The sequence below is a fragment of the Stigmatopora nigra genome, chromosome 19 (genome assembly GCF_051989575.1).
Source record: "Stigmatopora nigra isolate UIUO_SnigA chromosome 19, RoL_Snig_1.1, whole genome shotgun sequence".
NCBI classification, from domain to species: Eukaryota; Metazoa; Chordata; class Actinopteri; order Syngnathiformes; family Syngnathidae; genus Stigmatopora; species Stigmatopora nigra.
In genome coordinates this window covers 7,870,160-7,992,055 of record NC_135526.1, presented here as the reverse complement: position 1 = coordinate 7,992,055, position 121,896 = coordinate 7,870,160, and the positions used below count along the sequence as shown (strand labels likewise).

Sequence of the window (121,896 nt, the reverse complement as noted above, 5' to 3'; positions counted from 1 at the left end):
ACTAACTCACTCATCCTGACAACTATTTCCTGAAATTGCCTTAACTACTACCTCTATCGTCATGCATGAGAAATCCTTTCAAAAATGCCATGCTCTAAAATCAAACAAAGCACTCTCAATGTAGAACATTTCCGTCCCCAAAAATATGGTTGTGATGTACAATATCCCTTTAAAATAGATAAAAGCAGATAGTGTTACAATCTACAGAACATAATACATTATTATAATTTATTGGCATTTTAACAGTGTGTGGAAAATGCTACTTTTTTTGTGGGAAACTAACATTCTTATTTCAACTATGTAAAACAAGATAACATTAATATGATAAGGATATAAGGAATGCCATTTCTGTTGTTCACACAACATAGAGATAAAACAGGATTTTGTTCTTGCACTCTTAGCAAAAAAAAAAGGCTACATATTTACATTTGTTCAAATAGAAACAAAGTGTTTAAATATTACTATTCCAAAGTGCAATGTTTTTTTTTGTAATAATTTGGGAATAACAAACAATGGTTAAAAGTGACAGTTCCTGAGTATTTTCATCATTCATTCTGTTGAGAGAAGAAAAATATATTTTTAGTGAAGACCTTTCCTTCTATCCAATAGCAATGACCAACTAAAATGTCTTAAAAATATATCGCATTTATAGTTACGGTACCTGCATCTGCCAAAATATCCAGTGAAGAAAGTGGGTTACATTGCCATAGACCCCTGGTTTGTTCTTCAGAGCACATTCGATCCCCCAACTAGTGTCCCCTGCCAACCACCACACATCTTCCTTTCTAACCACCAAAGGCCCCCCACTGTCACCCTGCAACACGCAAAAGTCCCATCCTAAGTCCAAAAGGATTGTTTTTGGATATAAGTAGCAAAGTCAAACTTACCTGACATGAATCTACACCTCCGTTTAATTCACCAGCACAAATCATTGATTCTGTAATAGCCCCATTCAATATTGCACGTTTGTTGCATTTCTCTCTGCTGTAAATAGTAACTTCAGCTTGATGAAGTACATCGGGGGATTGGCCTGAATGAAGAAGAGTATTATAGCAGCACTTAGTTAAATATTTTCAATTTACAACTTAATCTGACCTATAATAGTCTCACCTTCCGATCGTAAAGCTCCCCAACCTGTGATCCAAGCTGGTTGTCCAGCAGAGAATTCCATTCCCATATTTGGCAAGCAAACTGGCTTTACCGTCTCTGATGGATGAACAATTTGCTCCGTCATTGAAACGAAGGAAGAATTGAGTTGTAGAATTGATAGTACTTTACCTGAAAATGTTAAGGGTGTTTTCAGTTTTAAAAGAGCAATGTCATTATCGTTTGTTTCTGGCTCATACTCCTCATGACTGATTATTTTTCGAACTTTGTTGCCCTGCTTTGACTTCATTTGAAATAAGCTTACATCGCCCGAGTGGACCGTCCACATCCATGGTCTGGAGTACCTGCGATTTGAGGGGAAAAATTGAAAATATTAGAACATCCAGAATGAGAGAATCAACTCTTTTACTTCCTTGTCTTTTTTTGCATTGTCATTTGGGGAAACAGTACATTCAAAAACTAACTTCCACATCATTTACAAATGCAAAAAAATATCTACTAAAGAGGAAACATGAGTTCAAACTCACTGTTGGAAACAATGTGCAGCAGATACAATCCAGTATGGGCTGATGATGGAACCTCCACATAAGTGTCTCCGGCCAGAAGTCTGAAGACTCACCTGCCACGGCCAGGCACCATTTAAAGTTTCAGTACCCCCAACGATGCGACTCCTGAAGGGTGCAAAACTCTCTCCACAATCTAAAACACAAATATTGGTTCTGTTTTTAATAACGCAAGCTGCCTTAAACACACAATAGTCAGGCATCTACTAATTAAAGTAGAAGGATTATACTATCTTTACCTAAGTATATTAGAATAGTTAGCTTACCCATACAACGCAGCTCAAGAGAACTTGTTTCACAACTTTGGCTGCAAATGGAGAGAATAAGAAAATTATTTCAATAAACATATTCCATAATGTATATTAAACCTAAGTATACTATATACACACACCACCAAAAAAACTTCCTCTGCAATCAATGTATCTACTTTAGAATGTATCTAATATATATTAACATGCAAACGGTAAAAAGTGTACTGCAGTTTTTCCTGATTGCCGGTTTTACGGAGTAGCTTTTTTTTCTTTTCTTTAACATGACAATGACAACTTTATATGAGAATTTCAGCCTTTTGCAGTAGCCAGTAAACAAACCTGTAGGATAGCTGGGAGTGTACAAGCGATTTGTGGTCACTGCCCGGCATGAGCTTCATGAATCCTTTCAAGGCTGAATAACCAGTGCTCATCTGCCTTGAGGATACATAATCTTCCCTAAGAGTCAAACCAGAGTAGATCATTACTACGGTTGAATGAAACATACTCCAAAAAGAAGGGGAAACATCCTTGATCATTCGTCAGTCTACTAACATAAGATCAGGTGTGAAAGATGGAGTATTTTTAATATCTCCCCTTTGTTTTTGGATTTGCCAGTTAAATCTGGTGAGTTCATGTTTGCATAAATAAGTATTTTGCATTACATCAGAAAGCTCCAGAGGGGCAAATGAATCATTTTCTTAACAACAAAACTCACCTTTTATAACCCATTTGCTCACACACAGTTTTCCCATAGTTGTCATCCCATTGGTCAGCACACACTGGCATCCACGATTGGCTGCGCGATGAGAAACTCTCCAAAGTAAAGTTGCTTCCGTAAAGACGAACTGTCAAATGGGGGGGGAAAGGCACAATTGAAATCCACGAATCCTGTAGCCAAAACCAAATGAACTAAAAAAATAAAATTACAGCAAAGGGACTCATCCTCTCCGTGGGAACAGTCTTTGACACCATCACACCACTGGGATTTGTGTAGACATTTCCCACTATATTTGCAAGATTTCCCTAGTGCACATTGGTAGTACACTGCAATCACATCAAATAAAATAGTTAACAGAAACCAGCAAATGTATTTTCTGAACAGCTCAGGTGAGTTATTAAATAAAAAAGTGACTTACAGAAATACCACAACAGGAGGGCGAGCACCGCCAGGACAAGAATAACACACATGGATGCACAAAGGATACGATTCCATTGACATCGCTTTATTTCTGTAAGGCCAGAAATAAAATAACAAAGTCCATTTACAAATGTGAGGAGCTTTGGGAGGGGAAAAAAAACCCCAAACAAACCCAATAATTAAGCCAGTGACATAAATAAGGTTAACTAACACGTTCTGACCTAAGACAACTTTAGTAAATAAAATAATAAATTGATATAAGATGAAGCCATATTTACCTTTGTTTTTTGCAGTATCTTGTGGTACAGTAGGTGCCGTAGATTGTTGAGTGTTAATTGGGTTAGGAGTGGCGAGAATGTAGCTTGGAGTTGCTCGAGGGATAGCGGGATATAGTCCATGTTGGGGGGAATAAGGTGGTGGTCTACCTTCCTCATTCTGAAAGCCGATGTTGTCATAGGTGGGGAAATTTTCCTGTTGAAATGAAGCGAGGTTTGCATATAAATGTATACATGTCATGCTCATAATATTGAGAGTAAGTAAAAGATGCTTATTATAAAATTACTTACCTGATTCATTATTATGGTGAAACAGCTTGTGCGTCCTGCAATCAGAAAGGTTTTTAGTCATTCCATTAGCCTAGTACCATTTAGTTAAAAAAAAACTAATTTTATCTATTTACAGTACTTCTTGTACCATATTCAAATTTCAACTTGAATTATTGACTTCACCAGTTCTTCAAAGCTCATATTGAAGTAAAATACCTTACATCATAACCACTATGCTAAATTCAATTTGAATAACTTCATTGTGTTTTCTCTAAGTAGTTTCACAATTCAGAATTAAATTCTTAAGGTTTGCATTGCTTACACACTGTAACAACAAATAAAGAAACTGAGATAGAACTATACTATGAAAAAAAACATGTATCCTACCTTCAAATCTTTATTTCTCCAGCTGTTTTTTCTGTGTTCTCTTGCACTTGTTCTTTCTGGGACGCACCTCAGAGCAAGTATTCAACAGTCATGACCACGCCCTCCCTTTTTTCTTTTTTTTTTTTAGTGTGTACACAAGCCCGCCTGTTCATCACTTGATTCATGTCATTCTTCAAAATTCAAAAACGGCATGAGTTTTTGAAGCTATTGATACGCCCAGTTCTATAATTACAAATGAGGTTACGGGTCATCTTACGTATTGGAAATGATTGTACGTTAATTATTATTTGCCTGTTTTTTTTGTTTTAATCAATAACATCCAAATAAATGGGAAAGTCAACCATAGAAAATACTTGTAGCCCAAGGACTGAGATTCTGTTAATATTTAGCTTTATGTTTGACAGTGCTGGCGAGCAGAAAACAAAAAAAAAGGCTTTTCGAATAGCTGATATTCTTAATGTTTAACTTTTTTTTCTCACCGTACATTGTGTTTCATATGACTAATATTCTAGTCATTAATACGGGTGTGGGTTATGATGACATAATAAAATGCCATGACAAGTCTAATATAATAAATCATTGATTAATAATAAATTAACCTATTTTATTAACAGCCATTTCTGATTTGTGAATATAAAACATCATTATCAATTCAACACTTGAAATTAGATTACAATTTTCAACAGTTGCTTGTGGTTAACCTATTGATATGCTGATTCAGAATCTAATTTCTTTTTAGTTTGGATTGATAGGTCAAATGCTTTAAATTAAAATAAAAAGCTGTGCGCACATATTTCAGTCGCTAGTCGCACCGCATTGAAATGTAATAAACGAAAAAAATAATGTCACAAATGGTCAGAATGGAGTGTTCTCTTCTTTCAAAGTTAGATACTACATTAAAGTGCATTGTGTTCTACTCTCTTTCATAGCGAGCAAAGTCAATAATGAACTAGGCTTCATCAATCATTGGCTCCTTGGTTAACAACAATCCACAAATGGGATAAAGAAACAATGACCTCACAGGCACTGCTGTCATTTGCCCTGAAAATGAGCAACTTGATACCATCAGTTATAGTGTGGTACTTTTGCTAATTGAAACAATGTCACAAAAACAAATAGTGCATTGCTTTTATGAAAACTATTTATTCAGCCCTTTGAATTCAAAGTGAAATCACTTTTTGTTCAATTGTTTAACAAAGGAGTGTGACATGTTGGAGGTAAGTCATTGGAGTTGAATTGTTGTTTGCCATGTAAATAGGCCACCTGTTTTGTAACTCGAAAAAAGCAAACAACCTACATGGTTCTTTCTTAAAATGCAATTGAGAGTCTAAAAGCTCTCATTAAGCAGTTCAAACCACATAGTAAAAGAGGCATCCCCTTTTCTAAAGTTTCTGGATAATAATTGAGGAGGCTCCTCCACCTCCATTGCAGATACCAGCCAGACCGTACTGGCCAGACTTGAGGTGATGGACCATGTGACCCACAATTCTTGCACCAGACATCCTGAAAAGGACATCACCCATGTCATATCAACGCACAAGTTTTTGTTGTTCTTGTGGACAATAACTTTGACGTTCTACTCATCTGTCATTCATGAATTGCTCGTCTTAAAACTTGGTAGATATGAAAGAATGGGCCAGTATCTATCTATACTATATAAATATATAAATATATAAATATACTTTTTTTGTTACATTTTGGATCAGGGTTGATTAATTAATTCCAAACTTATTGTTGCTGTAAGTTATGAGTTAGCTACTTTAGGTGGTGCACAATAGTTTGGAATTTACAGATTTTTCTTTTTGCTTACCCAATGGGGTGTCCCAATGACACGGCTCCCCCGTTGACATTAACTTTTTCAGGGTCGATATCCAGCATTTTGATGTTGGCCAGAACAACCACACTAAAGGCCTCGTTGATCTCCCACATGGCGATATCATCTTTTGTCAATCCAGCTGCATCCAGGGCCTTCACGATAGACACACATGAAGGAATTTTAATGTGACCAAAGGGTTGGAGCTATATACTGAAAAAGGTTTATAAATTACTAGGAAAAACTAATTACTAAATGTAGATAACTAGTGCACATACCTTTGGCACAGCAAATGCAGGAGCAATGGGGAAATCAATAGGTGCAACAGCTGCATCAGCAAAAGCTAGGAGGTTGTGAGAAAAACAATGTTTTCTTTTTCTTTTTAAAAAAAGTACACTACAACCCACCTTTGACACAGTCATTGGTAATCAACATGAGTCAGATATTTGACATCCACTCACCCCCTTTATGAATCTAGGAATATGGAACTAGTGATTCCATATGTGTACTTTTATGAAGAAGACCATACAACATACTTTTGCATGGTGTGCACTTACATACAATCCTGGCAAGTGGAGTGACATTATGTTTTTTTGCAGCGTCGGCTGTCATTAATACAAGAGCAGCCGCCCCATCATTCAGAGTGCTTGCATTGGCAGCCGTCACCGTCCCTAAAAAAAAAAAACACGATATAAACAATATTAAAATTATTAAAATACTCAACACATACAATGATTGAAAAAAAAACAACTGTTGATTACCATTTTCTTTCTGAAACACTGCTTTCAGTTTGGGAACTTTACTGAAATCCACTCGCCTCCACTCCTCATCCTCAGACACCACCACATCAGGTTTGCCTAAAAATGTCAAGATTATTAAATATACACAGTAAAAGATAAACTCCACCCCACCAAGGACACCTAACACCAACCTCTTTGTGGTATGCTAACTGGAACAATTTCCTTAGCCAACACTCCTGACTCGAAGGCAGCTTTACTGCGTGTGTAGGAGTTGATTGCAAAACTGTCTTGTTCCTCCCTGGTGATGTTGCTCTTCTTAGCAGTGTTCTCTGCGCAGTTGCCCTATTTGGTTAACACATAAAATATAAGCAATCACAAGATTAGGCATTGACAGAACTGGTTGACATCTGGGATTTCGGAATAAGCTAACAGTCACCATGTGGAATTTATTGTAGACATCGGTGAGTCCATCTTTCACAATAAGGTCTTCCAACTTAACGCCACCGTAGGTCAGAGTTTCTCTGGCCATCACATAAGGCACATTGGACATGCTTTCCATACCTCCAGCCACCATGACATCCTTAGCAACAATTAAAACAAAAACACATTAAGACATAGGCGGGCAGGGGGCTTAGTGGCATTTTTTTAATGTGATGTTACCCACATAAAAACAAAACAAAATTCTTTAGCTACCTGGTGCCCACACATTAAACTCTGGGCTGCCATCATGATAGACTTCATCCCAGAGGCACAAACTTTGTTGATAGTGGTTGCTGGAGTGCCAAGCGTCAAACCTAAAAATAGTACAAATAGAATGCAAAGCGGTTAGAAATAGAATAGAATGCTATTGTATTATTATGAGGAGCAATAAAATGGTTTACCTATGTAGATGCTACTGAGCCTTGTTTATATCAATTTACCAGCCGTAGTTCTCTTTTATGACTTATTTTAGTGCACTTCTTTTTAACATTAAGAGATATAGGTATAAATCAGGCATATAGATTATTTTTTCAAGTCATGTAATTTATAACCAAGGAAAAGGGAAGTGGTAAAGGAGAGGGAGGATGAAAAAAAAGACTAGTCCACTATATGATGTTCACCGAGGATCAGATAATAGGAGTGAAATAATTTCTATCTGAACCCTTAAGGGTATTATACCTGCTCCAAGTAAGGCTTGCCTGGTGGGTGCTTGCCCTTCTCCTGCTTGGAGCACATTCCCCATGTAGACCTCATTTACATCTTCAGGTTTTATTCCTACATTGATTTAAAAAAAATCCTATTAATTGATATCAAAATCACTTTCAACATGCAAATAACAAAGTACCTGCTTTATCGATTGCTCCTTTAATTGCAACAGAGCCCAATTTTGTAGCTGAAACAGCTGACAGACTGCCCTTGAAGGAGCCCATTGGAGTGCGGGCCGAACTAACAATGAACACTTCCTGAAACCATCACAATAAGCAAAAAATTTCAACCGCGAGAGTCAATGAGCCACACCAGGCAGTTGGCCGGGAGCCGCATGTGGCTCTCGAGCCACATGCTCGCTACCCCTGCAATACAAGTGTACAGTGCAAACATGGAAAAGCAACATCGATTTGCAATTTAACTTACATTGAGAGAAGGGCGAGACGTGTAAGTTCTTGAGATCTGTTTTGAGAAGAAAAAATAGGACAGTGATGCATACATATACACAAGTTAAACAGACAATCTTGGTAGGAAAAAATATGTATAGACGAAATAAAGGACAATATATGCTGGCCAACATTGTGAGAGGTTAGGTCATTTGATCTATTCTCAAATAAAATCCTGTGATTACAAACAACAATCAGCAGTAGACAAGAAGCATTTTTATTTAAAGCTTTTTGATCTACCATTTGACTCAAGTGAGAATAAATGATAAATGATCACTATCACATGCGATATCTGCAATAAGGTTAGCTCGCTAGCTTAGCACTTGCAGCTATGGTCTTTACAAGCCAAACGGCAACTGAGGATTGCCACATACAACAAGATCTACCATTGATGTATTTTATGAGCACACCCACACTTACCAGGGACTTGCATGTCAGGGTACGTAGGGTTAAAAGTCCACTGGATGACATTGTGAACCCGGTGATACACATTTAAGGCCACTTCACCTTCAACCGGGAAGTGTCAACAGTGGAAGGATACGACGAGGAAGATAAGCAGCCAATCGCAGTGGGGGTGTGTCCCTATGACGTATCCTAAAGTTAAACCCCCAAAAGAGACGCATAAATAAACTATGGCCTCATTTCTTTGAAAAAGATTCATGATTAACATTTTAAAAAACACCTAATTCATTTTTAATCATAGGAAAGTCATTTGATCTTGATTTATTTGATTAGCCCTGTTGAAATAATCAATGACAGTGGAACACAGTACTATTTTTACAGATTATTTATTTTTGGTAAAAAGATCACATTAATTGTTGCCATATAGTTGACATACTCTTTGAAAGACAAAATAACCCCTTGTCAATATGTCAGTTTAGTCAAGCGGTGTCAAAAATATTGCTGTGTCTGGCTGCCCAGTTTTTATATTCATTGAAATATATCTATACAGCCTCCATTATGTTGAATTTCTCAGCTTTAACACTAGATGGAGGTCACCACTTAAACAGTGGGTGGTATTCTTAGGTCAAATCCCCCCAAAAAAGACAAATTTTAGTGAAAGCGGCCCACAGAAAATAAAGTTTGCACACCCATGTTTTAGCCCATTCTAATAATCAGACAAACTAAATGGCCCTATGACCTAATGAACCAGATATGATATAAACCAAAGGTAGAAATATTGTGATTCTAGGAGATTTGGGGTGTCTGTTCAGTCACAGTCCATCCAGTCAGAATTGATCAGAGTGCGAACTGCTCTCCTTCTCACATAATTGTACTGTGTCTGCCTGGATCCATACGAAAAGAACAAGTAGCCTGCAAAATAGGGTGTTTTGTTTGCCTAGATCCAGACGAGATAAAGTAACAAATGGGCAAAAAAATCTTTGAAAACAACCTACCTCTGTACTCAAAAGCAGCATCAACTTTGTAGCCAATCCCAGGGAGCTCCGTGCGAATCATTTTTGGGTTTCTAAGATCCATCCGGCCCCTTCTTTCATTATAGCTAGATGGATTTAATAACCAACATAGACATTTAACTGATATCATCTCATTACATGTCATTTTGTGAATGTTTTACTCTTTAAAAAGGTTGCAATTGTATCTGTTTGTTGCCTGGTAGATGCAAACCAGAGTGCTCACCTCCAGTATTTATTGTTTGCAAAGAAGAGCGTTCTTCCCACAAATGGAACGTGGACTGCGGCATCGATTTTGGTTAAGTATGAAGGCAAGCCAAAGTCACTGATTGGTTTAGGAAATCCAGGTAACACAGTGCCTCTTCTGACTTGCCAGTAGCGGTCACCTTATTCATGAGAAAGTTGAGTTAGTATGATTTATACTTGTCAGATCCTTCATATTTCATAGTTGTACTACAGTGAATGCAGTTTCAACTGGGAGAGTTTTGTTTACCTTCAAATAGCACAGCCACATTGCGATTCTTATACTCATAAGCAGCATCAACCTTGTTTATCCCTGACCAGACAGTACTAATTGTCCTCATAGTAACGCCATCCCAGTTACGGGTCCTCTTCCAAAAATGTCTTGGAAACAAATAGAACATTTTACATCTCAGTAGATATTTGCTAGATTTTTCTGGTAAAACTTGATTTGTGTGTTGTGTTAAATCAATGTACTATATCTATATGTTTGTCTTACCTGCCCTTGAAGAAATAAAGAACACCATGTATTGAGGTTGCAGCGTCAAAAACGAGATTGCGACTACAACGGTCTGGTGGTGGCGCAGGTGGATCAGGTTGTGGGTTGGGATCCGGACTATCTGTTGGCTGAGTTGAAGATCTGACTCCTTTAAGAAAGAAATAAGCAGCTTAATTTATTTTGCACTTTGGAACTTATCCTATGACGCCATTGAGAGAGAAAATGACATGAATTCTGCCAAGACCCAGATTTGCCCCCCAAAAACCTCATCCAAGATTATTTCACATCATTCTGTCCAATTGCAGTATATACCGAGCCAAATGAAAGAATTCCCTCGCAATTTTCCCCCCCTAAATTGAAATTTCTATTCATGAACTCACCATATAGTGCCTGCACTCCCCTTCGATCATCATCTGGTAGCACATAGCCCTCTGTGCTAACATACTGGTAGGTGGGAAACATTAGGGCTGTTCGAACTTTAGAGTGGGACAATCCAAGTGCATGTCCAAACTCATGAGCTGCCACCAAGAATAGGTTGGTTCCTATAAATAAGAAAAGAAATGGTCGATTCTTGACTGAAGCAAAATAGAATTTGCATTATAAGGATTCATAGTGCCACCTAATGATGTACGACTCCAGGTTTCGTCTTCATCAAAATGGGTGTCGCCACCTCTTCCCTCACCAGGGGAAAAGGCATGGGCCAAGACTCCACCTTGCCCATCAAAGGGTACAAAATCTCCATGATCTGGATTCCAAAGGGACTATAAGTTAATGGTCAATATTCTAAAAACTTCATCGTGAGAAGAGTTAGGACTTACTACGAGCCGAGAATTTGATCATTATGTCTGCAATGCCGCTTTGAATCTGCTTAAAATCCAATGGAATGACATCACTGTAAATCTGCAGAGCCTTGGCCAGGGTGGTATCCACAAAACTTTGAGTCAAGTCTGGCGTATATTCAACGACCCTAGTAAGAGTTGACAAACATTTGCGGTTTCCTTGTGGAATTATTGCATCATATTTTAAAAAAAAAATCATGTCTAACCTGTACGTAATCACATTCTTGTCCCACTTGGGTTGGCCATCAAAGTGAGCATACTTGAATTTATTCAAGTCTGTAAAGCCACAGCGTGGTTTGGACATCATTTCCATGGTGTTGGAGTCCAACTGTCCTGTTACCTCCAGACCAAAAAACTCTTGCATTGTTTTGAGAGTTTCTTCAAAGGAGTCAAAACCACCACGCCATATCTCACTATTCGTGGTGACGCCCACTTCAGAGAAATATTGGGAAAGGTAATCCTTGACAAAAGAGAAAAACAATTATAGAAATAGTCTATGAATCATTTGATATTTATATATATATATATATATATATATATATATATATATATATATATATATATATATATATATATATATATATATATATATATATATATATATATATATATATATATATATATATATATATATATATATATATATATATATATATATATATATATATATATATATATATATATATATATATATATATATTGCAAATTCATTTCATCATCTCAGAGAGTTTTTTGAAAAATAATAGGGTGAAAAGTTTATTGCATCTTTGGTTACTACAACTGGTTACTTTGCTGGGGGATTGATCCCACAATCTGAAACCTGTGTAGCGCACGTACAAACCACTTCACCAATAACATTTTTCATTTTATCAGATGAGTTTGGACTACTCAAAATAACAAGGCACTTAAGATAACAAAAAAGGATGCTATGCTTTTCCAGCATTGAATAAATAAGTGACATAGAAATATATCAGACAAATATAATGACATTTGTTTACCTGAGCTATAGCGAGTTCTTCTTCACTCGTTAGGATGTTCGGCACAGCTGCAGTGATGACCACTGTTGCCGTCATTAGCAATACTTTGACTGCTAATGACGCTTCCATGATTATTATCCTGCTTCAGAGAGCAACTAAGCGCACACTTCAATTCTTCTTTGCATGCTCTGCACACTCTTAAAGCCCTTTGGTTAATTCCTGAGATAAGGTTTGGGATTGGCGCTATAATGAGCAGAGAAGGACACAAGACCGAGCAATGAAACATTCCTGGGATTGTCTGAACAGGCCACTTGGCAAGCATTTCTTGTTGTGAATTAGATGCAAACTGTTGTGTTGAGATTTGATTGAAATGTCAATCATGTGCTTCTAATAAGAACATAATACAGATGCACAATAAATAACAGAAAATAAAATGATGAGAATGGATGGGTTTACAAGCCTATAAAATGGCCTTCTAAATTTCCATAATAATAATAATCCATCCACGAATAACAGAAAACTAGACATTTTAGTCAGTGTACTCAACAGAAAGAAGAACAAAGTCCTCACTCTAATGATGCCAAAAATTGAAATGAATGTCTTCATCTTGATCCATTAAAGTTTCAATCTTCAACGGTATTTGCAGTAAATGATCAAGTAATAAAAGCGTCCATAAAGGTAACATAGATTTTATTTTATTTTTTTGTACAGTATACCAAATAAAATCTAATACAATTGTATATTTAGCATAGTATTCGAAAAAAAAAAAAACAGTATTGTAAAACACACTTTTAATCTGTTTTAAGAAGTTGTGGTTAGTGGTTTACTTAGAGATGGTGATATATACATATGTATTTATGCTTTTTTTGACAGTTCTAACTGCTAAACACTTATTTGAAACAAAACATTTTTCCCTCCAACCTGTCTAAAAGTTTGTGCAGCGTAAGAAGTAACCGTTCCTCAGTACTCGAAACAATCTCCCGGTGGCCAAGTTGAACTCATACATGTAAGGTCCACTGTATATGTAGGTGAAACCTGTCAAACATTCATTAAATGTTAGTTCATATTCTTTAATGATGGTGTAAAATAGTTAGATTCATCCTTGCCAAAGCATTCTCATGAAACTGGGTTTCAGTTAAGTCAACAATTGAAGTAGTTACATAGATTAGTAAGTTACTTTAAAGTTTTAAGACTGACATTGTGGCTAGAAGAATTTGAGTTTTACTCACCTCTGTATTGGAAAGCTGCCGTCACTTTATTCACACTTGAAAAGGTTTCATCAATACGTTTGGGGAATCCATAGTCCATTGTCTTTCTGGCCTCGTCGAAACTTGACAAAAAAAAATCAATGGCAAAATGGTAAATAAAGCTCATTTCAATATTTTGTAGGGAGGAAATAAAACCACTTACCTGTAGTAATAACTATCCACAAAAATCAGAGTTTTTCTTGAGTCCGCATCATAGAACGCTGCATCAATTTTCCTCACACTTCTGGGCAGCCCAAATGTAGAAAATGATTGGGGAAATCCACGGACCAAATTATAGCCAGAGAAAGCCCACACTCGCTCATCTAAAGTCAGAAAATATGTTGGGTTGGGCTCAATTACAGATCTGCTTTGGTACTATACAAACTGAGAATACAATTAAATCTACCTTTAAAGATATAGACTCTGTCGGAATGTTGGTTCTCGTAAGCGCCATCGACATGGTCTGGAGCACTGGGCCAAAAGTTTGTAATACGGCTCTGCTGAGGTGTCCTGGCATGAACGTAGCTTCGCCAAAAGAAGCTGAAAACACAAAATGGGGTCTTCATATTATGTCCATATCAATGTTAACCCTGAACCAGAAGAATAAACCACAAATCTAGGCTTAAATACTGGAAAAAAAGTCAACCAAATCAAACTTTTCTATACACTGTAATGGCCGCAAAGTGCCAGAAACACAACTTTATAGATGAAGAACTATTTTAATTCTTACTTATATGTTGATGGTAATTTACAAAGTCACTTCTAATCTAACTGAGAAACTCACGAGTAGTTTAATACAGTGACTTTTCAAACATGTAATACCTATACCTAATCATATCACTATTAAAGGTAACTGTGGTAAACAACAGTAGGTATTATAAATCATTATTATTCATTGATACCTGTCTTTAAAGAAGAGTATTTCTCCTCGCAAGGTAGCCACGGCATCAAGCACCATGGTGGAGTCACAGGCATCTGGTGTAGTGGGGGGTGGTGGTCCTGACTGAGAAGGATCCGTGTTTGGGCCTAGAAGTAAAAAAGTTTGAGTGCATTTAGGATATCGCGAATTGCTGTTTTTTCGCAGACGATCGCTACGCACCATACAATGATTGGATGCCTTTGACATCATCGTGGGGAAGAACAAAAGTGTCAGGGTTTCTGTAGGAGTACATGGGGTACATCAGGGCACCAGGGTCATCAGAATGAGTCAAGCCCAGGGAGTGACCAAACTCATGGGCTGCTACCATGAAAAGGACATATCCTGTAGCAGAAAACCCCAAATTAGCAGGTAACTCCATAAGCTTGGAATACTAGATGAAACTCCAAATAACCAGAGTTTGAGCGGAAGGTGAAGGTCTCATCTTCGTCAAAGTGAGCGTCTCCCCCAATGCCAGATGATGGTGCGAAAGCGTGGGCCAGAGTTCCGTCACGGCCATCAAAGGGGTAATAATCTCCATGGGCTGTTGTTAAGAAAGATTTCAGAATAACTTAAACTTTAACATTGTTTCCCTGTTTTCAAAACATTTTTTTTAACTTACATTTACGACCAAATGAAATCATGATGTCCGCTGTGCCACTGTAGATTTTAGTAAATTTAAGAGGAGTAACTTTGGCCCAAACATTCAGAGCTTTTTCAATGGAGTTATCGACTTCTGCCTGGGACATATCCGGTGTGTAGTTTTCTATTCTAAAAAATGCACAAAAATACACAATACACAATACACATCCTAACATTAAGAATATAAACCACATTCCAAAATAGACATAATAATTTTTGGTCATTATTTGAAAATGGGATACCTGTATGTGAGACTATTTTTCTTCCACTTGAGGTCATGTCCAAAAGTGGAGAAAGTGGCAATATCATTATCTGGCACACCACAACGGGGTTTCTTCATCAATTCCAAAGTGTCCGCATCCAGCGTTCCCGTAATTTGTAAACCGAAGAATCTTTGCATTTCATTCAACCTCTTGGTGAGTTCACTTATCCCACGTCTAGCTGAGGGCCTTCTCTCCTCTGTGAGGTTAAAGAATTTCTTCAAGTAACCCTGCAAAATAGAAGTAAATAGAATGGTGGGAACTAATCAACAAGATGAGTAAATTCTCTAACATATATTTGCTATTCACCTCTGCCAAACTTTCATCTCGACTAGTAATTTCAGGGACAGGAACAGTAAAGACTGCAACTGCTAGGCTCAGTAGGACACAAAGCATGTAGGAGCTCATGTTTCCTGTCGTGATTGCGTTATGTTGTCCCTGTGCTGAAGGTGCTGTTATATAGGATTTGAGTTGGGGGGGCGGGCGTGTTGAGCAACAGTGATCCTGACTTAGTGATGAGCAAATGTACTGACTGGTTAGTGACATTCAACAAAACTATACAATTTGGATAATAATTTGACCAATAAAAAAAATAATTTAAAAAATGCATGGTCTTGAAGGGTGTGGAAACCCAATGCAGAGTTTTCATTCGCTCGCAACATATGATGAAAATTTGGAATAAGAACCGCAAAAGAAGCATGAGTTAAGTCTACATTCATTACCCTTTAACACTAAATGGTTGCTTTAATGGTGACTGTCAATTGTTGCCAATTAATGTAGGAAATTACAATTTCAGTATTTTGTTTTACACTGGTTAGCTTTATAAAAAATACAACGGGATACATTTTTGGGTTGTTATTTATATAGAAATATAAATATATATATATATTTATAAAACAAGATCCTTGACATTGTTGACATCAAATCTATTTCAACTCTGTTTGTCACTCTATTTTTCTGCCTTTGAGCTAACACCATACCAGATAAGGAACATATGCCTGAGGCAAGCGTTGTCTTGTCATGTCCATTTAATGAGCATGCCACATTTTTCTGTAATGGCTGGCTCACAATGTGCATTAACTGTGCCAAATAAACCAAAACAACAGATAAAGTTCCAACATAAATGGGTGAGACCCAAAAACAAAATGCAGTATATGTTCAAATAATTAACTAACAACAAAGTTACTATATAAATTGTATTTATTCCACAATATATTTGTCACAGTTTCAGCATTTCTACATTGAAATGTGCAGTCACATTAGCTGCAATCTATTTTTTAAGAAAAACAATACAATCTGTGAGGCACATTTTAACTTCATATGACTTTGTAAGAATTGTAAGTCAAGAAAACAGTTGAAAAAATGTTAATAAAATAGTTTAAATTAAATAAAAACTTAAATACTTGATGAAACATTTTCAGTCGGGATCAAATCATATTGTTTTGACTAGACTGAGATACATAGGTAGGTCGTTCTAGTAGTTATTGCAGGGCAAGAAATAGTTGTTTCCCAAAACACGGTAAAATGTCCCACTGCTCAGGCTGTACTCAAACATTTGGGCTCCACTGTAAATATAGGCAAAACCTGCAAGCAGGGAAAAAAGGCTCAATTTCATTTTTGAGGAAAGAACTTGTATATATACTATATAAAACTTTGCACCCAGTCTGTTAGCACAAACTATGGTTTACTCACCTCTGTACTGAAAAGCTGCTGTCACCCTTCCCGTTAGGCCAGAGAATTTCTCATCAACACGTTTTGGGAATCCCTGGTCAATCTTCTTATTGGCTTCATTATAGCTTTTGACAGAAAAAAAAATAATGACACCATTTAGCACACATAATCCTACCAATGGATAAAATCTTTCAAACTGACCTGTAATACATTCTTCCAACAAATAATAGTATCCTCTCTGAATACACATCATATAGAGCTGCATCGACTTTTTTCACTTCTTGGGGCAGACCAAAACTTGTTACAGACTTTGGGTATCCTGGAACAAGATCGTATCCCCGGAAAGCCCAAACTTGACGACCTGCGGAAAGAGGATAGCTTGTGAATATCATCTTATACCCTTTTAGTGCACGCTAAAATAGATTTTTGGAGATATATACGGTACCTTTGAAGAGAAAAACATTCCCTGACGTTTGGCTTTCATAAGCTGCATCAACTCTACTGGGGCCATTGGGCCACAGGTTTGTGATGAAAACTTGCTGAGGCGTATTGCTTTGGGGGTACACTCGCCAAAAGAACCTAAAAGCACACAAAATGCAAAACCGTGCAGGGATCACTCACAATTCAGTAGGAATACCTACTGTATTTTGGAGACAATTATTATAACCTTATTTTCTGCACTATAAATATATGAATATTCAAAAGGGACCTATTCACCTGTTGTTTTACCCATCTATATTTAAAATGACCATCCCAAAAAAATGCAATATATACTCCAATGCAACTCATATATTATTCTTCTTCTTTGTGTTTTCTTTGGCTCGGAAAAATACAGTACTACATTTTACTACGGACTACTATTCCAGAATACAATAAAGACTCGACTTTTGGTTGTCTATTCCTGTGATACCTGTCCTTGAAGAAGAGCATCTCTCCTCTTAGGGTGGCCACAGCATCCAGCACCATGGTTTCGTCACAAGCATCAGGGGTGGAGGGTGGTGGGGGGATATCAGGATTTGTTTCAGGATCAGAATTGGGACCTGTAGATTAAACATGTAGGTGTTGTTGCTTGGCAACTATGGGAAAAAACGACTAAACAGTGCGTAGCTATCTTCAGCCAAGTACCATAGCCTACCATAAAGAGCCTGGATGCCATTCACGTCATCTTGGGGAAGGCGAAACGTGGAAGGGTTTGTATAGGAGTAAATAGGGTACATCAGAGCGCCTGGGTCCTGAGAATGAGATAATCCCAAAGAGTGACCAAACTCATGGGCAGCCACCAGGAAAAGAACTCTTCCTGCAAAAAAAAAAAAAAATCATCCATCATTAGCACATTGACATGCATTTTTTTCAGTTTATATATGAAATATGATTGAATTCCATACCAGCATTTGAGCGGAAAGTGAATGTTTCGTCCTCGTCAAAGTGAGCGTCTCCTCCAATACCAGAAGATGGAGCAAAAGCGTGAGCCAAAGTCCCATCAGGACCGTCAAATGGGTAAAAATCACCGTGGGCTGTAAACAATAAGACATTTACATCAGAGATGATACATTTACACATCTACAGACTGCTTCAGATGTTTGGTGTAATGTCACAATTCCATCATGTGATCCTCTTTGAAAATATACAAGAAATAGCTTGTAGGGAAGGCTTGCACTAACCTGTCACCAGGATGTTACATAACATTTTGTGTTATGACTGTTTTCATTTTATTTTTAAACACAACAGTTGCTCAATAGTACCTGAATTTGGATAAGCCCAAGAATGGTTTGGAGTGAGCACCAATAACCATATTTTCTCACGTAACATGTTGATGATGTTTCAAAATAGTGCCAAATTCATTGACAAATTCTATAGTTGTTATTGATTACAATGCGTATTCTTATACATACATAGAAACCCTAAAGAGTTTCACTTCCATAAACTTTCCAGACAACGATTTTCAACTTACAGAGACGACCGAATGAAATCATGATGTCTGCCGTTCCACTGTAGATTCGAGTGAATCTAAGAGGAGTAACTTTGGCCCAAACATCCAGTGCTCTTGCTATGGAGTCCTCAACTTCTGACTGTGGCATATCTGGTGTATAGTTCTCAATCCTGCAGATGAACAAAACATACATAAAAAAGAATGGCATTGACAGATCCTCATAACCTCTTAAAAATCACTTACCTGTAAGTCAGACTATTTGTTTGCCACTTGAAGGAATTTCCAAAAGTGGTGAATCCGGCAGCTGAGCTATCGGGAACGCCACAACGAGCCTTTTTCATCATCTCCATGGTTTCCTCATCCAGCCTTCCGGTTATTTGTAAACCAAAGAATCTCTGCATGTCACTCAGCTTTTGACTGATTTGGCTTATCGCACGTCTTGCAGTCGGGCCGCTTTCCTCTTTGAGGTCGTAGAATTTTTTCAGGTAGCTCTGCAAAACAAGGCAATTTTAACAAGAAATAATGTTGTAAATGCTCTGTATATTTGACAGATGGACGGAGGAAAAAAAAAATCTATATAACTCACCTCTGCAAAGTTCTCATCTTGGGTGGTGAGGGATGGGACGGGTCCAGCGAAGCCTACAGCTGCTATGCATAGTAAAATGTATAGATTAAGAGTCCCCATGTTTTCTCGATCTATTCAACATGTGTTTCTGTGCTCATGGTAGTGCTTTTATAGCCTAAATGCCACTATGTTGACAAACCACTGTTCGCCTAATATGGAGAAAGAGGAAGTTGGGTTTGATTACTCACACGACTTCAAAGTTTTCCATAACGCTCGTCGTAAGGTTTGATAAATGATGCCCTGTTAGATTTAGAATGAAGTGATAGTGGTAATAATAAAAATGTTCAATTGCAATTTAATTGTATGCAGTACATAGTCAATTTTGGATTATTTTTGTTATCTTTTAAATGGGAAAAATAATTATGTATGCTAGAATATGCTTATTAAAAATGAGTTTTGAAGTGCAATAAATGCCTCTATTCCCTTAGACCTGTTCTATTTTAATAGTAACATCATATGTGCTTGTTATTGAAAATAATGGATTAAGAATATATTAGAATTTGATAAAAAAAGATGACTTTTCTTAAGAAAATCCCATTCAACTAAAAAACCTATAATAGTGGGAAAGACTCACCTAATATTCATTGATGGGAATATATTAAATGATTAGTAAAGACACTCATGTATGACTAACACTCAATACAAAAACATTAAAATAGTCATACCAGAAAATACCAACATTACAACATCATATCGCTTTACTTTGTCGTAATCTTAAACCACTCCTTTGGATTAGACATCCATTTCCACATAATATTTACAGCAACTCCAGCTATTGCCAAATAGAGATGTTCTCCATTGAACACAATAAAAAAGCTGCAAGCCTGTGCAGACATTTTTATTGCAATCCAATTCGACTAAGCTAAAACAAAATAGATATTCTACCATTTCTTATAAAGATTCAAAATCAGAGGCACAAACTATTTTACAGTTGAAAAATGTAAAAGAATATAAGCTTCTTTAGTGAGCACACTAGATATATTTATGAATGAAACACTAGTTTTCAAAAAAGGAAGCTGCAACAACTCATTTTTCATGCTGCCCGTACGTCCAGTGGTTATGTGTAAGATCAGGGGCCCAATATTGCGCAGTTAAAGTACGCCTTTCCTCCTTGCAATTGTTTTTTTTTGCACAGGGTTTGCATTTCTCAACCCCAACATAAGCGCAACCTGTCAAAATAAAGTGGTGTACACATTACCTCAAAAGCTTTATGCACGACACATGTATAAGATGAAACAAGGAAGATGCAAGACATGATCACATCATTCGGACAGTTCCTCTTTTCAAAAAACCACTATTTGCATCATAGAAATGTGAATTAAAAAAAAAAGATGACGTTATTCTTGTATGTTTTTGGTCTTAGGACTATTCTGGACAAATAACATATGATGGCTTTAAGAGATTTAAGGGATAATTGGATGGCCTTATGTATTCTTTCAGCCTTCAAGTCAAATTTTCAAGGGTAACTATATCAATTTATACTACATCATTAATATTCTCTTGTCTGCAATTGGCTGACCACCAATTCAGGGTGTCACCTGTCTTAATAGTATGGCTGGGGCAGGCTCCAGCACCCTCCTGCGAGGATAAACGAAACAGAAATTTAGTAAAAAAATGATGCTCGAAATTCTACCACTTTCATTAGTTAAAAAAAAAATGTAGCTATCACCATCAATGTAAACAATCTCTCAATTCCAGCCTTCCCAGTATAAATGGGTTTGATTCCAATAGCTTTTTCCTGTTTACATTATGAATAACTAGTAAGAATTGCATATAGACATATGGCTTTAATGTTTTTTTTTAAATAAAGTAGACTTATAATTTTATTGTCATTGTGCAGAGTAGAGGTACATATCCAATGCCAATGTAGCTGGCATCTTATCAGGTGTGAAAAAATAAATACATATTGCAGCATATGTTATGTACAATGATAAACAATAGTTGCAATATACAAGTTTTGTATATTGCATACTGGTATATGTATACATGTGAATAGGATATAAAAATATTTACACATTAATATCTACACTGGCAATGAATGAATGAATTTGCAGCATATAATAGTGCATATAGTAAGTTCATAAGGGTTATAGTTGGGAGCTTTGTCAAGATTCCATCAGGGAAGGTCTTCAATTTAGTGAGGACATTTGGGCAATGATAGCAAAAATCAAACTAAAGCTCAGTTTTAGTTGACTTACTGGCATACTTACTGTTATCCAATGACGGAAAAAGTAATGGCGGCTAGCATCAATAGGGTATTTGTCTATCCAAACTACTCCAACCCTAATTATATTGTTTTAAGCGAGCAAACTCGTCATTTGCAATCCAAAAGGGAGTAGCGGTGAATATTAAATAAAAAGATTAACGTCCATATGGGCGGCTATGAACACAAGTCCAGATATTGATGGGATCTTGTTTCCTTGTGTGAATTCCAACGGGAAACCAAATAGCGTCCCGTCATAAAATAAAGTGCGGTGGCATTTTATTGCCTGTGATTTTAAAAAAACAAACAAAAAAAGCATGTTGTAAACTTTTGAGGATTCCTTAATTGTGTCTATGAAGGACAAATGCTAAAGTGTTCATTTGTTTTCATAGATTGGCTCCAGCATCTCGCCCTTTGCGAAACTCTCAACACCCTCCGGTATCAGCGGCAGTGATTCCTAAACCCTCAAAGACGGAATGGAGCCTGTCCGTACCCAACTGGGCGGTGGAGGGCTTGGTATGAAAACGCTCCAGTAGGCTTTGGAGCTCTTCCTCTAAATTGAGCTCTGCCGTAGACTGCTCTGTCTGTGTGGTGGAGGATTCGTCCTCAAATCGCCCCAGTAATACGTGGAGCTCTTCCTCGATGCTCTGAGGTTCAGAGGAATTCACCGTGCACAGTCGGGCATTTTTCTCCGGGAGCAAGGGCGTGTAATTGACATCGCTCAGAAGCTGAGAAAACTCCATGGCGGATGAAGTGGGTGCGGCCGGAGGCAGGAAGTTGTGCACAAAAGCTGGAAGGCTGGCTTTGGGCGCCTGCTGCTGCTGCTGTTGTTGCTGCTGCTGCTGATGCAGTGGTAAACATGCCATGCTGCTGACGGACTGGGAATCTCCTTGCGTTGGGTAGCGCTCGGGACCCATCATGCCACTCTGGACCGGAGCCACACACATCCTGGTGGGCTGCGGAGCCTCGGGATCTTGTGGAACGAAACATATCGGTCAGTATAGAACAGTGTCTCAGTGTTAAACACAAAGGGCCTAAACAAGGTTAGTCATATTTCCTTACATATTTTCCCAACATAAGCATCTACCCTATTTTCTGGAATATAAGTCGCACTTTTTCCTGTATAATTGTCAACCAGTGTGATTACTAAGTATGCAATTATTGTGCATCCCCAGGAAGAAAACATTTTTGCACCCCGCTACTCAGGAAAAACTATAAACAGTAATCATTTGCCAAATAAATGAGTCACAGAGGACCCCTATTTGAGAAGCAATAGATTGGAATAATTGAAACAAAGGATTACCTGTAAGACCAGCATTGCCCCGCATTCGCTTTCTCTTTTTGCCCTACACAATAAGAAGCAGAAATCAGCAAACAACAAGAAAAGTGAATTTGTATCCTGTTAGTAGCATGGTTGACATGGTACTCAGAATTTTGGACACACATAGTTGTCACACATTGACCAGTTTGGATACAACTGAGCATGACGTCGCCTCTCAACATCTGCTTCCTCGTAGTATTTGGCCTGGTCTTGTTGTGGTAGTGAATTCCACTGTTGACACACGTACACATTGTTAGTGTAAGGATTAAAAACAATGACAACAAAAAAATACAAGCCGTCATTTGTACTGTTCCCACACTGTCATTTCACACAATTGTATGATTAGAGCATTTACCATTCCTCCCAGGATGACATTAACCGAAGCACTGTCTTTCTTATCCAGTTTTCCCATGAGTGCTTTGCGGTGCTTTCTTGCAAACACCATAAATGCATTTGGTGGCTTCTTTATGTATTGCTGCTCCACTTCGTCATCCGCATCTCTCCTATTAATGACAGAAAACAGTCCATTTATCAAGTATCCAAGTACAAAATGAACTACGACCACCCAGCTCGCTGTCAAATCATATCACCATCCCAGAATCATTTAGAGGAACACCCAATGACTCTGAATGTTTGGCAGTTATTGTCCGAAAAATGCAGTTGATACTCTGAAGGGAGTTCAATTTTTGTCACTTACGAAAACACACTTGGAGCAAGATTGGGGTTTCCAGGCATCATCATTGTTGTGCCCCCCATCTGAAAAACAAGTACAAACCGTCTTAATAGTTATAATAGCCGCAATTTGGAATACCACAATCGTCTCTAAAAATGTGGAGTCAAGGAAGATTTTTACCATTTGTGGTGGAGCCGCAGCAAAGTTGACAGAAGCCGGCGGAACAAAGTTTTGCACGGGCCACCAATACGGCACCTGCTGTGGGAATATAAAAATGAATATGTTGTTGTATTAAAAGACAATGTCCTTTACAAATATTATTTCAGAATTCCTATTACATTTGCATTTTTTCATCTCCCTCCAAAACATGGGCTTCCTTTTCACAAAGTTTTGCAAGTTTCTGAGGGAAACCCTGACTTACAGTTAGGAGTGAGAGAAATATACTTAAAAACTGGGGAAGAAAAACTAATGTATTGCTCTTCCCTGTGTGAAACAAATGACTATTTCCTATTGACAAGTAAAAACTGACAACCAACCCCGTTCTCCCCTAATTGCTCTTAGTGTACAAGTGCATTGCTACATGCTGAGCAGGCACTTTTTTTTACATGGGAAATTCTTGACTAGGACCGACAAATCCTTTGCAAAAGCATGCATGCAATATTAGGCTGCAAACATGCATCTGGGTGGCAGCATTGAATGCATTCCCAAATCAAGGTGAAGCTCAAATAGGTGATGCAGACGAGATAAGACGGCGTTCGCTGGCTTACCTGTCCGTGATTGTAAAATCCAGCAGCGTTATTCATGTAAACCTGCGGCATAACGGCCTGCGCTCCGTTGAACATGTCCGGGCCTTGCTCTGGGAAGCGAGGTAAGGCCTGGTAATTGAAGCGCACGTCTCTCGGATCGCAACTTGGCCACATCTGATCCATTTTGTCACGTTGGCTGCTCTCGTGACCTCGCAGGAAATGCACATCTCAAACTCAGGTGACTGACCTGAAACGACAGATGGAATGACGCAGTCGACACAGTTTTGTAGGCGATCACATCAACTTTCACATAAGTAAAACGTATTCCGTGACAAGTACAGTTACACACACGTTTCAACTTTTACACAATCGCACGTCATGTATTTATGACGACCCGCGTATCAGGCGTCAGTATTTTGGATTTGTAGTAGTAGGAACAGCTCGATCACCCCCTGTCTTCCACCCTATAGCCTATAATATTAGTGCTACACACGCCCACAAACATGCACGCGCATCTACACATACATATGCACATTTCTTCCAAATGGATTTAAGTCTAATATCCACATTTAATATACAAAAAGAGACAAATGTTGCCCACTCAGATGATATATTGTAGCTGGATAAATGTAGTCAAAGCATTTTATATTTGAATCAGTCCAGAACCAGATGACACTCAAAATTTTCAATAATTCACATTCCATTTGGTTGCAAATATAAAAAAAATAAAGAAAGAAAATGTTTTAAAAGACCAAATAAGTCCATACTATCCTCCAAAATGCATGTTCTTTTGCCCCCCCTAATGACTTAAAAATATATTTTACACATATGGCTGTCACGTGTAAGAGGGAACATTTATTGTAATTAAAAACGTATTTCAAATACAATTCAAATGTAATAATTCTGTTGTTAATAGGCGGCTTGGTGAATGAGTGGTTAGAGTGTTGGCGTCACGATTCCATGGGTCTTGGGTACGATTCTAGGTCAGTACTACTGTGTGGACTTTGCATGTTCTCTCTGGGCCTATGTGGGTTTTCTCCAGGTATTCTGGTTTCCTCCCACATTCCTAAAACATATATGGTAGGCCAATTGAACACTCTAAATTGCCCCTCGGTATAAATGTGGGCGTGATTAGTTGTCTGTCTTGATTGCCTGGCCACCAATTGAAGGTGCCCGAAGACAATTGGGTTAGGCTCCAGCACTCCCCGCAACCCTTGTCAGGATAAGGGGTTAAGAAAATGAAGGTTGTTGAAATGAATGTGCATAGGCCAAGACCAACAGAGAACTAGCCTTAAATACACGTATCTGTTGGACTAATGTGTTTACTTTCCAAAGACCAGACCATAATCAGTGATATTTGTTTTTATTTAACAACACCAGACAACATTCAATACTGGCACAAAGAGTGAGAAAGCATTGCTTGCTTTTCTGGTCACAGGCTTCATGTTACTATTAAAATCAGTGTCAAATGATCAGTAGAACGCACACATTTAAAGTCATTTGCTTCCAATGACGGCAAGAGACATCAAATCCATTTACGCTGGATTTGATGCACGTCACCGTCTGTGCAAGCGAATGATTTAATGGTGATGAAATGAGGCTCAACAAATACTTGAATGTGGACAAACAAGGCAATGCGGGTTAACTTGCATCCACGTAATAAGGCACCAAATTGAACAACTTTATATACCTTGCTATCATTTCCCAGTACTAGAAGTCAACACTGAAGATCCCAGTGAGGAATGTAGGCACAAACTGGATATTTCTTGTCTTGCATTGTGCTTATGTATGCAACAATTATTCAGTGCCAAAAATGTGTTTTTTTTAGGGTTTCTATCTAGTGTACATCTATTGCCAATTCCAACTTTGTAAAACTTCTCAAAACATTTGCTGCCGTTGATGGTAATAGATGACCAATCTTTTTTAATTGAATCCTTACCACCCAAATATATTTGACTTCTATTATCATCAATGGCCATTAATGGGTATTGTGGGTAGAATTATTAGGAGTTGACTTCAAGGCCTGGGTTAGAGTTTCTTTCACAGTAGCAGAAGACATTTAGACAAAACAAATCTCAACTTATAGTTGAACTTTCAGGTACATGGACCAATAAAAAGCGTACTGTAGGTAGTTTTGCATTACCTCTGGCATGTGGCTTTAGATTCTTACCAGAATTCCATGTGCATAATGTGAAGTACAGCAAGCCGCATCAATATTTAATTCCAGTATGGGTTTTTTTGCACTATTTTAAAGGAAACACAAAGGGAATGTGTAAACCAGCTCCATTTTAGCGAAAAAAACAACCATGGCAAATAATAAAAAGCACTCTTAAAGTTGAAATCTGTCACCAAGGAAAAATGAGATTTTTTAAACACTGTTTCAATTGGCACTCGTTCATGAATATGTAAAAAAATGACAACATTGGTTAATCTTGTGTTATTTAAATAGTTTAGTATTAAAAATAATTTAAAATACAATCTAATTAAATAATGAACAAATAATGGCACTGTCCCCCTTGTGGTCACATTGACACTTGTACTGTTCATTGGACATTCTATAATGAAACATGATAAATTAAGGAGCACCAATCTAATGAAGTATTATAAGTTTGAAAAACAAGAATCCAATGTTGAATTTTGTATGAAACTGGTCTTCTTGCCAAACAACACTCAGTTATTTCTCCACAGGTAAGATTAAAGGAGGTTCCTTGGTATATTCCCTTAAGGATCCACAACGCCACCTAGCTGTGGATGGAGCTCCAATCCCAGTGGTACTAGAAGAGGACACTCGCTGATCTTAACGCTAATGGTCACCACCTTTCAGACATCCCTTCATTTCAGCTCGTCTTTTGCTGTTCAACGTGCAGCGACGGCCAAACTCCACATAAAAACTAAATAAAGGAGATATTTGGAAATTAATCAAGGCTTACTTTTCCACCTCAGACTCTCCAAATTAAAACTACAGTAAATTGACTATATAGAATTGTGTATTAAAGGTAGTAGGTATATCAATCACACTTTACCTTTATTTTTGGCCTGTACTTGAGGTAGGTTGTTCTGATTTGCAAACTAAAGGGGAAAAAAAGTACACTTGAATAAGATTGTACATGTTTCATGACAGGTGTTTGTTTACCTTAGAAGTATGTGCAGGTAAGAACCTAAACCCGTGAGGATGTGCCACCAAGCGTGGAACTGCGTCACTACCCCGACACTCGGAGGCAGTGTTCGTCTAGCGGCTCTGCAAAGCAAGATCATTTTCGTCAACACCCATCCACTGTAGCTTTCGTTCATCTAGTTTATTAATATCACTGACTGAGCAGTTTGGGTAAAAGTTAAACCACTGGAAAAATACATTTAATTTCCCATCTTTCCATGTGAACTTACCTTAATGTGTCACAGAAGATATTGTCAATGTTCCACAAAAGGAAACCTACCAAAAATATTCCCAAGGAAGCGTAACACAAAGGCCGTAACCATGGGTAAACCCTGATGATCACAAAAAAAGGAAGTCAAGTAATTACATATCGATCAGTGATTTGCAATGGGAATCCTTTTGGTCAACATACCATGTAACAATGAAGATCGAGCGTATCACCAGACAAGCAACTAAAGCACCATACATGACCTGGAAAAAAGGCAAGCCATTTTATTATTAAATCTATGGTCTATGGAAAGTTTCCAGCCAAACAAAGTCAACTAACCTGGTGGAACACTGGCTCCTTCCATTGTAAGTAGACCTGCAACACAATATTTGTTAAAAGTACATAGTGACCAACATCGGGATTATGAATACTCACCACAGTTACTGTGATGCTGAAGATCAATAATAACGCTACAGGAAACCAACTGATGGTATTCCCTTGTTTGAAGCACTCATACCTGAAAGACAAAAAAAGGCTTCAATATTTACTAAAAAATGCTCTTTTGATAAATGTAAACCCTCATCAAAGGAGACATTCTTACAAAAGATGACATGGTACAAAACCTGTTTCTGAAATGCATGCACTCTACCATGATTAGGTAACTTGAATCAAGGTTTAAATCTTTAAAAAAGATGTTCTTGGCAAATAATCAAGTACCAATCAAACATACAGATGTTACCATATTTTGTCACAGTTACACAAAAGAAAAGTTTGACAGGTCATTAAAAATAGAAAATTTATGCCGAATGATGAATTGGGCTGCTAGGAAACATTTTCATTGATAGTATTTTCTATCCTCTAAGATTAAATGTCTTAACCACTTACAGGCAATAGACAAAGACACATGTGCTGTAGATCATTGGCAACTCATCCAGTAGCTGCAAAAGACAATTTCAACAATGCATTATAATGTGTCATCAATGTGATTTTTTTCTTCAACATGAATGCATTTGACAACAATTCTAAAATATTGTCCATCTCTCCTAATAAACACACTATCTTGCCATTTAGTATCGATTAATTGTGCATCCTTATGTCCTATGAACAGTCTTGAACGAACTTTTTTTTTTTAAATTCATGATACAATGAAGCCTAATGAAGAATTTCTTGTGTACTGAACTTCATGTACTGGTTTCCCTACCAGCAAGACCAGTGCTAAAACCCAACAAACCCAGAAAGGTTTTGACACAGTTTTTGCTAGTACAGAAACTAGCATAAGCTGAAATTCTCAACACACGCACAAATATAACTTAACTCTTTTCACATACCTGCATTTCATAGAGCAGTGTCATGTGGAAGCACCAGGAACCAACACCAACAGCTGGGTGAGATATAAGCACACAATAAAAACAAAACATAACAATAAGTCTTTATGAATTATTACCATGACATACTCTTGTTTTTTTTTTTTTTTACTGCTGTGGCACTTGACCACTTAAAGCTGTTTAAATGTCATTGATGTGTATTAGTAGTTTGGTAAAAACTGGCATAGCAAACTACAGAATATTCATAGTATTTGACAGCTTTGTCAATGTAAGGGAGAGGAAATTAATTTGGTTAATGCGGCCCGCAGAAATACTGACCCGCAAGTCCGAGGAAAGAGCAGGTGTAGCTGAACTCAAGGCCATTGCGATATGTCTGGATGGCCCCACAAATAGGAGGAAGAATCATAATAAGGTTGCTGACAGTATTCCCTGTGAAGACAAGAAAACAGGAACACAATGGGATGAGATGAGGACTGTCTGTTTGTTATTGGGTGGGGTGAACATTTTAAGAGTTCAAGGACACGGCATTCTGTCTCTATCTAGTAGTTATTAGATTGTATAACAACTTTGGTATCTTATTGCAGAAATCCAATCTGTAGCTCAGGAAAACATAGACTGGCCTTGAATTGATTTTTTCTCCATACTCAGAGCTAAATGTGTAAAAGCTTTGTAAAAAATATTTTGGAAAGGAGGCAAAATATATATTTATTTTTACTAAATGTCCGATTTTAATTCTTTTCATTATTATTTTTCTTTTATGTAAAATGTAAATCTTCCCGAGCATAAAACATGGCAAAATAAAATGACACTTAAAGAGGACCCTTTAACTACAGCAATACTTTTTTCAATGTAATTGTAGATCTGAAAAGTGATCACCTTTATTCTACCTGGGTGCGGTAATGTGCAAACACGCACAAGATCTTATCAGTTTGAAAAGCATACAGGGTCACCACTTATTTTCAGCCATGTCTTGCTTAACTCCCTGATAATAAATAAACTTTGGTCAATGACTGAATAAATTCATTCCTTTGTCCCCTTAAGATGACTTCACCTTGGTTACTTGAAACAATGGCGAAAGTTGAAAGAAAAAAAGGCTAATAAGAGCAGTCATTGTTACCTGAATGGGACAATGCTACACTACCATTGTGTTCATCTTTGGGGTAAACAAAGCCTCCAACTGTCAGAATGAGGAGGAGGAGGCCATAGGTCATGGAAGCAATGCATACCTAAATGTAACGTTACTATTTTAATGAGTATTATACACACTGCCTGAAGTACACCTGATTGATTGATTTATACAAATATTAGCTGAGGTTTCCATCAAAATGTGATATAGACTGCAAAAAAATAACCGGTGTCGATAATAAACAAAGCCATTTAAAAATGTCTTGTCATCAGAGAACGACCTTTCCATAGCAGTTGTCTTTTCCATCTTAAATTTCTTGACAAACCAGTTTTGATTCGGATCATGCAAAATTGCCAACTGTAATGATGTGTCTACAAAGGTCCATTTGGAATAATGACATCAGAATAAACGCCGGTATATATACACATCGGGCATGACTGCTCGGAAAACAAACATCAGGAGTGTCTTATTTTCTTGCTGTCTAGTAGGTACAATTCCTCAATAAAAAAAATATCAAGCTTGTATCGCGATTGTGCGTGTAAATAAACGATCAGCAACATCTCGGCGTGAGCTTGACGTCAATCCGTCTGATTTTCGCGGAACGACATTTATGAATCTTTTCGAGTAAGTCGACCGTTGAACTGTTAATACTCACAGAATTCGGCGATGTAGTAGGAGACGACATAATTCTCTTCACACCAGTCGAGCGTCGAAGTGGGCCGCCCCCAGTACCCTGCTCTGTCCAACGAGGGAGCCATGATGGGAAGAAGCCGGGGGAGCTTGTGCGGCTGCTCACTAACGGATTTGTAGTCCCATCACTGGGGCGCGTTCACGGCGAGGGGTCCTCCCTAAGGACGAAAGATGCGAAAGATGTGGAGGCGGTCAACGATGTCACTCCAACTGCCGCCACCCCCCCTAATCCCCCCATCATGGCCCTACCTGTGACACTTTCCCGTCATTGTTCGACGTCCTGAATACATAATATACTCCAGTGTCATTTTACGTTAACACAATGGTGTCGGGTGTACTTATGTCCACAAGAGGGCACTAAAGGCTCACATATACTATATGCAGGACAGACGGCACATCTATTTATTCTTGGGTAGTATTAAAGAACTTCACGAGTTTGAAATGTGCCCCTCCCTCTAGAACCACCTGTCTAAAGAGAATAATCAGTCCCAGGTAAGTCATTAGTCTGCACACATTAGATCATCAGTCAGATTTTTTTTTTTAGTTTTTCATTGCTGTGAAAAACACTACAAAATTCAAGACCACATCAGAAACCATATTAGGCTAGCACTTTAGAGGTCTTCTCCCTGTTTGCATAGGATTCAAGTGATTTTTCATTCAACAACTAATGAGTGAAAGGATAAAATGTTTTGTTAAGCATCAATTAAGGAATTGACGCAAAAATAATAACAAAAAAATACAAAAACAAAAGACATTCCTTTTCAGATGCTGGTGGAACTGTTTCAGTGTGTGACAGGAATGTACATATAGCATAACTCGCAAAAAAATGCTTGTTTTCCTAACTTTCACTCACCACATGCATACATACACACACACACACATTCACACGCATGCACGCAACGTGTGGTTATAACTCATCTCTCATCTTTTCACCCTTTGGCCTGACCAGCCTGCCAATAAACAGGATGGAGTTCGTTTTCTGGTCCTTCACCAAGAAGATGAAAGGATGATCTGCATAGAACAGTTTGGGGGACTTCAATTCCTCCCTGGTAAAGATGGAAGTGTCCATATCATTTCCGTCAGTAGCTAATTCTATGGTCGCCGCATGAAAGACGCTGGACAGGTAGAGATCTTTTTTCCCAGAGATGTTGGACAGGTCTGCTTTGGATTTGTTGACCACTTCTGTCAATCCCAACTTTTCAAGATGTTTCTGGGGATGAAAAGAAAAAAAGTGTCATGTTTTGTTGGGGTTTTGCTTGGTTGGGTGTGTTTCCTTGTGTACTGACAAGCATTTTTTGCGTATATTGTTATGTGCACCTTTAGTCGGTGTGCGTCTCCCCCCGTTTACATGGAATATTGCAATGCAAGTTGAGGTTTACCTCTAAATTGTGGTTGACCTCAATGCTGACTTTTGGCAGAGACACAGCCACTGCAACCTTTTGCAGCTTAGCCATCCAAGAATCCAACTGCTTCTTGGTCAACAACTCCTCCACTTTCTCCAGTGTGTTAACTTGGTTTGGCAAGATGAAGATCAGACTAGACTTCTTAAGAGCCAGTGGCATGCTCAGAATGGTCAACTTGTTGGTCTTGTCCTCGTAGAAGCCATATATACCTAATAAACCAAACAAAAAATTTAGAACTTCCGTACAGAACAAAGTTCATTGGCTCTTGACATAATTTGTCTCAAAGTGGTCTACCAAATTCCAAAAATACATTCTGTGTGGTGTCAACAGAAATGACTTCTGTGAAAGAGTCACGTTACCTACCAGTCCGGTGCATCATTTCTATGGCGACAGTCAAGCTATGGGAGACCATGAATCCTCGGTTGTCCACCATTTTATGATGAAATTCCTCATCCCAGTGCGCTGCAAAAAAAAAAAAAAAAAAAAGTTGGACAATCAAAACTATCAATTTACCACCCTCCCATCCATATTACACTCATCTGATGTTTGATAGATTGTAAATATCCAATAAATAGGATAAAAGGATCACCATTGATCAGTCAAATCATCTGATCATGCCTTTGATAGTCTATGAACTATTTTTATGATTCTTATTAAATGATTATTCAATTCTGGCGTGACCCATTTTGTAGTATACTTCAATTATCTGATGCTTTCATTGCAGTTGTAAAGTCCGAATAGCTGTACGTTCCAGCACACGCAGTATTCATTAACGATCTACTAGTATACTATAATGAAAGATGAAAAGTAACCAGAATTACGTATTCCTACTCACGTTTGAAAAACATTGCGTTGATGATCATTGCTCCATCACTCTTTTCTATGTCCTTGGTGACCTCAGGCACTTTGCTATCAGTGGATTTAGCAGCCCATTCGTTAATGGAATTAAGAGCTTTTTTCTTGTCTTTTAAGTTGATTTTGGCAGTGTCGAAATGGTAGTGTTTTTTGCTGCTCTTCACAAAAGTGTCCGCAAATTTGATCGTGCTGGGCCCGTATAGACGGTTGCTCATCTTCCAGGTGGTGTTGCGGGTCTTAGGGTCACACACCTCAGCCAGGAGCTCGGACAAACCCGAATGAAGCTGCTCGTCAGGCACTTTGGCTGCATTCAAAAGGGTTTTGATCTGTGAGGCGGTGGAGGCCTTTCCCCCGAGAGTCATCAGACCCAGCGAGGAGGCCATTACTACTGGAGAAACCAGGATGTTTTCAACATTCTTCTCCTTTGCCAAGTGTTGGTAGAGACTGAAACCCAAGTCGGCACTGTTGTCAGCCAGCGCGGTGGCACGTTTGCTGAGGACTTTGTCGGCAGAAACGGAGGTGGTGGGTGACGCCGCGGTGGTGGGCGACTCCGTGGTGGCGGGCGATGCAGCGGTGGCGGGCGATGCCGCGGTGGCGGGCGACGCCACAGTAGCCAGAAGGGCCAGTGCTATCACACTTAGCCACATGATGCTTATCTAGAAGTGAAAACCTAAGAAAACAAGAAAAAGACAACATCATACATTGCATTTACTATATACAACAGAACAACCCTATTTTCTGGACTATAAATCGTTTCATGACATCATTGACCTATACTATGCTGTGTTCAGTTATTTTTCTTTGTGATAAATTTAGAAAATAATATATTGGACACTATTGAGTTTGGAAGGCAATTCAAACAGCTCTTCAGGCGAGTATTGCATAACAGCCACGTCGGCAGCAGCTGGGTGTAGCTTAGCCAAAACTAGTCTATCTAGAGAAACTTATGATGCTAATCATAATTTTTCAATTGGATGAGACATTACTAATGATTTCAAACAGGTTTACATTCACAGTATATTTGATATGAAAGAAATCCCCTTAAACTAGAACTACTTTTGGATCATCATAATCATCTATGCTGTTTATAGTAACAACTGAATTCTCAAATTAAAAACATGACTAAACATCAGAGATAGTAACAAAAAAAAAAAAACAGTTGTGAGCAATATACACCATAAAGTGGTTTTAATCTTTCCTGCAAATTCATTCTTCACTCAACAGTGGCAGCACTAAATCTGAACTTGTGATCTCCTTTTACATGCCTGGGCAATAACCACCACTTAGTTGTCTGCAGCCCTATAAATACTTATTTGTGTCTTACCTTATTTTGCTGGTTGAGTAATTCCCCCACTTGCTGCAAATGGGCTTCCAAATTCAATTTGCCATGCAACTTTTCTGATGCCTGCGGAATTTGGGGAAAAAGAGGCAAGATTAAAGTCAGCAGCTCTGTTTTCGGTGGAGAAAAATCTCTGCACAGGAATCTGGTTTCCAGGATGTCCCGCCCTTGTATCCAAGAGCAGTGGGAGAAGAATCCTCCCCCTACAACCCCCTGAAGCCAATTGAATCCCTGTAAGGCCCTTCAGACAGCCTGTGACCTCTCTTATTGTTTTCTACTCAGACCCAACTTACATTAAAGCTAAACCTTTGCATTCCAAGTTTGATGACCAGACCAAGCATTCATTTGGTGCAGCAAGTGATATCAGATGTGGATGTTTAGTGGAAATCTATTTACATGTTCTTCTGAACTGTTTATAAATTGTAACCAACAAGTAAGCTTACATGAAGAGCTTCTACTGTAATTTGTTTATAATGTATCCTTGCAGCTGGTTCGCCGTGGGAAACATTCTCATTGGATGTTTCCCATACAGATTCTTTTTGTCCCGATGGAGTGTCCCCATCCCCCAACAACTCTTTTTTTTAAATGCAGGACATTCAGGAAGTTATAGAAGCGGATGTGTGTCCGTCCGGTAGACTACTGGTGTTCTGCAATGCTTTGTTTTTAAATAACTTATTTGCATATTTGGTTTGAAATATTTGCCTTCAAATAGTTTTCAATACATTCAAATTTCACAGTACTCCTAGTCGCAAAACTAACAAAATTAAAAGAACAACCCTGGATTCAAGTAGAACAAGTACTGAAGGGTGGCTAAAGCCGTACTATAGCTATACAAAACGTCTAATATTTTTGGCATACTGAAACTTTATAGAGGGAAACCATTCTAGTCTATTTTGGGGGAATTAGCACTTAGCCGTGATATTTTGAGCTAAATTGGTCCTTCATTTTTTCCTGTCCCAGTCAAAAGTGTCAAGAAAAGTCAACAGGAGCCCAAAATATGTGCTGAAAAAGTCATAATTATCTCGGCATGGTTTTTTCTCAGTTTTTTTGAGTAGTCAAATCCTAAAAGTCATTCTTAAAATGGGAGTGCCAGACTGTATCTGGCACTTTATTTATTTTAAATAAAATTAATTCATTCATGCTTCTAAGGCACAGCGCTCTCTGCTGGCTATATTAAAATTAGTTGGCCATAACTGCATGCCTGAAAGACAGTACAGGTCCACAGTGATTTCTTAATTGAGTAAATTCAAGTGTTTTTTTATTTATTTTTCATGCCACCATAACTAGCTTGAGTCTGATCTCAGACTCTGTGAATGGAATAGCTGTCAATTCCTCCATGTACAATGTTTGGGATTAGAGGAATGTGACGTAATGATCCAGAGCTAATGGTTAATCTCTGACCTCTAGTCTTGGAATAGATGTCTTACAAGACCTGACTCAACTATGCTACCTGTTTGGCATGTGTTCTTTGCACATGGGTGACATGACCAAATTGGGAGGAGTGGTCCTTTAAACCCTACTAGTGTGTTTTACTGATGCCCCAATAAATCACCAAGCCCCCTCATTGTTTTTCCTCTTGTTAAAGTCCAGTCAGCAGTAACTTTTTTTCATAGACGGGTTCACCATCCCCGGTAACAGCCACCCCACAGTGAAATTTAATGAAATTCTTTCCTTGTTATCCCTCCTTTAAACATTCCATTTCCATACGTGCAGACTGCCAACTCAAAATGCCACCGATTTAAACAAAACAAAGTTTATTATCTGGTGTATATGTAATTTCCATTACTATAATCATAATAATTATTGTAGATTGAAGAAAAAAATCCAAAACAATTTTAGGAAGTTTTTAGAAATAAGATTTTGAAAGATAAAAATCACGTCAATTTGGTTAATTGAAAAGAAGACATTTAAAATACAAAGGGGTAAAGATACATTTTGTTTTATGAAAAATAATGGGTAGTAGTATATATTATACTGGTTGCCATATCAAGCCACGCCCCCAGTATGCACCAGAACTCCTCCCACTCCGAGGAGCGGCTCAAGGGCGAATGCGCGTCTCACTCGCGTCTGTCTCCAGAGCAACTGGTTTTTATTTTTGTTATTGTTATTATTATTTTTGCATAGATTGTAATACTTCACTCTTCCTTCCAACTATTTGGTGTTTGGAGTAAATAGACTGATGCTTGACAACTATCAGTTTCAGGCATCAACTTCAAATGTTATTTGTAATAACGACGTCATGTCAATTCTTAAGTGGGAGAAAAGTGTTTGACCAAGACATTTTGACGTATTCAACACGTGCAGAAGAAAACAATTGCTGTGTTGAGGTAAGGAAATTGTCGTTTTACTGTTGGATTCTCTCCTATACTATCAGTGACAGGCATTCTTTTTCCACTTGGGAACCCTAAAGATACTTGACAAGTGCCAAATAAATCAAATAAAAATGTAATGGGATTTTTTGGAATATGCTTTACAGTTACTTTGCATGTGTTTTTATGTTCCGGTAAAACTGGTGCACAATTTAGTGGTAATGTGGTTTGAATCCTAGCATGAGCTGGTGTCAACAGCTTCTCCCTCCCACATTTTAAACATATGCATACAAAGTATGGTTTTGCATTAGGCCACTCCTTCTTAAATATTTAGGACATGATATCACCTGAAAAGTACTTGGCTCTTCAAGTATCATTGCCATTACCAGCATTAACATACAGAAGTAGAGTAGGTGTAAGTGTTAATAAAGATGAGACATATATGTGTAATGTTACAGGAAATATGTCATTTGTAAAGAATAATGGCCAGACTTTGCATAAAATGGGAGGAACGTAGATGGATATGAATTGGTCATAAAAATCATCCATTCAATGTCAATATGGAATGGACGCTTGGCGCCATCAAAGACAACTAGTGAATTCATAATTGAAAATACATTTTAAAAACTTGATCTTTTTACCTGTTTCCCATCTTTTCTTGAACAAATGGTAGTGGAAATTGGCCCTCACATGACGTGATTTTGATGAAAGTGGCCCTTAAGGGGGAAAAGGGGGAAAGTCAATTTCAAACCTCATTATTGTGCCATAGTTATTTTCATGCATTCTTGCAAGACAAGCGGCATTCGTTTTAAATATTTAAGTTGACTTCCTTCTGTAGAAGTTTGTACTCCAAACAAAGTTTTGTTGCCATCATAGGCAGCTTGTTTTGTGTAAGCAAAATTATTTTGATGTGATGAAATTGTTAAGAAATCTGCGTAGCTGAAGAGAAGTTTACATTTTTGCAAAGCAACTCAAAACAACCAAACTTTCCCATCTCCAACAGAATTGCCCTTTTCAGTTTGTGCACATGGTCTGTCCATGGTCCTTAAATGTAGAAAAATATATATAAAAAATATAAAAATAAAAAGATATATATTTTTTAACCTTTAAGGACCATGGACAGTGACACAAAAAGCCCCCTTTGTGTTTGATCTGTAATTAAAAGGATACCCTGAATTTCCCCCGTGACGCTTATGTCTTCTTCAGCGTTTGGTGTTCAGTGTGGGATGCTAAGGAACTGGTGGTGCGTTGAGGCTAAAGGAGCATGGTGAAACACCAACCCTTACAGGTCTATGAGAAGCAAGTGCTCGTGTCCTTTGTCACTGGCATCTATGGTTGCCGTTGGAAACGCTACCAGCGCTCCCAAGACGACAGCTCCAGGGTAAAATCGTACATAACGCAACATTTCTCTAAACAATTTGATTTCACATTGCACTAGCTGTCATTTCTCATGCCATCCTGGCATACTAATGAATTTAAGAAATCAAGATGAACATTTGGTGCTTTACAGTGATAGCATTTGTGTGAATATTCTCCTTTGTGCTTTTTTTTTTTTTGCCACAGTGGGAATGTTTGTGGTTCACCATCTTGTGTAGCTCCTTTCTCTTGCTTCTTTTTTGGGCCTACTTCTGGTTGGTCGCTCAAAATGATTTTGACGACTTCAACTGGTAAGTATGCTTTTCAACATGGCTGTAGTTCAGGGGAGGTTGAGACAATTGCTGCAGCTTGAGCCTTTTAATAGAAAGGCATTGTGGGCGATTTACACGTTTCTGGCCTTCATTGACCTTTGACCTGTTTAAAACCCCAGGTCAGTGTATAACCGCTCGGGAGAATGGAAGGACGAGACCATCCCAATCCTTGCGAGCACCACTGTGGGATTCAGCTATGTTTTAGTATTAATGGTAAGAGTGGTTGGACATTTATAAGAACAAAAAAGTAGTATTGACTTTAGATAAAAAGGATAATCTTCCAAAAGAAGCTGGAGAAAATGATTTTACTAGATTTAATAAAATACATTTGACTAAAAGAATGTGCAGTATACACATGGAATTTTTGTTTCTTCATCAGATCTTGGCATTTTTCCATATATCCTTGGGGCAGCAGCTTAATCTTTACTGGCTTCACAAGGTGCAGTATTGTTTTATCTCTCGTTTGCATCTTGCCGTGTCATCATTTCGTATCTCATTGCGACAGATCGGTGTGTTGGCTACCCTTCTCACTACTATCTCTGGTGTCGTCTCTGTTGATGACATATGGGCAGAGGAGTGGGACATTGTGCTAGTGTCCCTCCAGGTTTGTTTATGGTCCTAACCAAAGCACTGTAGTACACACACAGTAAATACTTTGAACTGAGCACGTGGCATTTTTGGCTGCAAAGCAATTAACCCTCACTCTTTATCTAATTGTCTTATGCTAGTCCACAGCACCGTTCTTGCACATAGGCGCTCTGACCACAGTCACAGCGCTAAGCTGGCTTGTCGCTGTTTACGTCGTCCGCAGAGAAAGATCCAGTAAGTATGTTTGCCCAATTAAATTGCAAAGCCAGTCAGAGTCGCTGTTTAAAATGAATGCATGAGAACTACCATTGATAAAATGTCTGACCCCCATATATGTCAGGTCTTTCATGGAAATACTTAAATTTACAAGATTCTATCCTCTGGCATGCAAGTGGTTGTTGTCCCCCTTAAACAGATTATCAATTCCTCTAGCCAACACATACTAAGCCTTTCAAATCCATTTCTTCGGCTGATGAAGCATAAAATAAAGCATATGCCTTTTTTTTTTAAATAGATTTCCAGATGATGGTGTTAATCACCTACATAATCATCCTCCTGGCCCTTTATTTGGCCCCTCTATCATTTTCCTGCCCCTGCGTAATGGATAGTCGTAGCCTGAAACCTCGACCAGACGTCATCGGCCGACGAGGAGCTCCAATGGTGAGTTGGTTCATTGCCAGCCTTTGCACTCTAATCCAATTATGTGTCCATGTTACTCAACAGGTAAGTACACATCTGTGTCAACGCTGTACTGTCATGAACCGGCCGAGAGAATGTCCCTTCAAATCTCCTTGTACTAGGGAACATCAGATGAACGTCCATAAAAATATAATAAATTATTGTCTATTAATTCAAATGCTGCCATAAATAATACCCGTCTCTGTTCTTCTATGTTCCAGCTGGCCCCAGAAAACACCATGGTGTCTTTCAACAGAGCCTTACAGCATGGAGCCAGCTCCCTGGAAGCTGACGTCTCACTTAGGTTATTCACCACCTATTTTTGACATTCTCATCAAGAGTTATTCATAATGAATGAATCCAGGTTCCACATGACCCATATCGCAGACATGATAGATTATTTAGCGTTCAATTTAATATTAGATCCAAAACATTGAGAGTGGGTACATTTGTCTGACGGACACAAATACATTTATGAAAAAACTTGAAACACCATGATTTGCACATTCATTTCCCTGTGTAAACACAGCCTGTCAAAAACAAGCAAGCACCACAGCTGTCATCTAGTCCAGAGTGAGGCCACTTTCTTGAAACACTGTCATCAACCCTAACTATCCCGTAAGCATTATATACCTCATATATTCTGACAATTTAGTGTGGACGCGGTTCCATTCCTCATGCGAGATCGCACCTTGAGACGAACCACAGATGTGGGCTCCATCTTTCCTGAAAGACAGCATGAAGATGCCTCTCTTTTCAACTGGACAGAATTGCGTTCGCTAAACGCAGGCCGATGGTTTCTGCAGGTAAAAATCTCAGTTCACACTCATCTAATACCTTAATCTGTGATTTAGTCATTCTCTGATACTATTATATTTGTGAGAAGCTAATGTACATAATAGAATCTGATTTCTTTTATCTGTAGAGGGATCCCTACTGGACCGTTGCAAAGTTAACTGCAAGGGATCGTAGCAGAATAGGCAATCAGACGGTTTGCAGTCTGTTGGAAATGCTACGTCTGGCAGTCAGAGCCAATAGCTCTGTCCTGCTCAATGTCCGCAGGCCCTCTCCGGACCACCCTCGCTACCGGAGTTGGGTTACGGACACCATGTGGGCTGTGCGGAAAGCTGGCATCCCCCAAAGGAGGGTGAGGACTGTAGGTCACTCCAATAATTATATCTATATTTTTTTAATCATGGTGACAAATACTTTCATAGTATTTCCGTCGGGTTATGTTTTCCCAAATGATCACACATGTTTGTGCCAGGTGACATGGACCCCCGACACGGACAGCGGAAGGATACGGGCTTTTCAGCAGACAGCAAATGAAAAAATGTCAGTGACAGAGATACGACGGAGGGGCATTACAAGCCTGACCCTCCACTACAGCAAGGCCAGCCCAAAAGATCTACAGTAAGAGACTTTCCTTCACTAACTGTCAAAAATGCCTGTTCGAATCGCAAAGAAGCTCAAAGGAGTTTGAGACACGTTTTTTTTCCCATTCTTACAGGGAGTATCTGGCCAACAACGTGAGCGTGACGGTCTACCCAGTCAATGAGCCATGGCTTTATTCACTCCTATGGTGTATCGGGGTGCCTTCCGTGTCCTCTGATGCCCCCCAAGTCCTTCGAAAGGTGCCTTACCCCATCTGGCTCATGGTAAACAAACTAATCTCTGGCTTTCTTTCAACTAATGCCACGCGTGAAACAAACTCACAGACATCAAGGTCGCACTGACAAGTAGACAGCAGGAAAGGACAGATACTGACGAGGAACGAAGAATGCGTCAGGGCAAGGACGTACGAAACATGCGAAGGGTAGCTCAGCGTGGTGCTGATGAATAACAGACATCTGGGAAGGACAAGGGCACTTATTTCAAGAAACAGATTTGAAATGTTAAAGACTTGCACAAGAGACATGTTTTCTTGACAGCTCCCTTCAGTGGTCAATTTCATGTTAACTGTTTTCATGGCGTCTTTTTTTTCAGAGTCAGAACGCTTATAGCTTCATCTGGATTGCCTCAGATCTGGTTTCCATTGCCGTAGTCATAGGAATCTTCAGCTTTCAGAAGTAAGTTAAAGTCTTGGATGTCAATAGTTGTAGGTCTTATTACCTCACGTGAAAACTCTTTGTCGCACCAATTCTAATGACTTAAATGAACTGTAAAAAATGTCTCTAAAGTATATAGTAAATGACTTATCACTGACCAGCAAACTAGTATAAATCCAGGGTGTCTAATGAGTGTTGATATTTTTTGTCCTCATACTTGACTTCTAAGTATAGTATTTGTGTTGCTTCTCTTCAAAACATATCGTTAGTGCATTCTATATACAAATAACCACGACTGCTTAAAAACAGACACTTTGCTCACGGCTGTTTTTCTCCCCACTGCCCCACTTTTTTTCATCTTTTATCCTCTGGACTTTTCTGTCTTTCACCTCTACGCTCTACCTTTTTTCCCCTTGACCTTTTTCGGGCTGTCTTTCTCCTCTGATGTCCTTATTTTGTCTGGTACTCGATCTGATCTGCATGCAAACCTCCTCCACTGCCCCCTGGCATCTGTCAGCTATCATATGATCAGGTAACTGCTACAGCTGTCTTGCCCTTTCTTTCTTTCTCCTTGTGCTTTTTCAACCCGGGGCTTGAACTCCTGCGTTGTACTGTACCTTCCCATAAATACACCCGATTCTGTACGCGTCATCACACTCCACAATGTGATGTGACAGTCAAATGTCACAGTGAGGTAAACTGCTTTTTTACGTTAATGTTTTTTTCCCCTTTGTTTTGAACACATGCTAAAATAGGTGGAGGATGAGTGGGATGCAGAACTGTAACCCTGAACATATTATGCTGAGTGCTGTTGCGCATCGCTCTAATCGGGATGTCAACATTATGAAGGAGAAGCTCATTGTTTCAGGTGGAGCTTTTATCATATTCACACAGTTCTTGATCACGGCTGTTGTGTTGTTTATGCTGTACAGGAATTATCTGGATAACTGATGGTGGCACACGAATGTTTACCATGCAACTTAACAAAAAAATCTGGTCTTTTTCAGAACTGAACAATGGGTTAAGTAGTACAGAGGAGCTGTCACTGTATCCCCAGAATGGTAATGCAACATATTCTCATGGAGACCTGAGACCATCATTTCACTCGGAGCAAATGGACTGTTAAAATGATTATTGTGTGTACATTTTTGGTATTACTCTGCATGGAAAGTCTATAACGCACATACTGTACTGTATATTGCAGGCAATTTCCCTTTTCAAATCAGGATCGGTAACCAAGATTCAAGCAAAAATGTTTTAAGTTAAAGAATGTATAAATAAAAATCGCCATGTATGAGATCTCATTTATTTGTTTTTTATTAAATTTGGTGTTTTACGAATTCTGTCATACCAGTGTTTTGAAGAAATGGAGTAGTGATATTCTTCACATGGCTGCCTTTGGGTGAAACTATTATATGAGTCAAATGTTTTAGGAAGGATTCTGGTTATTAGGAAGAGAATAAAATATTGAGTTTTCACATTATGTCACTTCGATTTGGAAACTCATTACCCCATTGGAAGTTCAGGCTTTTCATGAAAACTGTAAGATATAATGTGAATGTAGCAAAAATATGAATACCTCAATGACGAATTGTTTTCCTCATTGTCTGGCCAGGGAAAATGATGAGTTTGACAGCCCTGACAATTTTCCACAATGATTTAATTCCTGAAAAGCAAAATCTTACATTAGGTGGAGTATATGTTGGGATTGATACTCAAAGCTCAACATGAGCATGTCCTGGTGCTTTGTTTTAAGCCAGGGATGACTGTATAAAGATTGGATTTATGGACCCTGAGACACCTGTAAAGCAACCAATCACTTTATGAAATCATTGTCTTGACTGGTTCAGGGGATACGCAAGAAAAAGGAAGCTCTGCATCCTCTTCAATGATGTTGTCAGTCGGAATGTGGCAACCCGAGTCTCTCGCACAGTTATTCAAATCACCTTTCGAGTTCTCAGCCTCTTGATTGGGCTCTTCCATGTGATCATCAGCTGTGTGAAGAGAAAGGCACGTATTGCATTGAGGAGCGGCTGAATTCTCTCACCTCGGATTAAAATGAGTTCATTTTCTGATTGTTTGAAAATTCTCTTTGGAATTATGGCCAATCAAATCGTCGAGTTTCCCCCAATACTCACAGCTTTGTCGTTGAAAGGACTCGACAGCCGCGAGCAGGCGATGCCGGTGCACTGGATCAGTCACTTTCAGTTTTGTCAGGTGATCCGCCTTTAGCCTCATCAAGTCATCTACTGTTTGGTAACCGTTCTGCTCCAAAGAGCAGGAATATTCCTGGCAGCACAAGTGAAAAAGTTCTAGTCAACAAAGAATACTGAGATGGAAAATGTTTTTTAATTTGGCTGGGAGGAAAAAGAATACCTCTAAACTTAGACGCCTCAACACTTCGTGGACAGTTGATTTATATTTTGGTTTTGCTCTGTGGTTTTGTGTTTCCTTGTGGGTCTCGGGATCTTCTCTTATCTCATCCACATAGATGAATTTAAAGTTGCCTATTTGCTCATTCAACATTCCAGTCCAAATTCCCATAGGTCGCTTTTGGATGATGTCAATCACATCACCAACCTGTATCAAAAGTAATTTACATGAAAGTCCAACTCCAATGTGTAACTATAATATATAATGTGTAAAATTGATAGTAGGGATAATGGATTTTATAGCCAAGGGGGGAATTTATTTAACTTTGTGCCATTTTTTTGGGGTGTTTTAATGATGAGGATTCCTGTTCTGGCTGTTAAATTTGCATAAAGAAATGTGTTTTTCAGGGTAGGCGGTCCAATCACAACAACAAAAAAATGGTTTTGAAAACATTCAACATGGCTGCTTCTGGGCATTTCCAAATTTGCTCACATTTTTTAAATTTCAGATTAGCCTTAGTAGTAGTTCTTTCCTACACTTGAATAGTACCTTGAGTTTGAGGGATTCTGTGTCATAAGGACTGGGCATAAACTCAGTATGTACTCTTGCTCGACCGCAGAATAGTCGTGTACAAAAAAAGTCATCCTCTAGTCTTAAACTGCCTCGGTAACTGGAACAGTCACTTGTGACTCCACCTGGCAAACACAAAACAGTAACATTATTTTCTAGTTTCCAAATACTATATTATGACATAAATTAAATGTAGTCCTAACAAATAATGAGTGGATAAAAAAAAGCATTCAATATTTTTGTTGTGACTACTTTTATTTGGCTTATTATGGTTCTTACTTGAGGAACTTTGTCTACTATTGAGACTGTGGAGGCTTTCCATTGAAGTACTGTAGAGCTTACATCCTTCAGTGATTCTCCTCACGTCACTGGACTCCCACTTGTCTCCTGATTTTTTATCATTGGCATACTGCAGAGCAAGGAACACAATTTGGATTATGTGCTCAAGAATTTTGCTTCTTTTGTTTTGCATTGGTAGAATCCAGAAAAAAATTAACCAGCTGTCTCAAGACTTGTCACTGGATGAAACAAATCTGTGTTTTTGAAGGGTATTACAGCACAGCACTTGTTTTCTTGATTTATTTTTTACTTTTATTCTTTCCACTAGTAGTTTGTAACAAACATTTTTTGTAGGTTGTGTGTTTTCTAGTTTTTAAATGTTTTTATGGACTATAAGTAATCCATTTGGGTTTTTAATTTTTTAACTTTGGCTTTTTTTTCCCCGTAGTTCCTTTTTGGACATACCGTGACAGCTGTATCTTTTTTTCCTTGTGTGTTTTCACTGGACCGAGTGTCAACCCGCGGAGCTTCCTCAGGGCTTCCCTGCCTTAGTTTGGTTTCGCTCTGTTCCAAATTTAAACAAAAAATACACTGTAAAAGTGAGCTCAATTGTCTCAACGTATCATGCCAAGATGTGTGAATTCTTACCAGAGACCTTGTGTCATGTTGTGTTTTCATAAATGGCGTTAGGACAGTTTGGGTGCCCAATTTTCCATATTTGGTGGACTTTACCATAAAAGGAAGATTAAAACATGTGATATGACAGATGTAATTTCATTTCAAATTCGATAGTGTATATTGATAACACATTTGATTACAAGTGGTGTGAAATCTGACCTTTTCTGGGGATTGAGTCTCTGTGGAAGAGTCTGTAATGGTAGTAGATGGAAGATCAGCTTCTTTTCTGTCTAGCTCCTGAATTAGACTTTCAAAACGATCCCATTCTGTCGCGCGGGGAAGCAACAAGTTGCCACCACAGACCCACGGCTCTTGTCCAGGTTGGCCACAAGTGTAGTTGTAGGGCGAGCAAGGCTGAGAACAATCAATCGGGCTCCAAACGCCTTCCCTCTTCAAGTCTTCACTGCAGTTATTTACTTCATCTTGCTGCGACTGCTGATCCATTTGAGAAGATTTCTTCTCGACTTTTTTGCCAAGGCTGATGCAGGACAATACTGGGTTGCTCTTACTTGACAGATCTGATGAATGATCTGACAGTAAGTAGATTTTTCTTTTGTGTGTGTTTAATGAAAAGAACAATAAGAAAAATATTGTCTACTGCGCAAAAGGTAGTTAAAAAGCGGGAATGGAATGGTGGGTCAACATTGAAATACTCACTGCTCTTATGAGGCTGATGCTTTCCTTTCCCAGAGGCATTCCGATGCCCGTTTTTGGCTTGTACCAAATTATGCAACATCTTCAGTCTCGATGTGGAATTCTTCGATCCATCTTTATCATCATTGCATTTACCACTCTGAAAGGACAACCAGCAGATGTATAAAACTGCTCTAGAACAGGCAAAATAGTTACTACAATTCATCAAGAAACTCTCTCCTCATGGTACATTCATTTCAACATTCGGCCATGTGAAATTGCATAAACTCAGGTGAGAATGTGAAGGGTCTTTTAAAGAAGATTAGAGATTGAAAAGAAAGCAGATTAAAGTGGATCTTACTTGGCTCACGTTCAGTATATCAACCTCACATGCAGCCATTTACCCCATTTAGCTTTGATTATTTTTCAACATACGAAGTATGTTTTTGAAAAATCTGGGCAGAGTGCCTTCCTAACACTTGGGTGCCTCAAAAACAACAAAAAGATGGTAAAGAAGCAGGATCGCAGTCACTCACGCACGTGCACCTTCACGTGCGGGGATATTTACGCAGACATGCTACCTGCATGCTTGGCACACAACGTCATGTGGGGACCGGATTTAAGAAGACTAAACACTGCTCAGGAAAGCGAATGATTATGTGTTGTTTTCCAGTGTGTAGGGATTGACATGAGAACAATTGGCTTTTTATCTTACCCCAACACACGCAAAGTCAAAAAAAGGAAGCAAGTCACAACCTCTACTAAATCTACTGATTTATAAGCTTTCTAAGAGAAAGGCAGTTAATGACTAAAATCATGACGTATCCACGGCATATTCATTTAAATTTATTCATCAATCCTGTTGCTGGTATCAAACCAGATAAAAGCAAAATGTGTTTTACCTGAACAAGAAGACTGTTTTTAATTTTTCCAGAGTTGAGCTCTTTCATTCTGTCTTCTGTTGTCTTCGATGTCTCTGTAAGATCAGATAAGAATGTTATTACTTTGTAATTTAGATACTGACAGCATCTCAAAAAGTCAGTTGTGGGTTTGTGTTTGCATCACATTAAATGCATATTTTATTATTTTGCTGACCTATCTTGAGGTCTGTCTCTTCATGGTGTGCATCCTTCCAAAAACCTGATGAGGTCCAACATGTATAATCTGTTTTTTGAAGAAAACACATCTCCATATTATTGTTGTTCAAGTAAACAATGTCAAAGTAACAATTGAAATGAGGAGAAACATTATTAAAAGGACAAACCTAATGTTTCATTTTCCAATGCTGAAGATGGGATACAAGACCTGCAAAAGTATGAAAAAAATAAAATGTATATTAAAGTCATGATCCCTTATTCAGCTGCCAACGCAACCACAATATTGGCCAACGAAGATTAATACAAGAAAAATGAGCACATAGTTTTGGACCACAAAATGCATTATATTTCCGACATTATTAAAATGTTTACAATCAGAAAACGAACCATTTTAATACCATTTGTAATACTTAAACCTGCCATTACTCAGATATAAGATGAACCTACCTTCTACTGTGTCTTCCTAATCTTACATTATCTGGAGTTTGGACCTTAGGAAAATAAAAACAAAGCACAAAAATCAAATAATGAACAGAAAATGCAATTATTACAATAAATATTGACGCTCACTGAAATGGAAACAAGCTAAAATAAAATGTCTTAGTAAAAAGAAAAGGAAAAAACAACTTACATTACTAATGTTGGGGTCTGAGCCGGTCCAGTGAGGTCTACGTCTCAAAAGAGGACTGCAATGGTATTTGGGTAACACATCTTTCAGTCCTGAGTTGTGAGGTGGTTCATAAATACTCTCAGAGGAGCCATCCTGGTTACAAAGAATAAGAAAAAAAGAGCTGTTTTAGCACACGAAAATGATACAACCAAGGGACTCATAGCAGGAGAGATCTATGCTGAGGACAACTACTAGACGAGAACTACAGTGTCTTAAAAAAAATGAGTTGAACACCACTGAGGTAAACAATTATTAGTAATAATGCAATAAATATGAAATTAATGCATACATTTGTGGCATAATTCCTAATTACATTTTCTGTCAAACTCAATTAAGAGCTGTTGTTACCTTCTATTTTAAACACCATAAATGTATCAGTCTCCTCTGGAACTGCAGCTTTTCTAATGGCTGATATTAGATCGATATTTTGCCTATTAAAGTCATTATAAATGTCTTTCAAATGTATAGAAAGACATCACGACCTCTTTCCCAATCAAAATAATTCAAGCCTTGCTCATTTAAGAGTTGTTTTTGACATTTGAAATGCTGAAAAACTGAATTGAATCATTCTGAAGGAAACAAGCAAAATAAATTTTGGCCTGCTTTAACAAGACAAAATATGATACACAATCTTTTATTGTCTCCCATTAGATTATGCAATTGCTCATAATGTTATGTCTACTCTTTGTATTTGGATTAATCCGCACACAACAACAAATACGGCAAGCTAACAAAGACATTATTGCAGCACCTTTAGATGTCTATATATTAATAACATAACACAAAAACAGAAGATTTTTCTTACCAGAGTGAAGCAAAACAGATTCATGTTGAAAAATTCTGTGCCAAGGACACACACACACACACAAAAGAAAAACACTCGGTGTTGTCTGAGCACTTTCACACACACCCTAGTGATGTAAAAGGTTTGCACATGCCCCATGCTGCCTACATCCCAATAGCCTAATCCTAGTTTAAAATCCTTCCCTAATCCAATAGATGCAGTGGGCCATCACCGTCCAACACAGGCCGACCCGCTCTAACAAGACAATAAACAAGCACGCAGATGGGCTTTTGTTTGCAGTGTATAAAATGATTACAGTCATTGAAGTAAGGTTATATATCACTTCAAAGCAACATATTTGGGAAAGGGTTTGATTTAGTATTTGTTATGCATACCCAAATATAATTGACTGTACTTTGTAATTTTTTAGAACTGAATTAATGAAGGAAAAAAATGCAATTTCTGAAGACATTTTATGGGAATATCCCCCTTTTTTCTTGTTATATAAAGGTACTACTGTACAGTACTGTAGTCATTTCTTTTCCTAAGTCGGTTTTCTCTTTCTCCTGAAGATGGCAGTGCCACTCCTTTAAATGTCCACACTTTTGTGACCATCATTCTTGAGTGGAGGGTTCAATTGAGATATGTTCTTGCATTAGTGTCCCCTTTTAAGTAATGCTGCTGCATTTAATCTATTAGGTAAACCTCCTGAGCCTCTAAAAGTGTTTATTTACATTAGTGAAAGATTTCCCCTGTCTTTTTTCCAAATGGCCAATACTTTCCAAAGCTCTTTACTTAGAGTCTTGGTAAGAATGGCTGCCATGGGACCTTCCTGTCTATTACTTGCATAAATCTCAACCCAGCGCAGCAACACTTATTCTTGAGAAGCTTAATTAAGCATCGTAATTTCTTTTTTTTGACAGTCTAAATGAAATATGATCCATCATGTTGTATTACCTGCCCTTCACAGCGGGAAATTTGATGAAATATTAAATGGCATACTTGCCGCTGTTACGATTCGAGTCCAAATTCCAACATGTGCTTTCAAAAAGGGCACGGAGACGACACCTCTGACCCCGTACGTGACCGCTAGTTCACCCGAGCATTCTTGTGTTGACCTCTGACCCCATGGATGTACATAATCGTGGGCCAGAGGTCATGATCCAGTGACCTTTCATAGAACCTATTGAACTATGGACACCAGCTCTCCCAAACAGCTCATCCAGTCAAAAATAAGATGAAATAAAACAGTTTTTCCTCTTGGAATACAGTAAACGACCTCGTTTCCCCTTGTACGCAAGTACTGTGACCCCTCTAACCTTTCATTAGCGCTTGCTTTTATTACGTTGGTTCCTCTCTGCCTTGTCAGCACAGGCTAGAGGGTGGTGGTGGTGAGGGGGGGGAGACGAAACGCCTCGGTTAGAGATGAAGCGGAATGAGAAGGAGGAGGCTAGAGAAGGCCCGAGAAAGAGCGATGGCAAGGCAAAGAGAGAAAGAGAGAGCAGGCCAGAAGACGGAGCCAAGGAAAGAAGACAGATTGGCAGCATCTGCTGTGTTGACTAAAATGTCACCTTTAAATGGCTTCCCTCTCCTTGATGTGGGACCTTCCTATCTGATCTCCATTCTCCTTGGGAGTTGAAGTCGCGATGAGTGATGAAGGACACAACATAGAGCTTATATAAATAGGACTCCGCTTCAAGATAAGCTTACAGTAAAAGGAAATAGTATTCTTTAAAAGTCCCACAGCTCGACGGGCACCACTGGAATTGACCATTTGAATGTTAAGCCAAAGGTCAGCGTGTCACGTATGAGTAAGATTGGATTTTGTGGCATAGTGACACTGAGCGCTGCTATGACCTATATCATACGAATACTATTTCCTACACCTAAAGCATTTCTTATAAGAAACAAAGATTCTGCACGCACACATACACACATAAATAAACACAAACATATATATATATATATATATATATATATATATATATATATATATATATATATATATATATATATATATATATATATATATATATATATATATATATATATATATATATATATATATATATATATATATATATATATATATATATATATATATATATATATATATATATATATATATATATATATATATATATATATATATATATATATATATATATATATATATATATATATATATATATATATATATATATATATATATATATATATATACCTCTTACATTTCATGCAGTTATAGCTGAATATGAATCATTTATTTTAAGAGACTTTAATATTTAACCTATAATTATTCATTAAAATACTGTCAAATTTAACAATCTTAGATTATCATTTTATAACGATTACAACATTTTTCATACCTTTGCCAGTGATGTAATAATTTCAAATGCCATCCTCTATGGTTTGGGTGGATTGTTCCTTCCTGTCCTATTTGAATTCTTTTTTTTTCTTCACCAAAACGATGAAATTTCCATATCGCTCGATCTGTAATTTTGGGGTGTTGATTAGTTTTGGGATAAGGCTGACATGGCTCCATATCAACAGCAAACAACAACAATAACGACACTTTTGACAGCGGCTATCTATGTTTACTCAACTTTAAGCTCATCTCGTGTGTCAATGTAGGTCGTTAAATTTATAGACATACTGAGAATTGCAACTAGGGCTCACAAGACCCAATTATGGGAGTTTCCATGCACATTTTGTTGTTCTACTGTTGGCCTTTATGGCCTTTGATCCAGCATGCCCCAGAGTTCACCAGCTATGCCTTCATTATCACCGTGGTGGTGACAATCTGGTTAGTTATCCGCAGTGTGTCTGAAGGGAGTTATGGGAGTACGATGACTAAGTCCAATATCCTATGAGTGTCTCATTTAAGGACTCCCAGACATCTTTTGTGTAGGTTAATGAGACAGCAGAAGGATGCACAGAGAAAATGATAGATTTCTACTGTAATCCCTCACCTAGTCCTAACTTTGAAAAGAACTGCAGACATTGTGTTATGACAGCTTTTCAACAATAGACCTATTTTTAGTTGATAAATTCCCCCCTAGCCTAAATGAGTATTGAAGTACGTGGTACAAAATATTCACAGCTCAAAACACATTTAAATTATTGACAATCTGACTTTTTTGGGGATTACTTCTTACTATGGTGTATTTGGAAAAAAATATTTTTAATCCTTCTTTTCTCCTTTTATTTTTTTTAGATCTTGTCTTAGTATTTTACACTTGGGCTAATTGGAATAGGAAGAGCACTGCTTCTACATTTGTGAACATTGTGATTGAAAATGAGGTATGAACGCTGATTGTGTTTTTTTTCCCCCCAAATACTATTTACCAAATACTACATACGCCAACAATGCATTTTTTTTGTTTGTAAAATCAACGCCAACAAAATCCCAAGTCAAACAAATGTAACTGTTTAAAACAAACACATTCTTGGGGCAAAAAACCATGTCAAATATATTTAATCCTACACCCTAAGGCAATATCGTTCCTGGCTTACGCGATGCGTCCCGGATTTCCTTTTACTGTACTTTACTTGCACAAAAAGACAAGGTTTTTTTATGTTACGACTTAAAGCGTTCATGCGTTCGGCAGCTGCGTTAGATGGCAACATTTATCAAAAGGCACAAATAATGAAATGCTTCCTTTGTATCTAAAGATAGATGATCATAAAAGTGTTGTCAAAAACATCAAATAGATAATGCGTTTGTGACCTACTTCTTTCCCTTAGCATGCTCCGTTGTTCTGGATAATGTCAATTAAAAAAATCCTTCTATAGGCATGTAAATCTCTACAAAGCTCTTGTCACTGACAAAGGGTTTGTCATTGTGAGGCCGTGTGGAAAGTAGGCCTCCTCTCGCTTGTATACCAACCTACACATTCCAGATAAAAAATAAATAAAATAAAAGAAAGGACCTTTCACTTGTCAACAACAAGAATGTGCTTTTACTTCTGAGCTTGCAAACCTAATATAGTATTCTTTCCAACCTAACATGTGTGTTCCTGGTGGATATCTTTAGCATGGAAAGCAGAGAAAGTTCACAAGAAGAAAACTTTTTTGGTTAGCCAATAATACATTAATTGAGATGGAAAAATTCTGCACCATTTTAGCACTTTGAGGAAAAAGGGAGATTTCCTACCTTTCATTGCAGTGAAAATGTCCAATTCTGATTGTATTGTAACCCAATTATTACTGTAGACTTCCATCATCAGAAAGAACGGAACCTAGTCAAAAAAAAAAAAAATCACATGAAAATTGGGCATTGTGTGAGGGCAGTTGTAGTCTCTGAACAACAATAGCGTCAACAGTGCTTGGCTCTGAGGCTTGTTGACAAAATAGATGCGATATGGTGCTATATCATTTGTGCAGTGTTTGGATGGAGGCTGTTCGTAAAAGTGAAGGTGAAGTGCATTGAGAGGTCTCATGGGCAGTGGATATGCCACCAAGATGCCCCCTGACATCTTCCTCAAAGGTTTTTCAGACAACAAATAGCAGTTCTGTCTCCTGTCATCCAGCGAGCCACCCGGGGGTCAGGCGTGACACTCTGCGCCTTGACAGCACAAGCCCCCCGGACTCCTTTTTGCCGGTCCGGGGCCACGCCGATGGCTCGAAATGCGCCGGGAGCCGTCACGGCCGATGAAAAGTTACGTCGGTGAGGGGGGTGAAAAATCCTTCTTTTCTTAAGGTGCAATGAAAGGTCAGGAGTGGGTGTCACTGGGAGAATTAGTCACTGCGTGGACTACCTTGACATCATCAGGGAGTGGAGCCAAAATGGCACGGAGGGAAAGAGCAGGTGGAAGGAAGGTGAGCAGTGGCACAGAGGCGGTGAGGGAGTAATAAGTCGGTAAAAGGAGAATGGGATGACAGGGTCGCCAGGGACAGCGGGGGCAGAAGCCATACATGTCCAGGTAATGGACTCGAGGGACTAGCTACACCACAGGTATCAAACTCGCGGCCCGGGGGCAACATCGGACCAAATGCATCGTATTGGTCAAGTACTATATCGTGGGTGTCGACTTCTCGCTGAAAAAAGACATTTTAATGGAAAAAATCTGTGTTCTCCAATGAATGGTAAAGGACAGAAGTGATTATTGTTATTTTTTTGACTCTAAGTGGCCCCAAAGTAAAAATAAAAAAAAACAATATATAAATCGCACTGGAGTATGAATCACATTTTTAAAGTGGGACATTTTTTATCTGATCACAAGACAAGAAAACAATAGTTAAATGGAGAAAACAGGCTAAATAGCACCTGGTGATATAATATTTAGATTATTTTGGATAACTATAGCCCCCCCCCCCCCAAAAAAAAAAAAACATGTAACAGGTGTTCCAGTATTAGTCTTAGGCCCAGCCAAACTAAGAAAAAAAAGTGCGACATATAATACAGAAAATAGGGTATTTCATGTTTTTTGATGAGATAATTATCTACACATATTATACGAGTCCTCCGACGAAACCCTAAACTATGTTATGGGCTATGAATTTTATATGCTTTTCCTGGCGCTCACATCCTACAGTTGTGTGAATGAAAAGGGTTTTTGTTACGGATATCTTCCCCAAACAATATTTCGTCACATTTTAGGGTTTTCAAGCATGCTTCCTGAACTTACCCTGTTTTTTCCGCAACAGCAGGCTCTCAGTGGATACTGTCCCTTCAGTGTGCACACATGTTTCACTTCTGCTTCTTACAAGTCCTTTGTAGTGCATTTACCAACTCCCTCAGCTCCCGTCCAAGGTCAACACCGGAAAAGAAACATATGGTCAAAACATTTAAAAAGGAAACTTTTTGCCTTATTGTCATAGCCATAAAAAAAGATGGCTTAAAAGTACATCTAAACACACACTACAACGAAAACTACACATTGTATGAGAAATAAAAATCTTGTTTAGCCAGATTTCCCAGCCCTAATATCTAGTTGACAATCATTCATAATAATAAATATATACTGCAACTCTCATGAAGGCAAACTTGGATGAACAGTAATATCCTCCAAAGGCTTTAAGAAGCAGCCATACATTGAATAATTATTTTTCCAACTCCTTTGAAGTGTCATTAGCATGCTCAAAGGGCAGAAATCTATTAAAAATACATTTCAGATACTTCTACCCTGTCAGACATTTTCCTTTGCATTTGAAGTCTGGTGATGGCTGGCGCTTCATGCCTCTCTAATAGCTTTCTTTCCCCATCAAGGCTGTCTCCCGATGTGACTCTAATGTAGTTACGCACAAGACATTCTTTCAATATTCAACCAATTGCACTTTATCTGCCTGCAGAGCTCTGTGGTATTCATTCTACCTGCCCGCACATATCAAGAATTTAAACCCAAGAGCACTTGGTCTTTGACAGCTTCCAAAGTCTGAATAGCATTGAGGGAGGCTGAGTGCAAGATTGAGATTGATCAGCAAGGAGACGGTGGCTGTGGCGCTCGCTGAGTGTTTTTGATTTTTTTTAAGGTCACTCTCTCTGGAGCCAAAAGGGCACATCAATTTTGGAGCCCTCATGAGGAGGCGCCACATATTCTCCTCGATCACTCAGCGCCCCGCCGAGAAACGACATCTAAAGGTGCACTTGATTTGTGTGAAACCAAGTACCCCGCATGATCAGAATAGAAAATAAACAGGGCGGACAAGGAAAAGATGGGATGGGACCTTAACGTGTGACACCACAACGGGAAGGTGTGCAGCTGGAAGCAAGGCCATTGTCACAAAAGAAGGTCAAACTTTCTATTCTTAACAGTAAAATCAACACAGAGCTGTAGAATGTGAGGCTAGCAGAATCACTACAATGTGTACTTTCATGACCAGAGCAGGATTTCCACTTGGACAAACATGTAGGTCATTCCAGAAATGGAGGACATTTTATCTTCAAAATTTAGAAAAGTAAACCTGCACTTTTATAATAATCTGATACATATTAGATACACAATTGCAAGTATATAACAAACTCTCAAAGTCACCAGATATTTTTTCTTAAATGTCAATTCGGAAAATACCAGTGTGTGAAATGAACAATTAACTTTGAATGTGTAATTGTAATAAGTGTGATTGGCCCAGCCTTAAGCACTAATCATTCTAGAAAAGGTCAACTAGAATATTAAGCTTCTGCATCCACACCCATGCACTCAGATTTAGGCAGTAGCGGGACAAAAACAATGAGGCGTTCATCCCTAAGACAGCTTCAGGGAAGAGCAGTGAGTGGGAGGGGAGTTTAAGATAAGATCACAAAATACACACACACACACACACACATAGTACATACAGACAAGGAGAAGGGAAAGGAGGGAGGAGAACAAGAGTCATCAGAGATCAGGGTGACCCTGTGCCACTCAAGAACATGTTCTGCCTATAAGCTAAAGGAAAACTCAACAGCTTGCGACAGAGTTATCTGCCCCTCTGCTAACGTCACTCGACCTTGACAGAGGCCATCGTATAGCAGCTTTGCAATAGGAAAAAAATGGCATGGTTCATGCTCATGTCTTGGGAATTGCTGGGTCAAGATTAAATGTGACCCATAAGTATGTTAAATACATATGGATGAAAAATGGGCAAATAGTATCATGCTTACTGTCAAATGAACAAAATAATTTTAGGAACAATAAGAGTAAAGGGATTTTTTTTTTTAAAATGCCATTCCAGCAATTGTAGGTTGGGTCAGAACATTCCAGACATGGGATCAGTTAACCAACCATAGTCCCTATTTGATTGTGTGGTATAGATTAAAAAGAGAACTCAAGTTCTTCCAATTACAAGACAAATGTCATCTCTTTCTCCACGCTTTTGTGCACATTTGTAAAGCAGAGACAGATCGGCATTAAATTGTTGGAATCACCACAAATGGCTCTCCCATATTGACCCCTTCTGGCTGCTGAGACCTAAGGACACGCTGAAATATGTCTGCATAAGATTTAACGCAGCGGCCATCACCGTTTTAACCTGACCTCTATGAAACATTGTTGACCTCTGCCTCAGGTCCTTTGTTAGTACTGCATTTCTTCATCTTATACAGCCATTTGTATTCCAGACTACTCGTTAAGCAAATACCCACCCAGGGCTTGTCTGCCACTCTGAACGATTTTTACAATGGCCTCTCACACAACTAATCAAAGATAATAAGAGGCAAACAGACATGATGTCAGATTCAGTGAAGTCTATTTTTTTCTTAAATGACATTTTCAGACTGTGGTGTGGCTAATAGATAGACTGACTGCAGATCAATAGCCCGTGAGTTGTCAGTTAGTAGATGGTGTAGAATGCCGCAATGCAATCTGGGAGTTTCCACTGAGTAGGAATAGGTCACAAAAAGGGTTTGGGAGTGCAGGGGCTGCGGATGTTGTTTAAGATGGGAGTCCAAACAAACCATGTGTGCTTGTGTTGTAGCTGCTGATGCGTGAAATGGAACTAAGGTAGCCGGGCGGGCCCCGGGCCTTCGTTGCATCTTCCGCCAAGTGATTACTTTACTTCATTGATTTTCCTCCCTCCTCCGCTGATCTGAGAAGATCACTGGTGGAGAGAGAGAGAAAGAGAGCTCGAGTAGGAGGGAGCGAGCATAGCACGTAGAAAAAACATTGATTGACCTCGTACCAAGATTCAACGATTGACAGCAGAACCTTGTGTGGCACACTGCTCCCTTTTAGCCTATTAATCTATGACCAAGATCCCCCATACATTCAGGGAGTATTGTTTTATAAATCCTTACAGATAGAGGCCAAATCTTTCCAAAGCTAAATACAACAGTGTCATCAAAAACACTGTCGCGATGAATATAGCAACCAGTAAATAAAATTCAAGGATTTGCCAAGCCTTTAAAGATGATATATAATTGAATAAAGGCTACAGAGACAAGAAGATAAAAAATATTCAAAGTAGTGGGCACAAAAAATGTAAGCAAATACTTAGTACTAATACACTAGTCATTTGTGAAACAATCTATTTCATTTAATCGTGTTTTCAATGATTTCTCCATCATTTCTTGCTACACAACTCAGACAACTTAAATGAATTATATAACAAACAATATCTACTTCCACATTACTACTTCCCCATCACTTATGGCTTAAATCCACAAGGCCAATCTAACACCTAACATGGTCCGTCCCATATTCTGTCGTTTATCAGTGGAACTTTAATAACAAGCGTTAAGACGCCTTTTGTTGTAAACACGACAAGGAAAATGATTAGGTAAGACGAGAGCGTAACATTTAAGTCAATCAAGAGCCAGGCTTTACTGCAACACTGTAATTGGACAATAAAATATTATCCTTTGCCAGAGGGTGAACATCCTCTCCCAGTCATCCAATAAAGAAGGTCAAACGCAAGTATATACGTATTGCTTGTGCACCATGAGGTATGGAATCATGTGTAGGCCACGGTAATAATTAAGTCCTGAGACCTGTGCTTAACATTGACAAACTCTGGGTCTGAAGAGTGATAAGTGCTTGATCCTAATCAATAAGATGCATATACCCGTTGCCACTTGCAAAAAAAAAAAATCAATATTGTTTTATTTGCTGTTACAATGGGGTTGTCTGGTTGCTAATGAGTACATTTCCCTGGACTTTTGCTATATATATGTATAGAGCAAAAAATAATACTTACTTCAAATGCTTTTAAAAATCCCTCTTTCATTCTGCTGATCCTCACTAGAGTTGTAGCATTGTGTTTATCCCATCCAACTACGGGCAGCAAGCAGGGTAACCCTTGAGCTGTGATAATAATCATTTATAAGATTGGAATGATCCAGGTAATGCATGGTATCAGGCAATTCTGAAAATAGAGAAAAATGTCAAGAATAGAAAGTCATTAGTAGACTCAATACATCTATTCATTCAGGGAAAATGCTCCTTGTCGCAAAATCATACATCATGCTCATGTTCTGGAATATTTAACCTGCCATTTTGACTCACTCCTATACCCCTCTTTTAATTTCGGGTGATGTCTTTTTGCTGCATTAAATATGATCTTCTAAAATGATCATTGTATTTGGTTTAATAGCTGATTTTTTTAAGTACAAATGATACATAAAGATTCGAGTAGTCTAATTCACTGATCTTTCGACACACTAGCCATCTATCCTCTGGTTTCTGTTTCAACTTGGAAGTGTAATTATATCAGTATTCATCTCTTGTTTTGGAGTAATACCCACCCCAAACAATGGCCGATATCATTGCACAGGTTTGGAAACAATATAGTTTCAGGACCTGATGACATATAATCCAGACTGTAGAGTGTGGTTTGCATATCAACACAAAGGAAAACTGGCAAAGAACAAGTAAAGTAAAGTATAGCTGATTTAGGGCTAGAAAATAAATTAGGTAGTAGGCGCTAATAGGACTCCATAGATATCTAAGTTATCAGTGACAGGCATAGTCAGGGAACAGAAGCTCTCCACTGCCACCCTTGGCCATCAGACACCGTAACCTACTCGCCCCCATGGCTTCTCCCTATTGGCCCTTATGCCCCTCTGACAAATCACCGCCATAGTTAGCGCGTGTATAGCAGTAGAAGCGAGGGCTTCTTTAATGCTGCTGCTGCTGCTACGAGAGCAGCCAGGCCCACCATGGCCCTCGGGCTGTTCTGTCTGTTCAGCATCTCCCTTTAACCTTCATCTCGGAAACAATAAAACAAGAGAACAGACGGGAGGAGGCGGGGGAGAGGGTGTGAATCTGCGTGCGCGTAAATATCTACGCGGGGGAGAAAGATGCAGTAGACATTTGACACGTCTCCTTAAGCCAATGTCTACTTTATTATCTTTGGCAGCACTTATTGGTAGCACTAATCAAGCAGAAGACAGGAGCGCTGTGTCGGAGGCTAACACCGCGTGTGACAAATATATTATTAACTGGAGGGAGACAGGCGACCTTGGCCGTGTCACCTGAGGACCCCGCCGGCGCTCGCTCCGCCAGCAGGAAACGACCTTCATATTAAATCCCCGCAGAGGTCAATAAACTAAATAATTCACAAAGGTTATAACGCTACGCACTGAAATCTGCTAAAAGAGAGACAGAGAGATGGCAAATCTTTTAACTTGGGAGCAGCTGAATGAGAAACGGTGTCCTTGTCACGGCACACTCTCTTTATCATTGAGGGCGTTTATACGAGTGTGTCAGGGGACGATGTAAATCCTCAATCTTGGGGTTTCGTCACCGCCGTCATTCTTCCATCGATCCGTCATTCTGCGGCTAAGGTGGTGGGGGCCAACGAGGAGGGCGCCGCTTTGGGTGACAAAATGTCTTTTTTCCCCCCACCTAACGACTCTATTCATAATCGTATTGACACTTTTTACGGAGTGGATCGTTCGATCGCAATGAATTCACTGGCAAGGAGAAAATATTATGTTGGAAGTTTTGGCTCTTGATACAAAACTTTGATCATTGGATCACTGCAAGCCCACCAGTCAAATTTGATTGGGCGTTTATCGCCGTCAGTGGTATTGAAACATGATTACAAAGTCCAGACCTTTCTAGTTTAAATGGATTTGATGTCTAGGGCAGTGAAATTAACCCATTCAGAGTGTCCCCCGCCTCCTGCTCACAGTTGGCTGTGATAAGGTCCTGCACCCCCACGACCGTTATGAGGATAAGCAGCTCTAAAATTGAAGAAGTAGTACCTGAGCATTTCATATTACAAAAGAATGCTGCAAATCTCAAGGCACTCCACCGATGAAGAAATGGGAGGGGATTGTAATAACAGCACTCAGCTCCTAATACCAGCATCAAATATTTCACAGCTCATCGCGTTGAGAGAGAGGTACTCTCTAGTATCAAAATGTAGTGTTCAGGCTTACCAACAGATTGGACACATCCGACTCATCTGAGTTTGTGACAAGAAGCAATCATTAGATTGCCATTTTCTTTAATATTTAACCATCGTGACAATATGACTTGGTTGGTGCTTGCGTATCTTTGTTTGCTGCTTCGATAGATCTGGGGCGAGTGTTGCATTAAGTTCTGGGCATGTATGGTATAAAATATCAAACGTGAGTCCTTCAAAATTATGACAAGAGAACGAGGGATAGCAAAAAGAATAAGAAAGACAGGTGTGCGTGCAGGGAGGGGATGAGAGGGATAGACTTTAACTGTCTGAAGGACTAAGCTAGTGACCCGCGGATCATTCCGAGGATTGCCTTTCAGTTTCCGAGCAAGGTCACGCTGCTTATTTTACCTCCGTGTTTTCGCTAATCTGTTTTTTGTGGGACACAAATAAACACATGCAGCGTGCGCGTACACACGAGCAGCACACGCGTATGCAGATGCCAAAACTAAGCCTTCTCATACTGCCTTGAAAGAATCACAGCCAATGTCAGTTTTGCTATCAATAAACATTAGATGTGCAGGCTTTGTGCCTACACGAGTATCACACTTGTCATGAATATCAATTGCCCGAACGGGTCGTCACCCATTGCAAATGTCTGTGAGGAGAGACGTATTAAAAAAAATGAATAAAATATTCAGATGGGTTTTAATCTAGTACTTCACATTTTAACGTAAAAGCATAATGAGCTCAATCTGCCTTTGTATTATATTGACAAGGCTTAAGGAGCTGACAGTTGTCATTGCTTGGCAGCTCATTAGTAGCCACACTACATTTATGTCAACACATTTACTGACAGTCAGGAGGGGACGCTGAAGCCGAGACCGTCCCAAAGGACACGGCAGCATCTGCCGAGGAGACGCACCGATGCGCTCCTGCTCAATGATTCCTTAGAACACCACAACACAGAAACAAGCTCACTCTCCTAATATGGTTTGGAGGTATGCTTTGCAGTTTCAAAGCAGACCAAAATATATCTCGCTGTGAATGTGTGTGTGTGTGTACGTGTATGTGTGTACGTGTATGTGTGTATGTGTTTGAGGTTAAAGTGCCCCAGCATGTTCTATGCTGATCTGATAATGAGTGAGCTAGGTCAATAGGATGTTAACGGCCCCGTGGGAACGGCTGCTGGAGGACGGATAAGGGCCTCGGGACAGCAAGCTGTCTTGAGGGTCTTCTAACTTGTCACCAAACCAACTAGTAGTAGCTTGAGCTACACAAAAAATAACCAGCCAGCCGTGGCTTGTTCTGAATAGAGTTTGCTGGCACACTCCTACAACCACCATCGGAAGGTTGTTGAAAATATCTTGCGGCAGATATGTTTTAACAGCATATTTCATCTAAGAGTTATGCGGGCTCACAAATTTCATAGTGAGTTCGCAAACATCTTACAAGAGCAATATACCCCAAAGGTAAAAATGAATGGGGCTAAGTAATAGAGTCTTCAAACCAGTACGCCAGGGACACGTTAGAGGCCAAACTCCAGTTACAGGTGACACCCGAGAGATCAACTTAGACAAACTACATGCTTAGGAATTGAGAAAACACAAACACAATACGCATATCAGTGTCACTCTCATCTGTTGGGTCAATATGAGCAAGAAATGATTGCATTAATGCGTGCCAAGGGGGTGGCACAATGTGGGACTGGAGCAGTAAAAAAATATATATATATTGCGTGTTACGTTGGGAGGCATTCTAGTCAAATCCCTTGTCGCTCTTGTGGCCCCGCCTTTGCCATCTGATATTCAAATGCACAGGAAACTGGAGGAGAGCTCCTCCCAGACCACCCGCAGAATCGCCAGGGATTAGTCAGAGTACCAAGTGGGTCAACAAGATGCAGGGCCGGTCGGTGCATGTGCAGGGGGACAGCTCACCCACACAGGAACCGGCCTAGTCCTGTCTGCTTTTCTATTCACACGTGTGAACTCCCTCGCACGCAGGGAGAGAAACGGCTACGCTTACGCAGTGACCTGTTTTCCCATACTTTGACAGTTATCCAAAAACAACTCCAAAATTCCTCTTGATTTTTCTCTTTCAGAACAGGCGGGTACGGGTAAAGCTTTGGATATGAGGACAGGCGCAGGGAGATGTAAACATTCCCAGTGCTGTCATTAGCCTTAAAATTCCTTCTGTCTACTTTAGTAGGTTAAAGGAAGATTAAGAAATTGAACATTTCGGCATATAAGGGATTTAAGTACTGTATTTTCCGGACTATGAATTGTACTTTTTGCATGGGACTGCAAACTAATACTCAAGTAGGACTACTTTTTTTCCTCTTTTTCTCCATGACGAACAACATGTGTTATCTATTATTTGCAGTGTATTTATAAATACATTGATAAAAATAAAATTTTCATAAAATGTCAACTAAGTCAAAAATGTAAGCTCTAGAGAAATTGCATGGAGAAGGTATGCTGCTGTTGGTTAACTTTTTCGTGTATTTCTGGGTCACTTCCTGCTCATTTTGGGGTGTTTCTGGGTCACTTCCTCTTCATTTAGGTACATTTCTGGGTCAGTTCCTGTTGATTTTAGGGCATTTGGGTTAGGGCTGTGGCAAATGAACTGCCCATGCATTCCAGTAACACATTCATAGTTCATTATTTTTAAATGTTATACTATTTGAGGTTGACATTATACAGTTTGACCATTAATAAGAATATAAAACTTATGGGGTCTGCGTACAACGGCAAAAGGGTGCTTTTCAAAAACCTGCTGTTGCTTCAGTGGCCTGTTGCTCTGAAATAGAAGTTGGTACAGCCTAATTCTCTCTTGTGCCAAGAGCAGAGTAAACGACTGTTGAATCGGGAAAGAAGACACCATACTCACTGGAGGAGCGTGATATCCTTTCGCAAAGTCAAGTCCGAACCATTCAGATGTAATCCGGAGCAGAGAAACCCAACACTGAGCCGCTGAACTAAATAACACTGACATACCTGAATGGGGACTGTAGTATCAACTGTCTGTGCGTCAATGCCCCAGAAGCAATTTCTCAACACCCCGAGATGACCTCACTCGAATATAATTTTGTATTCCTGGAGCCGAAATTCAAAACACTCACATATCGCGCTGATTACTTCTCAGACGACGAAATCATGAGAATTGAGAGAGACGGCTCGAGGTTGTACAGCAATTGTCTATCAGGCAAGGTTTAATCTGCCTGACGTACTTGCACTTCAAGGACAAAAGCAGAATATTTGCCGAGATGACGGAGATGGCTGTTTAGCATGTCTCCCATAATCCAGTCATAATCACTCTTGTCTGTTTATTTTGCATGGAGGTGAAGCACTATTCCCCCGACCCCCTCCACTACCTCCCTCGCATCCCCAGTTTGTAGCACCAATAAAGACAGTTTCACTTGTTAATGAATAATCTACTCATCTAGAGGCCGTTGCTGAGTCTGACAGAAAAGCAATGTCATTGTATTTTATGTCTTTTCGTTACCCTTCTCTAGATTTATTTTGCCAGATGAAATGGATTGCGTTCGAATCGCTTTGGCTAAAACAGACGAGTATGCCGCAGATTGGAGGGGAAAATGCTTTTCAAGCTCATTGTGGTTTCACCTGTGACTTATTTTGCTGTGTCATATGGCTTCAAATGAACCTTCCCAGTAGTACGTGGGGAATGTCACAACTGTCCCATACTGATTTCAGTTCAAAGGTTACAGTATGGTGCGACTTCCAAAGTGCCCTCCCTCCCTCTGCAACTTGCACCTGCCTCCTCCCAAAGAGACGCTTGCTTCACTCTAAACCTTAGCAGACACTGCGCCTGAAAGTAGGGGAGGGAAAGGTCAAAGGTGGAAGGTTAATGTCTGCTGACACTCTGGCTCCCTCCCTCAGAGACAATCAGGCGTCTGAATCTAAACTCTCCTCTGTTTGCACTGCTGGGCCAAAAAAACACCAGGGCCGAGCAGACTTTTGACCCCACGTTCATATGGTTTCCATTCTGGATTTTGTTTACATTGTTTTATATAGGATACATACAGTAAGGGTGCATTACAAAGCTCATTCACACAGTACCATGGTCTCATCACTCTATGGTTGAAGCAAAGAAGAAATGCAATCGCTTATATTCAAAGTGTAGAAGAATGCACCCCACTATTCCAATAGTGAACAACTTGATTAGACTTTCTTATCCTTCAATAGAACATCATCGTTTTCCATCTAAGTAAGAGTTGCCCAACATATTGATGGCGAGCAACTGGTGAATTCCAGTTAAACAATAATAATATTTGGGCCAGTACTATCCTAGTTTGCTCTTTGATACATCTTTAATATTTAAATCTCATTAAAATGAATGACAATAAAGCCCGAATGGCTTTAATACAATCAAAAAGCATTTTAACCCCTTGGCACTTTTCCTCCTCTCCTAAAATATTATGATAAATCACATGCTGAAATGAGTATTTTGTCTTGACCGCAATCTTTCCCTACTCCTAAAGTCAAAGGACGAACTTCTCCAAGTCACATTTCTGTGAAAAGATTCAAGGGCAAAGTTCAACATGTTGGGGGAAGGAATGAAAGGGAGGATATTGTATCTCCATTTATGTGGCATTTGGGGTTGGAGTTCAAAGATGAAAGGTCACATCAGTGCAAAGGTTACTAGGCGAGATACGTCCAAAATGCTGAAGCAGTCAAGTTCCTCTAATTTGAGATTGGCCATAATAGCAAAAGTGCAGCATAATAACTACGTCCGAAATAGGACTCGTGGTGCAATAAGACACTTGAGTGTAACTATGGACTTGGAGCAGAGTTTAAGTGCGTTTTAAAAAAAGTCATGAACTTTGTTGTTTAACCAACTTGTTAGAACTATCAGTTTGTTTTCAACACCTACTGAAAAGGAAGGAGGGAAGACAAAAAGGAAAGGAAAATTTAAAAATGATGATCTATGGGGTTGACAAGACTGGCATTGTCCCAAATCAATCATGTTTAAACTACAGCAGGTTACAAAAAGCCCTGGCTAAATATATGCGGTCAAGAGTGCAAAGAAGCCTGAGCTGTTGGCTGACCAGCACTCATAAACATGCACAAACACACATTGCTACAACTAATACTAGTGGTGGTGATGGCTACAGTGTCTTCATTTTTGAGTGAGGGTATGTGGATAGAAAAAATAAATACACATATAATGTTGTGTTTTTTCTTCCTTTCAAGAACACTGATGTCCCTTTAAATCCCAAGAGACATTTTGTCCAAGGCCATGTTGACATGACAGACGACAGGCCAAGGGACGACTCGATATCATAGATTAGCACAAGATGTTAGTGAGGGGGGAAAACGCATTTGTAGCATAATTGTGAGATATCCATCATCGCGATCACTTTTAAACCAATCAGAGGTCAATGAAAAGGTTCCTTGGGCACATCTGCCGTTTGTGAATGACTTCACACTTTAGTGACATGCTTTCACACCTGGAAGCAGCCTTGATCAAGGGCACCCTGCAGCATTTACATTCATCTTTCGTTTGCCACTCACTCTGTGCTCGAACACGAGGCATATGATATTTTCACCACTAGAGCAGATCCTCTCAGACTGTCTGCATATTGAATCCCATACAAAATTGGATTCAGCTGTAGTACGCTTGGTCAAAGTTCTATTGGTAATTGTCATTCATACTAGCTTTTCGCGACTGTCTTAAATATGAAATAAGAAAATACATACATTAAAGTGTCCAGTCAACAAAAAAAAAAGGTGCAACAAGGCAAATTAATCCAACTCTGATTTTAATTTTACCAGTAAGCACTTGTTTCCTCTTCTTCTTCTTTTTTTTTTTTTTTTAAATCATCTCTTATTTTCCGAACTGCTTTATCTTCACTATCCCAGCTGACTTTGGGCCAGAGGCGGGGGACACCCTGAATTGGTGGATAGCCAATTGCAGGGCACATCATTTTATTGCTTATCAGTTTTATTTTTTTGCAATGCAAAAATGATTGCCATTGCAAATCAATATATTTTTAAAATGTTTACAAGGCTGGCACAAACGTCATACTTGGTGAATGAATAAAGAACAAAGTGATATTCTCCCCCTAAAAAAAGTTATAATATGCATATAATACAAATGTATTCATAACTGCAAATTATAGGTAACGTAAACCACAACATGTATTCATTCATTCATTTTCAACATCGCTTATCCTGGTCAGGGTCGCCGGCAGACTATTATGAAGTAATTACACAATAATAGGCAAAATATGATGTCCACTTATGTGGCCACCTGTTCTATGTATTTATTATTCTATTAAAAATAGTCACCAGCCCTTTAAAGGCTTAAGCATTACGAATGAAACTAATCAATCATAAAATGGCATATGTTTTTGCCTTTGTTAAAGACTTTAGATATTAACTTCATCACATCATTCTCCACGAATATAATGACGTCAGTTGTTTTATCCGCTCGTTTGTCAGAAGCTTTTTTCCTTCAAAACAACAACAACAAACAAACAAACGTTATGTTATACGTTTGACGGTTTGTGCTCGGTTTGTTTTTAGGACACGTATGGTAGCGATGGGGGAGAAAATGACCTACTAAAAATAATCACTTCCGAGCGCGTCTTTCTTTTTATTGTGTGGGTGGTGGAAGTGCGTGTTCCTTTAAGGGTGGTGTCAAAGCAGCAAGCGGGGAGGAGAAGTGTGATTGTCCCCGCTCGGCGCTCCACGGAGAGGGGACTCCGCGAATAAACAATTCCCACAGCCAAGAGAGACGGTGCGCACCTACGATCGGACTGTTGTGGCACCCCCAAAAAATAGTCGCTGAGGCATTTGTGGACTATGTTTTCATTTCCCAAGCCCGGCTCGCCATTTTTTTGTCTCATGCCCGGAGTGACAAACCAGATGAATGCTGTTTTCAATGGATTTGCCTGACCGTGTCGAATATTAATGCGCCTCTCCGGTTGACTGTGGGGCTGGACACCGCAGGTAGGATATTCATGTGCCGAATGGGGGAAAAACACTACGGGGATTACAAATAATATATATACATATGTATGTTTATTTATTTATTTATAAGGTTGCCGGAAAAAAGACGCAGAGAGCGATCTGGTTTATGATCGCGTTTTTTTTCTCTCTCCTCCATCGGGCGCAGGAGAGGTTGGTTGGGTGTCGTAAGGCGAGCGAAAGGCAGGGATGTCGCACCGAAAACGCTGCATGTGATGGAGTAGAAAGCCGCCAATAGACGCTATCTGCATAGCCGAATAATAAAATAGGCCTGGGCCAGATGTACGTTTTTTTGGGGTGGGGGGTGTCATATTAATAGAATTGGAAAACAAGTTGAGCGTGATGTTGATTGGGGGGAAAAAAATGAAAGAATGAAATCTTGCGATGCCTTGCTACTGTAACTTGAGTCGCGCATTTATCAAAGGCTCTCTAAACATAAACAGCCTTAATTCAACATCATTGCCACTACATTATGGGTTGTTTTCAGTCTTTAAATGTTATGTTTAGTTGTTGGAATCAGTTATGGCCTCATCAGACTTTGCATGGGATAGTTTTAGTAGCAACAGTGTAAGGGAACAACAAACTGATTGATGTGTCTGTGATAAACCTCAGAATCAAATTGGGTTAGTAAAAATGTTGTTATTTATATACTGTTGTACTGACGTTAGTTTAAGTAATGTAATGGGAGTGTTATTCTAATGAAATAATGCTATTCAATCAGGAATAACCCTTCACATACTACGCAAGCGCAAGACAGAATAACAGATTCATTCTTAAACTAGGATTCTTTGTTATGGTTCAATTTTTGTTGCGTATTTTATTGGGTCACCGTTTCAAAGTTATTTTTTCATGACAGGTCGCCTATTCTTTGATGGATAATAAAGTGCATTAACTACGTCAATATTTTGGCATGAAATCTGATGTTTTCCCCCTATTTTAAAGACAATATATGGCTGTAACCCTTTATAGGGCAAGTGAGTATTTTTGGTTATGAAAAAACAAAATGTCAGCCCGTAAAGTGAGGGTGCCCTCTTATATGCCCCCATTTTGGGTCACATGGGTTACAATAGTGACACCTGCTATGTGGCCTAGATGACCCGAAATGTGATGTGTGTGGACACTGTCTTTCATATATGTGTATATAAGCAAGGGGTGCTGGATCTTATCCCAGATGACTTCTAGCGAAAGGCCAATTATACCTTAAACTGGTCATCAGTCAATCAACCCTGAGACAGACAAACATTCCCTTTCATAGTCACACTGCCACTGACGGGAAATCGATCCCACGCTGCCTGCACCAAAATTAGGCAAATATAACACTACATTATCAGTAATCATGATTGTTAAATCATTTTTTAATTTATAAATGAACTATAAATTAACTAGAGAGAGCACACCTCTGCCTATGCAGCAAAAGATAAAATATCCCCATATTTTGCAATACTATCCCCCTTTAGCTATGAAAATATCTCCTATCCTGCAAAGTTGAGTTAAGTAGGCTAATCCATTCATTTATTACAAAATTATCTTTCTGAAATATGTGGCATTTGACGTAACTACACCCAAATTTAACCACCTCTTTTTCATGTTAAAGCTATAAAACAATAATTTATACTAATTAATTATCCCTTTAATTATTCTTGAGTTATTTTGAATGCCAATGTGTTGACAGGCAGGCAGTGCATTATAAAGAGTTAAATGCCATTTCCATGCAAGTTAGATGAGTGGGACTGTGCCATAAAACAAATTCTTACCTGGGAAAATAGAGAAGCTTGTGCTGATTCTCTGTGGCGAATGGCAAAGTGCACTCTGGGATGCTTGTGTCATCATGACATGCCTTGTTGGAGATTTGCATTGTGTAAGTTGGAGTCTTTCAAAGGGCTTTTCATGCTTTCCCTTCCATGTCCCGTTGCTCCATTTGACTTTGGCTAAAAGTAAAGACAAAAGGTCATATGCTGAGCTTTGAGACAAGATACATTAAAAACAGCAAACTTAATCTCAAATTTGAAAAGGGCACCTTTGAAAGCCTTTCAGCAGTAGCCTGATGTTGCTGTTAAATTAAAATAACATGTCACCTTTAACAAATGTAATTTAGTGCCAATCGGATTTAGAGAGAAATGAAAGATATGTTTAAATGCTGTATTTGGGCTTCTGCCATTTAGGCCTCCTGTATGTTGAGCATTTTATATGCTTAATTATTTGACCTATTTTCAAGGTTGTTCCATTTGCTCTCTTCATAACACAAGGTCAAGGTTTTTTTCCACCGAAACTGGTTACATAAATACTTTTTGTTTTTATCAGATTTAGTAATATGTTTTTATTCAAATATATTACTTCAGAGATCCACAATTCCTTCCTTTTCACGTGTTTTGAAGATCCACAAATACAGCCGCAATTTTCTAATCCAGGTGGTTGTACAGTGTTTTGTTTTGAAGTTGACAACTGCTAAATTCAAACTACTAGTGAAACAATGAAGTCAATTTTTTGTCCCAGCACCTACAACAGTCATAAGTCCAAGACAAACAGGAAGATTGTGATGCTTGCATCACCATTTTTGATCAGAGAGTCACTTGAGGAAGGAAAGAAATCTAATGTGCAATCTACTAGAACAAGTGTCAAGACATTTACTGCACTTTTTGATTTATTACAGACCTGGGAGCAGACCAGCACTGTGTTTTGGCCACTAAACATTGTTCAAGGGCACTTTGACAGCAAATGTTAAGGAACAGAACTGCATTCTCATCTTCTTAAAGCCCACTAGGGAGACACATCAGAGACCCTTTGACCCCTAGTTCATTTCTCTAATTGTTTGGCCTCTCTATTAGTCAGCCATATGCATAGACTCAGACTACTGAAATGTTCATTTTATTTGCAGTTTAATGGCGCTGTTTCCATACTACTCTAAGATTTAATACACATCATAGCCCTCATATATTTTGATCTTGGTACACAAAATTGTACTGATCAAGTATTCGAAATTTTGCAGACGTATGGACTTTGAGCATTCGAATACAAAATGTTTCTTAAATGTTTTTTTCAAAATACTAGATAGGGAGGAAAATGACCAATGGCATTTTCAACAAGAGAGTTGCCGTTCATGCTTATGTGATATACGTAGTAAAAAGATGGCACCCTCATTCAAGAAAAAAGATAAGTGTAAAGTAGATGTGACAGATTTTGGGGAGTTTCTATCATTGTTGTTTTATGTGTTTGCACTTTGGCACAGCTGTTGCTGCCATAAAAGCACTCAAAAAATAAATTGGAGTGGAGTTCCACGAGGATGATGACACTAGATTTGTTCATTTGACACATGCTTTGGGTGAATCTTGTTGTGTGAGTGTGTGTGTGTGTGTTATTTTAGAGCACTCAAGTTGTGGACTGTAGCCTGGAAGATATTGTTGTAGCAAACTCCTCAATTATTGCAGCATGATCTCGTTCACATACAGCCATTCTGGCTCCTGTTGGTGCCTGTCTCTTCAACAGAAGGCGACCAAAGTCAATGGGGCTCATTTTGATGACGAGGCAGAAACGGCTAAATGCGTTTTTACAGCTTTCGCTCTTAGAGGCAGACCGTGATGACGGAATGCGAGCAAGAAGGGTGAATGCTTCCTCTCCAACCCTTGAGATCCAACAGAGTCAGGTCTCATCTGTTGAATTGCTTTTCAAGCACCTGCATGCACCATCACCTTGGCTTTGGTACAATGACAGGCCCCTCAATTAGTTGCATCCGTTTATTGCGGGCGATTGAACTTGTCATGAATTATTTAGACTTTAGCTTTTGGCTCACTCAATTGGAGAGAACATGCTAGCCTTCAATCCTCCCACTCAGGCCGATGAGACCTGGAAGCAGAGAATGAGGAACAGTTCATGTTCGAATTCGGAATCTCGGCTGTCTCTTTTTGAAACATTTAAGAATGAGGGAATGCAGAGCTGAGCGGTGATGTGAGAGGATCCCCTGAGAGAAGCCGCTTGGAATACAAGTGAGTATTATTTTGCCTGAGTGGGGCTGCTGCCCTCCGGCTGTAGAGGTGCAGTAGGAAGGTTTCTCTACCAGTGTGGTGACTTGGCCACAGTCAGACGAGGGAAAGGTCTTCGTTGCCACAAGCGGGCTAATATCACAGCCTTGGCAGAGTGGGCGGCTAGCACGGAAAATGAGGACATGCACTCAAGAGAAAGGAGGAGGCACAGTTTTTTTCGCATCTCTTTGTCTTGGGCACATTTGAAGTATCATGTCCGTAATAATGCAGTCATTTCCCATGAGAACCATCAAATAAGTTGCAGTTGTCAGCTCAAAACTGTCTTCGGTCAGTTTGGCATTAAAAAAATAAATAAATGATGCGAATGATGAAAACATGCCCAAGTATCTACTAGCTTTCAGATTTCTAGTCTTTATAATCCTCCAATGAGAAAGGATGGGGACCTGTTTGGAATGTCATTGTCCATTGTCCTGTGTTCATATTTTTTAAGAATGTCCTGGTTCCTGTTCATATAATTTTTCATCATTCAGGCCAGTTGGTGGGTGCAGAATGTAGAATTTTCATCGATTACAAATCAGTGTGTATAGCAGTCTAGCCAAAATGTACCAGGGACCCATTTTCCCTATGTAGCAGTATATTCTTGGCAGTTAAAGGGTTATGTCGCACCTAAAATTTGCTGTACATTTTGCATTAGCCCTCTTATTTTTCAAACTACTGTAATGGAAATGTTGCTTTAAAAGTTTTTTTTTGAAAAGTGATAGCGATTAGGCAGGTTTTATAAGTAATGACCTTTTCTCTGTGTGTGTTTGTGTGTGTGCCTGGTTTCACAGTGTAAACGGTGGCCTCAAAGTCGTCTTCAAAGCTAGAACAATGGGTCACATGGTCTAGAGACTGTTATTCAACGGTGTCTTATTTTAACCAGTTTATATGGCAGGAGTGAAGGGGAGAAGCTGGGGGCTAAGTGAAAATGCCACTCATTCCCGAAGAGTCCCTGGCCTCGTCAAGGTTAGTAGCTTGTCTTTGTAAGTTGAGGGATTGATGCATGAGGCTGTCTGGCGCTAAATTCAAAGTCCAAGGCTGTCACTGGAAGCTGCCCCTCCCTCGCTATCGCGGGGCCCTGTCCTTCCCGACTTCTTAGCAGCCTGTCCTTTTAGGAACCTTGAACAGCCTAGGCAAGGGCATAGTGTCTGGTGCAGTAAGCCCATGCGGAGAGAGAGAGAGAGGCTTTACGTAACATTCTGCTCAGAACACGTCTGTATGACTTGTTTGACACGGAGCAGTGCAGTGCACAGTGTCGTTGTGTATAGCAATAGTGGCCCTTCAACATCGCGCCAGACGGAGGGCGGGGGGGAGATGGGGGGGGGGGGTTAAGAATGATCCCTGCAACTTCATTATATCTCTCTTTTAAAAGCTTCAGTTTGAAATTAAATTTTCCAGAGCAATTAACTAAAGAGTTTTCGGAATATATGAATAATTGATGGATATGTTGCACTATGAAGTAGGGGAGAGCATATGCAGTATATATGTGTCGCTTGTCAAGTACTTTTCCCTTGTGACTAATCGCATGTTCAATGAATCAAGACAGTAACTCGCTCAGTTTCTTTTTGGGGAAAATAATGATGCTTACTTTTTAAGATACACTGCAGTGAGATTTTATCATAAGCTCAGCCACTTTTCCTCCTCTCTCTGTGACCCTTGCCTTGCTCTACAACTCTCTCCTTTTGTAAACTTTTACCCCACTTATAAATCCATTAGCGAGGTGACGATATTCAGTGCGTCCCCTCCAGAGCGGAGTAAACAGACCGAGAAACAAGTTCCAAAGTACAGCTTTCTTCTAAACTGTGTTGAAAAAGAGGGCTTTTGAGGAGGCGGGCACAGTGCTGATGACTTGAGGCAGCCATATGACCTATTACTTAGGCAAAATGGACTGGTGACCAGAAGATTGCTGGCTCATCCTCTACTCACCCTCTGCCCTTGAGCAAAGGCAATTAACCCGCATTCCTCCAGTAAATATCCAGCTGTAGAAAGGGAAAGAGATGCGCAAGAGTGATCACTCTGTAAGTGACTTTGAATGAAAGTGTCCACTAAGCAGGAAGATTAAACAGATAATCAAATTAGAGCTTATGATTTCAAGCTATGAAAGCAGGAGTATGAACATGTACACATCAGTCCACCCTCTCAACTGTGTAATTGTGCTTTTCCACACTCACATGCACTGAATTTTCCTTTGGCATTGTGGCTAGCGTGTGACTTTGACCTGATTTCTTGAAGAAGCTTTTTAAGTAACTATCCTTGAAGGAGATCCAATCCTTCACTCTCCTTGAACTTGTATGCAAAGGGCCTGAAAGGGGAGTAGACCCTCGTGATGAGTAGGTTTGCAACTGTCAGTCAATTCGGTAATCGGTCCTCAGGTCAAAATGGGTTAAGGTCATGCCAGACTTAGCAAAAGCAACGTGTCTCTAACAATAACCCGCCCCTATGTCTAATTGGGTAATGCCACACTGCAAATGTTCACTCAGCACTGATCAAGCGAGTAGCTTTAGTTATCTTATTTTAATCCTCAAACACTGGGAATGTGAGCTGTGTTTTTTTTGTTTTGTGCTGACTTGTGTTGTTTGTTGGATGAGTTCTCTGTCTACAGCTGCCCTGAAGTTTAAACCCGCCTGGCTCACGGTCTCATTGTGCGATATGCTACTGTCTCGGAATGAAAGTTCTTTTAAGCTTGGATATTAACATGTCTGCCACATTTATGTAATATTTACCATTTGCATGGCTAAATCTGGATCTATCAAAATACCATGGCACATTTGCTGTATATATAGAGTTTAACCTCTAAATTGAATGGAAAATCTGACGTTTAAAGTACCGTCAGACATCAATTATGCAACATGAGCTAACATAATATTGACTAAGGAAGTCCCTGATCTATTCAGGTGATCAGAATTCTCCCTCCAAGGCATAATTTTTACAGGAAGAGAAGTGGGTAGAAAAATGTAAAAAGGAGCTCATTTTTGACTTTTAATGATAATTTTTATGAATGTGGAGCAACAAAATAATCCAGAGGTACGATATTTCCCAAGGAAACAACTATATAAAGTTTTTTATAGTACGGTTATTGGATAATAATAATTTGCAATACAGTAAAAACAGCGGAAGTAAACATTGCCTCCTAGGACTAAAGCTCTGGGCGCTTACAGGTATTGCAACTTTAATTAGAACTTTTCTTGCATAAAAAAAACACAAACCAATGTGCTTCACATAATTAAATAGAAGCAAAACCATTCACTTTTTACACGTTGTTTTACACAAAAGCCTACATTTACAAATATAAATATGTCTATGACCTAAATAAAGAACTGTCTTACTTTTATAACCTTGTTTACATCTTTGGGACCAGAACTGGCATTGGAGCCAGACAAATGTAGTTTAGTGAGGGCCTCTTTTATACTAATCCACCTTTTCTCCCATTCAGCGTTGACCTTGGTGCTTATGTGGAGGCAGGGCTTGACCTACATCAACCCCTTTAACTGGAACTAGAAACCCAACCAGCCTCTGGTGAATAAATAGACCTGGCACCTATTCTACTTTTCTCTCCAGTCATTTTCTCTGGTCTTTTTTTTTGTTAGACTTTGCAGTATATCCAGAGATCTTTTTCAGCATCTCTGGCAAAAGAGCAAAGTAGAACACTGAGCTCCATCGCTCGTCTCAGAGGCAACAATACACGTTGTGCACCAGGTCACCATTAGCACACATGGGCTTAGTGCTGTGTTGGTGACATTTTAACACCAGGTCAGCCTATGCCTGTTTTTCAAACCAGCATTTCAGTTTGTTGCTGATGCAGATTACTACATTCATTAAAAAAAAAGTACACTACAATGCAGTATTTGTGGTTGGGCATGAATGTTCAGTCAAGGTTAAATACCTTATATCTGATTTTTTTGATAAATGTAGCATGCTTTTGCAGAGCAGACCTTGCACACAATTGTTCAGTGTCTCTTCAAATAAGTAAAGCGTATTTAAAAGGGGATAATTAAACATCACTTCTGTGCAAATATAGCTCTTAAACAAAAGCTAAATAGTGGTTGCTAGGCAACACTAAGGCCCCGTTGAGTGATGATTTTTTTGCCTGGCACATACAAATTAGCAGTCAAAGGTGTGCGTTTAGATTAGTAATTACACAACGGGTTTAAGAGAATCCGCACAGTTAAAGATACGGATTAGTGTGTTGCGGAATTCCCATTTTGTGTTTGAAAGCTGTTGTCGTTAAAACGTGCCAGTGGAATAGATCCGTGTTAATGTATGGAGGGATTACTAAAGCAACGCACGAGTGACCGTCAGCTTAATGAGTGCAAGCTTTGCACGAGAAAGCTGTGCGTGATTGGAGATGTATCAAGAGCTGCCCCGTGATTGGAGATATATCATGAGCCGCCCTAACCCACTCGGGTGGGGGGGCATTCGAAGGGGACAGTGTCATGCTATCAGAGATCTGGACAGGCCCTGGCTTGGCTTGTCCCGTAATATCCGCTCTCGCCAAGAAGCTCATAATTTGTCCCTCTGGGATGATATGTCATACCTTCTTGGGTGACGGGGAAAAGCAGTGTCGAGGACCTTTAAATATGGCAGAGGATCTCTGTCGGAGTTCTGAGTAGCCGATGAGGATACCTAGAAGAATGTAGGAATGAGAAGCTGTTTAACCTCAGCGGCAATGGTTGTATAAAGGTGTGGGAGGGATTTTTCAAACATACAGCTGATACGGGTCACCGCTATGCCAATGTATTTCAATTCCTCTTCTTTCTTTGTCTTCCTCTCTTTCACTCACTCGCACTGTCTCCCTCGATCAAGCTCAGTAGAACTCCTAGTGCGATCTTAGGGAGGGGAGGGAAAAAAGAAAAGTGGGTCAGGGTGACCTATTTTTTTTCTCCTAACAGTTCACGGAGGCAGAGGGTGGTGGTGTTATCGTCAGTTAGACGAGGAGCAGGCCCTGATGGGGAGGCAGGGCCTTGTCGCTAGACGCAGCCACTCAGAACTGGGTCAGCGGCAGAGGCTACGTCTTGTAAACGGCTTGTCATAGTGGGGAGAAAAGCTGCAAATGAACCATAGATTATATGCCCCAAGCTGAGCGCTGAGGTCTCATTGCACTCACAGCCTCACACTTCAAAAAAACACACGCACATACATATAAGCCTTACAGTACAGTGCAGGAGTCTCTGAAGTACTGCCTCTGCCTTTTGAGTTCCTCCTTGGCCCTCTCAGTCTCCAGTAATAGCGTTTGATTACTGCAGTCAGACCTGACAAGCTCAAAGCCCCCAGCCGCACACGCTTTTAAGTAAAGGATCTTTCCACATTTCAATTTCTTTGACACACACTTCGCTGTTTGCTAAAATTAGCTCGCTCCATCCCAGATTCGCCTGACTTTATTCAGGTCAGGTTGTTTACTGTACCAAGTTTAACGGTGGTTTAGAAAAGAATGATACTAATGCCCATTCGACTGCATTTACCTCTTTGAATCTCTTTTTGTGGTATAGCCCAACATGTAAACAGTTTCTCTTCTGTGAGCTCTACTAACTTTTCCCCCCATTTAAATTTTCCACATCAAGATTAAAGGTTGGACAATTAATCTGGGCTGATTTAATAAATGATCCATATTAGCCCATTGTATTTGGTCACGGACATTTATGGTCATTAACTGGAGCATGTAAATGCAGTGTTTACACTTGTAGCATCTGCTGCTCTTTGCTATGTTAATATGAGAAGAAGTGGATTTTATATTGGCATTTCATTGGGTCGCTATGTGGGAATTTTCTTGTGGCCCCGAGATGGCCGGTCCTTTCTTTGTGAGGGAAATCATTGTGATGCTACCTGTTTAGTGAAGGCACACATTTGGCTCACGTTCAAATTGTTCCACGATCCCCAAACTGAGGCCTGTTATTGTCTTTGGGGCAATGCAATTTTCAGACAGTAGCACTTACTCGTGTTTTATTACGTGGAAGAAATCCACCAGCCTGTAATTAATCTCCCAGGACACTGGTGCCTCTACAAACAAGTCTGTGTTTTGGGCTGTCCAGCAACAAAGGCTCTGTTTCCATTTGACCTTTTCAATCCGACTCTAATCGGGATTTTAGAAGTTTTTCATTTTCCTTTGCCACTAGAAGTCAGTAGTCATTTTCAGAGAATCGGTGAAATGACCTTGAGCAATAGAAGAACAATGTAATGTAATGTAATGATAAAGCTTTGTCAGTGTAATTTCATTTTAGCAGAGCACGGAAAAAACAATGTTCTATTACTTTTGGATTAATGCTCACGAGGTGTCAGTGTAGATTTATTGTTTTGAGTTTTTGACGGTGTGCTATTTTTTTGTAAGCGTCTGAATGTCATCTTTCATTTTATATTATCATTAGCTATAAACAGATTTTATTGTGCAAAATGGAATGCACATTGTGTGTTTTTTTTTCTTTAAATGTGCAGTTGTGGGAAAGTTAACTATTGAACCATATTGAGGCTGTGTTCCCACCACATTTGAACAATTAAATATATCACAGTGGAGATCAACTTCAACTTTTTCCTTTCCTTTCCAGGCTGAGTGAATATATAAATATTTCACGTTTACTCTGATTTTCTCTAAAAAAAAAACAAGTCAAGTTCTTACCGAAGCGCATAGTATTGTCCTGGATATGGGCTAAACATGTTGCCAGGATTGGATTAAGAGCAAGACTCTGGTTAGTACCCACTCTAAAGTCCCATTGCCACAGCTTGTGAGCCCTTTACTCCTGTAAGCACAACTGTCCAATGTTATTCTTAGCCCCAGAACTTCATGTCTCCGCGTGAAAGCCCCTTAACGCAGCTAATTGAGGAGACTGCTCATGGCTCATGTCACTCATCAACAACTTCTCAAAAGCATATGTGTGGTTACTCTCTTTACTAGTGTGTGTTGAGCAGATACACAAAAAACTGTCGGGACTAGTGCTTTGCTAATTCAAAGTTGGAGCGTTTGCCTTTTATTCCAATGCGCCACCTTAAGCAATTAGTTTCCAGAATGTATTTGACATGTGTTGATATTACAGTATGGAAAGGTCAGACATGGGCAGAGGCGCAGTGAGCAGTTTCTTTTGCATTTTGCCTATTGCCTTCTCTCACATTGTAATGGAAATTGTTGCGGTCACTTGAACTTTGCTGACCTGCTTTAGGCACACCACACTATTTTCATGCTGATAGCAAGCCTTCTTTATGTTTATTCAACAGTTTACACTTACTTTGGACTGCGTGTTTACTCTGGAAAATCTAAGGTTTCATTGGGATCAGGCAAGTCAGCCATCAGCTCGTCAAAACACGAAACCCAACGTGCTTTAAAACTCTACTTCTCAACCTAACCTTAATTGGAGAATTGTTATTTGGTTTGTAAGCAAGGTGCCGAGAGAGCCTGGCATAGATTGTGGTACTCAGAACACAACAGGAAAATATGGGTGAGAATTTCCTTCTCCATAAAACCTGGTCAAAAGTTGTATGACATGTCCATTTTTGCCAATGCATATAAATGTTTGAAACTGTTTCGGTCCAATAGAAAGGTTAAAGATGCAGCGTCTAGATAAATCCTGTACTGGGAAACGGATAAGGACTCCCTCAGATTGACTAAAAACTCTGTAGAAAAGATGGGGGGAGTAAGAGGAAGACAGAGATGTCTATCAGGCTGCTTATTTTTTTGCAGATCCAGTTCAAGGGCGCCCGTAGGCGAGGCTGCACTGTGCCAGTGCTGCTGTTCAAGGTCATATGAGCCAGCCCTGTGACATTAAAAGGGAACAGGAAAGGGGAATGGGGAGGAGGGGTGCATAAAACCATCAAGCACAGACATGCACACACCTACTACACACACCCACACAGTTTTAAAGTATATAAAGTTACTAAACAATGAGAGGTCTGTCCCTACTTTCTCCTTCGTCATGGAATTAACAGAAGCCAAAAAGCAGTAGACCTATGTATAGATCACATAATGTATGCACACTCTATGTATTGTATACGTATATTGATTGAGTTAGCGCTAAACTACTGCCACGATGGATTGTACATTATTTTTAAGGGACTGAGAACCAATAGTTACAAAAAGAGCATGCCCTCGAGTGTTTATTAACAATAGTGCATCTTTTTCAAATACTATGGACCTCTCGTGTTGACTGGATATAGTTTAGGTGGTTAAAGGTCACTGTAATTGAGGCAACAAAGACTATAACTTAACCATATTTGAGGATAACATTTTTATTTTCTTTCTTTCTGCCAAATTGGCACAGAATATGAGAATTGGTAATTTGTAGTCAAAGAGCAAGGTCGCTCTGACCTCACAAGCCGATTTTAGAGGATAGGTCAGAACCACCTCGGGGGAGTTCCCTGCAATTTGGCACAGATTGTTTTGAAAATTATAATACATAACAGTTGTATATGTGTAAAGTTGAACTTGTTGTTCTTCTACCTCCTTTGAAGTTAGCTCATCGCTGATGACATTGCCAACTTTCATCGCACAAAGTATGCATGTCAAACATTTAATGTGTTTGACTTGATACAACTATATAATTGGGCGGTGCATGGGATGCACACCCCTACCTGGTATTATCTAGTCAACAGTTTTGTGGCGTCTTATATACCATCATATTTTGTGTCCATTTCAAGAATTTTTGCTGGAACGGACCAATCCCGCAAAATACTAGTTCAAATGTTTGGCTATGATATGCTAGAAAGTCAAATATATTCCTGAGAGAATATCGTTTCAATAGACTATGTTCTGTTCTTTTGTTACTAAATATTGCCTTTTGCACCTCTGTGTTTTGTCAGAGAATTGGGTTTATCACCTTGTGATAACATAAATATCTGTGGCATGGGTCAAATTCCCAAACAAACATTTTGGTTTGGATAATCCAGGACTATAAAAACAACTCTAATCTCAAAAGTGTTCATTAGTATTACCATATTTGTTTAGTTGAGAAATACATACAGTATTCATACAATGGATTTGACGTATCTCTCACACACCCACCAAACCACTTAAAACTGAATCCAAGTTCTTTTGAAGCTTCATGAACTTGAATGTATGGATGAAAAGAGTCTTTGGACTCAATGCCCCCCACGGTGCTCTCCTCCCAAGGTCTTAAATCAGACCTCTATATGAACCCAGATGGCATACAACCATTAGAATCCTCTCCTTTGATTAAAGCAAATAAGAGCATTTGAATTTACACTCATATAGTACAAGCCTGAGCAATGAACTACTGCATCATAAATCTTCTTACTACAGCCGTGAATGGAGGCATACCATTCTATTGATTAGTTTCCCCATTACTCAAAACAGATGTCTGTTTACAGGTGATAGATGATCCAAGTATAGAGTATTTGTCAGTCATCTGATATCTGCTGAATGTCAAAGATTGTGAAGAATTTCACTGGCTGCTCGAGTCCAGTTCATGTTGACCTGGACTTTGGGTTTGTTTTAATGGCCAACTGGGCCAACAATGAGTGAGTGAGTGGCTTGAATCCAAGTAGCACCCACCCATGGCTGCAGGATTATCTATTCAAGCTTGTCATTACAGGTGATATCCAACACTTGTTTCTTTTTGTCCAAAGTAATCTCGCTGATTTAAAATGGCATTGCACTATTGTGTACCCAGAATGTCCATGCAACTAAAAGTTAAAAAAAAAAAAAAAAAACACTGCTACTTTAAAAGCATCGGGAGTATGGCTAAGGCTCAAAGATCACACAACTTATTTCAATTTCACGTTGCTCTGACCATGAACAGTTTATTAGGTTGTGTTTTTTAGGCTTTTATATTTGACATTAATAGGTGTATTTTGTCTGTTATTCCATGTTTTACTATTGCTTTACCGTATGTTTGTTCTTGGTTTCTGGTCAACAAAAAAAATAATTGCGCCCTAAAAATGCAATTTATACTCCATTGCTGCTTGTGTTTTTTCCCCTTTCATTGTGAATTTGTTGGCTAGTGTGTTTTATAGTCTGCAAAATACAGTAGATTAGAGAATTAAAAAAAATGAGTTCACATTTTAGGCAAGCGTGACTAATACGATGTTTTATTTTTTAACAGTACGGCTACCCAGTGCATTGTAAGGGCCAAGTTACCGTACTTGTCTAAACTGTAGGTGACCCCAGAACTCCTTCACTCAAATCTGACACTTGCAGCTGAAAGTATTCAACACCCTCCCCCCTCCCTCCTATGGACAGTAGGTTCTTGTAGCCTCCCTCCTTGACTCCCTTCCTCTGTAATGTTCTGCTGTGCGTGGGTTTGTGTGTGTGACAGCTGCCTAATTGGGCATTCTCCCCTCGTCGGAGCGCCTGCTCTCCTCTCTCTCCCTCCTCCTGGGCCGGGGCTACTGACGAATGGCAGCGGATTACAGATGAGGACACTGTGACCTGCCTGACCTTGCTGCACAGCCGTGGGGGAGAAAGAGGCGGACGGGGAGGGAGCGAGGGGTGCCGAGCGACAGAGCGCGAGGGGTGGAGAAAACCGGGTGCGAGGACCGCAGAGGGGCGGAGCCAGAGGGGTCGGACTCTGTGCTCACAGGTGGGAGGAGGGCCGCCGGGTCAGCGGAGGACGAGGTCGCACGAAGGTGGGGGTGATATTAGTGAGGGAGGGGGTCTGCCAGGTGGCTGGACTAGCTAGGTGATCAGACAAATGACAAGTGTAACATGACAGGCTCTGCCCATTTTCCCTCCTCCCTCTCTCTGCCCATGTCACTATGTCAAGGACATGAGCTCCCAGCACTGCGGCATCCCACCCCCCTTTTTATTCAGAAATGTACTTGCCCTCTCCCCTGATCCTCATCTTAAAAAAAAAAAAAAAAAACTATTTCATGCGTATAAGCGGCTTCTACACCATTTTTGGCGTGCCTCCATACATAGCCTCAAGCCCTGACATAGACACTCAATTTTAGTGTAGATATTTCCATGTCCCCACCCCCTGCTCTCAGACTGCCAAGGTGAGGTTGTGTCCTCTTGTTCAGAGCGATTAATGGCACTCGTTATATACATAATGAAATACGCTGCTCTTGTCTAGCTTTCTCAATACAACTCATTACTATCAGTTTATCAAATATGTTTACATCAAATCCGGGTAGTTTTTTTTTTCTTCTCCTTGTCCAGAATTTTGACACCCACCATACTGCAGTACTCTGGTGTGACATGGCTGCTAGAGATCGGTCCAATCCAGTATGTTTTCCCTGTCCTTACGTGGATTTTGTCTGGTTACTCTTGTTTCCTCCCACTTCCCAAAAACATGCATGCTAGGCTCATTGAATGCTCTAAGTTGTCTGCAGTGTGAGCGAGCGGGAATGGTTGTTTACCTCATTGTGCCTTGCAATTGGCTGGTCCAAAGTTGACCCGTACGGAAAATAATTTTTGTATTCATCTTTATGTATCTGTCATAAGCCTAAATATATACACTTCGACTGCATGGCTATACTTAAACCGACGTCATGATACTTTATCTCAACTGTAAATTGCCTTGTGATGAACAAGGAATCTTAAAATGACTGAATATCATTGCCATCATGTTTTGAGCACGCTCAAGTTGGTTGTTTGGATTTTTCTTTCCTCACTAAATGCTGCAAAGCATCCTCTCTTTTCGTGTTGTGGAAAGGGCCCCTGTACTTATACAGAGTCCCATTTTGACTGAGTAAATTTAGATTTAATCTTCCTCCCTGTTCTTTTATAACCAAAGAATGCTTGCCTAATATTAGCTTCCTAAATTGACCTTGTCTTTGTGTGTTGTCTCTCTTGGCTACCTTGTAGGTTTTACTGTTGACCTATTCCATGTGTACGTATGTGACACTGTTCACTGGCTGACTCAAGCTGTGCAAGCTCTTTTAATCCCATGCCCCGGTGCACGTAGGCTTGATTAGTGGCAACACTTATCTGCACAGAAGACAGCTCACCCTGCTTTAGCGTTTGGTCAGGTCTGGGGCATGATGTGTCTTGGGCGTGGGGGTCAAGTCATGAGAAAGGTGAATGAGGAAGCAGGGGGGGTGGAGGGGGGGCACGTGGGGTGGCTTGTGAGAACAAGACAAGAAGGGAGGGCACAAGGCTTATTAGTATTCTAAAAGAGCACTTCTGCCAGTAGAGCAAATTGATTACTGCACTTTACCTGTATCAGCCTCCACAGCTAAGGATGACAAGGTTCAGGAGCATGATGTGTGCCTTTGTTTGCCTCCTAACCGCAGAAGAAAGGGATTGTTAGCATTCAATTCGGTAAGGATTCTTTCTAAGCATCCTCTAAAGGCATTTAACTGTGATTACCAGTAGATAGGTTTCTTTGTGCATTCAATCTCTTTCATTACAGAAAAATAGTGAACTGCTCACTTGTCTCATCTGACACACAGTATGATTTACCAGTTAATGACAGTTAATGGGGAGAACATGCCGTTCTTCAAGGCCAAGGCACTCAAGTGAAGGTGTAGCAGTGAACCTCTACGACTGTGTTCAGATGTGGTTTTATTTAGGAAAATTCCCTTATTGTGGCTTATGTGTGCCTGACACAAATATGAAGGCAGACACAACCAGAATGAAAAGTGAATTGACTAAAACATTTGTTCCCAATCAAAGTATTCCAATGCCAAGCATTTACACAACCCATTCGCCCATTGTTTTTGCGAAATGTGAATGTATCTAATGTGCTTGTAGTACTTTTGTGTGGGTTTTTCATTTTCAAAACTATATCGGCACAACTCGCCTATTTTCATTAATATATATGTATATATTTAGTCGTTCCACTGGAATGGATTGGGTTGTATGTTTTTTGTCATTTATTTTTAAATACAGTTAGGGTGCTTTACGGAGTTGGAAAACTCACTTCCTCAACCTGATAAAGTGCGAGTTGGTTCCTGCGAGAAGAGGCTTTTAGCTCAGCGATTAGTGCACTTGACTTTCACCCTGTAACGTGGTCGTGAAGCAGGGTTGTGTGACTTCAAACAGCACATATTCTCCTTCACTGGTTAGCAATAATTCTTTTCTGTCTAAAATGGCTTTGCAAAGGGCTAGTTTAATACAACTGTGAAGAAAAGGATGGATTGTACTTGTTAAGCCTTTACTAATGGGAAACTTTGGACATAGGCCTGTCCTTGTATAAAGGTCAATGTTCTCGAATTAACTCTTGTGTAATTGCCTTGAATTGTTTATAATTTAGAATTAGCAAACATGTGTTGCCTCTATGATCAAATCTAGGCTCCTAACACAATTAGCTAGTTTGCTTTTCTAAAACACTTGTGTTCTCTCCAATTTGTGCATCGGTCTGGCCATTTCCTTTGACGATTTCTATAAGTACAACTTGGCAAATAAAGCGCAGATGCTGACAGATGTATGCCAGGCTCATTTTATTCCCAACCTGCAGTTATCCTCGTGGTTAATAATTGAAAATATTCCGGAAATATATAGGGCATTCCTTCCTTGGTTTCAAAAGCTACTGCTGTGTGAGTAATGGGTCAGGCATCGGGATCAGACAAAGCACTAATCTGATTGAAGTCTCCTGTTCACTGGCATGGCTTCAGCACTTCCTTTGCCAGCTGGACTGGTGCTGCTCCAGACTTTATTGTTAAAGGTTACCCGTAATTGTTACATACTTGATTGGGTTAAACGTATCCAATTGAATTAGTCAACATTATTTTAATGGGGTGTCTTAGTGGACTGTACTTTTTGTGAAAGTTTTTTTCTCCAACCTTTCTAGGCAAAATAGGCATTTTCTATCTGGACACAGAAGGTCAATAGGAGTTTTGTAATAAAGGCAAACTCATTGGAGAAATATGCCCTTTATCTTTTTGTGTCTTTGAGACCTGTCGCATGGCAGCGCATCCAAAATTACTCAGCGCAAAAGGGAGGAAAAAGCAATACTCGTAAAGATGGACATCTTGCTGACTCATGGCAAAAGGCCTCTTAAGGGCTGATGCCAAGAATATTATGAAAATGATTCATTAAAGGCCAAGCATTTTAGCTGGTTTTACTTTGCTTTCAGGGCAGCCAGGCTGTAGGACATTTGATCTCAATTGCAAAGTGGCCATTTCCCTCACACATCAATGCTGCAGTTTACAACAAAATGTCTAGCTCTTGCTTTTGGTGGGTTGGTGGTAAGGCACGCTGCTGTTCCTATTTACAGCTCTCATGATCATGAATGGAAAAAGTGAGCACCGTTTTGGGAAGACATTGTAAGCAAAAGATAACCTCAAAGCCCAATAGGAATACATTGGCTAGAGATTGATATCAGCTATGGCTCATTAAGAAGGAATGTATGTGTGTTTAATCGATGCACTAATTTGCAGCCACTCAGGAAATGGCCTTTGGGTGGGTCTTCCCAATGGCACACAAATATTTGCTATAGATAGAAGTATTTTTTGAAGGCATATAATTGTTAACTGATGAAGGAAGCTAAGCTGAAAGTATTTTGGGGCCCGTGGCATCACCACCAACTGTTTCCCGTCCATATGAGTCATCTGTTTGCATCACTTACCAAATGTTTATCTTCAACTATACTAATACTTTTGAGGGGTTCGACTAAAGTTCAACAAAATGGATGCTGGCAGGGTGGATAAGCACAAGCAATCTAATCACGTAGCGGACATTAAACAAATATGTACTTGAACTGGGAGAAATTTCACTAAATTAAATATGTATTGGCATAAAACTGGGACAGAAATCGATTGGAAGATGTCACCATTGCCGTTACTTTTGATATTTTCTTTTGTAAGTGCCACCAAATTATGACACAACCATCTGAGTGTGCCAGCATAAATCGAGACTGAAGTGACCAGGCAACATTCTTTTCAACTTTTGTATTCCAATTTGGGTGAAACTATGTCAATTGTAGCCTCACTTTTCTGTCCTGTAGCTTACTAAACTGGCACCCGGTGAGGTCATCTGTCTGAAGGTTCGATGTGTTCTGTGTTCAGAGATGCTCTTTGTATCCCTCGGTTGTAACAAGTGGTTATTAAGTTACTGGCAATTCTTCCCTGACCTCTGGCATCAACAAGGCTTTCTCGTCCCCACAACTGGCACTCACTGGATGTTTTCTCTTTTTTGGACTATTCTCTGTAAACCTAAGAGATTGATGTGAGGTTATACAAATATATGTGTGTGTGAGTATATATATACATGTTTTGTAGGCAGCGTTAGAACACTGATTGTATTTGTATTTTCTGACTTTTCGGCCAAAAAATCTACTTCTCCAAGCCCTCTTGTTGTGAGATCACACCGTATTCTCTTTTTTAGCCCCCTCAAGGTGAACAAGAGCTTTTAATTCTACTCTCCTCTGGCGCGCTCACTCTTAGAAGAACTGCATTTGGTCAAGCAGCTTATGTTTTGCCTTATTTAATCATGCCACGCCATATTGAATTTGCAAACAGCGGTCACACTGCATGTGTAAGCAGGCTACCGTGTTATGTATGTACGGCGGGGTTGGGCTGCAGATTACATGATATAATGGTGTTCAGGCATCGTCTCTCCTTTTAAAATTCCTTTAACCTTGACTCCCCTAAACAACAGGGAGAACACATCTGCCAGGCTGGTGTCAGACATTAGTACACACTACTCGGGCAGCATCGTCACTTTTTATTAACGCCAAGAGCTTTTCTATGGACACCAGCTGTTGTATCAAGTGCAAAAGCCTTAGTTACATAAATGACCTTGACTTTGAAGACTTTACTTTAGCTACTGCCCCTTATCATTTTTGGGGGACTCATACATTTTAAATGGATTACTGATTATGACAATGAAGGTCATTTAAAAACTTTTTTTTGGTTCAGGGAATTAAAAAAAAAAACAAGACTGCATAGGCAAGTACATTCATGTCAAGGCCAGCTGGGTGTGTGTGAATGTCACATTCCTAGATGTGTGGCATGCTTTTGCGGGTAGAGATTTGGCGGTGTGGTTTTATTTTGTTGCTTATGTGCTTACGTTGTTTTGGAATTGTACACATTAATTACTGAAAAGAATATTTGCTTGGTTTAATCTAAAATTTTAATATTGTGCCACTCTTATGACCCACTTGGAAAGATTTGTGCCTTCTCTGATTAGTTCCCAATTATGTCCAATTCTAATGTAACGTCCTGATAATCGAACGTGCTCCAAAGCACCTAAGGTTTTTATGACCTTTACTGTTCACATTTAATTTTACAAACAATGGAAGAAAGAAAATACAATATATAAATAAACAGGCATGCAGTCACGAATGATAAAGCTCTTAGCCCTTCCCATCACGATGCTTGTCCGATCACAAGTATGTGGCACATAGTAGGGGTAAAAATCACTTTACAATTGTGCCTTCTCTGTCATTGGTTGACATTGTCAAGGATAATGGATAATCAGCCTGAATCTGTAGAGCAGTTTGTTGGTACTATGGCATCCCATTGTGGGGGAGGAGATGGAGGTCAGGCTTTTTAGTTGCCACAACCAAAGAGATGTTAACGGATGTGGAAGGTCATTTTCAACATATACACCAGTGAAGATAATGTAATACTAATATAGACATCACGCAGTATGAAAGCAAAATGAGTAGGCAATACGATTTACTGAGAATAGACTTTAGAGGACAGATTTCCTTATATTAAGGAAATGTATTACTTAACTGAGTCCAGGGTATAATGAAAAAACAAACAGGAAAAAGATATGAATAAGATACAAGGCAATGAAAGGATATTCTAATCACATTCCATCCAAGTTGAGAATTCAATTCCTACAGCAGAGGTTTACTATAGTGATCTAACAATGGTTGTGGTATTCTATCAAAAAATAATTTAAGCTCAATGACGGGAAAATAGCCTTAATCCTGAGTACCTACGCAGCATGATATCAGACATCAGAGAGCCCGGAATGACCAGGTTGTCTTTTGTTGCCATCAGATTTAGGTCAACGGCTTAAACATGGTATTTTACAGAAAATGATGCCAGTGGCCTAAGCTTAGTTATGTACTAGACATTGTTACACACAAGGGCGCCAAGAAATGCATTGCCCATGCAGTACTTTGTTTGGAAGAGGTCTAAAAATGGCTAACCAGATTGCTTTCTTAGTGTTACGCAGACTTAATTGCACCCTGATCAATTTAAATCCAAATTCTAATCCCATCTCCTTTTCATTAAAAGGACAACCTTGTTAACCTTTACTGTCATGACAAACTGTCTCTTTAAGGTAGGATTGCAACCTGATTAAAAGTTCAAAGTTCACTACTTGTTTTGTTTTGTTTTACCCCTTTCTAGCATTCTCGGTTAGGTATTTGGACTGGCAACTGCATGGTTTGCAATGACCTTTGGTCATGATTAAGGACTGCAGTGCAGTCGTGTGCCTGACAATGTTGGTCCACTCAACAGACACCACAGCTGACCCAAGCAGGCAACTTAGTATTAACCTTTATAGGTTGGTCATGCCTGTCGGAGGTGTTCTGTATCCATGGAAACCATGCTGCTAGTGCTCAGTGTGGCGCCAATAATACTGTCGTAACGCTCTCATTGCTGTTCCATTGTAACTGGTTCTGTCCTCCAGCAGTGTTGTGCTGTGACTGTCACTCCCAAACACAAGCCAGATGAATAAGTAGAGCACACACAGACAATTTGTTTCTTTCCCTTTCCGAAATGAACAGTTATCACACAAGCTTTGATAGTTGATATTTTACTTTTGTTTGGTAATTTGAACTCAAAACACAGTGTCATCATAGACAAAGATGTACCCTTGCTACCAATTTTATTATTATGTGAGAACTAGTTTTACCTGTGTGCACATTTGTCCTTAATCCAGATTTTTAGCTGTCAAACATGTACAGATGATCAGAGATAAACTGTTGTTAGTTGCCACAATTTTAGCTGGTTTATCCCTTCAGATATTGGTATGGCACATATGTCTAAGTGGCAAACAGCAGCTGGTTGACAAAATACCGTTGATCAGTATTCCCTACTACGGTTATAATATTGTGTCGATCCGCATTTCACACAACTGTCAGTTGGTATTGCACAAAACGGGTGGTGTCAGTTGCACTATGGTTGGCATTTCACAATCCTGCACTTCAGGTCAATATAAATTGTTTGACAAATCTCTTTACAATTTGCACGGCTGTTATCGCGGAGCACTTTTTCTACTATTTCCCACACGGCTAAATGGCTTTAAACACTATAGCAAATGTTTTACATATTCTTATAGTGGAGTGTTCAATATTAAAATATAGTGGCACTGTTAGGAGAAATGAGACACCGGGGACAAATTCCATGTGTGTTTCTGACATTTAACAATGATTCTGTTGGTTGATTTTGACACATTCATACTCCAAATCTTAACTGAGCGTTGGAACATCCATGCGAATGAGCCTCTCCATTTTTTCTTTTGGCATCAGTTTGAAGCTAATGAATTAAACGTTTTTTATACTGTACAGAAGAATCAGGAGTGAAAATATGTTTTGGTGTTATTTTTGTCAGGTGTGTGTCATAGTTGACTGGGGAAATATTTTATGCGTTGTACAGAAGGAGGTGCCAGTCGTTATTGGGGAAATACTTCCTCCTTTGTATAGACTAAGATGCTGCTCATGTACATAAAGAGCAGGAGGTGGTGCGAGGGGATAATCCACTGACAAACTGAAATTCTTTACAGCTTCCTCAAAAGGCATTTTTTTTCCTTTTTGAATGAATGAAATTGTTTGAGGGGTTTGCGTCTGAAGACCTGTTTTCAAGGTAGTGATCTTGAATTTTCAATTTGTATACAAGTATATATAGCTAATCTGCATTTGCCTGTTCCGTAAGTGATGTGTGGGTGTTGGTGGGGCGGATAATCTGAAATGTTGTCAAGTAACAATAGTGGCAGACAAGGATTGAAATGAATGGTTTTGTAAAGGCCCTGCTTGTAACATTTCCCTTTCTTTCTGTCTCTTCTCATCTCCTACAGGTCTTTGTGTGAAAGGTGCCGAGTGGCCATTGACACCAAGAGCCATGGAATGTGTAAACATCTTTCCAGCAATATTCCCCTGACTCCAGGATGTTCTTCATACAAACAAAGAGGAAGACATTCTGGCAACCTATCGTGCACGCTTAACGGCATATTGCTCGTATTACCGGTAAACATGGACGGTGTCTCACATCTGTGCTTTTCACCGGAGTGAATGGTCACATTTTTTAGTACTTGGGAAGTGCGTGCCACTGTCAACCAGATGATTTAGTTGACATTTGATTCCCTGTAGCACTGCTGAACCATACAAGGGGATCCTAGTATTGAACATGACTCATGGGGAGGAGCCTGGCCCTGAAACACACAAGGATTCAGCTGTTTTAACTTATCTGGAAGGTTTACTGATGCATCCAGTGGTGGCCGGGCCTGGGGCCACAGCAAGCAGGAGGTCTGAGGCTGCCCACAGCAACCAAGATCAGAGAGAAAAGGTGGGCAGCCCATTTCAACTACCTACGCATAGCCCCACAGCTCCTAAGGCTGGAACTAATGGCCCGACGATGGGTGTTTCGCAGCACTTGAAAAAGGCCCGCTTGTTGCGCTCTGGGGCTTGGAATGATCCCAGCAACCATGGCTTGAGTTCGCCACCAGTGGAGCTCAATGGCCAAGCAGGAGGCATGCAAAATGGGTCACAGGAGGATTCCTCTCATGGTGGAGAGAGTACTCTTTTGGCTTCCTTGCTCCAGTCCTTCAGCTCCCGGCTTCAGAATGTGGCAATGTCTCAGCACACAAGCAAGCCGCCAAGTGAGCGTTCCTCTCCGTCCACCGCGCCACCCACAGATAACCCTAACCCAGTGTATGGGATGGCCTCGAACCGCTTAAAGGGCTTAATGAGAAAGAATAAACTTCATAATCACAGCAACACCCCTTACAGTCGTCGGGGACACAGTCATGACAGACCACCGGAATCACCCAGGGCGGCTCACGGCGCTACACCCCCTTCGGCAACCGCAGCTTCTGAATCCGTATCCTGTGCGGACCGGTTGAAGGCTGTCGCAAACATGGTGAAAATACGTTCGAGTCCCGCCCCTTCACCCAAGCCGAGTGTTGCCTGCAGCCAGCTAGCCCTCCTGCTGTCCAGTGAAGCTCATCTCCAGCAATACTCCAGAGAGCATGCACTTAAAGCCCAGCTCGCTGGTCGATCTGCCAGTGAAAGACTTGCCGCCATGGCAAACCAGCAACATGGCCTGGACAAAAGGCCTCCGAGCGTGGGTGCCTCTCCGGAGAAACTAAGCTCTGTAACAACGCAAAATGACTTGCCGACGACAAACACACAGACAGCAGCACTCCCTCGATTGGCTTTGCCCAATCCACTGAGTCCCCCTTTGCTATGTGGGCATATCAAAAGCTCCTCCTCACCCACTCCCCCACATGCCCTGGGCCACTTCAGTCAGTCCCCAAAAGAAAAGAAAGGCTTTGACTCACGACCAACTCGACCCCCTCAAACATGCAGCAGTTTGCTGTTGCTGCTACTCAACAACCACAACAACCAGAAGCAACTAACTAAAAATGGACACCTGGAGGACAGCTTTAGTGTTTTACCACCAAGTGGCTCTTCTTCAGTGACATCTGATAGTGAATGTTCCACCCACGAGAAAAGCTTGGCCAAGGACATCAGTGACGCGGAGACTTCCTACTCAAGCTGCTCCCCCATGGACCTCTCTATGAGAAACTGGGACAGAAAACACGATGCCGGGCCAAAAACGTCCACCCCCTTATCATCCTCTGCTTCGTTTTCCATCCTAACACGCACTGTATCCACTTCTAATGCTAAAGTTTCCTGTAATGCCACAACATTCTCTGGTTATTCTTCTGCTCCATCTTCTAATACAGTCTTTTCTCCCCCGCCCACTGTTGTCTCTTCTGCCCCCAGTTCTATTTCTTCATATTCCTCTCTCTCGACATCCTCTTTGCACAAACTCACAGAGTCTTTGGTAGAAAAGCGGACTTCTGAGTCACCGGGAAAAAACATGGTGAAAAGCAGAAAGCATGAAATGAACCCAGACCTTCAATCCCAATCCAAGGTAACATTAATGCAGCTTTTGCTTGAGCGCAGAAACAATGACGTGATAAATAAGAACGCCGATGAGAATGTGCCACTTGATATTACAATGGCCACCATGTCCCGAAGTCAACCTAACCTCGTATGCTGGGAGGAGGCCAGGACAAAAAGCCCGATAAATAAGCTTGTAGCACCAGCTCAACCTACGTCCGCTCTTGCTCGCGACCCAGGCGAGACAATATCCCCACATCCCCCCTCTCCCCCAGCCCAGTCAAGTCCATTGGATTTGTGCAAGTCAAAAGCTTTCCATCCTGACAAGGGTGCCGAGGCCGCATTCAGTGCCAGTAAACTGTTACAAAATCTGGCTAAATCTGGAGTTGCTTCATCCTCCCCACCAATCCCATCCGGGAAAGGGTTAGGTCAGGAGCTTGATACCAGCAGGCCTTTATCCCTACTGGAAAGACTTAATACTCCAGTCCACAGGAGTGCCACTGCCACCCCGCTATCTGACATGGCGGCAAATAGTAGGGAAACGTTCACAGCTCCTTCACAGATAGAGAACCTTTTAGAGAGGCGCACAGTGTTGCAGCTGCTTCTAGGAGCAGGTTCAACTACTTCTCCAGTCAGGTGCAAAGACAGACCTGAAGGGAGTGGCAGGAGAAGTGCAGATTCGAAATGGGGGAGTTATGAAAGGAGCCAGAGCATCTCCAACATCTGTGATAGTGCTGACATGTCTGCCGTTGATGTAAAGGTCAAAACAGAGGAAGGGGTGGGGCCCTCATCCACCAACTATGAGGACCTAATCAACAGAAAGAGACAGAGCGGTTTGGAAAAACAGAGCCCACAATCAGATGCGGACACACAAGCAGAACATCAACCAGCTGAGGTTATCGCAAAATATGGTCTACTCAGCCAGTTGCTTAAACATCAGACAGCTAGCTACTATAGCAGTGCTGTTGTGCAGAATGAGTCACCACCCAGTCAAGTGAAAGAAGAAAAAACAGAGTATCCAAGCCCCAGTCCAAAGAAGAGACGCTTATGTTCTGATCGGACTGACAGTTTGGACAATAGCATTTCTCATAGAGCATCTCAAAGGGGCGACACTAACACTTTCACCTCACCAGCTGTTCAGGTGGAGCCCGAAAAGCAGAGGCTTCAGAAAGAGGAAGAGGAGTTTCCAACTAGGAGCCAACCCAGAGAATCTCTTAGCAGAGAGAGTCGAGGATTCAATGTGCTCAAACAGCTGCTGCTCTCTGACAACTGCCTGAAAGAACTGTCCAAGCAGCACCGTGGGACACCCAGCCCTTCCGTCTTGCAGCCGAATGGCAACACCCTCAGTCAAGCTACTCCCCCTAACCACAGTTTTCTTCACCCGCCTAGCTGGCACCCACACAGCTCACTCAACTCAGGGCCTTCAAGTAATGTCAGAACACTGCCCACCTTGCCTGCAAATGGCAGCCCCCAGAATCATCATCAGCCAGCTCCATGGCAGGGCACACAAAAACGAGACCCACCCAATCTTGTCAAACAGGAGCTTGAGAGGCACATTCAATGGAGTAGTCAGGAGAACCATGAAGGATGCGACTCAAACCCAGACTATCCTCGGCTGTCGCGTTCCAATCCTATCCTGTATTATATGTTGCAGAAAGGCAGTGTTCAGTTTAGAAAGGAGGTGAATAGTCAGGCTGAAGGACTTCAGTCTGTGGTGAAAATGATTAAAGAAGAGCCAATCAGTGACATGCATGCTTATGAACAAAATCTGAGCTCAAGCCCACAATCACCGACCACTCGCCATGACAAGCACAGCCAGGACAACCAGAGGCTGAGTCAGTCATCTGAATAAAAAGGTGTAATATCATACATGTTGTGAAAAATTATCCAGTCTTTTTGTTTTCAGTTTTTTTTCCAACTGCTTGCCAAAATGTTTGAAAGTGACAAATCACAATGAAGAAAAAAAAATAACACAAGGTTGATTAAAACTGCACACTTGTAGTGGGTTTGTATTTCAGTATTACAAAAAGGTCTGTCTTTGCCTAAATGTACAACTGAATTCACAAAATAAGTCATCAGTAACACTCAGGCCTTATATATTTTTAATACATGTATTTTCTCCATTAACAACTCATTTGTGTATTTTTGTTTTTTAAAAGGCAGGGTTTTTTAATTTCTGTATTTATTTGGTACTTGGAAATAACGTGGCCATGTCCCTATTATTGCCTGCGTCACAAATTATTAGTGGCTCCAAAATTGGTTTTGTTCATATTTTCTCACTATAAGAGTTAAGCATAGCATTTTTAAATGAGCTCCATTTCAGGGTAGTCCCAATATAACAAAAGCATTACATGATTGATTCAATCGAAGGCCTTGAAAACAATATTCACAATATATTGTTTATACATCAGCCTCATTGAAATTTGAATCTGAAGTGTAATATAATGACAGAGTGAGATTTTACCAAATTAATTTTTGGCACCACTTTAGTTTTTATTTTTACATTTGACAGTACAAATTCAGGGAAGTGTGGTAGGTTTTTTGGGGTGTAGATTTTAGCAAACTGGTTTCATAGCGCATGTGTGGTTTTCAGCCAAATCTGAAATATTGAAGCCCCCCTCTCCCCAGTTGAACACCATTTCTAAATATGAAGCACATTGGCTTTTCCTTTTTTTTGTTTACTTCTAAAGGAGTACCCAGAGTTTGCACTATTGAGGCCAAAATCCCCCTTGTCCTTTACAGAATAATTAAATGGCATGTGATTTAAAAAAAATGTCAGTATTGTTATCTGTTGAGATATGACAGCTAGTGATTCCCTCCTCCATTTCTTAACTGTTCTGTGCTTTATAGACCTTTCTGTGACCATCTCTCAATTCATAAAATGTCAAAAGAATTGCATGATAATGAAGAGATTTTTGACAAAGAGAATCCCACAGATTGTTTTCAAATCATTGACTATATATATATATATATACTGTATTCATTTGAATTTGACATGCCGCTTTTCCTTAGTAGTGTGATATTTTGAAATCCATATACATGTCTCTTCAGTTATTGATACAATTTCACAATGGTTAAATGTATTTGTGTAAATAGTACTTTCAGTATGAAAGCTGACTATTTTGTAATGTTTAAGCAAAGATATTACCCTAGTTTTTATTGCGCTGATATGTAAATATGAATTCTATGCGTACAGTTGTACATACAAAAAGGAAGAGGATGATATGCCCATCTTTTTTTTGGTTGACTGGTTTGTTCTTTGCATGTGTCAATGTGGTAAATGATAAATCTATTCTGCGCTGTGTTGTGTAATAATGTCTGACCCTCCTCACTGCTGCCTGTTGCATGCAGATGCATGGGAACTACCTGTGTATCTCCATTGGTGATGGGGAAAAATGTTAAGTCTTAAAAAATAGGTCTTTTTTTTTAAATCACAGTTTCTTTGAGAAGACAAAACTCTCAAAATAACCACAGACTGTTAAACATGGTGATGAAAAATATGTGAAGAATATAAAATGTGCATTGAATATTTTTGTGATTATCATTTGTTTCTGTTACTGGCTAACAAAGCTCCATATGGATGGGCTTCAGTGGAAATTTGACGTACAATCAAAGATTTGCATTGTGCATTTGAGAATTTGTAGTTGCAAATATACAGAGAAAAAAAGGGGTTTTCATTTGTTTTCCTTGTGAAGACCTGAAACAATTCATTTTTTATGTTTCCATTTTTTTGGGGTGTTCATTTGCACTGATATCTCTGAAATAAAGTCCTAAAAATGCATGACCAAGGTGAATGTCTTACTCTTTTTCTGGTGGGTCACACATTAATGGTGTTTTGTTCAGGAATTCTGTTGATTATGTTTTAAAGTTGATTAATTTTTGAGCCACTTATAATCACAAAGATCACGGTGCTATGAGGAGCCTATTCCAGCCAACTATATTACACTACTAGAACAAACTTTGTAGAAAGAGAACATGTTCAATGACATTAAAATAACAAATCTTCACATTGGATTGTTTTTTTTATATAAATATATTTATGTAAAAAAAAAAAACCGACAGTATACTTTCCAGCATTGATTTTTATCTTGCCCCGTGGGCCATAGTTTGGGCACCACTGATCTAATTGTTAAGTAAATATATTGTTAAAAGTTTTGCGTAATGGAGAGTGGCAAACGTGCTGAGCTGGTCTTGCTTAACAAAGCAGGCTTTCACAGGAGGAGACAACTTCAAGCTACTTGGCTTGAATGTAAAATCCAGTGAGCAAACAAACGTCTTTTTGTCTGCGGTGCACTTCTAAAAAGCAGCACAGTTCCCTTCAGCCCTGACTTCCTTTTTTTTTTTTTTTTTTTTAAATCCTTCCCATGACTGACTGCACTTTTTAAACTCCCAGTCACCCTTCTACTCTGTGAACTTCTCCATTTCAAGATTCTTATCAAGAATGAACCTCCAGTAACCTCTTGATTTCCTCTAATTGCTGAAGCGGCGGCAAACATAAAGGAGGGAGTCACAAGTTTAACCCGAGGTCAATGTGTAAAACTTGACAATTGACTGTTTGTCTGCGTACACTCTCGCTTCCATTCCCTGACCCCAACTTTTGGCCAAGAGAGCAGCATGCTGCATCTGTGTACCAGGACTATTTTGATCCCTTATGCCACAGGTGTCTAATTGGCGGTCCGGGGGCCAGATCTGGCCCACCATGTCATTTTTGTGCAGCCCAAAAAGTCAAAATCCCCCCCCTAAAAAGCCTTTTAAAAAAATCAAAAACGGAACAATATTTGCTGTTTTTCATTTTTTTTCCCCTGTAAATAAAAAATAAAATATTTCTTGTTTCTTTCCTTTTACAAATGATTATAAGATAGTATTTATTGGTTTCAAAATATTTTTTAATCAAGCAATATTCTAATGTCTATAAATAAAAAAAACTGTTTTTTCTCTTTTTATTTGTCAACATAAATAAATAGAATGCAGAGGTCCAACCAACCCTTGTTCGGTTGCCAATGGTTAGCGGGGAAGCTCGATGTGTCCTGATATATAACTCTCCATGTCAACATGAACTTTGAACCTCACGTGTTATATAAACTATTTAAGCTTTGTTGACTTCATTTCAGATATTAAAACATGTCTTAACAGAACGTGTGCATCCATGTACACACACTGGAAACTTGTAACCTAGATTCTCACCATCTTATATTCAGAAAATAATATTTCAATTTTCTTTGCTACATTTGTCACTTGGTCCAAGCAGACTCCACCAAAATATTTTGATCAAAACAACAAAACAGCCTAACTTAGGTTGCATGTGGTCAATCCACATCATTGAAAGTAAATGGATGCAGACCCTTACCTTCTGGTACATAACTGCCAATAGCAATACTGCTTTTTTGGATAATATTACAAATAAAATGAACTTTGGAGAAGTCCAATCTATTCAATTGCATGTGGTACCCCCCTGAGGTGATAGTGGAACTTTAAATGGCATGTGCTTATTTTCACCCTCTTAAATCAAGATGTAAAAAAAAAAATCTCATTTTAATATCAAACTAACATCAGAATAGATTCCATTCCATCCAATCTGTTTGAAATTGAGCATGCCCTACTGTGTCTGAATGAGTGATTAAACATGAGTTGCTCTAAAAGTCAGAAAATTAAAGAGGTTAAACCACACACCTTGGGGGAAACTAATTCAGAGGGGATAAAAGGTCACACTGGTTTATTTTTTCAACCTTTTTTTTTTTGCAAGTTCCCCTGATGTGGCCTTAGCTTTTGAAGATTTACCTCTTTGTGAAAGCTGTTCCTTATCCCCAGGGGTCAGAACCTTTTTCGGCATAACTCCTTGACCTGACCGGGGCATCCTTTTTCCGGGGACAGGATCAACTCTTGGCTTGCAGCTGTGTGAACACACATACACACACTTCTTTAAACATGATGTATGAAAAAAAAAAACTGACAGCACACCAATCTTTTCCAATATTTTGTCAGTTGCAGTATTGTATCCTGTAAAAAGGAATAACTCCATGTACGTTAATGGTAAGGTTATTTCTGCTTTTTTTTCAGTTACAAAACTCACTAATGGCTTTGCAGATCATCCATGATGGCCACATCCAATCATGTAAACTGAGCTAATGCAATATTCATGAGTCCCTGAGGTTCCCTGTGCAGCCTGTCAGTTTGATTGCTCTTGGCTGACACCGAGAGAACACGGATGATATTTGCCATGTCACATAAGCGTGTTTTACAAAGTGGCTTGGGAGAGCAAAAAGCCGTGTCAGTAGCCTGACGATCTCATGTTCACTCCCACGGTGAACCTTCTTTCAGGGCCTTTTACAGGCATCCAATGGTGTGTTTACATTTCAAAGTAGGCTACCTGGAGATACCTTGGCGGGTAACTAAAGTGACGCTAACTGATTTTCAGACTTTGCTCTCACAGACAAGAAATGAAACCCAAATAGTTTTCACGCGCACCGCCGTGTCAAGTTGAGAAAATCATTTCCTGTGAAATGCTAAACGACAACCAGGTGGATAATCTGAGGGGTCACGAACTTCCCAAGTAAACATTTCTCAAAAATAGGATTAGAAAGTCCAATTTCTGTGCAACCACTTGCCCGTTGAACTTTGTACTCAGTGGATTATAGGACAATTAGAGTTTATGTAAGGCATTCATAAAAATGTTATGACAATCCCAAATAGTTGCCCAACAATTAGAATCAGGCTGCTTTTGGGGAGGGGGCACTTTTTTATATATATATATATATATATTGTACAAGTCATTCATGTGTTGTTGTTTTTTTAACTTGCCTTTTAGACATTTTACAGGGAGTTTGTATACAATGACATCCATTACTGCATATTCACCTCAAGGTAGCAGGCACTCTGAAAATTCAATGCAATTTGTCTGAACTATCTTTCCAGCCAAAAACCAATCCGATAAAAAAAAAAAAAAAACAGCTGTCTTAAATTTGCCAAAGGATTCATTTATGTAATTTTTGATTGGCTTCCTGACAAACCGCCCGATTTTCATGATTGAAAGCTCAACCTGACCTGACTTGAGGTCAAACTGTGATGTATCTGGCCAGGCAAGATGACTGTTTAAAGGGGTGAATAAATTCAACACATTGACTGCTTATTTAAGTGTTATATATGCACAGTCAATAGTTTTCCATTGAGCACACACAAAATATTGATGAAGTTCCAAGACTAAAAACGTTCCTTGTGATTTATAATACAACTTGATTTGCCCAGTGAGCTCATTCTCATGAATTATTCATCTCCTAGTCCATATTTTAGAATCTGTCAGTGTCTGGCGAAAGGGAGATGTCGCCACCATCTGGACAAAACTCAGAAGTACCTACCTAAGTGATAACTGATGCCTTTGGAGAAATATACATAACTTGGCTAAGGCCAGTGAAGATCCTTGAACGTGAATACAGTGGAATCTATTGTCATTAGTGGAGACAGAGTAGGGCTGTTAAAAATATTGTGAATCGAATAATTTATTGTCTAAAATTAAAAGCAGGATTGCTTTTACAGTGTTTTCGAAGAGCCCATGTCAGTCCAACAATTCCCAACTCCTTTTGTTTTGGTTCCCTATGCCACTGACTAAAGAAGTGCAGTTTAGACAAAATAACTAAAAACCTCATTGGCCAAACCCCATTTTCACTTGTTCAAAGCAGTCTTGGGGAAAATATTTGGATTGAAACAACAGAATAGATTATTTTATCAGAATAGAAAATCCATATGCCAGTCGGATAACTGCAATCCACAGAGGAATTATTGTTGTTGTTGTTTTTAAATATAAAAGTTTGCATGTTATCCCTGGGTGGGTTTCCTCCGGGTTCTCTGGTTTCCTCCCACATTCCAAAAACATGCATGGTAGGCTGATTGGACACTCTAAATTACCTAGGAGTATGGCTGCGAGTGTGCATGGTTGTCTGGCTCCCTGTGCCCTGGCCACCGATTTAGGATGTCCCCTGCCTTTGGCCTGGAGTCAGCTGGAATATGCTTCAGCACCCCCTGCGACCCTGATGAGGATAAAACGGTTCAGAAAATGAGATAATTCCTATGTATACTGCAACATATTCAGTTCAGAATTAACAAAAGACAATTTACATACATGATGACTTAAATGTAGGAGGGCAAAACATGACCTACAGATGTAGTATTCATTCATAACGTTATAGTGGTCCATGAAGTAGAACAGCAGACGAAAGTCATCGATAGCAGATCTCTGGGAGGCGGAGGATGCAATGTTTTCATGCCTGCTGACAATCTGCCCAACTCACTCTACTATGGCTCCCGTAATGTCGCAGACTCAGGATTCAGGCCGCTTTTAAAGTCACTTGAGCAAAACTAACGCGTGCGTTTTGCTGATCCACATTTTGGAGGGGTCAACATTTATCGCTGTATCGGCCATGACTGTAGAGCAGAATGTCCTCCAGCAGCATTCTCAAAAGGTAAGCTTAACGCTATCTGGATCGCTAACTTTATCCTGACTGCAATGCAATGCATTCTTTAGATTCACTGTGATCACAAACCGTGCTTTTCTGGCTGCATTGCATCATTATGCAGGGAAAGTATATTTTCAGGATGCGATCTGCAGTTGCTTCAATGCAGTTTGTTTACAAGAGGCCTGGTGTTATGTAGCCTAACGCACCAGCCAATGTTTTGCTTGTTGTTAGCCAGTCTTATTAGTCGATCGCACGTTTGGTTTATGTAGGCGCCGTTTGTAAAAATGGCACAACCTCTAATAAACGTCTTCTTGCTGATATTTAAGCATAAACCTTTTTTTGGTTCACAATTTTGAAGTATCATGAGGCGATCGCGGCGTCAGCGGAAATTTGTCGCGCTAAATGCCAGTGTCACCTAACTCCACTTTCAGTGACTAGTTAATTAAATTTGCAAAACATAGTTATTTTTTGTAGGCGTGTTGATGTATAATAAACGTTTACAACAAACAACCCATCGAATGTTTTCTTGGGTAATGTTTTCTGGTATTGGGCGTGCTAATGTGGTCGCAGTTACTCATCCACGAAATATTTGGTAGCTTTGTTTACATAGCATGGCTAGCAAGATCGCAGTGTCTTGATGCATCAATTTAACGGCCCGTAACTGTCAATTCACTTGGATGAGCCTGTACAATTGTTCATCGATGGATCAAAAGTGCGGAATAATAAACCGATGATCGACAGTTTTCTGTCTTAACAAGGGGCGACATACAATACCTAGTCCTGCTCATTTTTGTAGTCTCTTTCGTTTCTCGTTGCTACCCACTTCTGCTTTAGTGATTTACTTGCACACAAGACAGCAAGGAACATGTTTAACTACACAAAAACGTCACATTTACAAGTTTGAAGTCTGTAGCTTTTATCCCTTGAAAATAGTTGTTTGATGAAGTTTGCTACACGTCAAAGGACGCACACTCAAGGATATATGAAAAATCAAGAGGGCTTTTGATCAGTACCTTCTAAACGATGTAATTTGGCAATGTTGAGACGAGATTTGTGCAGATGTTGTAGAGTCAATTAGTTGGATTTATATACTGATTGGAAAAGGCTGCCATGATTCTCTTGACACACCCCTCAAATTAAGGCCACGCCCCAAACAAAATCAGACTGCTGAAGTTTTTGGGAATATACTCTTCAAATCAATAAAAATAATTAGTCATCTACATCTACTCTGTAAAAAATACAGATATATCCTGCAAGGGTATTGCTAAACTTGAGCTTGCATAAAGGGATATTCCATTTCTATATAGATCTTCCATACCCAGTGCAATATTTTCATACTCAAACCATGTACTAACCACAGTCCCTTAGCCGGCCGGTGCCACAGATATTATTTACTGGACCAATCATGTCCGGAAGGAACAATCCTATAGAGCGTTGTAGTCATCTAAAAAGTTTGAACTTGGATTAAAATGATAGATGTTTCTGTAACTGATGCTATATCCCTATATCTTCACAGCACCAGCAAACACTACTAAACCAGTTACGAGAGGTGACAGGCACTACAGATGTTCAGCTCCTTCAACAGGCTTTGCAGGTATGGTGATTTATAACGGACATGTATCGCAACTATTGCACAGCTGCTCGTACATATAATTGCAGCAATATTATACCACCACATAATGAGGAAACAACTTTCCAATAGCTTTTAATCCCATATTTTTTACATTTGAATGAAGTGTGTCATCTATAGTATAATTGCGTAAATTGAACATGGTAATAATAGTCTACATTTACTTTCAGAAGAATTTGACCCAGTTGATACAGACTGAACAACATGGCATCCAAGTAATGACTCAAAGTTAATTCCCTTGTTTTAGATATGAATGAAGAGAGGAACATGACGACTGCATTAATGAAGTACAGTAAACTAAAATGAATTAACATTTTAACCCTCGTAACAGCGTTTGCTTTGGTTCTCCTCCATTAAACTGAGATAAAACATAAGTCCATTCGTTCAGATCATTGACAACTTATTTTCGAAGATTGCCGGCCTTAAATTGCATGGCATGTTACAGGTGAGCAATGGAGATTTGGCTGAGGCCGTGGCCTTTTTGACAGAGAAGAATGCCAAGGGCCCTCAGCAAGATGAGACCACCTACTACCAGACTTCTCAGGTGTCCGGTGACCGATATATCAGCGTGGGCAGCCAGGCAGACTCAAGTGAGATTTTCTGCCTAAAAGTATAAATTGCACTAGAAACCATTGTAGAAGTATTAATGTTATTTGAAATGGTTTTGCTTTGTTTTAGATGTTATTGACCTGACAGGAGATGATAAAGATGACCTCCAGAGAGCAATTGCCCTCAGCTTGGCAGAGTCCAGTCGGGCTTTTAGGGAGACCGGCATCACTGATGAAGAGCAGGCCATTAGCAGGTGGGAGCCTCAGCGTAAACACACACAGAGATATCACGTTGGGTTTTGTTTACCTGTTATATTTTCCTAGAGTTTTGGAGGCCAGCATAGCAGAGAACAAAGCAAGTTTAAAGCGCACCCATACTGAAGTATGGAGTGATTCACCAAACCCACATGACAGGAAAAGGATAGACAACTGCCCCGTTGGCTTGAAAAATGTTGGCAATACCTGCTGGTTCAGTGCCGTCATCCAGGTGGGCACACCCAAACACACATGCACATGCATGCTTGCTTGTCAGATTTGGTCAGCTCAATTTATTTATAATATATTATTTTTCTAAACATGTTTCAAGTTTCTGAAATATCAATATGGGTCCAATAGAATATGATAAATTAATTACACGGCACAATCTAATCAGATTGTTTTCCTGTTTATTTTACAGTTTAAATAACATAGTTTATTCAACCTTGAAACTAATAACAAATCCTAATTTCATTTCCATCTCTTAGTCTCTGTTTAACCTGCTGGAGTTCCAGAGGCTGGTACTCCATTACTCTCCACCAGCCAGTGTTGATGATCTTCCCCGAAATCAGAAGGTAAGAGATCCACTATGTTGTAGTCCACTCCATTAATAAAAAAATAGAGTTGTATCATTAATTACTCTGTGTGAAAAAGCTGAAGTGGTTTGACAAAATCATGCAATACTGCATTGTCTGTACTGATGAAATTGTTATTCGAAGTCAAGTTATTTGTATATTGAGACTCTCATGAAAGATTGATTTTCCAGCCCTGTGCTAAATTCTATGTGCAACATGCTCATTCTTTGTAGGAACACAGAAACCTTCCTTTCATGCAAGAGCTCCGGACCCTCTTTTCCCTCATGGTTGGGTCCAAAAGGAAATATGTTGATCCGTCGCGGGCAGTTGAAATCCTCAAAGATGCTTTTAAGTCCAGTGAATCACAGCAGGTAAATTGAGCTGAACGTGATAGTCACTGACTGGACACAATAAAATGACACCCACATAAGAGCAAAAGTCAGCATGTTTGTATGTATATATTTTATTTAGTAAATTTCATGCACTGATTCACAAAGTGAAAAAAAATCACATTTCCACAACTATATCATGGTCTATTCATTGCATTGCAAGTTAAATTCTTTGTTCTACAGCAGGATGTGAGTGAGTTCACACACAAGCTCTTGGACTGGCTGGAGGATGCCTTTCAAATGAAGGCTGAAGAAGATGGGTAATTACAAAACTTTCCCCATCAACCACTTTGAACACCAAAAAATACATATTACACTATTTATTTATCATCCGTATTATGGCTTGCGCTTTTTTTTTACTTTCAGAGAAGAAGACAAACCAAAGAACCCAATGGTGGAACTGTTCTACGGCCGATTTCTTGCCGTTGGTGTCCTTGAAGGTAAGATAAGGTGTCAAATTGAAATCAGTACAAACAAACAAAACAAAAGTGTGACGTTATATGTGGTAAAAAAGTTGGAGCGGTTATATTGTAGCTCTCATAAAACATGTCTTTGCCCCTGGTAACAAAAGGTGACTTTGCCTTAATGAGTTAATCTTGACGTAAAGGATTGCTGATGCATTGATTGCGGAGGACCTTGGCAGCTGATTGACATTGTGGTTATTATGCATAACAATAGTGCTCAGAGCCACCAAACCCTACACGCCTGTGGGTCTAATTTGAACTCTGTCACATCTGCACGTCTGCTGCCCAATCATTGTAGTGTAAACAACAGCAAGTAATGAATGAGACGGTGATGAGGACACCATAACTTGTGTTTCCCTCCAACTGGCATCAAAGTGGCCGCCGGGGGCCAGATTTGGCCCGTCGCATCACTTTGTGCAGCGCACCAAAGTAAACAATGAGAAAATTCAAATACTTCTCCAATGTCTCTGCAACTTTCGAGGTAAACAATTTGAAAACACAGAGATGTTTGGCCAGTACCCACTGCAAGTCAACGGTTTCAAGGATCTGCACGAGTGTCTTGAGGCAGCCATGATCGAAGGGGAGATCGAATCCCTGCACTCAGCAGAAAACTCTGCCAGGTCTGGACAAGAGGTCGGTGCCATAAATCAATGTCTAAAAATATAATATTGTAAGGCAGAAATGCAAGAAATCTTTGTCTGAAATAAAACAACTGGATTTAATGTAGCCGACAATCTAAAATCTGAGCAACATTATTTCCTTTCAGCACTGGTTCACAGAACTCCCACCTGTGTTGACTTTCGAGCTGTCAAGATTTGAGTTTAATCAAGCACTTGGACGGCCTGAGAAGATCCACAACAAGCTTGAGTTCCCCTCTATGCTTTACATGGACAGGTGATGTACATTAGCTAGAAAAAATATATAATGTAATTGCAACAATCTGGGCTGTCAGACTTCATGATTTAGTGTTTTGTTGTAATGGTAGTGTTGAATCTTCGAAATATCACAGATTGCAGTTGTCCAAAACTAATGACACTATTATTATGACTGCCATGGCATGCTGTTTTTACCAAAAATATCTAATATCCCTTTCAGATACATGGACAGAAACAGAGAAATAACCAGAATCAAGAGAGAGGAAATGAGAAGGCTTAAAGAGCATTTGACTCTGTTCCAGCAGAGATTGGAAAGGTAATACTCATATTTTCAACACTACACACATATTTTACCACCCTGTGGGGTTTTTACTTACCATATTGAAAACAACTTGGGCTTTGTGTGTATGTTTGTGCTAATTAATTAATTGGGGATTTTTTGTTGTTCCTCTGCAATCTGTTCTTGATTTAGACCAATCAGCATTTGGACAGCGCTCTAAAATTCCTCTCTAAGAACCTATTCAACAAATTCTCCTAATATATTCTTCTGTTTGTTTTTATTTTCCCGTCTAACGCAAAGGTATCTGAGCTATGGCTCTGGACCTAAGAGGTTTCCTCTGGCAGATGTCCTCCAATATGCAATGGAGTTTGCCTCTAGTAAACCTGTGTGTACTTCTCCTGTGGAAGATATTGATGCGTCAGCCCCTCCTGGTGGCACAACTGGGATACAGCTCCCCCCTCTGAGGTAAGAGGGGCAAATGACATTACATGATGCCTAAAAATGGTCTCAGATTGCGGTATCTCCACTTTCAACCTCCTCCAGCTTGCCGGAACAGGAATGTTTAGTTCCTCCAGAGAGCTCAGGCTCTGCCTCAGGCACCGCTTCAACCATCACGCCAACCCAGCAGCAGAGGGCACCTATTCATAAGCCTTTTACTCAGTCCAGACTACCTCCTGATCTCCCTATGCACCCTGCTCCACGCCACATTACCGAAGAGGAATTGAGGGTGCTGGAGGGATGCCTGCATCGATGGAGGAGCGAAGTTGAAAATGATACTCGTGGTAAGTGTATTCCTCCTACCTTTACTGTGCGCTTCTTACATGTGTTGTTGAATATTACATGACACGGTTTACTTACTAATCCGTCGTTTGGTATTACATTCACCAGATCTACAGGACAGTATAAAAAGAATCCATAGAACCATTGAGCTTATGTACTCAGACAAATCAATGATGCAGGTAATGTCATTAAAGGCATCATTTAGTTGCCTTACATTGCACTTCAAATGACCCTCATTTGTTGTTAAAGGTACCATACCGGCTTCATGCAGTGTTAGTCCATGAAGGGCAAGCCAACGCGGGGCACTACTGGGCTTACATCTATGACCCACATCAACGTTGCTGGATGAAGTACAATGATATCTCGGTTACAAAATCCTCCTGGGAGGAGCTGGTCCGGGACTCGTTTGGGGGCTACCGCAACGCCAGTGCCTACTGTCTCATGTATATCAATGAGAAGAAGCCCTTTCTCATAGAAGGTATTTTAGATATACTATAGATTGTATATTTCTTAGCTTTGAATTGGTCAGTTTTTACTTCAATGTGTTATAATATAAGACCCAGAAATTGCTAAGGGACTAAGATACTGAGAGTGAGATAGCTGAAACATTGCAGCAATTAATTTAAATTTTCTAGTTTAAGTAATTACAAAAAAAAAATATTGTGACATACCCCATTGTGATGTCAGTATCAACATTTTGACTATGTTCTCTTTGTCTCACCTCTTGTCAACACAGAGGAATTTGATAAAGAAACGGGCCAGATACTAAGTGGCATGGACAAGCTTCCACCGGACCTAAAGCAGTATGTCAAGGAGGACAATGAGCTCTTTGACAAGGAGATTGAGGAGTGGAATGCTCTGCAGGCTCGCAAGGCCCAGCAAGAGAAGTTGGCTCTTGCTACAGCGGCAGCTGCTGCTGCAAACAGCACCTCGGTTTCCTCCTCTTCACCCCAGCCCATGAGTATTGATTGCAGCCCTCCAGACGACAATACAGGTCAGAGTCACAATCATGAGTCCAGAGTAACATTTCTATTCGGAAGACTTTTAATATGTCATAGTACACGTTAGAACACCTTCTCAAATGTTCTAATTTCTCTCCTACAGCACCCCAGCAGGATCCAGAGTACATGGAGCAGCCATCCCCTACTAGTGACTCCAAACATCTCCAGGAGGACACAGAAAGAGCCATATGCAGGGCGACTGCTGAGCAGGAGCAAAGAAGTCCTGAAGCATTACTAAATGCTGTATGTACTATACAGTATTACTCATAGCACAGTGTATCATCATATAACATCCAAACATAGGGTAACTTCAGACTACGTGTTTACCTTCACCCTTTGACTTCCCTTCAGCTTGAAGTTCAGTTGAGTCCCCCCACTATCCCACCTCCTGATTTTGTCACAGAGGATGCGTCCCCTGGCCACCACACAGTAGAGGTTGCCATTCCCAATGTGGGAACCTTTGTCATTGAGTCAGAAAAAGGGGGATATGATGATAAGGTAGCACGAGACCTGGCAACTAACCTGTGTGATCGAAGTGATAAAAGACCAAGCTCCTTAGACATGTTTGTTATGCCTGTTGCTTAAGAGTGACGGATGTCAGAAATGGCTTCAGCTTGAAATTGTAATATTGTCAAGCTCTTCGTGCATGGCCTGGCATCAAAAAGTTGAGATGTTTTGTCGGTCTCGTTTCTGTGAAAGACTAGTAGTAAATGTCAGAACGATTTACACCTCAGGTTTTTGGAATTTTTCTGAACTTAGTGTGAAAGGGACTAAAGTTGCTCCAATTGCATCTTGTGTTAAGAACTGCAATCACATATCATCCTGAGTCTTGGGACTTGTGTTCCTAGTTGTGATAGCTTCCTGTCCCCCAACTTATTCTGATGAGGAATACATTTTGAACCTTGATTCCAGTGTTCTGCAAGAATGTTTCTTGATGGTAGTTGCATGGACTGGAGAGTGATGTCATGTGCATTTTAGAGGGAATAACTGTGTGATTCCCTGCGCTTGTTATATCACAAGTACCACTTATTTTTGTTTAATGCCATTACTGCTTCCCGGGCAGGCAATGATGACCCCAAACATGCAGGGTGTAATTATGGCTATTGGCAAATCCACCACAGTTTATGAAAAGAATGGGCCCGAGGCTGCCTTTTTAAAGGTATTGTCTCTCCCTCCTTTTTGCGTTCCTTCTCCACCCACTCTTACCTTTTCATTCAAACCAGCCAGCTAGCTTTAAGTCGTTACTATCAAACCCAAACAATCACAATGAGTTTTCCAATATTTTTCATGATTTATCTCTAGAAAGAGGGTTTCAAACTTCCATTTGAATATATATTCAAAGTCCAGTTTGAGCAATCAGTGGAGTGACTAATGATTATTTTTGGGTTGTATTTTTTGCTCAGGCTCTCAAGCTAGAATACGCTCGACTTTTGAAGTTTGCCGAAGAAAACACTCTGCCAGAGAACGACTACCGACTACAGCACGTCATTGTCTACTTTCTCCAGAACCAAGCACCTAAGAAAATCCTTGAGAGGACTTTGCTCACTCAGTTTGCTGACCGTAACTTGGCATTTGATGAGAGGTACGCACTTCAAATTAAAATCCTTTCATTAATCTAAATTTAAACTCCTGTGCCACATTCAATGTAGGTTTTCTAAATTACACAACCCAAGAAACAATATATTTATACAGAGTCTTAAGACTTAGAGATTAAATGCACTGTAATTTGTAATGACACAATGGACAGATATCAGAATTGGCTCAGTATTTTCAACAATTTCTTAAATATTCCACAATGTTTAATGTTACTTATCCCTGCATCTCTTAAATCTTTCTTCCAATCCCTATTGGCCGCTATTCAAATTCTTGTATGAAAAATGGACTTCTCACTATTTTGAGCAAGATAATTAGATTTATGCTTGCATGTGGCCTTAATAGGAGTCTCCGGGGGGGTGTTTCACTTTTCTTCTCAACACTAAAGAGTGATTCATTAGGCCAAGTTATGGCCCAGGGGCCGACTAGACTGTTTCATCTCCTAACAATGACTCACCGTCCAAAATGATGCTGGTTGCTCTTCTTAAGGCTTTCTTTCCTCCCCCACAGATGCAAAAGCATTATGAACGTGGCACGTGCAAAGCTGGATCAAATTTCGCCCGAGGAGGTCAACATGGATGAGTATGAGGTCAAGAGTCCTATCCCTTATCTAAATGCATTCCTGTAGACCACCATCATTGAGCTGTCCTGTAACTAATAAGATTCTTTTACACAGATATGGCACCAGGACTACAGGAACTTCCGCCAAACAACCATTTTCATGATAACTGGCTTGGAGCTTTTCCATAAGACAAAGTAAGGCTGCACACAAACAGGATGTCGTTATCTTGTGATATTTAAACACATAACCAATTGAAAACTCAAGTTTGAACAGTACCCATCTTGAATGTTACCTGCAGAGGGCAGCAAAATGAAAACTATGAAGAATATTCACCACTATTTTAGAATCCTGTACACTGCTGTTCTTATATATATATCCTTAAGTTGTTTCATCTGCTTTTTTTAAATTCTTTTTTAGATTTATGGAGGCGCTGGTATATCTCATATACTCGTATCAATACAACAAAGAGCTTTTGTCCAAGGGGCTTTACAGAGGACATGATGAGGAGTTCCTTAGTTATTACCGTCGGGATTGTTTGCTGGTGAGTCCAAATGTACCACAACTGCCAAAATAATATTAACAAAATACTTCTTCAATCCCACCTGATTATATGCCACACCACATATTTGCATGTTTTAATACGAAATATTTGCACTACACCAAATGTGTTCAAAATTCCATTTATCATCCAAATTAAATTCAGTAGTAGTGGTCCTTTAACCTGACTTGGGTACAGGCAGCGTGGGTTCGATTCCCCATCCGTGGCAGTCTAATCTTGAGTGCAGATCCTTGTCTGTCTGTATCCCTTACAACTGACCGCAGACCAGTTTGGGTTCAGTAAACAACAGTGACGCAGCAAAATGAGCAAGACCAATATTCCTTCTCTATATTGAACATTTTTTACTATGTTCTCACTTTTGCTGCTCCATGACTTTCATTCACCACTAAATACTCCGCCCAAAGGGATTTCGTTAGAAGCCTGCGATTAAAATTCCCTCTGCACTTTGATACGACCCCCAGTGAGCTTTTGTCCTGTGTTTTTGGTCAGAGCTTGCGGTATTCGGTGCCATCAGCTTCAATCTGATATTTAGCAGTCTGCACTCAGTAACCTTAGGCGAGCATTGTGCTTGCAATATAATCATTGGAGTGGGAATAGGAAGCAGCAGGGCCAGCGAGTGTAAACACATTAGCAGGTCCTCGGCTAACCTCAGAATTTGGCTGCTCTCATCTCAGATCGTTGTCCAGAACTTCTGGCTCAGCTGTTTACCTCCTGCTCTTGTTTTAATTGAAAACACTGCCAACATTGACATAGTTAATTCACTTGCTTGTTTTGTGTATCCAACCTTGAATCCCTGGACTCGTAGCCGCTTTTTAGCAAAAACTTTTTTTCCCCCTTCAGAGTGGGAGGTCACTGAGTTTGTTGGAGCAAGATGTTTTTTGTCCAAGCACAGCACGAACAGGCTGCATCACTGTTAAATTCCATTGGCTCTGACCAAAGAAATGATAATGGCGGGTTGTTCTGTTAGACAGCTTTAATCAAATTACTTTTTTTTATTTCACAGAAAAACTAGCTTCTCAAATAACATTATATAAGTATATGCAGTATCAGTTTAGAGTTTGGAAAAAAGTCATCAATAACATTGAAAGTCATGAGTAGGAAAAGAAAGATATGAAGTAAAATGTTCAATTATCATACACAGTGGTTATTATCCATAAAATTGAAAACACAGATCCACATAAATTCCTTTCTGTGTTGTCTATTGTTAGAGCACAATTCAAATATTTTAGACACATACAAGTCCTAAGTTAATATGAAGGAAAATATGTTCCTTGCAAAACCTCCCCTTATCAGAATTGATTGACTGTATGCATTTATCCTTTTTACATATTGACGTCTATTGAGCTTAAAAGATGCAAATCCATGGGCTTATTGCTTTTACTTATTGCACATTCCTAGTAAAACACAAACTCAAACGATGTGTAATGTGTTTCATGGTCCATAGAAATTAAACGAGCAAGCAGCTGCCTTGTTTGAGTCAGGAGAAGAACCAGGGGTGAACACCGGTTTGGGAATTATGAATGAGCTGGTAGTCCCATGCATCCCCTTGCTGCTGGTCCACGATACTGATAGGGACCTACTGGCAGTGGAAGACATGAGGAACCATTGGTGTTCCTACCTGGGCCGAGAGATGGAAGGTGAGTTGCACGCCAACATCATGCACATCTACAACCCACAAAATTGGAGCTATTTGGTCAAGTTACAAGAAGATAGCTCATTTCTTTTTATGTTAGATGATAAACAGACTCGCCTGCGTCGGAGTTCACAAAAAGCCATTGGGAGTTTGTTTGTGTTCCCTCCTCAACTCACTGGTTAGCTTCACAGCACAGTGGATTTGTCAAGTGAAGTTTATTTATACAGCCCTAAATTATCCAGTGTGGTGTTTGTTTGAATACACATTTTGTTTATTTATTCAGCTGTTTGGCTTCGCCAACACAAATTGTGCCGCAAATGGTGACGTTGGATTGACTCGCTTTCTTTACTTGGAAGGCGTCCTTACCATTGGCTGCCAATGCGCCCACTTGATTTCCATATGGAGAGGGACATGTGGATCTGCTTTCAGACATATTTGGCAAAAACCTTTCTTGGAATCAAAGTCTTTCAGTTATTCTGTTAACAACCACAAGAAAATCATTTGCTTGTTTTCAGTTGGTAATATTCCGAAGTTTGTATTATTCGCAGTATTGTTTTTTAATTTACTTCAAAGGGATAGATACCTATTATATATGAGGCTTGCTCAACGTATTTGAATATGCAATAGGGAATTCCTGAAATCTGCATTAATCGAGAAAATATTACAACCCAAAAAATAATATAACTTTTTCGTAATTGAAGCTCTCATTTTCTACTGCTATCTCATCTTTTTCAAAAGTGTAAAGAGACATACCTGCAGTGTATTTATGAGTATATTAAGCAATATGAATCAACTAAGCTGTCATATTCCACTTAATGCATGATGCACTTTTCTTTGCACCCCCCACCCTCTCCCCCTCCACACACTTTTAAAACCCATATCATCTCGGGCTTGCGCTGGCCAAGTTTCAGCAAAACCCGCCCTTTATCTTTAAACCCAAGCTTTATACTCCCCAGACTTTTACTGTCTGCCAAACATGCCGCCATTTATGATATCATAGTCCAAATATTTGGGTTTTGCGGTATAAATGGGAATGCAAAGCCAATCCAATGAATCTCGATATCTATCTGTGTCTGGCCGTATTCTGTTGATAGGTAACCTCCAAGAAAAGCTGGCTGACTTCCTTCCAAAGTTATTGGACTGCTCGACGGAGATCAAGAGCTTCCACGACCCTCCGAAGGTGCCCGCCTACTCCACTTTGGAGTTATGTGAAAGGTTCGGTCGCATCATGAGCACCCTACGCAAGATGGCCAACCGTGGAAGATGAGTTCCGAGGATGAGCCGGGCGAAGAGAACGCAGACGTTAGAAGAGCACAAAAGCTACCCCGCGGTTTAAATACCAAGCAAATTCAGCTTCAGCTTTGCCAGACAAAGTCAAACATGTTTGGGGGGGCGTTCATAGTTTACCATTGTTGTTACCATTTTGATTCAAGGCGTTAACCACACCCCAACTCCCTCCTTACCACCATACAAACACGCTCTCAAAGTATTCTCTCTCTATCTGCGTGAAAAGGTTTGTTTGCTCCCCCACTGCTCAGCCTGCAGTTTGGTACAGTATTAATACATTCTGTTTCATTTTTTTCTAAAGGAAGGAAGGAAATCTTCCAGATTTATCAGCGGCTTGAGAGTAACTTCAAATGGGTCTCATGTGTTTGTGGGTTTCTCCAGAATGGGATTGTTTAAATGCTGTTGTTGGTGGGCAGCTGTGGACTTTCTGTGGCTTGTGTATAAATCCATAGAATAAAATTTTATTTATGGCCCTTTTTGGCCAAATGAATTCATCTTTTGTCATTTTTGGGTGTTGATTAGGTTAAGATGAATCAACTTGGTATGAATGAGCTATTTTTTGAACTGTGACTGTATAATCCAGACTTGTTCTCTTAATTTCTCAACTATTAACATATTATTTTTTGCCACGTGGAACTCTCATTGTGTTTTTTTTAATTTTTTGCAGTTTATTCAGTGACAGCAGCGGACAGAAGAACTAAAAACAAACCAACCAGAAAGTACATCGTTAAACTCTTAATGCTGCTTCATGTGAGTAGCTCGTGCCATTGCTGTATTTCCATTTTTTTTACCAGTGGACATCATGTGAAGTGGCATCTACTTAACAAAGGATAACAAGATAGAAGATAGATCCAACGGGGTAAGTTAAGTGTGCAAACATTGATGGTAATGTTAAGTGGGGAACTATTTGCATTCTTTCCTTATTTTAATAGTCAAGTGGAAAACATCACATGATATATTATCATCCTTTCAGTCTCAAACACAGTTCAATTAGACAAAAATGCTGAGGAAGGTCATTCAGTAAATCAAATAAATAAATGGTCGCAGTGATTAAATGTCTGCGGCTTCTTGCTCAAAATATTCTCTTTTATTGATACCTTTCTACGTATCATTAAAATTAAGCTCTGTGAAAATTTTTCTTCCCAATAGATAATAAAAGTACTCTGTAGTTTTCTGTCATTATAAGCCCACTTCATTTCGATGCAAAAAAATAAATCTGGTGGACGGAAACCCTTTTTCTAATTGACCCACTTATCAAAATAAAATTGCTACATTTTTTTTTACCTAACCTTAAAAGTACCGCTTTGATTGTCGAGCAAGGTCGAAGTTCTTTACAATGTTGTTTCGGAACTCATTTCATTCATTTCCTAACCACAGCAGCTCATCGTGTTTCTGCTCTCGGAATGAAAGCGGCCATTGTGTGCGGCTGAGATGGTGGAGCGTTCTCCCATTTTCACTCAGGGCCGCCCGCTTTCTTCCCATCAACGCGTGATATAGCGTAGTATCTCTCTCAAGCGGTTTGTGTGGCCAGGGTTACACGATCTGTCCAAGCTAAGCCATCCTCCAGAAAAAGGACGACAACGACTCCTTTCCTTCAGCTCCCTCGTTCACACACGCCCGCACTGTCTGTCTGACCTGGAGGTCAAGGTGCATTGACTTTGAGGGTTGTCTGACTGGGCCTCTTGAAACTCTCGCCTTGCATTCCAGCTCCAGGAGGAGGGGGGGTTGTTGCAAGCAAGACTTATTACCCGAGTGAGCGAGATAGAAAAAAGGAGGGATTTTGGCTGAGGGAGCGGTGGGGGTTGAAAGAAGCTGGTAGGTATTAGCCAGTGTTTCCTCGCCTCCTTAGAAGCCATGGATGGTTCCCTCCCACCGCAAAGTCAAGGGAAAGCAGAAAACTTGAACCTGCTCTTCTTCTTCAGCCTTCTGACTGTCTGTCCTGCTCTCTCTCTCTGTGTCTCCTTGTTTGTTTGGCTGGATTTGCCCGGCCCGCGTGTAAGAGGATCACTTTGTTTCCGTTGCATTTTTTCCACGGTGCACGGACGGACGAAGGGGGATTGCATTTGAGCAGATACTGATAGGGGTGCACAGCTGCAACAGTCTTCCTCCATCTCTCCCCAAAGCATAACTAATGTCTACACCCCCCACCCCCACCCGTCTCTTTTGACCGCTCTCCCTCGCTCTCACTCTCTCTTCTTTCTGCCTCTCCAAGTGCCGGGGGTCCTGTATGGAAAGAAAATGGACGGAGAACCGGACAAAAGGAAACGCAATAACTTTATACTGCTCTATTTTTCGGATGTTGGGATCGCTCTGGTGAGTATTTGTACTTTTTTGGAATCTTTTTGCACTTTGGAAAGTTTGATAAGCTAAAAATGTTTTACTTAAGCTCATGGGGTTTCAGAAATGGGTTTGTCAAAGCTTCTCGTCCTTAAAGTCTGTGCTTAGCTTTTCATTTGACGTGATAAGAAAGGCTTGGGACTTTGAATTGGGTTTAGGGTCAAGGTAGAAGTAGACTAGAGGTGGGCTGGAGGCCGATGGGGGAAGGGGGAGAACACTGGAGCTCAAATTTTTGTTTTTTTCTGTTTACTCAACATAATAATGTTATTAACTGGAGCTATTGATTGATGTTGCTTTTATAAATTGATGGACCTACATTTTGCTCTCTATAAAGTCATTATCTCAGAAAGTTATCATTTAACTATTTGTTTTCATATGTTGTTGGTATACCTTTTGCATTTTATTCAATAATGCTTGTGAATTATGTTTCCTATTTCTCAGTTTTCAGGTTTGGGGCAGATTATAGTCCTAAAGACTAGTAATATAGTGAAGTAATGTTATGTTATTCTGCTCTTGTAAAAGCAGCTGTGACAGGCTAGGCATCTTATTATTAACTCCAATTTATTTGATATGGCATGCCATTGCAATCATAAAAAATGCTTTACTCAAAATTATACGTTTCAGAAAAAAGACAATTCAATAGTTTATCTCTTTATTTATGTTTTTTTAAGTATGTGAAAATATATTAATATACATATTTGCCAAAAAAGCCTCTAAAGCCCCTAAAAAGGCATTTTTCGTTATTCCCAATGAAGGAGTGGGCTCTCTTTTTCATTTCCATCATTGACAAAACAATATTAGGGCAGTTTTGCCATCAATTTTCCTGCATAGATACGACAAAAGTCATAACCCCTCTCCTGGATGCTAATCAAATGCTTGATTCGGATTTCACAAAGACCCTCAGGACTTGTCGCAGCCAGAATTCTGTCCGCATGCCACATTTTCTCAAGAATATTCCCCTACTTTCTTATCAAATGTAACGTACCTTGGAAACAATAAGTTGAGCCATCCAAGAAACAAAAAAATACATTTATTGATAATAATAATAACATAACATTTGGATAGTTTAGCAAAAAAAAAGACACAACATAACAAAGTATATTAGCCAAACTGCGGGAGGGGTGGTGACTCATATTCTGGAAAATACGGTATATTTGCAGGAGAATGTAGTTCTCTATTTTGAGCAAGTGGGTCACAATCTAATGCTGCCTCTCATCACTCATAATGAGGTCTCATCAAATTTGTCAAAGGGTTTCAGTTGAAGATGCGGAGGATTGCATGTTGTTGAGTTTGGCCGAGATATTTTGATAAGGATAACTAATGTACCTATGAAGATTCCCAGTGTACACAAGGTGGAAACTTGTCGGGATTGTGGCATTGCGGGCTGTTGTCAGATAACCTTGTTGACCTCCGTAGCCAATTATAGCTTGTGTTCTATGTGCCGCGCCTGGTTATAAATTAGCCCAGTTGTTGTTTGCAAGCAGTGAAAGGAAAAGCTCACTTAGTAGCTGTGATTTATGACTTGTGAGCCTGTTGCTACCATGTGAATGACATAGGTGCCATTCAGGATGAAAGCAGCAAATCAGCAAGCTGCTTCCAGTACGTTCTCACAGCTTGAACAAACAATAGTTTCCTTTTGGAAAGAAACAACATCGTTTTGGACACATCTATGGCTGACACTTGTAAAGTTGACATAGTCTGCATGGCGGCACTGGTTAAATATTGACTTATTTTTTTGGAATGACTATGAAGGTGGAGAAAATCCTGATTTTCATTATTCCTCTTTTCTTTGAGTTTTGCTGGAATGCTTTCAACTTTTACTTGAATTTTCTTCAAAAGAATGATATCATCACAATTAGGTGTTTTGATTAATGTCTCATCAAAATAATGATGATATCATATATAAGGGACTAAACAAACTTTTCAAGTATACAATAATAAAGTAATATAACTTCATAATTATATAATTATTGAAAATAAAATGATTATTCATAAAATTTTTGCTATTAAGTCACATACATTTACACATTTTTTGGGTTATACTAATCCACACCAGGACAGATGATAAGAACTATAACAACTTTTATAGTTAGAGTTAAATTAATATTACGTTTTTCAAGAACATCTACCCACAATTTTAACAATATGATCACCTATATTAAAATTTGAAACAGAACAGCCCCATTGACAATCGCTTATCATTTATGCAAAATGTGGCCCAAAATCTGGAAGAGATGGAAAAAAAATATGACTTAATGCAACATATTTCCTTTCATATAATAGCCCTGGTAAAAGTAACACGCCTAGAGCAATCCTGTGTTGTTGTTAATGTTAACTTTATTCGTTTAAAGTTGTTAGCCACTTTTGTGCCAGGTCAAAGATCAGTGGCAATTTGTTTAAGCTGCCTGAAAGTCATCCGTTGGTAAAGGGGGTGTCGGGCTTCTTTGTGCTGTGGCTCGTATCTGTATGGAAGCACGCATATGCACGGGATTGTGGATGTATTTCCTCTGTGTGGGCAGTGGGTCGCCACGTTCAAACCGTGGCGTGAGGAGGGGTGCGTGGATAATTCGGACACAATGGGCAAGGGCAAACATTTGCAGTGGGACAAAGAGTGTTCCTCTCGGGTCAGCGAGGGGCTAACTCTTCCCATTGTTTGAAGCTAGTCATCTTAACCCTTTATTGGCTTCTCGTAGGAATACAAAATTTCAACTCCCCACACATATTGGACCACATGATAAGACTATTCAATATTATAATAATTCATAATTATCGCTTCTTGGTAAGGAGTATTAAATGTAATAGTCACCAAAGAGTCTCGAAAAGATATTTGTCTGATAGGTTTGAAATCAATGACATTTTCAATTGGGCTGGATAGCATTTTTGAGTCACCAATTTTTGCCATTAAACATGAAGTTGATGCACATAGCTTTTGGCTTTGGGGAACTAGAACATCACATTCTATGAAATCAATCGAAGGAATTGAATTCAATCCTGGCACAATTAGTAATATGGGTATTTGTCTTCAAAGAATCGGTATTGTATTGTCATGAATCCATTGATTTACACCTCTAGTTTTACTATCAGGATAGTGCACTAAATAAAGTACAGATCCTGCTGAAAGGAAGGTCAATTGTTGTTTTTTATTAAACACCCTATCAACATCAAAGCTTGATTTATAACCTGACAACAAGGTATTACTTACTAAGTAATTGGCCCTTTGCAATGTTGTTGTTTTTTTTCTCTCTCAATATTCCGGATGCACAATTTTGGTCTATTATTGCTGTAGAACTCAAATGACCTCATATATAAAATTATGACAACAATCATGTAGGTGAAAAAATCCATTTTAGCACTCTGGATATTTTGCAATGTCTGCACTGTATATTCCAACAAAGTGCATTATTATTTCTGAGAAAGCCTATGTATGAGTGAAGAGGCATTATGGGACAGGCTTTTAAAGCGGACCTTGGAAGTGGAAACCTAAATCTGCCTGACTGCTGCTGCTCTGGTGTATACAAAGTCCATAGCAGTGAGAATAGAAGGGAAGAGAGTGCGTGCGGTGTGCTCAGTAATTAGGTGTCTGCTTTTGTATTGACCAGTCTGCTGCTAAGACCTTAGGGACTGTTAAATTTGCTGTTGAAACTGAAAGGATTATGCACCCCAAATAAATTAAACGGGAGCAATGAATATTGAGGGCCACAAGATAGACTGTTTTTCCTCCTTTCTCTCTCTCTCTCTCTCTCTCTTCTTCTTCTCTTCAGCTAAGCTGTTTTATTTATTTTTTTAGCACAAGAAACTACTACCATTTTATATTCGAAATTAGGTACTAGAATGACAGCAGTTACTTATCTTCAAGTTGTTCTCAGTACACAATTGTAAATGTGTATATCATTTCAAAATCGGGAACTAAAACATTTTTTGAGACAATTTTCCAACATTTTTGGGCCAGGCGTAGATAGACATGGATACATTGTGGTTATCATTGACCATGAATTTCTTGCAGTGCGGATGGAAACACTTAAATGCTAAGAATGAGCTTTTTGTAGGCAAGTTTTGCATGTAAATAGTCGTTTTTACTTACATGATATGAGTCATTCCGGGATTGGAGCATATTTTAGTGTCACTCTTCTTATGTTACACGTTAGGTAAAAGGGTTTTATGAACTATCAAAGGCTTGATTGGTTCATGTTATAAATCTGTGGTCATTTTTTTATGACATGATTGTTTGGATATTCACTATATTTGTCATAATCACGGTAAAAGGGGAGTATGTTGTAAATGTTAGTATAAAAGACTGTCGGCTGTTAAGGCTTAATATTTTCTCCGGATACATTAAGTATCTCCATCAGTACTTTTGGAAAACATCTGATGATGTAAATAAAAAAAAAAAAATTATTTGGCCTCTATTTCTATGTGAATTTACCCCCCGAAAAACGGGATGTAAAATGTCCTCCAATTCTGTAATGACCATCTAGCCTAGCAATGAAGATGGATGAAATAGGTGGTTGATGATGAAGCAGAGATTCTGTACCCACCCAACCAGTGTCGCAGAGTGAGAAAGCGTGAAGGAGAATTGCCCTTTTTTTAGCATGCTGGCCAGCTGTTGCCAACGTGGTGAGCTTTGCTCATCGAAATGAACCGAGTCTTTTTTTTACCGGCCCCTTTTTGGGTGGTTGCTCTCGCTTTCAAATCCGTTTTCAAACAGATTGAGCTAACAAAGGTTTGTCTGCGACGGAATGAACAATGGCTGTGAGGACGCAAGTAACCTCTGGCCTAGACGCGGACAAGGCATTTCACGTCAAATATTGGTCTTTTTTTTATGTATTTAAACATTTCTTTTTCCCACCACAATGTAATTTTGTCACTGAGAGACATTCCTGGCGAATTTTGCGCCCTAGGCGGACAAACGTTGACAATTTGAGATACTTTTTTTGATGTTCACAAGTACCAATATAAAACAAACTGCTTCAAAATTGATCTGTAGGGTTGTTTTTTTCTGGAAAATATGATCATACGCTTTCCACAGTGGCGTTGGCCTTGTCTCCCTGTGAATATGATTTGGAGGAAAAATGATGCAAAAAGTCACTTGGAAATATTGTTTTGCTGCTCTCTGTCCGAGCCTTTCTTTCCAAATGTGTGTTTTCTCACCCCCTGGCAGCTGCCCCTGAACAACCATCTCGCCCCCCGTCCTCCTTTGGTTTATCCTCTATTCATATGGAAATGGGGGGCAAAGGAGGGACAGAGTCTCACATCAACTTGATCTGCCCATGAATAGCAGAGCCAGTGTTTAGACCGACCTGAGCTGACTAAAAAGCCGGTGCGCAGCCTCCACAGCACAAGAATTAAACAAAAAAATGCTCATCATCATTGTGAGCTATTAAAAAAAAAGCCTGGCAATTTTCACACTATCCCATTCTCGTTTTTTCGCACACTAAGACAACCTAACCTTTTAGTTTGAATTCCTTTTAGTGCGAAGAATATTTTTCAAACTTGCATGACATTAAGCTTCTAAATTAGATAAACATTTTGCTTGTTCTTACCCTTTTAAGCAGATTTCTCTTGTGTACAATAATAACACAAAACTAAATGATTTTTTTTTTATTTTAAAAATTCAATTCTGATAATAATTGCACAAAAAAAAGAAAACAGTGAAACTCACTTGACTTGCTCATCATGAGAGCATGCATATCAGACAATCTTGTTCTTGGAGCTAAAGCGCACGCAGTCCACGGTCGGATGATGATAATTGGATTTTATGTTGTGTGGAAATGGTTGATGTATTGTAAGGAGTTCAATTTCCAATAAAATTGGAGCGTGTTTCCTCTTTTGAATGTCAGTGAGCCTCACAAAGGGCCTCCCAGCCCCGTTCGTCTATGGTCTGATCTAACAGCGGGGATCCATCAAAACACATTTACTTCGTTGGATGTCCTCTTTTTCCCCCCAATGAGTTCAAGACCTATTTCATACTCCCTTACTGAGGCCTTAATATTAGCACTGAGGAGGAAAAAAAAGCTTTTTTTGTTTAAAAAAAAAAGATTTCATTTGACATTTGTTTTTCACTAATCTGAAAAGCTCAAATGTTTCACTAAGGTAAAAATTCAATGCATTTCTGTAGATGTTTTAATAA

At 39.6% G+C, this 121,896-nt stretch overlaps 11 protein-coding genes and 1 long non-coding RNA gene across 21 annotated transcripts; 3 read left to right on the top strand and 9 right to left on the bottom strand.

The window, feature by feature from the left end:
- Positions 1–214: 214 nt before the first annotated feature.
- Positions 215–3,771, bottom strand: tmprss2 (transmembrane serine protease 2). Its single transcript, XM_077740691.1, has 13 exons — positions 3,626–3,771; positions 3,338–3,530; positions 3,058–3,150; positions 2,849–2,965; positions 2,637–2,766; positions 2,261–2,377; positions 1,937–1,977; positions 1,635–1,806; positions 1,279–1,451; positions 1,111–1,206; positions 888–1,030; positions 662–814; positions 215–554 (listed from the first exon to the last, which is right to left on the bottom strand). Exons 1-13 carry the CDS (start codon positions 3,632–3,634, stop codon positions 546–548), a joined length of 1,446 nt encoding a protein of 481 aa, XP_077596817.1. The 5' UTR covers positions 3,635–3,771; the 3' UTR covers positions 215–545.
- Positions 3,772–5,114: 1,343 nt separating this feature from the next.
- On the bottom strand, positions 5,115–8,743 carry acat1 (acetyl-CoA acetyltransferase 1). Its single transcript, XM_077740636.1, has 12 exons — positions 8,596–8,743; positions 8,156–8,191; positions 7,869–7,986; positions 7,703–7,798; positions 7,238–7,338; positions 6,981–7,124; positions 6,736–6,886; positions 6,566–6,661; positions 6,362–6,475; positions 6,083–6,147; positions 5,802–5,959; positions 5,115–5,494 (listed from the first exon to the last, which is right to left on the bottom strand). Exons 1-12 carry the CDS (start codon positions 8,665–8,667, stop codon positions 5,374–5,376), a joined length of 1,272 nt encoding a protein of 423 aa, XP_077596762.1. The 5' UTR covers positions 8,668–8,743; the 3' UTR covers positions 5,115–5,373.
- Positions 8,744–8,947: 204 nt separating this feature from the next.
- LOC144212923 (uncharacterized) lies at positions 8,948–15,616 on the bottom strand. Its single transcript, XM_077741117.1, has 20 exons — positions 15,517–15,616; positions 15,190–15,437; positions 14,928–15,076; positions 14,721–14,849; positions 14,489–14,650; positions 14,292–14,415; positions 13,796–13,929; positions 13,553–13,712; positions 13,372–13,472; positions 13,075–13,177; positions 12,164–12,281; positions 11,372–11,625; positions 11,145–11,293; positions 10,946–11,071; positions 10,707–10,868; positions 10,327–10,474; positions 10,081–10,211; positions 9,814–9,973; positions 9,573–9,676; positions 8,948–9,489 (listed from the first exon to the last, which is right to left on the bottom strand). Exons 1-20 carry the CDS (start codon positions 15,613–15,615, stop codon positions 9,386–9,388), a joined length of 2,865 nt encoding a protein of 954 aa, XP_077597243.1. The 5' UTR covers position 15,616; the 3' UTR covers positions 8,948–9,385.
- A 773-nt stretch (positions 15,617–16,389) lies between these two features.
- Positions 16,390–19,540, bottom strand: LOC144212311 (collagenase 3-like). Its single transcript, XM_077740073.1, has 10 exons — positions 19,395–19,540; positions 19,052–19,299; positions 18,830–18,978; positions 18,264–18,392; positions 18,014–18,175; positions 17,789–17,918; positions 17,324–17,457; positions 17,080–17,239; positions 16,900–17,003; positions 16,390–16,791 (listed from the first exon to the last, which is right to left on the bottom strand). Exons 1-10 carry the CDS (start codon positions 19,491–19,493, stop codon positions 16,682–16,684), a joined length of 1,425 nt encoding a protein of 474 aa, XP_077596199.1. The 5' UTR covers positions 19,494–19,540; the 3' UTR covers positions 16,390–16,681.
- A 1,704-nt stretch (positions 19,541–21,244) lies between these two features.
- LOC144212313 (uncharacterized) lies at positions 21,245–24,863 on the bottom strand. Of its 2 annotated transcripts, none has more exons than XM_077740077.1 (8): positions 24,728–24,863; positions 24,398–24,623; positions 23,811–23,888; positions 23,655–23,713; positions 23,313–23,460; positions 23,081–23,188; positions 22,940–22,982; positions 21,245–22,609 (listed from the first exon to the last, which is right to left on the bottom strand). In XM_077740077.1, exons 2-8 carry the CDS (start codon positions 24,557–24,559, stop codon positions 22,062–22,064), a joined length of 1,146 nt encoding a protein of 381 aa, XP_077596203.1. In that variant the 5' UTR covers positions 24,560–24,623; positions 24,728–24,863; the 3' UTR covers positions 21,245–22,061. The 2 variants fall into 2 exon arrangements, with proteins under 2 accessions (XP_077596203.1, XP_077596204.1); XM_077740078.1 differs by having other exon boundaries at positions 24,716–24,815.
- Positions 24,864–25,723: 860 nt separating this feature from the next.
- acer3 (alkaline ceramidase 3) lies at positions 25,724–31,214 on the bottom strand. The gene is made up of 12 exons (XM_077740079.1): positions 31,129–31,214; positions 30,845–31,037; positions 29,382–29,492; positions 29,067–29,119; positions 28,624–28,676; positions 28,174–28,255; positions 28,078–28,113; positions 27,943–28,001; positions 27,761–27,862; positions 27,510–27,614; positions 27,400–27,445; positions 25,724–27,267 (listed from the first exon to the last, which is right to left on the bottom strand). The coding sequence occupies exons 2-12, from the start codon at positions 30,945–30,947 to the stop codon at positions 27,214–27,216; spliced, it is 804 nt and encodes a 267-aa protein (XP_077596205.1). The 5' UTR covers positions 30,948–31,037; positions 31,129–31,214; the 3' UTR covers positions 25,724–27,213.
- Positions 31,215–31,258: 44 nt separating this feature from the next.
- On the bottom strand, positions 31,259–37,492 carry serpinh1a (serpin peptidase inhibitor, clade H (heat shock protein 47), member 1a). 2 transcript variants are annotated; one of them, XM_077740075.1, is made up of 6 exons: positions 37,427–37,492; positions 34,462–34,542; positions 33,118–33,807; positions 32,646–32,744; positions 32,259–32,491; positions 31,259–32,089 (listed from the first exon to the last, which is right to left on the bottom strand). In XM_077740075.1, exons 3-6 carry the CDS (start codon positions 33,782–33,784, stop codon positions 31,787–31,789), a joined length of 1,302 nt encoding a protein of 433 aa, XP_077596201.1. In that variant the 5' UTR covers positions 33,785–33,807; positions 34,462–34,542; positions 37,427–37,492; the 3' UTR covers positions 31,259–31,786. The 2 variants fall into 2 exon arrangements, with proteins under 2 accessions (XP_077596201.1, XP_077596200.1); XM_077740074.1 differs by lacking the exon at positions 37,427–37,492 and having other exon boundaries at positions 34,462–34,626.
- On the top strand, positions 36,507–43,091 carry gdpd5a (glycerophosphodiester phosphodiesterase domain containing 5a). 3 transcript variants are annotated; one of them, XM_077740070.1, is made up of 17 exons: positions 36,507–36,803; positions 37,992–38,166; positions 38,349–38,452; positions 38,593–38,686; positions 38,853–38,912; positions 38,979–39,077; positions 39,202–39,295; positions 39,576–39,721; positions 39,961–40,043; positions 40,395–40,545; positions 40,665–40,886; positions 41,007–41,152; positions 41,250–41,397; positions 41,726–41,808; positions 42,305–42,319; positions 42,543–42,655; positions 42,795–43,091. In XM_077740070.1, the coding sequence occupies exons 2-17, from the start codon at positions 38,050–38,052 to the stop codon at positions 42,911–42,913; spliced, it is 1,794 nt and encodes a 597-aa protein (XP_077596196.1). In that variant the 5' UTR covers positions 36,507–36,803; positions 37,992–38,049; the 3' UTR covers positions 42,914–43,091. The 3 variants fall into 3 exon arrangements, with proteins under 3 accessions (XP_077596196.1, XP_077596195.1, XP_077596198.1); XM_077740069.1 differs by having other exon boundaries at positions 40,665–40,895; XM_077740072.1 differs by lacking the exon at positions 42,305–42,319 and having other exon boundaries at positions 40,665–40,895.
- On the bottom strand, positions 43,082–50,241 carry samsn1b (SAM domain, SH3 domain and nuclear localisation signals 1b). 3 transcript variants are annotated; one of them, XM_077740068.1, is made up of 16 exons: positions 48,893–50,241; positions 48,049–48,180; positions 47,865–47,908; positions 47,585–47,625; positions 47,416–47,484; positions 47,223–47,296; positions 46,345–46,480; positions 45,847–46,217; positions 45,658–45,735; positions 45,475–45,573; positions 45,010–45,139; positions 44,710–44,855; positions 44,164–44,367; positions 43,926–44,076; positions 43,734–43,781; positions 43,082–43,453 (listed from the first exon to the last, which is right to left on the bottom strand). In XM_077740068.1, the coding sequence occupies exons 1-16, from the start codon at positions 49,028–49,030 to the stop codon at positions 43,368–43,370; spliced, it is 1,947 nt and encodes a 648-aa protein (XP_077596194.1). In that variant the 5' UTR covers positions 49,031–50,241; the 3' UTR covers positions 43,082–43,367. The 3 variants fall into 3 exon arrangements, with proteins under 3 accessions (XP_077596194.1, XP_077596193.1, XP_077596192.1); XM_077740067.1 differs by having other exon boundaries at positions 43,427–43,781; positions 45,847–46,205; positions 48,893–50,238; XM_077740066.1 differs by having other exon boundaries at positions 43,427–43,781; positions 48,893–50,236.
- Positions 50,242–50,441: 200 nt separating this feature from the next.
- Positions 50,442–101,995, bottom strand: LOC144212315 (uncharacterized). 3 transcript variants are annotated; one of them, XR_013329744.1, is made up of 15 exons: positions 101,776–101,995; positions 100,668–100,781; positions 100,454–100,575; positions 98,333–98,445; positions 83,744–83,809; positions 83,535–83,648; positions 76,355–76,474; positions 76,183–76,271; positions 69,387–69,560; positions 58,487–58,654; positions 54,502–57,391; positions 53,028–53,112; positions 52,606–52,760; positions 51,241–51,364; positions 50,442–50,498 (listed from the first exon to the last, which is right to left on the bottom strand). It is a non-coding gene; the product is annotated as an uncharacterized LOC144212315 (long non-coding RNA). The 3 variants fall into 3 exon arrangements; XR_013329742.1 differs by lacking the exon at positions 100,668–100,781; XR_013329743.1 differs by lacking the exon at positions 100,668–100,781 and having other exon boundaries at positions 83,535–83,573.
- On the top strand, positions 67,208–96,335 carry nrip1b (nuclear receptor interacting protein 1b). Of its 2 annotated transcripts, none has more exons than XM_077740063.1 (2): positions 67,208–67,614; positions 90,505–96,335. In XM_077740063.1, exon 2 carries the CDS (start codon positions 90,834–90,836, stop codon positions 94,404–94,406), a length of 3,573 nt encoding a protein of 1,190 aa, XP_077596189.1. In that variant the 5' UTR covers positions 67,208–67,614; positions 90,505–90,833; the 3' UTR covers positions 94,407–96,335. The 2 variants fall into 2 exon arrangements, with proteins under 2 accessions (XP_077596189.1, XP_077596190.1); XM_077740064.1 differs by lacking the exon at positions 67,208–67,614 and adding an exon at positions 83,667–83,847.
- Positions 100,770–113,922, top strand: usp25 (ubiquitin specific peptidase 25). The gene is made up of 24 exons (XM_077740065.1): positions 100,770–101,007; positions 102,518–102,595; positions 103,077–103,221; positions 103,310–103,433; positions 103,504–103,666; positions 103,923–104,009; positions 104,243–104,380; positions 104,582–104,658; positions 104,765–104,838; positions 105,344–105,495; positions 105,629–105,756; positions 105,958–106,053; positions 106,318–106,482; positions 106,561–106,799; positions 106,906–106,976; positions 107,047–107,275; positions 107,534–107,791; positions 107,902–108,041; positions 109,202–109,380; positions 109,902–109,980; positions 110,068–110,147; positions 110,371–110,494; positions 111,957–112,149; positions 113,240–113,922. Exons 1-24 carry the CDS (start codon positions 100,966–100,968, stop codon positions 113,410–113,412), a joined length of 3,234 nt encoding a protein of 1,077 aa, XP_077596191.1. The 5' UTR covers positions 100,770–100,965; the 3' UTR covers positions 113,413–113,922.
- The last annotated feature ends 7,974 nt before the right edge of the window (positions 113,923–121,896 follow it).

What these genes read in the sequence shown, in the direction of transcription:
- usp25 (XM_077740065.1), top strand. Translation starts at nt 100,966, where the DNA reads ATGACTGTAGAGCAGAATGTCCTCCAGCAGCATTCTCAAAAG. An exon ending in GGGCAGCCAGGCAGACTCAA is followed by an intron (nt 103,222 to 103,309) that starts GTGAGATTTTCT and finishes GCTTTGTTTTAG; the next exon opens with ATGTTATTGACCTGACAGGA. An exon ending in ATGAAGGCTGAAGAAGATGG is followed by an intron (nt 104,659 to 104,764) that starts GTAATTACAAAA and finishes TTTTACTTTCAG; the next exon opens with AGAAGAAGACAAACCAAAGA.
- tmprss2 (XM_077740691.1), bottom strand. An exon ending in TCTTGAGCTGCGTTGTATGG is followed by an intron (nt 1,807 to 1,936) that starts GTAAGCTAACTA and finishes TTTGTGTTTTAG; the next exon opens with ATTGTGGAGAGAGTTTTGCA. An exon ending in AACACCCTTAACATTTTCAG is followed by an intron (nt 1,207 to 1,278) that starts GTAAAGTACTAT and finishes TTCATCCATCAG; the next exon opens with AGACGGTAAAGCCAGTTTGC.
- serpinh1a (XM_077740075.1), bottom strand. Translation starts at nt 33,784, where the DNA reads ATGTGGCTAAGTGTGATAGCACTGGCCCTTCTGGCTACTGTGGCGTCG. An exon ending in AGAAATGATGCACCGGACTG is followed by an intron (nt 32,492 to 32,645) that starts GTAGGTAACGTG and finishes TTGGTTTATTAG; the next exon opens with GTATATATGGCTTCTACGAG. An exon ending in AGGTCAACCACAATTTAGAG is followed by an intron (nt 32,090 to 32,258) that starts GTAAACCTCAAC and finishes TTTCATCCCCAG; the next exon opens with AAACATCTTGAAAAGTTGGG.
- acat1 (XM_077740636.1), bottom strand. Translation starts at nt 8,667, where the DNA reads ATGTGTATCACCGGGTTCACAATGTCATCCAGTGGACTTTTAACCCTA. An exon ending in GTTTAATGTGTGGGCACCAG is followed by an intron (nt 7,125 to 7,237) that starts GTAGCTAAAGAA and finishes ATTGTTGCTAAG; the next exon opens with GATGTCATGGTGGCTGGAGG. An exon ending in TCCACTTGCCAGGATTGTAT is followed by an intron (nt 6,148 to 6,361) that starts GTAAGTGCACAC and finishes ACAACCTCCTAG; the next exon opens with CTTTTGCTGATGCAGCTGTT.
- gdpd5a (XM_077740069.1), top strand. Translation starts at nt 38,050, where the DNA reads ATGGTGAAACACCAACCCTTACAGGTCTATGAGAAGCAAGTGCTCGTG. An exon ending in GAAGCTGACGTCTCACTTAG is followed by an intron (nt 40,044 to 40,394) that starts GTTATTCACCAC and finishes CTGACAATTTAG; the next exon opens with TGTGGACGCGGTTCCATTCC. An exon ending in GGAGAAGCTCATTGTTTCAG is followed by an intron (nt 42,656 to 42,794) that starts GTGGAGCTTTTA and finishes GGTCTTTTTCAG; the next exon opens with AACTGAACAATGGGTTAAGT.
- LOC144212311 (XM_077740073.1), bottom strand. Translation starts at nt 19,493, where the DNA reads ATGGGGACTCTTAATCTATACATTTTACTATGCATAGCAGCTGTAGGC. An exon ending in GATTTCATTCGGTCGTCTCT is followed by an intron (nt 18,393 to 18,829) that starts GTAAGTTGAAAA and finishes TATTGTTTACAG; the next exon opens with CCCACGGTGATTTTTACCCA. An exon ending in GTTGGAAGAATGTATTACAG is followed by an intron (nt 17,004 to 17,079) that starts GTCAGTTTGAAA and finishes TTCTGTCAAAAG; the next exon opens with CTATAATGAAGCCAATAAGA.
- LOC144212313 (XM_077740077.1), bottom strand. Translation starts at nt 24,559, where the DNA reads ATGGATCAGATGTGGCCAAGTTGCGATCCGAGAGACGTGCGCTTCAAT. An exon ending in GATTTTACAATCACGGACAG is followed by an intron (nt 23,889 to 24,397) that starts GTAAGCCAGCGA and finishes ATATTCCCACAG; the next exon opens with CAGGTGCCGTATTGGTGGCC. An exon ending in GGTCAATGTGTGACAACTAT is followed by an intron (nt 22,983 to 23,080) that starts GTGTGTCCAAAA and finishes CTTATTGTGTAG; the next exon opens with GGCAAAAAGAGAAAGCGAAT.
- samsn1b (XM_077740066.1), bottom strand. Translation starts at nt 49,030, where the DNA reads ATGGGGCATGTGCAAACCTTTTACATCACTAGGGTGTGTGTGAAAGTG. An exon ending in AAAACAGTCTTCTTGTTCAG is followed by an intron (nt 46,481 to 47,222) that starts GTAAAACACATT and finishes TTGTCCTTTCAG; the next exon opens with AGTGGTAAATGCAATGATGA. An exon ending in GTCCTTTCAACGACAAAGCT is followed by an intron (nt 43,782 to 43,925) that starts GTGAGTATTGGG and finishes CTCTTCACACAG; the next exon opens with CTGATGATCACATGGAAGAG.
- nrip1b (XM_077740063.1), top strand. Translation starts at nt 90,834, where the DNA reads ATGACTCATGGGGAGGAGCCTGGCCCTGAAACACACAAGGATTCAGCT.
- acer3 (XM_077740079.1), bottom strand. Translation starts at nt 30,947, where the DNA reads ATGGCTCCCTCGTTGGACAGAGCAGGGTACTGGGGGCGGCCCACTTCG. An exon ending in TCAGCATCACAGTAACTGTG is followed by an intron (nt 28,114 to 28,173) that starts GTGAGTATTCAT and finishes ATTGTGTTGCAG; the next exon opens with GTCTACTTACAATGGAAGGA. An exon ending in TCGATCTTCATTGTTACATG is followed by an intron (nt 27,863 to 27,942) that starts GTATGTTGACCA and finishes TGTGATCATCAG; the next exon opens with GGTTTACCCATGGTTACGGC.
- LOC144212923 (XM_077741117.1), bottom strand. Translation starts at nt 15,615, where the DNA reads ATGAGCTCCTACATGCTTTGTGTCCTACTGAGCCTAGCAGTTGCAGTC. An exon ending in ATACTCTTCTTTAAAGACAG is followed by an intron (nt 13,930 to 14,291) that starts GTATCAATGAAT and finishes TTGTGTTTTCAG; the next exon opens with CTTCTTTTGGCGAAGCTACG. An exon ending in TACTTCTTACGCTGCACAAA is followed by an intron (nt 12,282 to 13,074) that starts CTTTTAGACAGG and finishes TCTCTGAAGCAG; the next exon opens with GATAATAATCATGGAAGCGT.